Raw genomic sequence first — 122824 nt, 5'->3', positions numbered from 1 at the left:
GAAATTTCATAGAATTTTATCCACATTTAACTCTATTAATTTTAGCATCAATGAAATACCACAGGTAGATTATAAAATCTGTCACTGCATTACAAATCTTTGGATACTATTAAGTAAGCACTGTCTTGAATACTTCTGAAGCATTTCACTTTAACTCCAGAGGTGGAGACAACAAGACCCAAGAGGTCCCAGCTCCATAAACTTCTGATGAGCTGTCCATTGCAACATTCCTAATGGGTAGAAAAGCATCTAGGGTAAAAGCCCAGGAGAGAAGGCCATTATGCCTCTTCTGCCAAACACAGAGAGTTTCTGCTGTATGTCCCCACATTTTCTACTGCCCCTATGAGGTGACATTCTCCACACTCACCAGATGGTAACTCGAGACTGCTGTACTGCACACAGCCCATAAACATTATTTGGTGAAGCTGTAAATATGTCACTGCACATTTTTGGTAACTGTAGTTGAGTTCTGAGCACCTGTCAGTAACAATAAACTGAGATTCTCTGGCCAGGCGTATTGCACTGTGGTCTCATTAAGTTCACCTGCCATTACGGTTGATAAAGAAGTCAGCCAACTCCAAATTTTTAACCTGTGAGGCTTTGCCTTCTGGAACACACAACAGGTAACTGACTTGAGACAGCAGTATCATTTGACAAAACAGGAGGAAGCGCCAATTCTTATCATCACATACACGAGTCACTGCATGTGTTTTAAGACTGTTACTACTAAAGCTCATTTTTTACCAGCACTATGTTTTGTGTTGTCTAATTGAATTAGGAGGTAAAGAATAATCTTGTTTATTCTGCTACTTGGGTACTTACTCATTGCTTGATATACAAACAGCAATCTGTATGATCAAGTATATTGCCAATTATTTCAGGGAATGGGATGCATTCTACGGACTCGGTCAATATCTCCATTTCCTTGCCTTTCCCTCAAACCCAGCAAGACTGTAGTACAGACTACCTAAAGGAGTTGAAAAACAGTATATATGGATGATAGGCGCAGAAGGGAGAATGTAACACAGATTTAAAATTATTTGTTTTGTAGAGAGCTGACTGCATAGGCAAATATAACTTAACACAGTTACCACTGTAAGGGCCCTCGTCAGTAAAAGCACCAAGAGTTGTACTGCCAAGGCTGACAGCTCATGTCCCTAAAGCAATGCAGGCGCTACACTGCCCAACAGCATCACACTAGTGTGCTCACTGAGCAAACTCGACATGAAGGCATAGCCCAAAACTTTTTCCCCACTGAAAATGCGTTGTCTCTGCTGCACATCACACACAGTTCCTCTCACAACACCTGGAATAGCTTGGTCTGGAAATAAAAGTTTCTATGACAAAGTTCGCAGCTGCAACAACTACAGACTCAAATACACCACTTTTTGTTCAGACTGAGGGACTTGCATACAGAAGAATAATGGATTGTTTCAATTTCCTTCTATTCTAGACATTCTACATTCAAAATGAGAAGTTGAGTTCTTCTGAGGTTCTAGGAGGCTCTCAAATCCCATGTTCAGCAGATGTACAGCTACAGCAGAAGGCATCTACAGCACTTCACTGGGGCCAGGCTCCCTCCCCAAGCAGAGTTTGAACTGCTGACTCCCATTAACCACAGCAATCCCAGTGGAGACTCTGCATGCACGATTTACTTTTCCAAAAGATGCCACATTCTAGGCTCTTCTTTGCTGTTACAAAAACAACTTTGCACTTAAGGAAGATACAAATACAGTGTGATTAGTCTGAATAATCGACACCAGTGGTATTTACTACTTCATAAAGTGCTGGTTAAGCTGTAAAAACCACTTCAAGTCAGCACTATAGGTATTAAACAGGCTAAGAAAGTCTCCTCTTTGATTACTGAAGGCCAGCCTCTATTGATTCTCCATGTAAAATTAATTTGAAGTTTTCATATGAGATACACTAACTTTGCTCATAAATACATTTTAAGAGGACAGGCAAGGCAAAACATATTAAGAGCCCTTCTGTTTTATGATAATGTTGTTAGGAATGCAGAATTAAATAAGAATACAAAAAAACATTGAATGCAAAGTTAAATGCAATACAAACTTTATTAAAAATAGGTTGCAAGTGAAATACAGTAGAAATGAGAAACTACAGCAGTTTTGATGTTCTTTTTTTCAAATAATGCACAGACAAATATGAAAAGCACTTTTACACATATTCACACTTGACCCGAATGCCCAATAGCGGCCAAATCCACTCAACTGAAGGTTATAGGTATTTTTTTGCTAAGCCTTTTTCAGAGTCTAGCAGCAACAGTAATTCAGCCACAGCATAAGTTTTTTTCCTCAAGAAAAATTTGTCACTGTAAGGCTGCTAGTGTTCTCAAGATAAATTGGGAGAGGCTTGCTTTTGCTGATGAACAGACATAGCAAGCATGCAGATCCTTCATTAACACTTTGAACTAGTTTAATCTTCTACTTCATATTTAACAGGTGAAACGGTAAAAGCACACTTTCAAATAAGAAACCTGAAATACGTAAAAAATATTTACACTCCAATTTTCATTAACTTGCATTTATTTATCATACAACTCTTATTAAAAGTGATTTCTTTCCTAAGGCAGTGAAAGTCTACCCCTTTGTATTTGGAAGTGTGCACAAATCCCTAAATATATATTTATAAGAGAACAATATAATACAGGAAAAAAATCATCTAAAGCCAGTAAAGGGCTTTGTCAAATAGAAAATTTGTTTGGAATCACAATATATATTGTCTTAACATCACACAATGAGAAAGACTCTGATGAGGTCCTTACTCCCAACATCATCAGCCACATAAGCATAGCTGAGGAAATAGTGGGAGGAAAAAGATTAACAATTAAAAATTAAATAAGGCTATAACAGTGTGAAAAAATAGCTTGAACTGCCAAAAAGGCTTTCAGTACAACTGTAATAGGATGTCAGTAAAGCCAGTTAGATGGAAAAGGAGCTCACTAGCACTGCCTTCTCAGCATGAGCAGGGATGGTTCCTTGCTAGCACACCAGCTCTGTCAGTGACCTTATGAACATTCCCACTTCTAGACTGCAGTACTGTATTTGATGCTTTACACTTCAGTCTTCATCTCTAATATGCCAACTGATATCACCATAGAAAAAAAAACAACTATTGCTGGACTGATAATAATAGACTCATCAATACTGTTCCAGGCCTAACTGCCCAATAACTTCTATTCTGAATTTCTCACAAAACATACCCACATGTTCTGCTCACTTTCTAACAGTAATCCTTGCCTTTAACACACTACTAATGTTTTGGTCCTAGCTGATGAAGGGCCACTAAGTGTAGCCTACTATCTATTGCTTATGTAATTTTTAATGAAACAGTTATCCAAAGGTTGTTATCTTCACATTTTTTAAAAGTCTGAAGCACATATAGTGGGAATACACCAACGTAGACTTTTCCATAACTACAGATAAAATCTTAGGCATCCATTTTAGACCCAACAAATACATAGGAATAGAAACATTTTTATTCCAAGATTCTATCTAGAGAATGTGTGTTATTCCAGTACTAAGTAGTGGTAAGATTTGTATTGATATGGTGATCCTTCAGTGAACACCATACAGTATGTCACACTTGCATATGAAACCTTAAGGTGGCCCAGACATTGGCTTCTTGTCAAACAACCTAAAATACTACTTACGAGTGCACAGTTTAGGCAGTTCAAGCTACTCTCACTCTCTCTGCTCAGCAGCTAAAACAAAAGTGTGTCTGTAAAACACCAGGAAACAGAACTTATCTCTGACAAGTGCTACTTGGTCTGGTGCAAAAGAACTTTACCCCCAAAACAGAAAAAAGTTACCTTCACGTGATTTGTATCTTTAAAAATTTACAGTGCTTTCATTGTATAAGCCACAAGCTCCTGGCAAAGTAATCAGTTTTCCTGCTATTGCAACATCTCTAAGTCTTAATTAACAGTCTTAGATATAGAGGAATCAAAGTCACTCCTTTCAGAAAACATTCATTTTCTGTACATACTTAGTAGTGTGCCCCCAGTCTCAATCCCTCAATTTGGAGATCATCTGTTACATCTGGTAAGGTGCTTTAATCTTATTTTGTGTTCAACTCATTTTCCAGTTCCATTAGTTTCCTAGAAGCTTTTACTTTATTGGATACATCCTGACCCTGTGAAAAAAGTCGCTGGCGTTCCCTGAACGTCAGATTTTCTGGTGCTCCAGGTAAATCTGCATCTTGACTGGAAAGGAAACAAAAAGTATTTTTTATAATTCTCATCTACAAGATCCTTAAACATAATCATTCTTGATGACATGTAATGACAGCTTCTTGGACTACAGCAAAGTAGTCTCTGTTCTGTCTTCTGAAAGGCTTTGTTCCTCACACATACCTTTAACTCTGACATTGTGTTATCACTTAGGAGAAATTCATGACTTGACCATTTATTACATGTCAAAATAAATAGAAATGCTTGCCAATTTTCAACATGAATGGCAGGTCATAAACTAAGGCTCTGCCTGTGCTAGCATAGCATTACTGCTTTGGCTAAACTAGAAATCTTTTCTGTGGTGGCACATTTCTAAGAAAAAGCACTTAAAAAACCCAGGAAGACAAATGTTTTCTTGTCCCATCATCAGCATGCTACATGGAAAAGCCTCAATGAGATATCTTTATAGCTTAAATAATTTATGCTTATTACAAGTTTGGTAAGAATCCCATTGGAAAGGTACTGTTCAGATTTATAAATGCACCTAAACCAGCTGAAGTCGCTCATTTACAGTGATCTTTTTGTTTACTTAGCTGTAGTGCCAAAACTTGTTGCTGTTCAGCAGTGCTTCAAATCATCTAAGGACTTGTAAAGAGAACTTAGTTTTGTTTTATAGTAACCAATAATAGACCCAAATAGAAGAACTCGAGTAGCCCCCAGAGATACAATGACGACAACAAAAAACACTGCAGAAGTTAGCCAAATCAATTGTATAAAAACTAGTGGACTCCTGTATATCACCTTTTAGATCTTTTGTCTCTTGGATCCCGATACACTTCTCCAGCAGCTGCTCCTGTAGATCCAGTGTATGAATTTATTCCTTATGCAAAAGAAAGAAGTAAGTTTAAGGACAATAGCTACAACACAAAAGTTTTATACTGTATTCCTTCAAAAAGGTGCAGTGCTTCTTTCAAGAAACAATCTCAAATGAGATACATAAATAATCAGAGATCATCTGACCTCTAGAATATTTTATCCCAGTACTATTAAATTCCAGCCCTCTTAAAATGGCTTTTTTTAATTTCTAATTTGGAACCCATTTTATTTAGATTATCCAGCACATGCCAAATCATGGTCTTTATCTTATTATGGCTTATTATAAAACAGACACTAGAAGCTGTTCACGGAGATCAACAGAAAGAGCAACACCCTTCATTATCCTGTGACAAACTCCACAGGAATTAAGTTAGCTGCAGCTCTTCTCTTTCTGAGGTTAAAAGTAAGCAAAGATTAGTATTCACCATCTTTGCAATTCAGCAGAATCAGAATTTTAGTCTCTGTTAAGTCTGATATGCAACCTTATCACTTGGAAGATGGCCGTTTCCTTTCGCCCCTGAATTTAAATTTTAAGTACTCTTGAAGCTCTGCACCTTTAAGTTGATATAACACACAGGTTTTACACATTATATTAATTTCTCATAAAGGCCACAAGACAAAACCTTTTATTTCCAATCAGAAGTTTAATAATTTAATTTATATTTAAGACCATATGATCTTAGTAACTGTCAAGAAAAGAGTAAAAAGTGTCAGCACACTACTCAAATTCATCTTCAGACAGGACAGTTCTGGTTTCAATATCATACATGTTATGTCTTGTGAACCTTCTTTGGTACAAAAGGAGATGTTTGCTTCTTCCACTGGTATATCTAACTTCTCAGAAATATTCAGTAATTCTGAATGAGGCTAGAACACATAAACCAATTTAGCTAATGTGTTGTAGGCCAAATTTTTTCCACCAGAAAATTGCAGCAAACCAAATCATACTAGGTATGTCAGGCATATAAAGATTTTTTCCTCTCAGCTGTGAGTCTTACATTCCTGTAAGTACTGCCTTCCTTACTTTGAAAAGCTTGTGGCTGGATCCACAGGCTGTGGTTCATGGTTTCATATGCATTTGGATAGTGGTTTTCATTTGGGTGTTGACTTTTCCCCTAGTGACCTGACCCAATGGTCTTTGAAGACCCAGTGGAAGAAAGCACGAGAACAAAATTTGCAGAAGCATGGTTTACTAGAGTTAACACTCAGAACAGGAAAGAGCTGCAAAGGACAGGAATGTAACAGAGTCAGCAAGATGGGAGATGGTCAAACTGCACAGTGAATTCTGCATTTTGTGCAAACGGCTTTGTACATTACGCAGGCAGTCTTCATAGAAGCTTGAGCAATCAAGTGAAGTTAACCTGTTCTCATAGCTATTTTAAAAATTATGAAATAAGAGTATTCAGAATTAGTTGTATGGTTTATGAATTAGGCTATTAAAGGCGAAGCATCATACTACAATAGTCCTTAATTGTTACCAAATCCCTAACTGAATCTTTGCAAATTGTGCTTTCGATTGTTTTCCAGGAAAAACAAATGTGCACACAATACCACTGAACATTTCACCTTCCTGAGATTAATTTTTCAATTAATATTAACAGAAAGCAGGATTAAAAATGCAATTATATATACTAAATGGCATTCATGGTTGTGGATGATGGGAGGCAGGGAGAGTGGTGGTGACAAATAGTGACTGATGGCTCTAGGGTTGCCTAATTCATTACGTGTACAGCCTTCAAAGTGCCAAATAGGGAAGGGAAGCAAGGGCTTTTGCAAGCCTACATGCTGTTATGGAAGGTACATTTTACTTTTTATTATAGTCAGTTTCAAGTAAGAATTCCTAGAAAAAGAAAGACCTTTGAAAGAAAAAAAAAAAAAATTAAGTACAGACATACAGTACCAATGTTTCATGTCAGAAGCCTGCCGTTTCAGAATATTCTTAATTCTTTGTGGTATCTAGTGTTCAAAAGATGAAGTCCTTCTGGTACAAAAGTGGTTGTGGGTTTATCAGTGATTTCACGTGTGCAGTAGTAGGCATTACGGTAGTACACAGCAGGCAGCATCCAGAATTATACTCCAGTCTAATGAAAACACATTGGAAAGCTAAAACCCTCCCTCACCTTTCTTTAAGATTCAGAACCTATTACAGAGTCAGACAGGAGTGACAGATGGGCTTGCAGAAGAGAGACTAGTACCACAGAGACTGCTATATCCTGAGATCTCACAGACAACACCAGCATAAATTACCAGGCTTCCCCCACCTTTACAGGATAATCACTGTGGATACTTTTTTATGCAACTTGGGTGTTGTGCTGACCACAAACAGTGGAATTACTAATCATGAACTGCACCAGCGGGACAGTAATTATAACTGAGCTAAACTGTCCCTTCAGCAGTATTAAAAACTATGCAATACTGTGCAGAGCTTCTCTTCAGCACTGGAAACAGTTCAACTGTAGCAGAAGCTAATTTGCGCTGCAAAGGAAAGGATGACTTGAGCCTCAACTGAACAGGATGTGGACAAGCAGTTCTGTGGCCTTGTATATATCCTAAATCAGATTCACATACTATTGCAGCTGGATTAGAATTGCTTCTAATAGACAGAACCTATTTGGAGGCTCATATCCTCCCTATGCCCAAGGCACACTGCTGAATAAAGCAAGTGAACAATTTTCATAATTTGTTAGGTGGCCAAAAAAGTGATGAGGGATATAACATATTATAGGATTCCACCTGTGCAACTGAGTCTTGAATCCAGCAAACAAGTTGACCCTTCAGCTAGAAGCCAGCATAAACACTTTCCCTTGGGATCTCAGGTGACCTTTTTCAGTATAGAAGGATGTACTGATCACAGAGTTGGTTGTGAGGCACCTGTTAACCTCCAGTGTAAGTTAAAAGAATAAACTAGGAAAATGTCATGGCAACCACCTTCAAAAGAACATAGAAGAAAACAAAGTAGAAGTACCAGCAGATGCTGCTGTTTAAAGACAAAGTATTATGTCAATAAAGTGCAATCTTATCAGGGTGAGACATACTCAGAGAGTCAAGTAGACAAGATTTCTCCTATACAGCATCAGTTTAATAAAAATCCCCAAATTTTGGACTGAATTAGCTTTGAAGTCAAGAGTATAGTTCAACTAGTATTCGGCAGGTAAAATAGGGTGCTGAAGTTACTGGCAGCTATAACTCTAACTGAAATTAAACTTCATTATGGTTGGCCTAAAGTTAAACAACAAGAAGATGAGGAGTCAAAGAAACACAGAGATGTAGAAGGGAAGGAGTAAAGCAAATGGTACTAAGATGAAATCTAGATTTTTGTCTCTCTGCAAGGAAACTGCACTGTACAAACCAGAAATTCAGGACTGGTGCCTAATACATGAAACTAACTGCAAGACCTGTATTTCTCTTGGTGCTTTTGTATTTAAGATCTACATCTACAAATGTAATTTTTAAAGCCATTTGCACACACTATTAAAAGAGAAAGAACCCTGGTACCAACAAAAAAGCAGAAGATAAGTTCTGTCCATGAACCCATTAGGAGAGGTTTCCTGTGTTCAAGAAAGGTGCACTTCCAGATGCCCTGAGTAAACAGCAGTCAGTCATACAAAACAAATCACTTAGAGATACAGAGTGAAAGCCAAAACCAACAGTACTTCAAACTGATTGAGAAGCAGTTAAATAATTTCTGATTCATACATGAAAGACTGAATTTTGCTTTTGAAAAGTTTGGGTAGAGAACAAGAAAATTTGAGAGATCAAAATAATTAAAAATTGAAGGATTCATATTAATATCAGGATTTAAGTTAGATCACCAGAGTGAAGATAGTGATTAAGGGAGGGGGAAATCACAAAATAAGTGATTCAAATGATTAAGGGAGGGGGAATCACAAAATAAGTGATTCAATCTAGAGCCCTGGAGTTGAAAATACAAGGACAGTTTTGTAGAGATGACTTATTTCATTGTTTCTACCTTTAGAGCTGCCGGCATGGATGAAACTTGGTTTGTTTGATGGGGGCAAGGGCTGGCTTTTTTTGGCAGTAGTACTGTTGGCATTGACAGGAGATGACTGGAATGAGTTGGAAAGAAAGATGCCATCTGAAACTGGGCGAGGCTGGCGGGAGGGCTGCTGTGGCTTAAGGGTGGCAGGAGGAAAGTCACCATAAGATTTTCTTGTGCTGGAGTACTTATCCTGACCTGCTAGATTGGAATCCTCCTCCTCATCATCATCATCATTGTATGCAACAAACTTGGCAGTATAAATCGTGTCAGGGGAGAGGACCTGTGTTTTGAGGTAAGAGGTGTTTCGCTGAGGTGGGGGAGGAGGAGCGTTAGATGAAGGGGTTGGGGATGGGAGTTCATATTCCCGTGGAAGTGGAGGTCTGTACAGACCAGGCTCGTCAGGTTCCAGCAATCTTCGTTCAGCTTCATCGTGCTGCCTGCGCCTTTCAGCCTCTAAGCGACTGTAATACTCCTCTTCCTGGCGCCTCTGAAAGCCCAGAGGAAACAGAAACACAGTGGTCAGACATCTCAATCCATGAGATTTAAGCTTTCCATCACTGAGCTACAATCATCTTGCGTCAATCTTTGTTATCTCCTTTTCTGGCAATAAGCAGGGCATCTATATGCACAAATATTCTTTGGGAATATTTGTTACAATATATTTACTACTAAGAGTGAATGATTTTTGTGGCTGAACTGGCATTTGGCCAGTGGTTAAACTGTCACATTTGCAAAAAAACAGCAGCCATCCAGGAACACAGTGTAGCTGTTATTTACAGATTTACCGCTGCCTGTGGTCACTAAAGCAACTGTCTGTGTAAACTAAGGGCATTCCAACATTTATTACTCAAACTGTAACTACAGTTAATAAGGTTCAGATTTACTAAAGCTGTAGAGAATCTGTTGGAGATGAAAATAACTAAAATTAACTACCATCTTACAAAAGGAACTCTGTAATTTTGTTTCGTGCTTATACAATGTCAACAGAGCCTTGGAATAGATGACTCCTAACAAAGTTCCTAGTATGAACACCAGGAAAACTACTTTCACACAAAAAAATTACTACAAAGAACTTTTCCAGGCAAACAAATGCTGTTAAAAGGCATTTAAAACAGAAACTATGCTAATGATATTTATATGAGGTTACTGACCATTTAAAAGGCCATGAAATATCTTCTACATATTCTTCCTCTTTAAAAGACTGTTCTGTTTTTAAACTAAATAGCATTTAATTCTGCTCACTCTTGTTTCAGACACATTGTAAATTAATACAAGGGTTTATTCAGTAGTTTGATGACAAATGAGGTGTATTTGGGAACTGCATGTGCATTGCAAAACCCTTTGGGTATAAGCATTATATAATTTCTGCTGGGAATGCATGACATTTGGAATAACCATCATTTCTGGTTTTAAAACACGTGTTTTAAAAAAATCCACCTTGAATGCTTATCTTCCCAACACTGAGTGAACTCTCCTGAAAAAATAATAAACAGATCTAATCTTAGCAAAGACGTGAAACTCATCTCCTTGTACTACTGTCTAAAACCATTTTACTGATGGCACTCAATTCTGAGTTGGTAGAAGTATCTCAGTCAACATCTGTCAATGAAAACTCTTTCTAGTGTGATCAAAATGCCATTTAGCTGCATCATTGTCAGAAGTTAAGAAAGCCATAGTTGTTTTCTCTTGGTTTCATTTAAGGTCCCTACAGTATACTTTTAAACACTTTCTTCACTCCAGATACACCTTCCTCACTTCTCTCTTATTACCACCTCTTCCACTCAAACTACACTGTTTATGGAAAAAAATTTAATGAAGCTTGAAAAATAAATAAACATACTTAATATATCTAAATTTTGGGGGCTTTTAAAATGCATTTGCTCAGTCTTCCAAGATGAACAACTTTAAAAGCTAGCCTTCTTTCTGAAGTCAGTGTTACCAACTTGCAAACTGAGCAGAAGTAACTGCTTTCTCTAGGAACAAAAAGGTCTTAAGAAACATGCTGAGTCAAATAAATTCTGTCTTCTAGTTTTATCAGTAAAGCTTCTCATATTCATGTATAATGTTTCAAAGGAAACTACAACCCTCAATTTCTACAATTTGACTGCACACTTATCTGTTAAAATTATTTACTTGCCTTCTAGAAACCACTTCCCTCCCAAAGTCCAAACATAAAAAACAATATGGAATATTCATCACTACTCCACTGTATTTCATACTTCTCTCTGTATCTATATTAAAAAATACTACAGCAATAATTAAGTGCCATCTCTGGGACACAGGAAAACCCAACAACACTAACTGAGCCATGATAATAAAGAATGTATGCGATTCATTACGGGAGCTGAAGAGAAATGGGAAGTAGCTGCTTTCTTCCATAATTTTCAGAAAGTCTCTGAAGGTAAGAGCCTTCCCACTGCCAAAAACCTTCAGGCACTAAGCTCACAGTACTGTTTCTGCAACTCCAGACAACTCCAGCCACCAGGAGAGGGCCATTTGTTTAGTTCCTTTTTGGCCTGGATAGGACAAACTGAAGCCTTGGGCCATGACCCTTATCACCAGGGCTGCTGTGTTTAAACCCTGCTAACCCAACACTGAGCTGGTACTGGCCAGACTGAAGAGGAAAGGCCTGCAAGAACCCCTGTGGCACTCAGAAAACCACAACCTTTTCTTCAGCCTCTCTCCTGGTCCGCTCCTCCTCTTGCTGTCTACGCTCTTCTTCCTGCCTGGCCCTGTCTTCTGCTTCTCGTTTCCGCATTTCTTCCAATTGTTGCTGCCGTCTGCGTTCTTCATCCTGTAACTAACAGAGACACAATTTTAATTGGTCACTCACATGGGCCAAATGGGCAAAAGAAAAGGTAACGAAATACTGGCATCTAAAATTATCTCATTCAGTTGAAAATGCTATGCTACAGATCCATCAATATGATTTCCAGCCATTTCAAGTATGATTTGTTACACTGGCTTGCCTAAAATCCTCAAGGAAAAAAAAAAGCAAAATAGAGGCGCACAGAACTACATACATAAAAGCACAAATTACTCAGGGAGACCTTTTTAGCAGTCATGTATGAATCCCCAGTAGAAGACTGAGGTGATTCATGTCCCAAAGAGCTTCAACAACCATAGTCTCATAGGTACAGTAAAATGAAATTAAATACTTGGAGCCAACAGCCCACAGCTCCAGCAGTCAATTGTTTTTTTCAATCTGGATTAGAATTTAAGCACCGGAAAATCATGACTCATTAGCCAAAGGGTCAATCCATTTAAAGTAACAGGCTCATTCAGCAAGTCTGCAAATAGTCTCAGGAAATAAAATCTCCCACTTTATCTGCAGCAGATGGGTTTTGGAAAAAGCAAAGAGTGAAGGAAAGAAAACTTTTGACTACTGGGATGAAACAGCTCACAAGAACAACTCATGTCCAACAAATAATACTGATTTATAAACGCTTATGATGCTGCACAGATAGGAAAACTGAGCACAATCCAAACTTTGCCTGATTATTTAAAGCTAACAGTATATAAGCCCCTGATGGACAGGAAAATTCACTGGCCCAGTAATACATGAAGAAATTAACTGTACCGCATGCTGTGTTATTTCTTACTGTTGCTATGTTTTAAAGTATTTTTTTTTCCTTCCACACAACTTTTGTTTTTTAAATCCTCATTAGTATAAATCAACAAATGATTTGATCTTGCTATAAACTGCATGTAATAGGGATACTTCTCTACTTATGGATTTTATTTTACAATCCAAATTCACTTACAGAAAAAGATTCTTAAGACACAAAGCAGTACAAGAGAGAAAGAGAAATTAAATCTTTAATAGACTTTGTGAGGTCAACCTTCATGCAAGTATCTTCCTGGCCAGTCAATTAATAAAAAAAGTCTAAACAGTTTGGCTAATTTTCTTACAACTGTTTTTCCCCATTGTTCATTTTTGAGTGGGAAAGCTACAGAACAAAATTAATTTGATGAATGTATTTTAGAGAATACTACCTCCATGTAAATCCCTTTATTTAGGGCTAAAACTTTGTAATTCCTAACTGAAAATGACAAAGATCAAGCTCAGTTTGCACTGCAGAGCAGGGAACAGAGTGGTTAACCCTGCTTGGATTAAGACTTCTTGTCTTATTTATTAGAAGACATTATTTTAGCAAAGGAGATAATATTGCTGTCAAAAGGAAAGACAGCTAGTAACTCACAAGAGTTTATACAAGAGAAGCCATTTCCTCTTAATAATAATAATAAAAAGGCAAGCAAAAACTGCATGGTGAGAAAATACAGGAAAATTCCTGTCCCAACTACATTAGAGAAACACCCTGAACATGGCAGTTACTGCTCCCAGGTTATGACATGGATGCCTCACTGCTTACCAGCAAATATTCTTATTCAAAAACACTTAAATGAGAAACAATTTCCAACTAAAGAGAAAGTAGGACTGGTTTATTTAATTATCTTCTGATCATAACTACAGAAAGAAGGCAAAAGTGACTCAGCTGCCCACCTGGGAGCTGTTGTTAACATCTGAATCGTAAGAATTGTAAAGACAACTGCATCCAGGTCAGAGGCTATTCTAAACAGAATACCTATAGGAAAATGGCTAAAAATTATACGGAAGGCAGAAGTGCGAACACAGCAACTATTAAGAGATGACATTTCTTGATGATCACTAACTAGTTTCTACTTTGGAGCATTCCCAGATGAAGGCAGAGAGCAGTGGTATGATGAGGTATGCCAGAGGACTTGCAGGCATTTGTGTCTGTAATTCTGTACATACAACAGTACCCAGTTCTAACTTCACCCCGAATTTTCAAGATGCAAAGGAAAATCAGCTTTGAATCCCACTTCTAGTGAGAAGGCTATAAGATTCCCCAGTTGAGTATTTTGATTGGATGCTTCTCTATCCCAATCAGTTTTTCTCTTGTTTAAAAGTCATGTTTTCACCTGATTTACTGTACTTCCACGTCTCCTCCAAAGCCATATGTTTCTATTTTAACAGAAAATAGAATAGAATCAGAAGAGCAGCTAATTCGTACAACCAGAGTGACAGAGAAGAACATTCTCCCACAGGTAACTTAGCAAAGCAGCTGAGCACAAAGCACCAATTTTTTTCCCCTGCCTTGACCCAGCTCTACTGCAAAGTGCCAACCATTAGCCACACAACTCTGTCTCCCCATCACCAACATACACTCACAACACTACTCCTACACCTAAAAGGGCAGAGACGTCCACCTCTCCTCCAAACTATTGCTCCTGGTAAAGGGGTCAGTGGGCTGATCCTATCAGGAATGTTAAGATATTCACAGGACTAGCAGGCCATTCTCAAATCCAGGAAGCCTCAAATTTCAGACAACGTCCATTTCTCCAAGCACTGCTTATAACACTCTAAAAGATGTTCCAGGACAACTTTAAATTTATACCTATTTATTTAGTGACAGCTAAAAAGCTGTGTCAGAGCTCATAGAGCCTGGGGAGTTTAAAAAACAAACACTATCTAAGCTGACAATTCTTGTATTAACTGTTCATCACCTTCCTTCAGCCTTGTAATTAGCAGAACAACTATCAACAATGTTCACCCTAGACATATAAAAAAGCATGAAACAGCGAAAGTTTTGTTGTTGTTTTTGGAGATTTTTTAGAAATAAAATTACTTGGGTATATGAAGTGGCATTGTTTAAATGTGTTTATGTTTTGAAAGTCACGTGAATAAAAATCATGAAATTATGAAAAAGTGGTATTTGCTGGGTGTAGTGTTCAACTATTTTAAAATTAGCTTGCTATCTTTTTTTAAAGCTAAATTTATGAACATCATAGATCATCAACTGATTCAGGCCATGCATCCATCTAGCCCAGTATTCTGATGTCTCTGACCATGGCAAGAAGAGCTGCACATGAGCCTGGCCTTTTCTTCTAGTATTCCCCAGGCATTTAGCACACTACTAGAGATGTCAGCTGGTCCAGCCTTGTGTAATCCTCTGAGTAGCTGTTTGCAGGCTTCATGTCTATGCATTTGTCTAATCCATTTTTCAAGCTGGTGATACCGTCTGCCTTCACCAAGCTCCTGTCCCTGAAAGATCTGGATGTTTGCAGTCTGCTTGGAAAAGCATTTTGTCTATCTAACTGCAGCTCCAGGAATCAAGGTTTGAGCAAAAAAATGTAGGTAGTAATAAGAAAATATTGATAAGATACTAAGTCCATGACTCCTGGCTTGTCCATTACTTCAGAAAGGTGAAATGCTACACCTGGTTCCACTGCTGTAAACTGCTTAACACTCACATAATACACAGATACAAAACTGAGCACCTTTTTTATGTGTTTTTATGAGTTTTATGAATTACCAGTAGTATGCATTTTAAAACGTTATTTTCCTTTTCATAAGGCAGTGCTGAATATCCAAATCCATATTTTGAACCAACACATTGACAGTTTTTTTCAAGCAGCACAAATTAAATTTTACTAGCATCACCTTTCTTTTAAAACTGGGACACTAATTATACAGAAATTGACTTTGAAGGGGATGTATTTCTGCTCTGGAAGCCTACAAAACTCATTTTCCATGTTCAGTAAGTGCAATAAAATACAAAATTAGCTGGAGTTATAGCAATCACTGCTCCAGTTTGAAAGCCTGTCATGTTTTAGATGCAAGAGAATAGTACTAACCAATTGAAACGGAAATTATATTGTAACTTAATGACTGCATGCTTATGCAACCAACTTGGAAATACCAGTTTGGAAAAAATTTCTGAGTTTACAATCCATTCTTATATTAATGCCAAAACCAAACACCTGTAACACCTGCAAACAACAAGGTTTGTTGCTGAAGAAGTATGCTGTATTATTAGGCTCTCAGTACAATTTCCCTTCAAACTATAAAGGAAGTGTTCTTAGAGCTCTTCTAAAACATGCATGGGTGCGAAAGGAAAAGGAAGCAATCTTACCTCACAGTCTATTCATGCAGTTATTAATAAGATTTTGTAAACAAAATTGCATAAAACAGCAGATACAGTTTTATGTTAGACTACTGCTGCAACAAACAAATCAAGTCTGCAAGCAGAACACAACATCTAAGAGGAAGGAATCACTGTATCTGAAAACACTCAAATGCATGCTTGCTTACAGTATCATAATGATCTCTGAACACCCAAATATGCTAAATCGTCATCCAGAGAACATAGGGCTGTTATTAATAATATTAATAAGGAACTGAAATAGGAAACAGATATTGAAGAGAAAGAAACAAACATACCAAATCTAGAACAGAGATTGCTGGCACAGCAGTCTGCTGCAGGTAATAAGAAGGGAAAAAAAGAAAGATGCACAGTGTAAATAAAGATAGGTTAGATATGTGCTATTTCAAAAGCATTTTGTTTAGTTGGCTGCTTTAGAATGAGGGACTGAATGGACATAAATGTGAAATACAGAAATGAAAACAAATAATCCAAAATTTTTATCAGTATTGACTCATGCAACACCTCAGTAGTTCCAAAAAGAAGCTACTTAATTGCATCTCTAAAAGTGAAATGTAATCAACAAACATTAATTCAGTTCAAGACAACTGTTATTTTTTCATTTCAAAGTGTTCCAAAAAGCTGGAAGAACTTTATGCACAAACAGTGCTTTAAAGCCAGCACTTGCAGAGAAGACTAATATCATTATGCAATACAACTGGCTTTTTTTTTTTTATTATTAACATGTGGCTTTCTTAGCCTTGCCACAGTAAAATTTTTAAGACACTGTTTGTTAAAATGGCCGTTCTACACGTATTTTTTATGCCCATAGGTAACTGTCTATGTGCCACAAATTGCCTCTTAGCAATGCTGGACTTTAGGGAAACATGTTTGCTGAATACATATTTAGCTTTTTTTTCTTTAGTTTCCAAGTTTGAGATATTTATTGTTTTACACAGTAACAAAGCTAGGTACAAGGGAAAAAAAAAAAGGAAAGCAATGCAGACTGTAGCAAATATGAGAAGAGTAAGTTTAGGAAATGAAGCTGCCAAAACAATCAATCATGAACTCAAATCCTACTCAAGCCACTAGCTATTTCTGAATGTCAAAACAAGCATGTCCAAACATTTCTCTGGAATTAAACATTGCTTATCAGAGAATTAAGTCAACTTTTCAAGACAAACACACAGAAGACACTGAACATATTACAGAGCTAGGTTTTAAGCCTGGAAAAGCATAGCTATTAGTATGTAATTTTGGAATCCATGCTGTTATTCAGAAAAGAACAGATTTTTCCTATAGACACTTTTTCCTCAATAACAGTAGATTTAGCAGAGTCTTGGGAAACAACAGCCACCAGCAGGAGTGGTTAAAAATTTCCCCGTACTATTCAGTTGTATTAACTTAGTGCATATATTATGAGCTGTCACAGAACTGAAGCTAAGGTAAGCAAACCTCAGATGCTGATTAGACTGGAGACCATGAAAAATCTGTGCCTGTAGGAGCTGGAGCTCTAGACAGGGTATATGAGCTATTACACCACCCAAAACCACACGGCTCAAGCAATGCTCCTTCCACTGCTGAAGTCAGCACTGTTGGGCAGTAAAGGTAGAGGTAGCAGCTGTATCAGACCAGCAAGCTGGAACGTCTGTTCAGCTCCCTACTCCCTGGAAACAGTATGCATTCAGTGTCTCTGTTCATGACCCAAGACCATAAATAAAAACTTCTAGAGGTAAATACACTGGGGAGGGGAGGGAAAAATCACACTATTTTTATTCCTGATTCTCCTACAAACTTTTGTAATTTCAAATGTTTTTGCTTACTTTACCTAACAAATTTCTGCCATATTTTACCTTCCAACCATACTCTAGGTGCATGGCAAAAAATCTTTATCCAAGGGGAACTTTTCTCTTCCCAAAACCAGAGAAGTAAATTCAATTGCTAAATTGAATTCTATAAAAGGTAACTGATACTTTCACAATACATTAACTGATGAAACCACTTTAAGTTATTAATTTTAAAATTCAAGCCATTTAAGAAAGTATCATCCTCCTTTACTCTCTAAGAATATCAAAATACTCAAAGTATGAAAACCCACCAAGCTAGAAATTTACAGTATTCTTTTCTAGAAAAGATTTTACCCTTGCTCTTCTTTCTGCCTCCAGTCGCTGCATGATGAGCATAGTATCCACCTCATCATCCTCCTCTTCATCATCATCTTCATCCTTTTGCTTTGATTCTTGCAGTCGCTTTTGGAACTGCCACTCAAGCATGAGTTTGCGGAGGCGGTCATTTTCTTCCGCTGTACGATCAGCCTTGTTCTGAAGTTCCTGAATCTCTTTACTCAGCATGTCCACAATGTGCATCTGTTGCTGCTTCTCCAGTTTCTCCTTCGCATCCCGTTTCCACGGATCTGGAGAGAGGCTATCACCAGAGGACAGTTCTTCCTTGCTGATAGTAATGTACTGCAAATCTCTCCGCTCAATAGTCCGTGGCTGCTGTTGGGGCTGCAGCTCTCGAATAACTGTTTCTTGAGATCTCTGCAAAGTTGAGGGCTTTTCTGATTTCACTTGTTGAAGGGAGACAGGAGGAACTACAGGCTGAGCAGGAATTAGTGGCTGAGAACGCATTTGGCCCAGTTTTCTCTCCTGCTCACGACGTTTCCTTTCTCGTTCTTCTTCCAAACGTGCCTTTTCCTTTTCATACCACCTCTGATGCTCTTCTCTTTTTTTACGCTCAGCAGCAGCTACCTGGGAGGATGCTTGTGCTCCTATCTGATTTGGAGGAGGAGGGGGAGGCAGAGGCAAATCCATTTGTAGTTCATCAAATTCAGCAGCATAATGCACTGGAGGAGGTGGTGGTGGAGGGGGAAGATCTGTTCTGATGGGCTGGGAAATGGCCACTGGAGTCGGCTGGCTAGTGGCTGGAGTTTTCCAACGGCCAGGTCCACTTTTAGTTAAACAAGAACCAGGCGACACTGGTTTGGAGGAATGATTCAGGTGTTCCTGGCTAGATGTACTAGAATCCACAGATGAATTCATCCACTGATCGCTGTCTGACTTCCGATCAATGTACTCCACATCCTTCCGTATAACAACCTCCAAACGATTCCTCTCTGGCTGGAAAACTTTGTCTCTGAGCTCTTCCTGGGAACGAGCTACACGCTGAAAAATATTAAACAAGGCATGTGTATCACAGTCCATCCACATTAAAACATACTTGAAAATGGTTTACAAGACATATTTTTATTACTGAAGGTAATTACTTTTAATGAATTTCAGCATTTCCATACCCAGTAAGTTTCCCAAAACCAACAATAAAATATTCTTCTCGGTCTTAACTCATTCAAGTGATGGAAGAGTTAGCAAGCTTCTGGGAACTGCCTGGTAAGTGGATTGGGAGGAATGATGAATGCAAAATCGAGTTCAAGCTGAAAACCTCCCCAACTTGCACAGTTTCTCAGGACTATCCTTGACACCCCCTCCCCCACGTGTGAGTATGAGAGTCCTGGTAGCTCTGAGCAGTGGCTCAGTCATAGCAGCTCTGCCATTCAGACTTTAACTGGCTTAACTGAACATCTTTCCTATTGGGAAAACAAACACAAAAGCTGCAGAGAGAGAGAAAGAGAAGAGCGCCTCTGCCTATCCTGCTCCATTAACAGGAGAGATGTCCTGCAGGAAGCTCCCATTACTAACACAATTCAGGGTACAGAATCCAGGCAAGCATGAGCATAATGGTCTGAGATTTTTGTCACTTTAGTGCATCACACACCAAGTCTTTTTCTACAGAACTTCTGGGTCCCATTGCACTGAACAACCACCTGAAAAGGAACACTGGACCATAAACCAGGATTATTAAATATGTTAATGATTTTCTTGAAGCAAATATTCATACTTCAAATGTTAGGAACTGCTAAGCACTGAACACATAATGCACCAATTATCAACAATTGAGAGAAGACTAACAAAGCAAACTCCTTTTCCTCCATCAATGACCTGAACCATGACCTCTAAAGAATGCCTTCTTTGAGAGGAACAAGTGTATTTTTTATGCTCTATTAGTCCAACAGAGCTGAACACACAGTTATTTGTGGTAGATTTGCTGTAAAGATGCACCTAGCCAAAGCTTGCTAATGCCTTCAGAACAGAAAAAAAGACATTTAGCAGCTTTTTTTACAAGCCAAGTTCTCTCTGCAAAGATTAAAGTGTTTTTTTTTGTTTTTGTAAGAATTTTACTTCTGTTTTCTTCTAATTTTCAACTTAAAAGAACTATTGTCTGGCAGGGAAAAACTATTAACACTTTCAGTGCTTGTAAGGAGTTAAAGCTTCTATTTTGCTTCAGCAAAATCCTTTTCTTCCCTGTCTTCAGCCTTAAGGCTATAGCTCAAATTCAGTGTCTGTCAACAACTTTAATAGATGGGCTTCATCTTTACCAGTTTTAACCACCTCATCTAAGCTACTCACTTAAGCTTGTTTTAAGCAGGGGAGAGATACATGTCCAAGTAGCAATTATCATAGAATTCAGTTAAGACACATGGGTAGGAACCATTCTCTGGAGACACCTGCCTCCCCTTCTCCCATCCCTGACAGAGAGCATGTAGATATTAACTAAGCAGCTAAGATTAAGTGCAATGAAATAATGAATTGTGGAAGAGTTAGGCATGGGAATTCAGTAAAATATTTCTGTACCTATTTCCCAAAGTTGTTCAACTTGCAGCATTCCCTTTCAAAACTACCGTCCTACTTTGAGCAAAACAACTATTTTTTTTAAACAATCCAAATAACAAGAATTTAATTTCTATAATACTAAAAAACCACTAAAATAAAAGTGACTTTTATGAATTCACTTGTCCATACATGTGTGAATAACCTATAAACAATTCTTTCTTTGCTTACTTAGATGGAATCTCAAGATTCTACTTTGGAGCATTCCCAGATGAATACTTTTCCGATAGTAAGAGAGAAGCCTGGTGTAAGGCTCTGCTCTTATCACTAATTAAGAAATAGCAAAACAAACCAAACAAACAAACAAAAAAAAAAAAACCCCAAAACCAACCAACCAAAAAAACACCAAAAAAAAACCCTATTTCTATATTTTAAAATCTCTCTATATTTTTAAGTCTGGTGGATTAGAGAAAGAAGATCATCCAATAACTAGATCTAGTAGATCTAGGTTTAATTTCCTGTATGGATTTGAATGAAGTTCTCACTAACAGAAGTAGAACAACACTGAATTTCTAGAAGTACAATGGGTGTAAATTCATTCCATGTCAAGATGCACCTATACTTTGATAACAGATATGATTTGAAATTAACACATTTCTTTTTTTAACTAGGAGCAGGAATGTTTCAGTAAACACCTTGGATAGATCTTAAAGAATTTTTTTGATTTCAATGTTAGTGCTTTATCACTAAATAACACACCCTTCAGGCAAATGTTTTTCCACATAAACCTTCTTGGAAGAATGGAGATTTAGTTTGCTCTTCAGAAAGCCACAAAACATTTTACAAGATGAACCCTAATTCAACTTACACCCCATTATCTCTAACAGGGGGATTAAAATACCCCAGGTAACACGTCTGCAGAACATGGTAAGAAATTATGTGAAAAGAAGGGGGGGAAAAATGCACAATGAGAAGGAAAAAAAACCCCAAACCATAGGGTTCCTGAACCCGAGCCCATCTTGACAAAAGTATAGTCATGTTCCCATCTTATGATATAGCTGTAGAGAACTGACTATTCTGAAGAAAGTCTCTAGCAGTACAGGATTGGAAAGCAAGCAGTTTCTTTCCGATTTGTTTCCTCATACTGAAAAAATTTTTTTCTCACCTGCATGGTAGTATTGATAGAATGATTACTTTCTGCCTGAAGCTGTGGTTTTTCCTCATAATTTGGCCACTGACTCTGAGCTGGACCCATTCGATCCTGTGACTTTGAAGCTGGGAATGTGAAATATTCTCTAGTATATGTCTGTGTTGGGATGGGATAAGCTTCAGGTCGTGGTGGCAGAATCTGTTCCTGAAAAAGGGAGAAAAAAAATAAGGCAGGATTCTCTAATCACATAGATCTGTATGGAAGATTGTTCCAAACATGCATTTTCCAAATATTTTCTTTTGTCTCCTCAGAGCATTACTCATCTGGGAGAGGAGATGAAGACGTTGCCTAGTATCAAATATAACTGTGGCTATGACTCATGTTTTTATGGTCTCAAAGCGAGTATGCAATGTTGTACAAACCTAAGAAATCACAAGGACAACTTCATTAAAAGAATTTAATGAAATCATTGAAAACTTTCTAAACCTTTCATTAGCTGTAATAAGCAAAACCCTACCCAGTAACAAACACCAGCACTGTGGTCAAATAGCTCAGTAAGACACTGGTTTGACTCAAGCACACTGACACTACTAATAGATAAAGAAAGATTAATAGCCAGCATTTTGCTTGCCATTTCTGACCTCTGTACAAAGATTTCCAGTAGAGACTGAGGTTATTTTGGTGGTAGTTCCAGATGCATAAGCATTCTTTCCCCCAGGGCTTGGAGGCTGATCTGTTGGAAAGTTAAAGGAAGCATTTACATGACTGTTAATAATAATTTACAGACCTTCATAAAGACTTAATAAAGTAACAGTATTCACAAAATAACTATGATTTTGTCCTTATGTAGTTCTAGCAAGAAGCTTGCTCCAAATGTTACCACTGCAGTGGTATTTTAAACTTCATCCATTTTTAAAAACAGTCACCTTCTTTTGAATACAACAGCGTCTAAAACTACTGGAGGAGGAATCTATCCCCAAAAGAAGGGTAACTTCTCTTACTTGCTACATTGGGACTGGAGCGATGATCGGCCCTGTTCTTCATCAATCTGTCATCCCCTGGCAGCTTCTTTGGTTCGCTGTACTCTGTCCACGGCAGCTGAGGACTCTCAGGTGATCCATTTTGTGTGGAATTGTTATACAGCTCAAAACCTTCACTCTTTGGTCGGGGTTTACCTGAGCCACGGCGGTCAGAAACTGTAACAGTTGGATATGTAGTTTCTCCTTTTCACTTAACTACTGCCTAGCGTATTTTTTTTCCAAACCAGAGCTACTTTAAGCTTATATTTAAGAATTAAGTTCCCAGCAAATCAAATGCTAGGTTTAAAAATCTTTACTTCTTCAAACACCTAATCCCAATCTTGTGTAAAATATACAGAATTCCTTCAATCTGTATTCTTCAAAAGAACTTCTGAAAAGGTACCACAACAATTGGAAAAACTAAATATGTTATATTGAATGGTCTCTGGATGACTGAGACCTATGCCATCTGTGATGGTGTTGTCAACCGTGATAATAAGGATTTGTTCTTTTAACCCGTTCTTTCCTATACTGGTACTACCCTGTATGTAGAAAATGTCTTCACTGACAAAATTATTTCCTTTACAATACTATTTTATATTGGACTTTAATGTATCACTTGTTAGTACCCTGAAGTAGGATGATATAATAAAACATTAGAGAAGCATCCAAGAACTTCTTATGATCAGACACTGAAACTTAAGGAGATATGTTATAAAATTTCTGGTTTAAAAACCCATTAAAATTCAATGGCAAAATACATTCCAGGGCTTCTGTTCACATTTATTTATTTCCTACTAGTTACATTGCATTCTTATGAATGCAGAAGGCAGACTTACAAAGCTGTTATTAGCATCAATATTAGTATCTTTACCTCTTTGCATCATTGGGGATGGCTGATTAAGCAGGGTTGCCAGACCATGGTAAATTGCTCCTTGTTTTGCTACTTCTAGTGTTACTACAGAACCTGTCCTAGTCATAAGTTCTGCTGCCCTGCAAATAAAAAAAAAATTAAATTAGGCACTGTATTATTAGTCACCCTTATTATCAGTAATCTGTTGCTTGACAGCACACTCTTTTTCAGATTAAAATCACTTAAAATCACTTTGAAAAAAATTACAAGATAATGACAAGAAGATAGGCTTATGTGCACAGACTGGCAAGTATTCTTTAGTCCCAGTTTCTGCTTCAAAGGTCAAAGCCAAAGTATTTAAAACTAGACCTACATAAAGACTGTTCCAAACCAAAATCCAAATGTATAATACAGTCTCTTCTATATAAATAACCCATACAGTATGAAAAGATGAGAAAAATCATACACGGAATACACGGATAGTTGAATTATTGCTAAGGTTATCCATAGGCAGTTATCAAATGCCAAGACAAAGCCAAAAGTGTAAAAAAAAATGAGCTTCTGCCCATTTCGGTACATTATTAAGCTAACATTTCCTTTGTATAAAAGCAACCAATGAAAGCATTCCATACCTCTCCTGGGACAGGCCCACCAAACTTCGACCATCCACACTAAGCAACTGATCCCCTGCAGCCAGACGACCATCCTAAAACACATATTCAGGAGAAGCAAATTCATACACCAATGCTAACATGATCTCCATTAAAACAATCATTCATTCACACAAACTAGTAAACAAAGGATTTTCAAGCATTTCCAAAGGCTCTTACTACTTCTGAAATTGACAATTAAGAATATTACTAACCACATCTGCAGCACCTCCTTTCACAACAGACTTGACATATATTCCAAGTTTGTCTTGACCAGCACCCTACAGAGAAAGAGGCATTAATTTAGTTAATTTATATTTTATCTCTTAAGCACTCCAAAAACTTTAATCAAAATTTTACATGGGTAAGTGAACCTCTACTTTCTCATTACTTTTATATATTTTCAAACTGGAGAAAAACCAATTATGCAGAGAAGAGTAACATTCAATTAAATTCATATGAAAAATTTAATAGTAGGCCTATTTAAACTGCAAGCTTTGTTAGAAGCAAAGAATATTTGCTCTTAATGCAAGTTTGAATAAAAAAATACATTAACTAAAACTTATACTTTAGAGGTTTGCTCTAGTCTCCTTCTAATAAGAAATAGTTTTTTGCACTTTTACATACGTTGTTATTTAGATGTCTTTGTATTATGTTTTTAAAGAGAGAACTGTATCCCAGTGAAACAAGGTAAATTGCAGAATATGTGAAAAAAGAATAGAAGTGTTTTTTACATTCATTAGGACTGTAAAGAAACCAGTGTAAAGGAATGGAGAGTATCTTTAGCTTTACATAAACAAGTACAGCAAACATAAGTATTTTAGAATTGACAAAGCCAATATTTAAGTCTAGTGCAAAACCATGCAATTTTGTTCATAAAACATCTTTCTCAGAAGTGTTCTGCTACATTTTGAAAGGACTGTTAACAGTGAACTTATTGCAAGACAGATACCAACAGATTCCAAGATACAAGAATAGAAGCATCTATTCAAGCCATGCTGTTGTGTCATCCACATGCTCCAATGTACAAGACACCACACAAATCAGTCCAATGTTAGTATCACAAACCTTTAAATTGTCTCTTATAATGTAAGACTATTAACGTGTCATTTATCTACTACAGCAAACGGTGCCATTTTACTCTGCAAGTCACTTAGGAGAGCGCTAAGTATGTTTTCAACACAGTACAGACTTAATTGTAACATTATTTTTCTAGTATAACTACCCAAGTTACTTTATATTGAATATATATCTTCCTCCTTTTTCCCCCTCCTTTTCAACTCTTTTGTTTTGGCAGCAAAAGCATGCATTGCTCCCATTGTTACAATAGAGTAAAATAAGAACCAAGGTGAAGGTTATTCAAAAGCTACACAGACATGGTCTTCTACACAAGTGAAAGACCTATTTTCTTTAAGTCTTGGGTTAATCTCAAATGTTTACATAAAAGATGCAGAAAAAGTATTCCTTCAAGTCTTATGATGCCAAATTAACATTTTACATGTCCAAATTTTTCATAATAATTGCTTAAGTCATACTTTTAGCTAAAAAGAAAAAATGCAAAAAATAACTTAAATAAGGATACTTTCTTTGTCTAAAAAGAATACAAAGAAATTAAGAAAATTTAGTTCTTTTCTTAAAAGCTCTAAAGAAACATTGCTGTAACTGCAAATAATTTTAACTTTATACCAGAAAAATTGGCTGAAGTTATGAGAAACACGAGTCAGAAGACAGCTAGATAAATGTAATGGAAAATAAAATAATGCTTCACACATCTCTTTGTTCTTCCCCCAAGCAACCAACATGTATATGAGGAAGGATGATCTAGCTGAACACCTAGACTTCCAAGATGGACATCAGAAGATCTTCTAGCAGGAGTTCTTCAAGACTTCAAGGTGACACGCAATAAGAAAGAGTTTGTCCTTGTGTATTAATAACAGGTTCAATAATGCAGCAAAAGTTTTTTGTGTTCACAAGGAATGGAAGTTTGCAGAGGAGCCCTAAATATATATGCTGTTTGTTTACCATGCTCTTATGTGCCCAAAAAAAAGGCAAATAACAATAATGTAACTAAATGTACCAAATGGAAGATTCATCAAATAAGTCAAAACCAAGAGTTGCTGATGGATCACATGATGCTGAACGCTGGAGCAGTAATGGGGTGAAAATGTACTTCACTGGTTCAAATGTGAAGTAATGTTTCAACCTCCTAAGTTGCTGGTTCCCATCAGGGCACCACCTTTCCTTGTGGGGAACTGAAAGTTAAATGACAGCATTTATATGTTCCTTCCTCTGCCTCCAGCCACTAAGAATACCTGAAGGCAAGCACCTTGAATTCCAAAGGGCAAAAGAATCAGCAGCAACTCACCCACCCACCCTTGCAGTTATAACCTTATGCATCACATCTGTCATTGCAGGAACCAAACAGAAGCTTTTCTTGGTGGCCACACTGACCAAGGATAACCAGGTTCCTTTGAAGCCACCTGGAATTGACAGCACTTTTTTCAGTCCTAACTTCAAAGGATGCTAGCAGGAATCTCTTCCCCTTGGGTCCAGAAATTCAGACAAAGGTCTGTTTCACACAATGATTAGGTAAAAACAAGAGCTTTGGAAGAGCACTGCCACTTAAAACAGTGCACACATTAATCACGCATCTTTGGTACTCATTTATTGCTTCAGACACTATATTCATCCATATACATCACCTTTCTCATGCTTGATTATGACTCTTAGGCACATTAAACGATGTTGAAACTTTCTGTATAAGCCCATGATATGTGGCTTATATTGGTTTGCAGATAATGATGAAATAAACATTTTCAATTGCATAAATACCCATAAGAGTGGTTTCTAAACTGACTTTAACTCCTAAGGTTTAGTCACTGTTTTCAGAGCCATCTTTTATCAGCTCAGAAATCTGGAAGCCAGAAGAACAGAAGAGAAGAAAAAATCACCACGGTCACTAAAAGGGTCATATTTAGAAAACTGCTTAGAATTCTGATTACTCCCTTACAAAAAGACACTAACAGAACCATAAGGTTCAGGTGATAACAAGAATCATCAGAAACATTGAATATCTTTCTTGAGAGAACCACCTAAGCAGACACATGGGCTCCTCAGCAAAGCAACAATCAAGGGAACTAAAGGCCAATTGGATTAGAAGCTGCACTGATAGAATTATTTACCATCACACTATCAGCCAGTAGAAAACGCTTTCTTACTTCTCCTATCATATCTAGCATCCTTTAAATAATAAAACACAAACAAAATGCAACCAACCTCCACCCTGCAAAATATTTTCCATAGGATTCCATAATTAAATTGGGAAACAGCCAGGAACAAGACTGCTGAAAAAATGCCTACGTGTAAACAGAATCCAAGATTCTCAGTAGGGCTCTTTGAGGCTTTAGAGAAAAAAAAAACCAAACAAACAAACAACATAAACCCCCCCCCAAACAGATACAATGCAATCTGAAATTACAGAAAGCTAGAAATCGGGATGAACCATAGAATAGTTTGGGTTGGAAAGAACCTTAAAGGCCATCTAGCTCCAACCACCTCTGCACAAACAGTGACACCTTCCACTAGACTGGGTTGTTCAGAGCCCCATTCAGCTTGGGCTTGAACACTCTAGGGATGGGGCACCCACCACTTAGCTGAGTAAGCAGTTTCAATCCATCACCACCCTCACAGGAAAGAATTTCTTTTGACCATCTAATCTAAACTTACTCTTTTTCCATTTAAAGCCATTCCCCTTTGTTTTGCCCTTCTAACAAGTCCCTTTGCAGCTATCTCGCTGGCCCCATTTATGTATTGGAAGGCCACAACTAGGCTGCTCTGGGGCTTTTACTTCTGGCTGAACAATCCCAATTCTCCCAGCCTTTCCTCAGAGGAGAGAAAGATCTTACACTTTTATGTTCTTTTGCTAAAAGCACCACAGCTGGAAGGTACTGTATCAGTTGGAATTTTGCTCTAACTGCACCTATAATCTAACCCTGACAGTAATTCTTCATTATGATTCAAAGGAGCTGACATTTTACTCCTCATTGCATCTTTTCTGATGTTTTTATGATGTCTGTATAGTTTGTCAATCTCTTTCATGGTTTTTTTAAGGAAATTATGAGCAGATGTATGAGCTTCAAGTCATCTCAGTTAAATACAAAACTAATGCATTTTGAAAGCATAAAAATAATTCTAAAATAAATCTCTGTTCAGATTGCATTAAATAAAAATCTTTATCAGTTACCACATCTACTCATGTCTTTAGGACCAGTGAACTTCTCCTTTAATTCACATGTCATTTAACATGTTTCTAGTGATACACATGTGCTTTCACAAGCTTGGGAAGACTTCTCACTGAATACCCTTAAAATCAACTCATTACCTTCCCTTCAACTTTACCATACGCTTTACAGTAACTTGAATCCAAATTCCTGATTTCTATTGAAATAGACTTGATTTTGCTTTGGTTCTACCTTCTAGAAGGCTGCATTAGAAGGAAATATACAATTTTCAGAAACATGGAAAGGTTCTTCATATGTAGTCACCCATACTAAACTCCAAAATGAATAAAATTCTCATACATTCCACATGGGTTTTCCTGTTTTCGTTTACTGACTTAATAAAACAGATTTCTTTGTGAACTACTTATTAAACTGCTTTTCTTTCAAAGGAATGTGAAGGCCAACACAATTAAAACTATTCCCCCACAAACAGAGCAGTAACATGCATGTATTGGTAACAAAAATATGATAAAGCTTTTCACTTCATTTTATTTTCTCCAACTGTTAATACCAGAAGCATGTGTATCCATATGGCTTTTAGTCCAAACAGAAGAACACAACTCTAAAGGAGTCAGATGACTGTGGAAAGCAAGAATGAAGTAAGCATGAAGAGATGGCTTGTTGCCTTTCCCTGAGATTAATATACTGAAACCTACAGCATGTTTTCTCAAATATATATAACCAAATACAAATCACAAAAAGCTTAAGTGTTTTTCAAAAGTATTTTTCAAAAAATAATATAAGATATTCTATATTTAGAAAAGCCTCATCCACTGTGCCACACTTTCTAGTGCTACCAATCTACCCATTTTCTTTCACACTTGACGCTTTTCCTGCAATCAACTTTTCAACTTTTTCCTGCAATCCTTGCAGAAAGTAAGATACCCTTTGGAGGAAAAAATTGGGAAATCCTCCCCTAGAAGTAATAATTTAAGGAAAAAACCCACTAACTACTCCTGCTGCTTCAGTTTACCTAGGTGACAATATTCCTGAACTGAACTGACTATAACACTACTCTGAAGACTTCTAAATAATATCTACTTTTACAATGCATAGCCAAAACAGAACTCTAGGAGGGAAAAAAGTTCTTTATAAAGATCTTAGCTGAACATAATTCAACAAATAGTGAAATGGGGGCTGAAGAAGGGAATATGGTATTTAAAAATGCTGATACCTGATGTACATCAGACCTAAGCTGCAATGTGAAAAACACCTCTATTCTGTGCTTTTACAATCCAGTTAAATAATCAATACACAAAAACCTTTATACACAAAGTGCATAAGGTAGAGAGAATTAGTTTGGAGGCCAGCAGTGAAGTGCTATCCACACATTTCAGGATTTTTTTAAGTCCTATACTAATAAATTAATCACAGTGACAGTAGTAGTTGCACTTGTACAGTGTCTGGAAGAAACCCACCTGTCTGCTCCCATGCTGTCTCATACTTGGAGCTGTGAAGGCACTATGTTGTGGCAGGTCCCATGACAGACCTGGCTGGAGACTCAGCTGATCCCTGTCTCCAGTTCCCCTCCTCCAAAATACAAGCTTTGCTTTCAACTTAATCAGTTTCCCTAAATTGTTTACAGACAGCATGACTGTTCATAACAGGTTAGGAAAAGAGGTTGCTAGGAGGGACCTGGATCATTAAGGAAGGTTAATTCCTTTATTTGAATGAATAGTGTTATTTTCAACCCAACAACTTAAACCATTTGACATTCCTAAATTCTACTATACCTCATCTCCTGACTTTTCAAGCAGCTCTGTGTAGTGTCTGCAAAACAACTGTGTTCTAGTGGGAGCTGAGCCTTAAAACAATTGCAAACCAAATACCCATATACAAGCAGGTTCCCACACAGAGAAGTAAAATACATAGTGGAAAATGTCTTCATTTTTAAGCTTTTGAACACTTGCATGACAAATGCACTGAAAAGATACTCTCCAATTTTCTCAAGTCCCACCCATTCCCCTTCTAAATGTAAAAACAATCCTAACTTTATCAAGAGATTGAGATGAAAGATACAGGTAGAACTGATGAAAATGCATCTGGCTAAAAAACACAATGCACTTTTACTCCTGTAATTGCACAATGGGATAAAAATGCATCCTGCCCCCTTTTTTTCCAGAGAGCTTTATTAGTTCTCTGAGGCAAAGCATGAAAATATTTTTGAAAATAATGTTCTCCACGCTTGGACTTACTCATCTTTAAGACACCAAAAGCCAACACATGGGGGAAACTGAAGCAAGCTTAAATTACATCCAATGTCCAAGATGAAGATGCACATTTGTATGAGATGCAATATCTGTATCAAGATCTTATAATCATTTCACACTTACCTTAGGAAGTAATTAAATATTTTAAAAGAACCCAACTTGAAAGATGTTAACATGTTGTACTTGGAGTTTAGTCAGAGTATGAAAATAATTAATCCTAAATTTGCTCTGGTTTACAGATTGGAAATCTATGACAATGGACAACTTTTCCATTTAACTTGAATTTTAATAACTGGCATTTCAAAAGATTTCCTAATCCTGCTTGGGAGGTAAAAATAAAAACAGGACGCTTCTGCACACAGATGTCTGCTAGAATGGTAACTTAGGTCATTATTCTAAATCTAAATGAAGAAAATGTATGGAAAAAGTTTAAGCGACGAAAGTACCACATAAAAACTAAATAAACAAGGAGTCCTCCCTTATTGATGGACTAAAGGGGGCTACAAGTCAAGAGGATAAATAAAAAACTGAGGTATGAAACACTATCAATAAATCCAGAGATTAAAACTTACCAGGAGTTCAACTTTCCTTAGACCTACCTTTATCTCATCTGTGTGGGCCCGTACAGGGTGTGGCAATATTTAAAGTTGGACTGAAGGAAGATAGGGAAGCTTTTAGAAAAGAGGACTAGCTTTATTTTTTACAAGGCAGGCTAGTTTGAAATAGTTCTTATCACAGAACAAAAACAAGTTTAGAAAAATCTTACAAGATGGAGTCTAAAATTACAACCTAAGGCTATAAATAAAAACAAAGGAAAACAAAAAGCAAGGAAATGAAACACAGAAAGGGTTTATTAGACATTTGGATGATGATGATTGTTGAGTTTCCTATCAGTACTGTTCACAGGCCATGAGTTTCAGAGTCCATGCAAATCTAACTTCACCTGCAAATAAGACCAAAGAGTGGAGGAGAGAACAGCTGACCAGCTGGAACTGCAGCAAGAACTTCCAGTTCCTTTTAAAAAAACACTACTATTTATCTTGGAGATGAATGAATTCAGTCAGACTGGAGCAAACAAAAAACCCATTAAAATCCAACAATTGAAGCCGACATTAAAATCTCACTTGAGAGATAACTTTCTTTTAAACATGTATAAATAGCATTGGTATATTCTGATAAATGTGCTCTTATAGATGCGCACACATATATTCTTTTCAACTAATTCAGGAAAAGTGCTTGCTAAGTACTCATATTTGGAAAATTAGGATGTAATGAATGAAGACTTTGTAAACTTTCACTTGTAATTGTCTTCTACATAGCAGTAAGATAACTGGAAAACCTGAGCTAGATCCCAGGACACATCACCTATTTTAAAGGAATTAAGTAAAGAATTTATTGACTAAACAAACAAACTAATTAACTGCATTGCTTTCCTGTAAGGCCTGAAAGATTGGAAGAGTTCTGAGAACTCAAGCAACTATGGCAATCCACAGCAGTTGAAGAGGCAATTTTGGCATCTCTGGTCAGCACAACTTCAGCCTCTTAGAATACTGATAACATTATATTTAAGATGGCACTGACACAGGGCAGGGGAGCAAACAACTAGCCACTACAGTATCTCACTAAAACAGACCCTGAAAGGTGATGAAAATAAACAACCTCCCACCAGTATTATGTTTGTTCATAGGATTTTCATTCTTCAAGTCACACAGACTTCAATCTCAAAAAAAAAAAAAACCAAAAAACCAAACCAAAACATAAAAAACCAAACCAAAAAACCCCCACAAAAAAAAAAAAAAACCAAAACCAAAACAAAACAAAAAAACCCACCAAAAAAACAAACAACAAATTCACTGGGAGCAGGAGGATGGAAGGAAAACTAATTTGATACAACAGAGCCAAGTAGATTTAATGTATTAAAAAAAAAAATCTCGGCTGAGACAATGCTATACAAAGATTTCATACCTATTGTCCAAAAGGGTATTTGCCCCTTTTAGGCTTGGCACAATTTTCTGCTTAATTACAAAAATTCTGTCATGTTAAAGAAGTCAAAGGACCAAGCTGGATAATGTAATCTATCCTCTATTTTTGTTATAGCCTAACAAGAAACATCCATTCTATCACATCCATTTATAATATATCAGTGCAGAGTAGCCCATAAGTGTTTGCACAATGAGAATTATTTTGCAAGCCCCTCCTTGCTTTAAAAGGATTGTGCTCAAAATATTGCATTTGCTTAAAAATATCACTATGAAAACTGTAGAAATAAAAGCGGCAGCACTAAAGAATACCCAACTAAAACAAACTTCACAGCTATTTCTATAAAGTATTCAGACCAATGAAGAAAAGAACAAGATTAAACTACAGTGATCTAAAAAACGAATTTGCTACTCCTGCATCAGGAGGATGTACAAAGTACCACAGTAATGAATTAATAAACATGACAGATTTAATCAGAGTAGTTAAGAAGAACATATTTTATTGCTAGTATTACTATGTCACAAGATGAGTTTTGTAAAACTTCCTTGTCAGTAACAGACACAGGAACCTTTGTCTCACATACATTTCATCAGCCATAAAACCAGAACACACCATGTAGTGCAACTGCACAGAAAAGTCACAGTTTGAATAACAGGAATATCCAACAGCCTTCTTCATGGCAGCACCACAGCAATCCCTGAGCTAGCGAGTCACCACATAAGCATTAAAAGCAGGCAGAAGAAATTCTGCTTGCTCCTCCTTCCCATTTGGTATCTGCCAGGACAAGCAGCCATAAAGGCATGGTGAAAACAACAGCCAACTCCTTCTAGTGAGAACCAACATGCAGCTTCATTCCCAGGTGAGCCACCCATGCTGTGACATGCTCATGGGGACCTGCCACCTGCAGAATGATGGCTTGGAGGTGCTGAGACACCACACAGCCTCACCAGTATCTCGGACTAAAGAATGAGAAGGAATGAAGGTCCATCTGTAGACTAGGTGCTAACCTGTTAACAGCTGAACTACTCCCATGCCCCACCCAACGTAGGTGGATCACGAATGAGATCTACTTTCTGTGAGGTTAGGAATATTCTTGCAGTTTTAGGAGACCTGTAAAATGACTGGTTATTTCAGTGCCTATAATGGGAACTATAACTACAAAAACTATTATAAAAACACTTTTACAGCTGTTAAAAATATCAGGAGAATTGTATTAAGTAATTAAGGAAAAACTATGCATCTGCAGAACAGCACCTAACCAAACCGGTGCTGCTCCAGACAATTAACAGGAAGGCTCTGTCATTACTTGTTCAGAAGCCTCTTTTGCCCACACCCATTGAGCTTCATATACTTTGTTTATCACTCTGATAAAACTAAAGCAACGAACAGCTTCCAATGAAGACTGGCAAAATAACACCTGATTAAAAAAATACACTTCAAAAACAAATTTAAAAAATGTTAGATGTTTTAATACAAAAAAAGTTTTAATATAAAAGCCAAGTCTGACATTTTTCCATAAAATGTCACAGTCTTCTTAATGATCTTTCAAGACAGAAATGTACATTCTGTCTTAAGTACATATACCTCTAAATAGTTTCAAATTTCACATAAATAGTAAAATACAAAAGTAGTCCTGAACTGATAGTATCTTCACTCTCCAAATATACTTTGAATACACAGAAGCATCATACAGTCACCAACCTTTTTAAGTAATACTATAATTTAATGTTGTTTCAGATACCAAGACTATATGTCAAAACATTTCAGTAGTTCACATAACAATAGATCTTTTAAAATTAATAATTTTCAAGATTTTCTTAACTTCTTCGTATTTATGCAAACAAAATAAGATTTTATTTCAAAAATCTAAGTATCACATATATGTGTGCACACATACACAAATATACCTTACTAAAGTTATCTGGGATGTCTCAATGCCTAGAGCTTTTCTAATTCACTTAAGCTTCTGAGATATTTTATAAAAATTAAACTGTTTAATACAGAATGAATCAACTGCAAATAAAATGTGTTTAAAGAAAATAGCATACAAATGTAGCTTATCAAGTCTGATACCAGCCATCAGGCCTTTTATCTGCCTACACGCAGAGTAGATTTCACTGATTTTTATCAAGGCTAATTCCTGATTCCAGATTCTTAACCTTCCACAGAAGCTCTCTGTAAGTTTTAATAAACATCCTTAAAAGCAAGTTTATGGAACAGAATCAAGTCTCACTCTGACTGCCCTGGTGAGTAATTAGTCTAGAAGCAATTAAATAACCCAAGCTTGTAAGCATTTTAAAAAATAACACTTTACTAAACTATGCAGCAAATTTACAAATTCACTCTCTAGGAGGTAAATGCAAAGGTTTTTGACCACCCAAACACTCACAACCCACAAAGCTGAAGGCGTTCTTTAGCTTGGATGAGTATATATTTTTTCTTCTTTAGGTACTAAACATATTAAGTCTAAGACTCACTGAACTACTTGCTGTGGGCCCAGAGACAGGAGAAAGGCCAACTTTGTAGCTTCTGGTCGAGAAAGCTAAGGCCTGTGCTGCCTCAAGACCAATGCAGACACTTTGGAAATCTGTCATCATTAGAGAAAATACTTTTCAAATATAAATGAGGTGAACCAGCCTACTGTATCTAAAACTGATCTGTTAGCTGTGGTTACAGCTGCACTGAGTCATGTTGTACCCCGACTTAAAAAGATTTTTAAAACTGACCCATACTCTACATACAACATACTTCTGCTTTTCCCTCTCACATACTCCTCCGCATATACATATGTCAGGGGCTGAAACCCAAACGTTTCTGGAGCTAGAAAAAGTACAGTCACAAGTGGGCAAAATATTTCCCATTAAACAAAACAATCACAAGATTATTACCAAACCTTTGGTGATAATCAACATTATTCAACAGGCAAAGAAACTAACCATTTAACTGCTACAACCAATTCCACAGCAGCTTTAAACTGCACTGGGTGAAAAAAACAGGTAAATGTCTCACTACACAGGAAAAAAAGGTAGATTGGCAGCAGTACATCCAACATCTGAACCATCCAACAACCTAGAAACTTCATATCTGGTGTATCCAGATGCTCTACTTACAAGAAACCTCTAAGGGAGTAAAGAGAAAAGACTGAATAGTAGTTTTGTTATTTTTAATGGAATATTTTTCTTCTTAATAAAAGAATGTTTGCAACCAAGACTGACTTGCACACACAGCAAGCAAGTGAATATACTCTCATCTTCTAAATGTGCTTCTCACAGGACAACCCCGTGTTCTGAAGTGGATGTCCTGAATTGGCATTAATAAATTATACTGTACTGTACTCTTGTGCATATGTAGTTGTATGGGGATTTTAAGTGTTCAGCATGGAAAGCAGGTACACTGACGCAAAGAGCTCTAGCATCTTGTGCTAAACAGATATATATACATTTACAACAGCATGATTTCTCCCACACTCCATGAAGGCAACAGGCCTAACATTTAATTCTAAGATTGGAATCAAGTGTGCAACAGTTCCTAACTTTACTCTCATGAAATGAGAAAGGTGGTAAATAAATGCAAAAGGTTTCATATACAATATTTGTAAAAGACTAAGCAAATTTTGTTCATTAGTCTTTCTTAACCTTTCTGAAGTCTTCTTTATTATTATAAATGATGCAACTTAATATACTACAAATGGATTAAAGGCACTCTTAATTTTCAAAAAAAGCAGTTATATATATGAGCCTGTTTTATTCCACTTCTCTTTTGTTTTGAAGGAAAAACCTTTCACTGAGCACAAGGAAAATATATTGCTTGAGCTCTACTTCACTAGACAAGGGTTAACTTTTTAATGCACATTTGCTATAAATTCTCCCTGAACACTGACACACTAATAATACTTAAGAGTTATGTACAAATCTACAAGTACTGCAGGTTCTACGTTGCTCTTCCTTGGTAACTCAGTTCTGATTTTATGGTTCAGCTTAATTATGTCTGCATTAGGCTTCACAAGCAAGACATAGTGGGCAATTTATTTTGAAAAAAAAACCCCACCCTGTATCTCTACACTTTTTTCAAAGAAATGGAACTTGCTTTTATAGTTAAGGATAAATTACCACCCAAAAAACCCAGAGCATTAACTTCCACATAATACAGGCTCTGGAGTTTCAGATGGATACATTGTAATCCTGGATCAGTGTGTACACTAACACATACTATCAAGCACCTAAATTCCTACTCCAACTGAGTAAAAAGTCAACACAGAAGTTACTAAGTTCCAAAAGTCTTTTCCATTAATAGGGGAAAAAAACTAGGCAAGCTGTATTAATATGCATCTAAACAGAATTTTCAAAGTTATTAGAATGCCAGAATTTAACGAAGCCTGGTACAAGAATTCTAGCTACAGTGTATGTGCACTACAGTTTTAGCAAGCATGTTTCTTATAAGAAGTGCCTGATAACACATGGAAATAGTGCCATGAGAAAATGGCACATGAATGTTAAAACTCACTGTCTTTCAGAAGGCCTAAAATACATGTCTGAGTCCCATATTTGCAGTATCAATCTAAATACAGGCGAATAAGTAAGACAAAATCCACTCCACTTGAGCAGAGCTGAGGTCTCACAGCTATTGAGAATAATAATCACTCTGAGATGGTGTAACCTTCAGATTTTACACAGCACATAAAAGCATTAAAAAAATTTTGTACAACATCTACAGGGCAAAAATTTAAGCAAAAACTCTGCTGGAAGTTAGGAATCAACAAAAACCAGGCAAGCTGCTAACAAAACAGTTACTTATTTGTTCATGATGAAGACTAAACTGGCAACCTACATACTATTTTATTTCTGTGAGACTGAGAAACTGAGAAATCTGTTCTGGAAATGGGAATTATACAGTGTATTTTCTCTAAGATCCTCCTAAGAAAGAAGCTTGTTAAGGCAACACCAGTAGTTAAGTTTAATTGTTTAGTACTGAACACTAAAAAAAAAAAAACCAACTCCACAAAATTTTAAATCTTATTACTGAAACATTTCAATTAATTCATGCTGGCAGGAAAGGCCAGAAAATTTCCTTACAAACTTAGAAAACACAGCCACAGGAAGGCTTTAAATGCTGAGGTATTTGAAATCTTAAGACTTAGAACATATGTGAAAAGCTAAGAAAGTAAAAAAAAAAAAAAAATCCTATCAATTATCTATATTTGCAAACAGAGGTTAGATCTACATTTGTGTATTGTTACCAGTATAATTAACTATAAGCATAATTTACAATTTTGGGAAAAAAAATTAAATTCATGTTTAAACCTGTTTCTTCTACATGGATCTCCTACAAGATATATGTAGGAAAAACCTTCATAAAAATTTTACTTTAAAATTGATATTCCTGTAGTCTCAAATCCTCCTTAAATTTAACACCTTGAACTGACTGCTAAATATAAAATGACAAACAGTGGTTTAGAAATTAAAGCAACTTAGAATAATTTAACTTTTCCTTATGAACAAACAAGATTGACAAATAATACAAATGTTACAAATTTTTTTTAAAACAGTAAATCCATTCCCCAAAGTATTTACTGCTGAACAGTCATACTTATGTTTAAAAAGCTTCTATTCAAAAAAGAAACGCCTTTTCACCCCTCATACTATTTCAGTAAGCACTACTTAATCTGACTACCTCTTAAAAAATCCTAGAAAATACACTCTGATTTATGTGCCAGTGGGGCCATATACATATGTATTTTAAGTTCCTTGTATATATTTTAAGGTAACTTTTTCTGTAGATACTACTAAAAGATGACTGGACAAGAAGCAGAAGTGTGCCATACTTTAAAGAACTAAATCACAAAACACTAACGAGTATAACCAGCGTGCAAAGATTAATCAACAAAATTTCCTCTATCATTCCTGCAGGACATGGGAATCTTTCCTTTCATGCAGCAGGAATTTAAACAGAATTTAAATGCCTCTCCTCTGCAAACGTGTTGAATAAGACACCTTAACTGCAACAAATTTGTATGTTCTGATCTTTTCAGAACGGTCTAGAGAGTATTACTCACACTGCTTGGGACATTGATTTTAATTATTCTACTAAGATTTTGTAAGAGGAAAACAGACTTTTAGAGGAACCTGGATTAAAGCCAACTAACACGACAAGTAAACACATCACAGGTCATGCTATTCATGCTCTGACATAGTAAAACAGTAGTTATCACACCTGAAACTTTAAATATTAATAATCACTTCCACAAATTTCAGGAGTACATATGAAGAACAAACTAAAAAATTAGTTTTTTCTTTCTAGATTTTAGAAAGTTAGCTACTAACATCTGACTATATTTAACTGCATGCTGTATTACATAGTTGCTACATGAACAAATAACTACTGGCAGGTTTAAACAGGCAAGAGAGCAGGAAAAAGTACAGGGATAGTAAAACTTCAGAGAGAAACAGTCCCAACAGAAACCTGAACGGACTTACCATGGATTCTGTTCTTCCAACAACAGAAAACCACATTTTGATCTCCGGGACTACAGATCCTTGAAAGAAAAAAAACAATTCTCCACTTCTCTTCCAGCCCTCAACAGCAACCACCAGCTCTAGTCTGCTGGATTTTCCAAGATACCCATCAAGATAACTCGGAGCTCGATGCTATGACACAGTGTAGCATTTATCAACACCAGCTATAACCAATACAATATTCAGACTCTTACGTAATCAGTTATGCTGTTCTGACTTCCATTTAGTGTAGAGGTTTTATTAAACTCTGAAAACAGCTAGAAAAAACAAAAAGGGAGACCTTTTGTACTAAAGACAAAAAACCTCCAAATTAAACAGGAAGTAATGTGCTGGCCCACAGATGGCTAAGAAGTCACATGCAAAAGCACCCAAAAAAGTGATATATTTTTAAAGTAAACTGCATGCACACGCAGCTTCCAAATCATCTGGATTTCATAAAAACTTAACCACAATGTGGTTGGGAGTCTGGCAGCTTTTAACATCAAAACATCTTTCAGGGTTAGAGCAACCAAAGTCTGCACACAACCTCAAAAAGTAACACTGTTCCCCGTTCCCTACGCCCAACCACTCCTACCAACTACATTTCCATATTCCATTACAAAAGCTACTGCTAATAAAGCTACAGAGTATTACTGTAAGCAAGCTGGCAGTATCTACCAAAGGGCAGAACAAGAAGTTATTCTTCTGGATCACATATGAAACTATATACTTTAAATTAAAAAAAAAAAATGATTTAAAGCATTCAGTTTAAGAATTGCTGTTAGATATTTTTCCAATTTATATTAAAAAAAAACAAAACCCAAACAAGCACAACACTGTTTACAGTGCTCTGGAAGCTAACAGCTGTTTCATAAGTTAACTTGTTTTCTCTGCTATGTTTGCATACAGCATATGCATTTACTACATGTTTGCTCAGAGGGGCTGTCCTGCCTCAGATAACACAAAAGTGAGGTCAATTACGTGATGCACTGAATTTCTGCTCTCTCTGGCACTCCTGGAGGGCCTTTAAAACTTCTAAATAAAATATGAGTAAGTAATAGACTTAAACATTTTACCTGTCTCTAGGTGGGAAGAGGATCCAACACAGGGTTCCCCAGGGACCTGACACTTTCATATACTCCTTGACTCACCTCTTCAGGTTTTGTTTTGGTTTTAATTACATTAATATATACATGTTTGCAATCACCTGGTATCCCAAGGTAATACTACTATCATAAGAATAAGCAGGTACACAGCATTTCAATGCAAGTTGGTGATAATCAACTTTATCTGCTTCTACAACCTTTGCTTCAAGTTCAATCCTTATTTTTTGATTGCAGAAGAGAAGGTGTAACAATAGCTTGATAATTATGAACATTTGGTGTAAAGGTATATATAAGTTATGATTTCTAGTTTGTCATTAGAAACTCTTAATTGGCACAGACTTTAAGCTAACAAAACCCCAAAACTAATAAAAACTCAATCATTAGATAACAAACTTTTTAGATGTTTCCTCAGAGATGAACAGAGATTTACTAGGTAAGCACACATTTTTTTTGCAATGGGTAGAAGGAAGAAAAGCAGTTCATTGGTATTACTTTTCTTTATGATCTCCTGATAATCTGCCCATTTTGTCCACCTCTAGAATGTCATCAAACTGCACATTAACAAACTCAATCCAAAGCCCAAGGCAAGTATGAGAAGCCCCATAACACATAACAAGAAAGGCAAGTCAGCGCTGACATGCAAAGGTATTCTCACAACATGTTACTGCAAAGCAAGTACTTTGTCACATCATAGGAAAAGATCTGTTTTCCTAACAAAAGCTGAACAGATTCAGGGTTGTCCTTCAGTGGTTGGAGCAGGGCCTGTTGACCAGCTGAATTTTCTACTGAGACAGCCCTTTCGCAGCACTGTAGAAACCAATACTTCATTAAAGACAACTGGGCCAGCAATCAGACTCCTGTGCAGGGCAGCAGCAAGTATGATCTTTCATTTCTTCAACTTCATGAGCACCTAATAGCCAACCTTTTACTATTAGAAAGTTTAGAAAAATCTGAATCTATTCTACACTTGCCTCTCCCTCTCATTTCAGGCATTCCACCCAGTTAACGTTTAGAAAATTTTAACAAATAGTCTACTGTATTATTTCTGCATTTTTGAAGTTAAAAATCAGAATTTTAACTTTTATGCTGCTAAAAGATATACTACTTGAGACATTTAGAAAAATATGCCAGTAAATATCAACAATCTAAGGAATAGAAAAAAAAAACCGCACCAACCCTTGCTAGCTTCTCAAGTCACACTCACTCAATTCTCTAAGCAGTTCTGTTCTGACCAGACTGAGAAAATGAATGCTTGTGCATTCTTTGTATTCTTCTTTACTCTTTTGTTAAATGAAGCCTACTACAGGAAAAACATGCTGATAATTACTCTCAGTAAGCAACTTTGAACCTCTTGAAAATAATCCCACTTAACTACTACAGCAACTTGTTTCAAACAATGCATACAATCATTTCTATCCAATGAACATTCTGATGACTTCATATTAAGCAGAAGTTTCTATTGTACATAGACCAAAACTAAAATAATCTGTTTCTTGCTTTTCAGAACAAGATTTAAAACATGACTTTTTATAACAGAATTCCAGTATTAGGGCAGCACACAGCACTAAGATGAAAAATAACAGCCTGAACCAGTGTTTCAGCAACTGTGCAGGTGAAAACTGTTCCTTTCATGACTGATCGGGTATTCCTTTATAGATGTCAGAACTCATGAAATGTATTAAATAACTTGTAAAAAACTTTCAGATCAAGTTTACACACTGACCAGTAGCATTCTTACATACTGCTAATGGAAGCTAAATGTCAGTTGTTAAATCAACATCCAGGAGCCAGTCAGCTCCAATGAAAGAGGAAACTTTTCCCCCTGTAATATGCTGCTTCACTCTAGATGAGAAATTATATTTCACAGAGTAAAGTGAAAAAAATTACTTCCATGGCACATGTTGAAACATTCAACAGAAAGGTAGATGGCAGTCAGAAGTTTGATACATATTTAATCCAGTGGCAAGAACAAGCATTTGCTTCTCTAATTATTAACCCACTCCACTAAAATCAGAGCAGAAAATACATTTTCCAGATCCTGAACTGTTTCCTCAATAACTGCTGATTGTTTAGAACTATGCACCTGACACCATGAATTCTTTTACAGATGTCAGAAATAATTCTTAAAAATTCCATGCAAGATTACCATTTCAAGAACAGACTATGAAATGAGTGAAGGTTGTAAAAAGAAAAACAAACAAACAAAACAAACAGTACTGTTTAGAAGCAATTAATTATGTGAGGTAACTTAAAACAATTGTGTTTTCAGCTCATGCACTGGGCACCAAGGGGTACCACAGTGTTCTGAAGTTTCACATACTCCACAGTGCAGACACATTAAGAAAGACTTCTTCCATCTATTGTAAACCACCTAATCACAACACAGACTTTTCGGTATCACTGTTGCATAATTTATGCAACAGTGTTTTAAACTCTAAAGATTATGTTTGCTATTTGATTCAGTTAATAAAGCAAAACCAACTAACTAGTGGAGTCTTCCATCTGGTGGCTGGAGGTGTATGTGCATTCTATACATTACTAGGTAGTGCTGCTAGCTACAGCATACACCCACAATTTTGGCTATTATGCAGTATGTCTCCACTGTAAAGAAACAAAAGCCATTCCTGCACCTCTACTCTGTACAAAAGAAAAGGTGTTGTCTTCATGGCAGAAAGTATTCCAACTTTAATGCATAACTTTGAATTGTTTTGTTTCTTCATCAATTAACCCACACACACACTGTGTTTACTTCTTTACTTTCAGCAGAAGAGCTAAATACACCTGTTTATTAATTCCGTTTAATAACACTGCTAACTTTTGGCTCTGAAAAATAGAATAAACCTGGAGAAGAGGTTTGAATTGAAGTGTCATAATAACTACATCCATATTATGTTTTCCCTTGTATTGTCCCCATCTGCGTGTTTTATGGAAACATTTCCCAATCAGAATAATAGCATGATCAACAAAATGCGCACAAATAACTTAAGGGAAACAGACTTTTACCATTAACATTTTCCACAGCAGGCTTTTTTCAGTAAGACTTAAGCAAACTGACTTCCATACCTTGGCAGCAACGATGCTCAGTCCCATTCCATTTTGTTTTTTTAGTGTTACAGTGATAATTTCAGGTTCTTTTCTCAAAGGCTGAGCCTATCAAATAGTGAAGGGGAAAGAAGAAAAAATTCAGAAGTTTATATTCAATCCCAAGCTAGGAAAGTAACTAAGCAAAATAGTTCATTACAAATAAAACTACTTTGTTAGAGCAGCAGGTCTCACACCATAAATAATATATCTGGTATCTGTTTTACAGGTAGAATAGCTAACATTTAATTAATACAGGTTCATATTAAGTACAACACCTGTGTTATACTACACTGCTGAAACTTTGAGGTCTACTCATTGTTCCTCCTTCTTTAATTCAGTAAAGAGATTATAAATGAATCAAAAATCGAAATGCAACCAGTCTATAAGACTGTAGTAACTTTTAACAAAAACTGAAATGCAGACTCCATAAGCCTCTATTACAAAGGTAATGGTGATCTACACAGAGAGCTCAATCTTTAGTGCTGCATCCAGAAGATGGCATTATCTTTGCATAATTATTAAGAAACTGATTCATTTTGAAGGCAGAATTAAACCTCTGAAATAAAGTTCAAAAAAATTTCACTTCTGAATACTCATGTCCCCAGACATGTTCAGTAATTTATTTTTTTTTATATCTTTCAACATTGCCGGCTCCTCAATTCAAAAATTTGTCATCACAATCTCCATTAGCTGAGGAATGTCAGTTGTAGCATTTTAGCTTGTATGCAGACTGAAACATAACTGCAAGGTCAACAAGACCCATGACAAGTGAAAATATAAGCCAAGAAGAGGAATTTAAAAAATATTAGTAGTTTTTGACTGAGTTCAAGTATTAAAAATGCAAGTAGTTTTTAAGCTGAAAATACTAATTAAAATATAATGCTATTTCTGTTTAGTTGCTCTAAAAATTATTTCACATAAAGCCACCATCTTTCCAAAACCAAGCTGTTCAGGAACTTTAATATTCAAACAGACAAACAGAAAAACCCATCACAGAACAAACAAACCCTTACAACAGAAACGAAAAAAACCCTTACCTTGCACTGAAGTGGGGTCCTTTTTAGTAAGTATAATGTAAAGGAAAACTAAAGAGTTTTGATTTTTTCCAGGAAAAAGCACTAGACTAGAACTTAATATTAAATATTTGGTTGGTAACTGCTAATTTATAAATAAAAGCAGCCTGCAGTTCCATAAGTTATTTATAGATCCACATCCATATATATTTTTGCCTGTGTTTAGAAGAAATTTCTTCACTGTTTATTCTCAGATTGGGAGAATACGACAAAGTTTACTTATGTGAAAATTATAATCATACTACAGCCTAGAAAAACAGTGACTCAGAAAAAAAAATCTCCAAACAGTTCCTTAAATGTACCAAATTCACTGATGAACTACACGTTTAACAATGAAGCCTATTTTTCCTAATAAGGAATAAAACTGATCACATAAAACTCAATGCCTTACCAAGCCTGCAGTCAGTAATTATTCACTGAATCAATACTTACCAGCTCAGCATTCTCATGGGACAGGTGACTTTCATAATCTGCACCTTCAAAGTATATTGTCCACGTGCCTGGTGACCGTGGATGAGGTATTAGTCTACAAAAACCTGAAAGAAAAAGTAACATCAATATAGCCATGGTACTTTCTCAAGACATTAATTAAAACAAAATAGTATTCATCTTTTTATATTCATTAACATGTCAAATCTTATATATCAGATGCCATTATGTGCTTTGCTGCATTTTTATGTTAGTACATACAAAATCCTATAGTTCCATAGCTGTTGCTTCTCAGAAACATACTTATTTAAAAACACTGCAAGTTCATAGGAAACTCCGGGGCTGCAAAATATTGCTTTTACCAACCAGATTCAGAAGAGACATAAAACACCAAATCCTCTTTTAGAATAGAAACTACCAGAACTCTGATTAAAACACTGCTACAGAAATCTACTTTACAGAGGGTCTAGCAAACCAGTCTCAGCATAGATTTAGCAAAGAAGCTCTGTGTGCACTCAATGTTTTTTTAAATGCAGCACTGCAATTAACAGGTATTTAGTTTGATTTACTTTCTGTTATTTGAAAAATTCCTATAATTTTGAAAAAGAAGCCACAGTAGTTCAGAAATATCCAATATTTTCTCCTAAATCAGGGACATTGAGAATACATATCACAGAGAAATTATTAATCACTCCATCCAATAATTATATTCTCCTCCTCATAAAGACCATTTTTCAGCAATTCAGTTTACACTGTTTCACTCCAAAAAGTCTCTCAGCATAATTTAAGGTATACCCAGAAAGTAAAATTTTGAACATATGCATTAAAAAAGCCTGACTTATAATGACTATACAGCCATTTGCATGGCAACTGAATTATACTTACTAATTAAATAATTTATTCTACTAAGCTCCTTTAGTCTCAGAACTACATCCTCTGTTACTAACTTGGCTTCCAGAACAGTCAGTTTCCTACTTTTCTTTTAAATACAAGAATATAACTTTCTATAAACCAAGTTGGAAGCAACAATTGCAAAGGTTCATTGTAGTATAGAGTCTGCTTTTTCAATAGCCTCCTTTGCTACAGCCTCTTATTTACCTTGATATTCCTGTACAAGTTTTTTTTTAAACTGCTTTTAAGCAGAAAATCAAGAAATCCTAATAAATTTGAGTAGCACCAAATAAAGATTATAACTTGTTCATTTAGTGAAAATGCTCAGACCAGACCCCCTGCTTTACTTTTACAAGTTTAACTCAGTTTCATGCAACCACAAGATCTATAATCTACTTGTCATCTGAAATTCTGTTGGACTACAAATGCCCAAACCATAAGTTCTTACACTGATCAACAGTGAAAGAATTATTTTAACCTCATGAGGTTTTTTAATGTTACATGGAAGCACCTGATGAGTAAAAATAAGTTTGATTTTAACTATTCAAGTCACATTAATTTTAAAAATCAAAAAAATTTTGGAGCAAAGGCAAAACAGTATTTCAGCAGGCTCTAGTAATTCTAGACCTTGAAACTGAAAGAAAGGGACAGCGAGAAAGGGTAAAGATTAAAAAAGCCTTAATAATTTTAATGGCTTGCAAAAGCAAACACTTGAATAACACAGTATAAAAAGACTGAATCATACACTTACCTAAAATATATTCTGCATTCTGTGTTTGCTACACAGATCATTGCAAAACAACAAATGAACTAACCTCTTTGACAGAGTGGATCTAAAAATTCTTGTAAACCACTTGGAACATTTCTGACAACATCACAGGAATAGCCATCTTCTGGTAAGAGAAAAGGCAGCTGTAAGTCAGGATCCTCTTCCAGCTGAACTTCTCGGCCATCGCTGCGAGCAAGTTCATCAGCCGTATTTTCTGCAACAGTTACTACGTTCTCAATCAATTCCTGGACAGAAGGCAGAAAAACATCATTACTACAAAGGGATCATTTTATTAAGATAAAAAAATGTTACATTAAAAAGATGCTAAGATTGCAAGAAAAATCAACTTATTTGAGTCTGCTATGTACAGTCAGTACACTACACTGCTTTAGTTTATGAAATCCAATAGATAATTGTATTATCAAATGAGACAGAAGCTCTTATTTTTACTTCAGTATTTTCCAAATCTGTGGTGCATGTTTTTAATATATTATTATTAATAACAATAAAAAAACAAGCAACTATGGAATTCTACCTATGTGTAAACAGGTAATATAGGTTATGTTCTTCAGGAAAACTTTTTAGTTTGGTAGCCAATACATAAAATCATCTCCAAATTACAAGTCCCTCCTCCCATTCCCCCAACATCTTTCGGGCTGTGGTATTAGTGCTTTTGACTTAATAAACAGATGTATCCAAAGTTAAAAAAAGATGGACTTTGTACACAATGCATGCAGCTATATAAATATTAGACCGCCTCTGCCTTGTTTTTTTGGGTTTTTTTGAGATCAGTGAACTATCAGAGTTTACCTGAAGAGTGTTTTTTACAATTCTGCAATAACGCAGCTTCTGAATTTTACCATGGATAAAAATTCTAATAGTCAGTCATCTTAAATATCAAGAAAAAAACCACAGTCCCAAAACCATCATTATACATATATATACAAGTTCCAGGTATCAATATGTTAATCAAAGGACAACTTGTCTGCTGTCTCTATGAAGGGATTCAGTATCCCTCAATATTTATATCCCACATGTCAAAAAGTGTAGTGTTTCTGATGCTTTCCTTTGATTTCTACAAATTATCAAACTTTGCTCCTTCTGGTTACCCAGAACCAGATATTAGGGGTGCTTCTGTTCTCTCATCTAGAACCTTCCTGTATTTCATTACAAATGGTGTAATGCATGACACCTTTCTGAATATGTGCAACATGGAATGGTACTTTCCAACTCAGTGTAAGAGATTCTTGTTAACACCCTGCTGGAGTCAGTGAAGTACATCCATCAAAGGTAAGATAGCTATTCAATACAGCTGGTGCTTTTTATCTCAGGTATGTTAAAACTGGACAATGAGTGACAGAAGAGTCTTACTGTTGGGATGAGTGGTTCATCTGGAGCACAGTGATAATTCTGCAACAAGGCTTGTAGCTGCAGAGAATTCAGCTTAAAGCAAGTACTGTTAATATTTGGAACATCTGCACGTGAGTATTTGTCCATGGTAAGCAATGTGGTTGCCTAGAGGGGAGAAAAAAATCCCAGATGACAAATTCAAACAGAATAAAACTTTAAGCCTTGTGTCTACATGTTCTTTAGATAAGATGGGAAAAGAGAAAGCAAAAAGACAGATTTGTAACAGAAACAACATCAATAGCCCCCCCCCAAAAAAAAACACTAAATAAAGATGGATTAATACTAAATCTGTCATAAATGAAGCATATAAATTTTTCAGCTACTCTTCCCGTCTCTGTTCAGTATAGTTACAGCTCAGTCTTATAAATGGAAATTTCACTTGTAACTTAAACATCAACAATACTGAAAATACGTTTTGTGTCTTTGCCTCAATGCTACCTCAGCATTCCAGGACTGACTCACACAAGCTATACTTGTCCACATGGCTATTTTCTATGAACACAGCGTACGCAAATATTATCTTTGAATATACGAATATGTGAGAAGTGTCAATCACAAATACACTCACCTGTACTATTCTGCTCAGGTGACAATCAGCAGCCAATTCTAAACCTTGTTTTTCTGCCCAGGCTTCAATGTGGCCAAGCTGTTGGCGCATGATAGCTCCCCAGTAATGTGAACATAACCCTGAATCTGGGGCTGTAACTAATCTGTTAAAAAGCCACATGTTGATAAAATGAAACAGCTGGGAGAAGAGCTGTATGGTCAGAGCAGCATTTACTCTACATCTTCGCAACAGGGACATGGCTCCAGTCAAGGTATGCAGCACATCATCTACAGAGATAAACAAAATGTCACTCGTGCACAAACTGCAGAGTACACCTGGTTTAGGCAGTAACACAATGACACTCAGGCTGGTGAATGCTAGGTGGAACCTATGTCTATTTAATTACATAGTCTTTCAGAAATACATTTACTGGTCCATGATTTTAAACATAAAACAACATTAAAATGCTATGTGGAATGCAACCCCTGAAATGAAAATAAATTCTTGGGAAAAATATTTATCATACTGTCTATACCCATTGTTTAAATCACATTCTCATTTCAGTAAACTGATTTTTCTATTCGTTTTTATAACAAGCTCATATTATATTCTTCTATGCAACCTTTATATTCTACTGTTTCAAATGCATATTCCAATTATTCCATAGCCTCTTCTAATTATCGAATTGTACTCAGAAATTTCAGCTGAAGTTATTTGCATTGTATGATGCACTTAAAACTATAGAATGCACCTTCTGTTTCCACATCAGATTTTTAAAACACTTCAAAATCCCATCTTCCAATTACTCTATTGCAACATTATCTAACAAGGAACAAGACTTCTATTAGCATCACCAAAAACAAACACCCTCATATGCTTCCCACTGGAAGCAACACATTTATCTCCAGGTCTTCTTTAAAGGAATACTTTTCATTGGAGATCTCTTTTGAAAACACCATTAGTTTTTTAGAATTGAAACTCATCATTGTGTCTGAAAAAAAATATCTGTAGGTTTTAAGAAATCTATAATGCAGCTCAAAAATAACTGAAATAAGAACAGCATCTGCTTTTATTCCAGTATCATTTTGCTACATCTTCTGGGTTTGCATCCCCAGAAGTACTGTCACAGTACCAGGCACTACAAACATAGCAGTGCATCTTCAGTCTTCCTTAAAGGCTCAATGCAGGAGAAAAAGCAAGAACAGAAAGCTTAAACCTAAACTACCAGAAAATATCTATGAAATTTTCATAGTTCAACAAAATGCTCTGTTTAATTGTCTGCAGATCACTTTTCCTTCAATTACTGAGGCATTAAGAAGTCTGAGCACAGTCACTGAGCCAGGATTACAGGCAGAATGTGATAGCACACATTGAGCAGAGTGCTCTGATGGCAAGTATCGTGTTTCAAGTATCCCAGTAGGGAACTCTGGCAGGAATCTACACATCCAGTCAGCCTGATCTTAGTAGCTGGGAGGTTCTTGATCAGGCTCTCCCATAACATCTCTACAATGAAACTGTCAAGGTGAGGACTGGATAAACGGATAGCAACCACACTTGGACAACAGGACTTGGTAGATTTGCAGATACAATGTCCAGTTTGCAATTACAGATTAGTGGCTTCCCTCATGTTTTGAAGGGAGACCAATACTGTTTAATGAATTCCTTTAATTAATGATCTGAGCAATGTGATGGAGCACATTCTCAGCAAGTTCACAGATGATATCAAGAGGGGGCAAAATACTGATATGCTAAAGAGCAGCAGTATTTTTAGAAGGGCCTCAGTAGGCTGGAGAAATAGGCTGACAGGGACTTCTTGAAGGCAAAGGCAACTGTCAAGTCCTGCATGTGAGACAGAGTAAGTCTGTGCAACAGCACAAGACAGGTGCCACCTGAACAGAAGACAACCCTGATGAAAATCATGGAGAGATCCTAGTAAACAACAAGTTGAATGTGATTGAACAGTGTGTTGTTGCTTGAAAGGTATCCAACTGCACACTTAGCTGTTGAATCAGCAGCAGTGCAGCTAGCAGGAGGGAGAGAGGGAAGCAATCCTTCCTATGCACTCAGCATTGCAAGACTGCATCTGCAGCACAACATCCAGTTTCAGAATCCCTGGCACAAGGAGGATACAGATTTAAGAGATCATATTCAGCAGAGATCAAGTAGTCTAACCTATTTTAGGCCTCTGAGGATTATTTTCCTCTGGATCATCAAGGAATGCTGGCATGTAGTTATTAAGCTCTGATTGCAGACAATGAACCAGGTACCTGGAAAGGAATGGGGGAAAAAGTGAATTTTAAATCCTCTATGAGTTCATTACAAAGTTTCTAAAGAAAAGAGTTCTATCAAATTACAAGATTCCTGAAATTTCTGTGTTATGAATGTGATTATAGGAAATTAAATAATACTTTTAAAATGCCTGAGAGACCAATTTTCCCATTTATTTCCTAGAAACATTGGACAAACAATTAGGTTACTGGGAACAAGCACAGACATTTACATCATTTACATGCAATATTGCTACCACACTGGTAAGAGAAAGTCATATGATACACGAAGAGATGCTGTCAGGCCAATTTTCAGTTCCATAAGTTTGAAAAAATAATTTCTTCCAAATAGAAATAATTTTTATTTGTTTTAAAATCTAGCAAGAGTAGTACATAAGAAAAAATAAACTTCATGTTGTGACTCAACACACAAAATCCTGAAATTACCCTAGGGTTTTGTGTGAGAAAGTTTTGATTCTTTTATTTCTCCCCTTTAACTACCTCAAAATGAAAATCTGTTTTAATATCCCTTATCTTCAAATAATTAAACATTCTCTTTTACTCTGTTTTTGCTAATTCCTATTTTCTGTTAAAACTGAAACTAAAAAGTAATCAGATTGTAAAGGTATGTATGCAAGAAAACATTTCATGTCTTTCTAAAACTCCCCCTTCGTTTCACTGGAAACATTTTTAACAAAATACAATTGCTAGAAATTAAATCCATGGCAATTTCAACCAGTCCTGGAATATACCAGTTATGATCAAGTGACATTTCCACAGCACTTCTTTCTGTTCATGCTTCAGTTGTGCTTTTTTATTTGCCTTCTAAGTCTATCTTCCAGGAGTCTCCAGAAGTTTAATACATGCATTTGGAATCTGCCATGTTATACTATACTTAGGGAAAATCCACACAGCGAAAATTCAAGACTAAATTTGCATCTAGATTGCTGATAATGTAGAGAGAAATACAGCACCATTCCTTCCTAGCTGCAGCAATATTCTGTCTTTGATGACTACCTGGCCAATTAAAATAGCAGGAAATTATTTTAAGATACCAGTTCAAGACACTGAGCTGCGGCAAAAAGCACAGCTTCATTAACAACTGGTGATTTAGAGATACTACAAAAAATTGAAAGACTTTGTCAAAACAGCTACTTGCTATGCCCTACTTGCCCAAAATTTACCAACAGGAAAAAAAAAAAAAAAAAGGAATCTGTGGGAATCCGTATAAAGGGGTCTGGTGCTCCCCTGAAACCTTTCTGAAGTTCTGTAAGCAATGACAAGGTTTCACAAATTACACATATTGCTCTTCTGAGAAACACAGCCCCTCAAAGCTAAACTGTTCAACCATGGCTAGGTCTCCCATTCTCATCACAGTAAAAAAGAGCACACAATACTGTATTTCATATTACATGTGCTTTTACTTAAAACAGTCATCCTACTAGTGGGAGTAGGCTGGGTCTAAGTCACCCAAGGTACACTGGGACACCTCTAAACATTAGTTTCTGATTGGAAAATTTGCTGTGAAATACTTTTTCAGCAGTGGCTTGAGTAGAACGAAAAAATCTGCATAGGAACAAAAATTAAGCCTTTCTTTTTGATTAACACTGTGCTCAGCCAATACTGTGATCTTTATTTAAGGGCACTCTCCTCTGAGGTTTTCCCTTCCCATTTGGTTATTTAATTCAATTTTTCCTTTAATCAGTATTGTAATTGCCTAAGCTGACAAGTATAACTTGATTTTTACTCCAAACCAAAACCTGTCCTTCTTTTTTTGAGAAAAATCTGTGCAAAAAAACACTTTGAAAATTGCTATTTATGAGAATTATGAAAGTAGATTATATTTAGAAGCCCTTTAAGCGCACAAGATTCATTGCTTTAAAGACCCAGGAATATTTAAGCCTATATATTTACATACTAACAGCAAAACTAACCCTTCTTCACAATTTCACATTAAATTAAAAGAAAGCAATCAAGAAAAACTGAATTTCCCTAAAATTATAATTGGCAGCCTCAACTATCACAAGACCATCTAACAGGGGAAACTCATGCACAACTCAGTGATCCACATTCACAAAACAGAGCATCTGTCTAAAGTAGTAAGTCTAGGCTGTTCTTTTAAGTTTTCCTCTCAGGTATTTAACAATACTCGAAGGATATTAATGCAACATCTAAAATTTGAAATGTAAAGTTGTTCTGTAAATCACAGAAATAAAGAAAATGGTAATTGAAATAGAAGTTTTATAGCCTTACTTGAATGCCATTTGAACCAAGTGTGCCAAAACATCTTGTGCATCCACAGTAATTCGGCTAAGATCTCTGTCTTGCTTTATGAAATTGAGTAGTTCAGATGCATTTGCCATCCAAAAGGCAAGAGCCCCAGCAATATTCTTCTGTTTCTGTAAGTGGAAAGAAGCAAGAAATAATACAGGGAAATAATTTTCTGATAAAGCATGGCAGCTTAAAAAGGCTCCAAAAGATAGACCAGTACCTCTTCCCATTTCACCAAACATCTCAGATACCAGATATTTGCAAAATGTTTGTACATAATACCGCAATTGCTGTAACTACTACATTCAATTTGAACATTTTCACCGAACACATGAAATACTAATAAATTGCCAATAGCCATATCAATGACAGCCACAGTGTAAGCATCTAATTACACAGTGCAAAGAGCTTAGCAGATGCAGTATCTGGTAATCTGTGCACTTTTAAGCGCATATTCACTACTGCCCACTGCCACGCTGATACTGCGCTCACTGGCTTTGATACCACGTGATTCAGTATCAAGTACTGATCTATCTCACCATCTCCCGACCACAAATGCCAGGCCAGGCAACCTCAGATGAAATCCAAAGAATAGGAACCACAAACAACGAAAAAAGAAAATAAAGGGAAGAAAAAGAACTTTGGTCATTTCATATCCACATTGAAGTGCATTAAGCAGAAATTATGGAATGCCGTAAAAGTTGCAAAGTCAAAAAAGGATTTTAGTACTGCATGTTTCAGTTGCTGAATGAGTGTTATGAACTGTTCAAGTCCAGCTGTTTGAGTATTGTATTTTGATATGGAAGCAGTATGAGAAACTGAGCTAAGCCAACATAGCTAGGATCAGTTCCCAGCAAATATATCCTACCTGATCAACCTGGTCTACCTCCTGGAGAAAAACGGACGAAGGAAATCAAACAGAATAGAAGAAAGAAACTTGTGAACAATCATGAAATCTTTAGAAATCAAACACTAAATATGAAAGTAAAACACATGTTCACAGTTATACACAGATGCATTAATCAGCAGCTACAATGCAACTGAGCTCTTTCTAAAAAATTAATTCTTTTAATAGGACCAGTAGCACAACAGCTATGAACTGAAGTGCCTATATGTCACAATTAATTCAAGGAATTAATGCCTTAAACTAGTTGCCATCCCAGACTGGTAATTCCATGCTCAGTGTGCCAGAGAAACTGTGCAGAAATTTTTGCAGGCAATGGGGCAACTAGCCATCCAAACAACAGATCCTGGGAGCCATTTGCCCACACAGCTGCAATAGGGACAATATACAAACACACACAAACAGGGAACAGAAACCCTCCATACAAAATCAAAAAAAACCAACCAAACAACAACATTCAAAAGCAAACAAAATACACAGAACGCCTAGGACAGATTTAATACATGACTTTTCAACTGAAGAACAAAAAGATTGTCTGAAACAACAGAAAAGTCAAATGAAATACCACGCTAAGTTTCTTAAATGTTGGTAAATATAAAGCTACACTGAGTTAAAAGAAAAAAAAAGAACACACCAGATGTTCGATTATTTAGAACTGAGCTCTTAATTATTTTTTTCTTTCTGTTCAGATCACTCTCCCCTACCTGCAATACAGTGAGCTTAGATGCAAATATTTGAGGTGCTACTATTTTAATTTTAGTTAGAGCTCAAAACACCAAATTGCTGCTGCTTTTTTGTTTTCTCTCCCTTTGCAACCAAAGCACTCTTAACTGACTAAAGATGTGTTTGCACAGAACAAAAGAAAATGCTCCTTCAAACAAATGTTAAAATTTAAACAGTGTGAAAAATGCCACAGAATGATTTGGGGGGAAAAAAAAGGATACAAAAAAAAAGGCTTTTTCATATGAACTAAATTTCTAATTCTGCTTTTTTTATTGAAAGCACTGAGCCTTCTAATAGATCTCTCCTATTTTATATTTACCTCAAAGTTATATATAATATTTGGATACAAATACTATATATGAAGTTACAAACTTAATTTGTTAGCAAATACTTCTTGAGTAACTTCACAATGAGACTTCATAGCTTTCTGATCCAGGCAGGGAAATTTAAGATCTCAGCCATTTATTTACTCCCACAATACAGCACATGAGTTTGTGCACCTTCTCACTCCTGTTTTGGGTGCCTCTCTCTCCACTTGCCACTCACTTGTTTTCTCTGTCTCTCACACCATCAGATCCCCTCCAGCGCACGAATGCTTTACACTTGACACACAAAAAAGTTATTGTGATACAACCTCTTACATGGTAATTTGACTGTGACAGCCATAAATATAACCACTTACGTTGCACCTTAGAAGAAGTAATCTGACTTAACTAAGCTTGTTCTGTTTCTACTCCACTAAGACAGGTCCAAACTAAAGGCATTTTACTGGTTCCTAGAATCAATGTATTTCTTTGCCTTCAGCCTATTAACCTTGAAATTCACTGAAGTTTTTCTCTTTTGTCCCAGGTGTATTTTCCTCCCTTTCCTCTGGCTCCTTTCACCATGACATTTGAATGAACCTCCTCCCAACTTTTCTGCAACCTCTGACTCCTTTCAGTTAATTTCTTCCAATTAGGCAACATCTTTTGCAAACCACAAATACTGCTTCCCTGCTGATGTGTTCCATAATATTTGGGCTGGAGATTAGAATGCAGCTGAATTACATGACTGTAGAAATGGCCTTTCACAAAGGACAGTCCAGACAAACAGCTGGGTTTAACAGTTTTGTAGTAGTATTAGCAGGATTATAGAAAATACATTGACTTAGAACCACAAGGTTGCATGTAACTTGGGAAGCCCTTATCAGTGCAGTAAATGAATATTTTTCACAGGATAATCTCCTTTCTAGCTTTGATTTCTTTCAAATCAAACTGATGTCTGAGTCCACCCCTCTAATATTTTCTAGCAGCCACCTCATTAGCCATTCAATACTAAGAATAGAAAATTTTATCTCTGCTTTCCCACTATATCCGCCTCTGTCTCTACATGTCTTTTTAGGTTCAATATAACCAGTATACATTAACTCTATAAACTGACTTTCTTTGATTCAGACCTGTAACTTCCAGTTTATATTTGAAGACTACTTCTCTCTATTTACTTTCCATTCTAGCCGCTGAATTGCTTATGTGCAGGCTCTTGCCATTTCATGTTCTCCCTTTAGCCCCAGTCTCCTCTCTTCCATAAACAGATTTAATTTCTTTTTTTTAATAGAAGAGCCTGATATTAATTTTTGATACCATTTCAATTTATCAAATATTTATTGACTGTGACATCAAGATTCAAAACAACATACCAGTTCTTCACTTCAGAAGCAAACTGCTGTTCAGTCTCTGATCAACTTTCAAATGTACACAGACTGCAAATCTTTCTTATTGTAAAGTGACCTCAACAACACCACTTCCTCTCAGTCTTTCTTGTGAAAGGTAGGAGCTTGTTTTTTAAGATTACACAGGTGTCTAGAGGCAATATTCCCCTGCAGAAAACTTCACTAAATCTTACCAAAACCCAACCAATTTCAGTTTGCTTGTGAGTTTCACGCCACACCTTTTGTTTACTTTCCTACTCTCCCTTAATCAAGCTGCTGTGTAACACTTGCATTGTAAATTCTCTAAGGCAGGACAGACACATTTGTTATGCCTGTACAGCACTTAGTGCAGCACGGTCCTTGCTGCTACTCTGGCAGCACAATTTGCAACGAATACACCTGTTTTAATAAATATAGAAATAGATTTCAATTTTTCTTCTGAGAAAAACCTGCAGACAAAGAAGTTTAATTAATGACTGAGGATACATGAACTAGCACTCCTGTCTGAGAAAATGACCAATCTGTTTTATCAATGCAAGGTACACAATGCAAGGTATTGACTAATATCACAGACAGCCCAGTGGATCTTATCCTGTATTTTCACACAAAACGGAATTCCCCCTGTGATTCTGTAGAAGTCTTGCACGTATAGTAGCAAGTGTTAGACTACATATAAAACATTGGAACATTTGAGAACTTGTATTTCTCTTTACAAAGCAGTTGTGTCAGGTTGGTCCAAGATGTCCAAGTTTTATGTCCAGTTTTATGTTCAAGACATCCAACCATTTTCGTGGTTACCAAAGTTGTAAAAGTGATAGGGTCAGAATTTAAAAGTCATAATTCTTTTAATATGTTCATTTCAAGCATCAATCAGTGCAAACAAATGCTACCTATACAGTATGCTTTAATAAGCTGATCCAACTTGTTTTACAAGGGTTCATGGCCAGAAACGTTTGCAAAGATCTTACCTTCTAGAAAAGAGTCATTTCTTGTCAGGGAACATAATCTTCAGAGCAACAGCCACTAACTAACTTCCCACTTTGCTCAGGCAAAGTTTCTTTACCACTGACATTATTCACTGACATAAAAGCAATGACTGCCCCTCAAAAGGGCAGTCAATGCAGGTATAACTGTTTAATCAACTACTGTTAAGGGTCAGACTACGAAAAAGTTTGCTCGATTATCAACAAAATGTAGGTAATTCCCTTGACATTATTTTGGCAGAGTAACTCACCTGTATCACTCCTTCCATCATGTTCACCATCTTGTTGACTATTGCAATGACTTTGTGAGTACGCTCAGCAGGAGTGATGTCAGGTCTGTATTGGCTGGACAATACATACCGACATGTCATATACAGAACGTATGTTGGTGACAGCTTGAAATGAACTGTTGAGCTATTTGTGTAATTTATAATGGCAGATAAGAAGGCATCTTCAGCTGCAGACAAAAAGGAAAAAAAAACAGTATGTCATAAACCCAAAGACAGAAAAAGAATGAAAGAAAATTTCCTAACTTGAGGCATAAAGGGTTTTCTTTGGGGAAAGAAGAGGAAGGGGGAGCAACTTACAGGAATTTAAACTCTAACTTGTCTACTACATACTACAGTACATAGTGTTAGACACACTAACAAAACACATCCATACAAAGCCAGAAAATCTGATCATTGGGAAACATTTCTGTACTATTTTTTATGTACTGAAAATTTGCATCTTCAACGGAACAGAAAAATGGAAAATTCCTCTTGCACATATTACTCCAACGAAGTTCCCATACTAATAAACATCAGTTTTTGCTTGCTCACAAATCTATTTTGTTTCAAATATTTGAAGTGTGGGCAATCTCTCATATGTTATTATGCTACCAGATCTGAGCCTTAAAAACCTGCACACTAAGATAATAAAAAATTAAACTCTAAATGACAATGTAAAACTAATCAGATTTTATAGAAAATGGATTTTGACCAAGATGCAATCTACTACACAAGGCACAGAGAACTACATAGAAGACAATGAATCCAAGGTACTATTGAGGAGATGGGATTATAATTTTTTCACATTTAATCTGAAAATCTGAAGGAGTTGAAATGTAATCAGAATTAAGATATGCATGAACATGCCTCAATATCTAAAATATCTGCTCATCCTCCCAACAAAAACTATACTACTAGACTGTCTAGCATCTGTATAGTCATAGTTTCTTCCAATGTTTACTTAAATCACCCTTAAGTTTTCAAACTAACTGAAATATTACAGTATAGAAGAATGCATTAACAGGTTAGTATTGTAACTTCACTATTTACTCACAGCTTTCCCTGAATTCTATACTGGCAGGCAGTATCAGTTCTGGTCCAAGGGTATCCTGAGATCTAAAGAAAGATGAAAAAATTAAACAAATAATCCACGTGGGTGATATTAATTACTGTAAAATTACATATTTCTCCAAATACACTGGTTCCAAATATTGACACAACAACCTTACACAGAACGACACTTTTTTTTACCTTTCCTCCAGAATCATTCAAGTTGTATTTGCCAGCAACACAACAGATAAAATACAGACTTGAACTGTGGAGTCTGTGATACTAATGAGCACCCTCTTGTGTGCTGCACAGCAGGCTGATACAATCAGTTTGCCATCTGCCATTTACAGGATTCAAATAACAAATTATTCATGGACACATGAAAGAAATGGAATGAAGCTTTGCCTGAAACATCAACTTGGTTACAACTGCTGCCTTTCATGCCTTCAAAATTATGAAGTCAATCTCTTTGACCTTTTTTTCTGGTAAAGAGGAAAAGAAGGTCAAATCCAGTCCTTACTTAGCTGTTGCTACATTACATCAGGAAACAGCAATCAGCCCCAGAACTGTCCTCACTGAAACCAACTGCAGAGCTATTTCTTACCAGAACCCATCAGAGAAATCACCGAGTAGAAAACTGAACAGAGATTTGATTTTTCTGGTGCCTGCAAAAGATTAAGTGTGTATTTCACAGAATATCCTGAGTAAAAAAGGACCCATTAGAATAACTGAGTCCAACTCCTGACCCTGCACACAACACCCCAGGAGTCACAACATGTGCATGAGAGCGTCGTCCAAATGCTTCTTGAACTCTGTCAGGCTGGTGCTGTGACCACTGCCCTGGGGAGCTGTTCCAGTCCCTAACCATCCTCTGAGTGAAAAACCTTCTCCTAATTTAATAGATCATTACTGCCTTAGGCAAAGATTACCTGAGCTGTTCTAAGAAGCTGGACACCTATTTTTAGGAAATGAATAAAAGCTTAACATTTTCTGCCTGCAATAATAATTTTAAATACATTAACACAACAGGCAGCTTTCTACTTTCCCCAACAACTTTGATAAAGAAAGGAATGTAACATATTAATGTCACTCTCCTGAAGATTATTAGTTATGCCACAAGGGAAAGATAATTGAATACAGGATTTCAGTGATGTATCTCCTGTAGTAAAAATCCACAATATAATTTTGATGGCTGATGTCAAAAGATCTAAACCAAATTTTAGCATATTGAATCCAAAAATCCAGGGTACCTTTGGGTTTTGGTTTGGTTGCTTGCTTTTTTACAGACTTGCAAAACCTTAAACCAGCTGAGAACTCAGGTTATGCCACCTAGATAATGCCTTATTATAAGAAGTGTTCACCAAATCAAATTTCTGGGGGAGTTGAAAGTTAAGGAATAGCAGGCACAGTATGTACACAAATTTCTGCCATTTCAGTCACATTTCAAACATGACAGGATGCTGTCTTTATGAAAAGCACGCAGCTGGTGTATAAATTTATGTATTTTCCATCTTTTTACTGATAAATTTAAAATTAACTAAATGTTCACTATTGCTGAAACACTGTCAAAATGCTTCTTCAATGAGAACTTAATGACTTAACTCCATAGAAAAATTACTAATATACAGTATTATAAAATGGAACTACAGTGACAACTCCAGAAAATCTTTTCATCTTTCATTATTGGAATGGTAGTAAGAGATAGAAATATTTTAACAAACTGGCTAGTAAAACAGTGACAGATTTCAGCTGATGATTTATTTTATTTTCCTTAGAACAAAATGCTATTGATCAGTTTGAGCACAAACAGAGGAAATGGATTCCCAGCCAATGAGAGAAAATGTGTCATAAATTATAAGACCTGATATTAACACAAGATTGCTCATAGACTTCTGGAAATTGGCCATATGAGCCAAATTAATACAAAGTATTCTTTAAATATTTTTAATTTAATTCTATCTGTAAAATAGTTGTCTAGGAACTGATGCAGTAATCAATTATTTAACTACCCTAATAGGAATTCCCTTCAACAAATTATGATGCCATAGGATAGTCTGGGTAGGTTATAGGATGGAAATGGCCCTTGAAGATCATCTATTTCCAAACCCTATATCAACTTCCTCCTTCCCCTAAAAACACACAAAATAAATACTCTCTAATTAAGCTTTGCACATTAGAAATCTAAGTTGAAGTAATTCTCTGTGTTTTTGATAACACATTTTAATGGATATATTTTAAGTGTATACTTCTTTATGTTATTGCTCCTGCAGATAAAGCCCCTCTGTGGTGATGAAAATCTTTGAGGTAAACCAGTCTGACAGTCTAGTTAGATTTAGAAGGGTCATAAATACTGATTAAGTGTTGCCTCCTTTCTTAGTATAGCCTCAGGTAATATTACACTTTAAAATCACATTAAAAGCAATAATGCATTCTCCTGACATTTCTGTATTCTCTTAGGCATTATCTTAGGCATAACCTGAGTCTATGATAAACTGCATAAAATGTGTGATTGTTTTTGTCAGCATACTAACTATGTATTTTAAGGCATGTTAAATCAAGGAAGTGGGTATGCATCCGCATTCAGTTAACACCACTTAGATATCATCACAATCTTTTCCAACCAAACACATCTTCAAGAACCCTTGAAAGGTATCCAAGACAATTTTTTTTCTCATTTTTTATTATATGTTTGCCCATGTTAATTGTAGTCAGTTATCTAATAAGCATATATTAATACAATCCTTAACTGAATAGTTATTATGTTTGATTTACAAAAATCACATTACAATCAGTATAATCATACCCAGTAAGCAAACTGCAGTTATACTCTCAGATGTCAATTTTTTTTCTTTCTAGACATGAAAACAACATGGCAGCCAAGTTCTAATCTTTGGTCTTCAACCCATCCAATAAGTTACTGGAAGAGAGTCTTATTTGTCTTACTAGTCACCTTTATAGAGCAGTGATGAATACACAGAGTACCCAGAAGAACATTTAGAACATTTAGTGTGGGTTGGAAGCTGTACAATACGAAGAACCTGAAACTTGCCAGTGAAGTATCTTTGGCTTCTTAAACTAATAAAGCAGTTCACAATTACTGTCCTTAGAGTTCACAAAATGAGATCAGAGTATCCCAGAGGAAGCCTAACTAAAGGTCCACAAAATATATCCACAAAGGGGAATTCCACATATTCAGTCAACTCATTGTCCAATTTGTCAAGTCCTAATCTAATATCCTGACTTCACAGATTTGTTATTCTTACAAACACAGTGAATGTATCTGAGAAAAAGCACATGATAGAAGTGCTGTATTTAGATGAATGAGACTCATTACACAACACATTCTACACACATTTACGGTATATACATACAAATAAAATACCAATGTCAGGGCTGGTGACGAAGATCTCTGAAGTTGTAGTTATCACAAATTTAAGTGTGATCTAGATGCCTCTAAAAATACTTTCTGCACACAGGAACCATGGTGAAAAAACCTTTGTAAAAACTAGCAATAACTACTCTCTTCAGAAGGAATTTAAGAAGTTAATAAACCCCCAACTAAATGAAGCCAAGATAAAACTCACAGATGGCTCTGTGTTTCTGAAATACAGATTTATAGCACAAGATAATTCTCTTCATAGAAATTTAATAAACTTCAAACACATACAGAAGCATAGATCAAGAAGTATTAACAACAGAAGCTTCAAGAACTTCTGACAGGCTATAAGAGGTTCAGAAAGAAGTTCTGTTCATCTTATGAGGAAAATGACAATTAAAATACTAGTAACCCAAAAGGAGTTAAATCGTCACAATCTTAATAAAATTCTAAAAAATAATCTGAAGATGGTCAGGCACTCTAACAAGGGAGTGTAGAGCAGAACTGAGTTATATTCTAGTCTAACTTCACTGAAAGTATTTAAAAGATGCCCCTGCTATAGAACATTTGAACATCCAAGTTCAAGTGGAAGCACAGTTTTCTGCCCATTTTTGGTAGTATTCTTTTCCTGCCAGTCCCATTTCTGAATTCTCATTCCTGTCTAGTGAATAATATATCAATTTAAAGATACAAAGAGTTTTATACTGCAAGCTTTACAACTTCGATCACTTCATGTTTTAACCCTGCAGCATATTTACCTTACCTTTCATCCATTTATCACAGCTGTTCATCTAAATTTAAAAGCTGATTTACGCAGACAGCAATACAATCTTCTATTTTTTGAAAAGTTTGGAAAAAGTTCTATTCACATTCTCACCGATTTGTTGAGTTGTGATAGGAACTCTAGAGATCATCTGATCCAACGTCCCTGCTCAAAACAGGGTCAACAAGAACAAGTTGCTCACTACCCTGTCCAGCATCTTCAAGGACAGAGACTCCACACTGGCTGACAACAGCATAGCAGACACAGCAATGACCTGGTTTATTTCCCTCTACAGAGTAAATCACATCATCTTGCCACTGACAAATTAAAATTTTATGTAACTGTACTTTTCATTTCATGTGACATGCCTAACCACAAATCAATAACAATGATGTGACACGACTATCAGCCTAACTTTACAGAAAGAGAACCAAACCACAAAGAATACTGAAGCCAAGGACTAGTTCTTTTTAGGTTTTTTTAAATATTGTGAAGCTTTTGCTTTGGTTGTTAATCCTGGGGCTTATCTGGAGAGAGATCTCAAAGGAAATCTCATTCTTCATATGGAAAACCAGATCATTTAAAATACTTTAATGCAGCACTTCTTCTACTGGAAAAAAAAAAAAATCCATTTTTTCAATCCTGAGAAGCAATGGATCCCACATTTCCTACCTGCTGTCCTGTCTGCGGTAATCCTGCTGGTCTATTCTTATCATCGGCTTCACCATTCCTCGCTCGGCTGTGCTGGATGCAGATGATGTCCTGTCACCGTCCAGCCTGCTGGTGCTCTAATTCAAAACAGCAGGACAGGTGCTTAGCATGCAAGCACTGCATGAGCTGCTATTTGTGCCTAGCAGCACTAAAATGAAGCTGAGGTCTGAGGCTTGAAAAGAGATGGGGAAACAGAAGAAGGGAGTATGGCACAGAGAACAACAGCTCAGCAGGTCTTTTCACCACAGTGAAGCACTGAAGAGCCTGCTCCCAATTCAACAGACAACAATGGCCAGCTAGGAGCAGTTCTTTGTTAATGCACTGCTAGAATTTATAATGTAGCTTGTAAACACCTTTAATCAAAAGTTGCATAGCTACAATACAAAGCAAGAATGGGTTGGGAATCAAAAGTTTAGGTAAGAGACAAAGTTAAGTGCATTAACAAATTTAGAACTAGTCATACTCCCCCATTCTGCTTCTGCAATAGTTCCAAGCGTTTGCATTAGTGATATGACACATAATTTATCCTGATCTTAAGGAAAATCTGTTCTGGCAGGCAATACAACATTTCCAAGACAAAAAGGGGAAATTCAAACTGTTATTTTTTTATGTAACATTTGATTGTTTTCTTTTGGTGTCTTAGGCTCCTTAATAAGGAAGCTTTTAATTTATGATTTCTAATTCAATCAAATCCTATCAAGAATGGGACAAATACGCTGCTTTAAGCAGCAAAATAAATAGCAATTTTTTTCAGCATAAAGAGCAGAAAACAAGACATCAGTAAAATAGAAAGTGTTTCAACATTTCATAAGATTTCTAGGACTAAATAATTTACTTCAACACAGGAAAACCTTCCAACAAGTGCATCAAGTTTGAACTAAATCACTTTTCACCACCACATCTCAGAGAACTTTCATTAAACTTACTGTTACCCCTTTTCCAAACAGAAAAGCAAACTTAGAAGAAAGCAAATGTCAGAAAATGAGTGATTCATCAGTGCTTTAACAAGATGTACAGTCTCAAACAGCACAACTGAAGAAGAAACTAGATTTTCCCATTATTCCCTCAGTCCACTAGAAGTATTTTTTTCTAATGACTGTGACTGGAATATGAAATAAGCTATATAATAAAGCCAGAAACACTTATTCTGAGAAATTTTTAAGGTATTTTATTGGTTTGCAAAATTTCTGTTCTTCCTTGTAAAATATCACTAATATTCCTATTAGAAGTAGGTGAAGAACACATTCAAGATAAAAAGCACTACCCAATAGTACCAAGAAAGTAGAGAAACTGAATCAAAAGACCGGTAAGAAAACACGTAAGACTAAAAATACATTCAAAAGTTATCAGAGTTATTAATACCTACACTGCTTCATTAATATCACTAAATAGTTACAAGTATTTCAGTTGTGTAATAGCAGAAATAAAACAAAAAAGGGAATGCAGTTCTGGGAAGATTACTCCATTTCATACTGCAGAAATAATTCCTTCTCTCATTTCATCTGAGACACATGATCATAGCAAGTAAGGCATTACCCATTGTGTAATTTACTCTTTATTTGCTCTTGGAAAATGCAATTCTGAGACAAAATCTATTAACAGAAAGTGCAGAAAGAAAGCATGAAAAGATTATCACCTCATAAAATGTTTATAATTATGAGTGCAGAGACAGTTTGTTTATTCAATGTGTGTACAGGAGCTCTATTGAAGTATAAAGTCACATCCATTAAATTTTAAAAGCCTAGTTAAATTAAAATTGAACACCCTTTCACATTTTATATAAAACATTTATTTACCCCATCACAGATGACAACAGCCATATGCTACACACACAAGGTAACAATGTACCAGTTCTAACAAGAATCTCTACCTGCATATGATCTGCTTTCTGTAAGTCAATTTGGGGAGAAACAACTTCAGTTTTGGAGAGTTTCCCTTTCTAAAAAATGTTACTATCCTTGACATGAGATGCATCCCCAATGCCAATACAAATATAAACAGAAGGGTTTTGGGGAAAAAAAGAAACCAAATCTGAGCTCATCCACAAGGAAAAATAGCAGGGGAGACTGATAAATTGGCCACACTTTCCCAAATACTACTGCTGCTGTAATTTTGATTTAACTTACACATGCTGTTATTTATTGCTAGGTTAGTAACAATGCAATACCTTGCTTGCTGGTAATGCTGTTCCACTGTGAATATCTCCCTCCAGATCAAATGTGGTTTCCTGGACAGCTCTATAAGCAAGATAACATTTCCAGTATGTTTTAGAAATTAGACTGTTCAACATTTAATAAACAAGGAAGAGAGTAAATAAAATTAGTAAATAAAAATTCAAGGGTTATAACATGAGCCCAGTTAATGTTAACTTTTTTAATACTCTATTAGTTCTTCATATCAATAAAAACCTAAAAATATTTATACAGACAATTTCATTTGCAACACCAGAGTCATAGCTAATTTCTTCCCAGTCAAGTGAGAAAATATGAATACACACATAATACACATAAAACATGTTCATGGCATTGTGTTCATTACAATAAACTAGCTACAATTTTTTACTCAGCTCATTAGTATTAAATGTACAACATAATGTAAATAACTCATACATCATAGCAATGCACATTACTATCTCCTTATTCTAAAGATTAAAAAAGTATTTGATTGTTCAAGCTGCAACAGCCCTTTGCCATAGATTTTACTGTCCAGATAAAGCTCTGCAGTAATACAGTGCTTTCCAGTTGACTGTAAATTTGCAAGAGCACCTATTTATTGATCTGCAGGCTAAATGCAGCATGAACTCAAAATTTAAGCAAGAATGTTACATGACAGCCACATGGCTGGAGATCCTCCCACAGACAGGGCCTACAAAAAGCACAGTGTCCTCCATAAGAAAATGCAGTGGAGAAAAAACTAAAAATGGTTATAGCATACATCTATATTAATTCAGCAGATAAGCTGCTTTTCCCGAGCTATCTTTCTCTCACTCATCTCCAAGCCAATTTGTTACTTTTCTGAATAACATTATATAATAATGTGTATATTAACAATAGTAGCCTCATTTGGACCCAGAGAAGATGGAAAAGAGGATGTTCTTTTCCCCTGCTATACAAACTAATTTTAAGATAGTTTCTTCTGAGTATTTCTGTAGCCATTGAACAAAACACCTGAACCCCTAAGAGTCACAGTATTGATGATCAGTATTTTTACTATGCACTTATCAAAAATATGAATGAGAAAGAACAGGGTAGACTTCTGTACTGTCAGTCCTTGCAACACAGAAACCAGTGGGTAAGTAATCACACTATTAAAAGTGTTTGCTATATTGAGACATATAGTTCCCTATCTTAACAGTCTCATTTTATGATTTCATTACCAAATCCTTTTAGTGGAATTTTGAAAGTTATTATCTGAAAAAAAACAAAAAACAGAATCTCTGAAAACATTCCGCAACTTCTTGACTTTTCCTGGAGCTTGGATGAACTATGAAATACATTAAAATAAGGCATCATAGTGTTTTGCACACAGAAGTGAGCATGAGGAAATCTTGTTTAATACTTCATAATGAAAAAGACACTTGCTAATCCTACATAAAATCACAAGGTGGAGCTCAAGTATTAAAATGGTATACTTAGCACTTTAAATGAGTTCACACACTAGTCCCAGGCCATTAATTATGCTTTCATTATGTATTTTTCCCCAAGGCTCTCCTTCTAACCTCAGTAGGATGAAAATAAATTTTACGCACCCAGTTTTGTGTCTTGGGCCTTTGACCATAAGACTTGCATCAGTAGATCTTTTGGAAATAATATGGTCCTGAGTAGGATCCACAAACTTAAATACATGAGAAGACCCAAACTGAACCTTCATCCCGCTTTGCAGCATGGTGGTTTCTGAAATACGCTGACCTTCCACATAGGTTTCAGCATCAATGCTTCTAGGGGTTACAGTAACAACTCCATCCATATTAGTGAGGTCACAGTGATGAGGCTGAATTCCTGGACCAAATAACTGGGAAAAAATTAATTAACAGAATAAATTATACTGTAGCAGAAATAAAAAAACAGACTAAGATGTAGCTTCCTCTATACAAACTCGTTATTTAACTTTGATTATAAATTTAAAGAGATGAGTAAGTAGTACTAAAATCTGTGAGTTTCACTTCTTTTTTCAATGCAACAAGAATAATAAAACACACATTTAACTAACATGTGCAGCAGACATCCCATAATGAAAATTTTTTTACTTTTTTTTTTTACTGGTCATATATTATTTTCTTCCACTTGCTGTTTTATATGAAATCTCAGAGGGTAAATAATTATAAATCAACTAAATGCACTGCAATGGACCCAGGCTACTGTAAGAGACTCTCTGGCATGAACTTCATACAAATATGCTTGTTTTATACTCTTAAAAAATCCTGCCTAAACAGAATTAAGAGTAAGACTTGAAAACCATTAAAACAGTGATATGTAACACTAATTGATCAAGTTATGAAAAAGAAAACCCCATTTCAAATAATACATCCCTTATATAATAAAAACTTGACTTAAAATAATAAAACCCTCCTTTTAAATCAAGAGTGTAAGTAAATTAAAACAGATAATTATGGCCATTAATACAAAACTTCAGCAATATTTTACTCTTAAAACTTTGAAGGGTATTTACAGCATATTTTATTAAGATTCTTATAATGACACAGAACACACCAGAGATCAGATCAGTACTGTAATATGAGTCTACTTTTTTCCATACCTGAATGGAATTGTCATCAAATTTTTCAGTTCCAACTTCAGTGACACTTAATTGTAGACGATAGAGCTTTGGCTTATCTCTGGAGTCAGAACCATCTGTACAGCAAGTGATAAATATTAATTTGTAAGTTAATGAAGTTCAAATACTCACACAGTATTTCTATATTTACTGCAACTTAGTTCAGAATTGCAATGTTCACAAAAAAGAAAACCCGAGTGACATTCTTTCAAGATTGTAGGGAACTTGGTTGTTGCTCATAATGTAAGAACCCTGAAAGCAGAGAAAGCCTACTTGAAAGCATATTTCCTGTACAAGTTCCTAACTACTACAGGTTTAAACACTAATAAGCTTAGGAGATGGCTGGGCAGATCTGAAACACCATGTCGAATTCAGGAGATAATTCTACTATTCAATTTCAGACAAGATACACACTTCCAGCAGAAAGAGCCAATAGTAAACTTTTTTTTTTACTGTAACAGCCAACAAACTTATGCAAAAGTGTTACACATACTGCAGTTCTGTTCTCAGAAAGAAAGCTGTCCAGGAAAATACCCTGGCCAAGGCTTTCCACTTCTCCAACCTTCTGCAATTCTTCTGTCCAAGTTGTTATACCTGTATGTCCACCATCGCCCACTGCTATCTATTCTACAGTTCAAGGTTGCTCCTTTTTGTGATGAAGTAAGCAAAAAAGCCTTATGGGGTTGCCTTTTTAATTATGCTTTGTAATTTTAATTTCAGGCTTGTAGGATCTGAGGCTCACATCTGTAAATATGGGGGACTGCCGTTTTTCTCAGCCTTTAAATATTATGATTGTACAATTGAAGTTATTAATATTCCTGAACTCATCAAAAGGCATATTCACAGATAATACAGATAATCAGCTATTCAAAGTGCTGCTGAACATCACTTCAGTATACCCAGTCTACTTCTTTATTATCAGATTGATCTCAGTTTACTGGCTCATTCACATGACTTGGATACAGAGGCAATTGCTGGCTGCCACATGAACAGCCACATGTTACTGAAGTGCATCCTCTACATACAGAATCTAATCTTCAGTCAATTAAACATTTGTAGAAATATCAACATCACCAGCTGTAGAGAAGTGGAAAAACTAGACATACTTCACTAGCAAACTTCATGAATTTGTGCAATTGCACAGGACATAAAAGCCAGTCTGCTAGGTTCTTCTGCAAAAATATAAACAGCCTCTGTTTTGACAGGAGGACATTTCTACTGGAATTATTTCTATAATAAATACAAGTATCCTAAAGTGCTTTATTTCCAAAGACACAGTCAGGTTCTAGAGTATGAAGATCTCTTTTTCACACACTAAGATTTAAAAAGCTGTATTTTTTTATCCAGTGACATGCAACCAAATTTCCATCTTCCTAGTTAATGGTCAAGTGCTCTGGCAGAGCCCATCCATGATTTTTAGTCCAGCACACTCTACGAAACCTTTCTGCTCTCTGGAATAACAATGTCAGCAAAACAGAAGTCTGAATTCAATTCACATAATTGAGCACTGGACTCAAGTTTGAATACAGTTCTTTAAACCCCAGTATTGCACTCTGCAACTATAAAGGAAAGGGTAAGCAGCACTGACAACCACATGTAGTTTTCCTACAGCAGTCTAGAAAATAAAGTGAGGAAACAGGGAAAAAATGTAATAAAACAAAAAAGATTTTGGCAAACATTTCACAATTAAAAGAGAATGGCTTAGTATTCTTGTGTGTTTGGTCAAACCAGAACACATCTGCACATTACTCTAAACTCTAAGGAGAATTAAAAGTACATAATGATTTGTACATTAGGCTATCAATTTTGAACACTATAAAAAATGAACGTGCCTCTACTCTCTAACGTGCTACATCTTTGACATATACTACTAATGTTAGACAAACCTGGCAGCAGAAACACCAAAGGATGCTATGAAACGCCACAGAGTAGAAAGTAAGGTAATTTTCCCAGAGGTCCAAATACTATTCCCAGTAAAAATCATCACAGACTTCATCCACTGTATCAACACAGTCTAATACTGAAAAGGACAGCTAAGTTACTTGCCATTTACCCAATAACCCTTTTAACTATGAATTCTGCAAGCAGATGGATCAAAGAACTTTTAGTTCTACTACATTGCTCTGAAATTTAGCTGTTAATTATAGCTGGAAGGTTGAACTCTTTGGATAACAGCATAGTCATTATCTATTTGATGTTTGTTCACCAATCAAATAATTAAATGGCAGCTGATAAAACAGATAACTACTTCACAGAAGCAATCCCTTGGAAAAAAACCCTTAAGCTAAATAAGATAGTCCTTCATTTGTCATCAAGAAACACAAGATTTACAGTCGGAGAAGTTTTTAGTGACTAATGAGAGAACAGTATCAAATACAGCGTTACCTTCATAAGTGTGATAGTTGTAGTAGGCAAAGTGATTCCTTCTCCCTGGGGTTAGAAACACATGCAGAGGACCCAGGTGAAGGCAGCACCAGCAGAACAGATACCATGCAGAACATGCGGAGGAGGGCAAGAAAAGAAAAGACAGGAAAGGATGAAACTGTAGCCAGACAACACCTATTCAATTTATAAGGATGAAGTTCATTAAACTTTCAACTTTAGAAACTGTGTAGAATATAAAGACATCAGTACTATAAAGCTACTGAATGAAACAATCCTTATTGTTTAGAGAAGTGATAACAAGCTGTTAGAAGAAAAACACGAACAGGCCAGTCCCACAGGCAATGTGTGAAGCTCAGCACTGACACCCGTGGCACTTCAGACTGGGTTTACTATATGGGAGTCTCATGCCTCTGCCCAAGAACAACATCTTAATGATAAAGCACCAAATCCCACAAAGAGTAAGAGAACAAGAAAAGAAATCAACAGTACTATTAAAAGAACCCAAAACATTAATATGCAAACCAAACCTCAACCTGTAGAACATGGCAGTACATTTCACATATTCTGTGTACTGATAATCTCATCTGGATTTAAAACCAACAAAACAAACAAAAAAAACCCACAAACCATTTGACCATAAATTTGGCCCTTTTTTTGCAGTTCTGATCTAGCAAAGCTTTCAGCATCAATTTCCAACCTTGCTTCCCAAAAGGTATACAACCAGACTTCGAACTGTAACATTTACTTGAATATCTGAGTGTACTCAAGTTACACTTAATAGGAAAAAGAGCTGTATATAAATCAATCACCAAAAACAAAAGTCCATATCCAAATCTATAAACATGAGGATGACAGAAATTAAGAGCATAAGTCATGTATGTTCTATCAGTAGTTGTGCTATACACAATCAATCCCCCCAGCGCTTCCTAGATCATAAAATTAGTTGCAAATTACCACTAAGCCCAGCACGTTCCAATTATGCCAAAATAAAACTCAGCTTGCTAAATGATTAGAAAGTACCAAACAGGCTGAAAAATGTTTCACATCTATGTTAGATTTAAAAATTCATGTTCTTGTCCTGTTGGCACTATCAAATACCATGTATGCTACAGTGTACTCGTGAATATAAACAAAATCAGATTTAAGTTTAGTAAATAATTTCTCCCCCATTTTTCACTCCAAACATTTTCTGCTAAGATTTTAATATTACAGCAATATGTATCTCTACCTTTAGAACTGTTACTTCCAATTCAGAATCTGACATCAGAAGAACAACTCATGTGGCACAGAGTTCCTCGTGCTTACAAAGAATGTCTTATTTTTGAAAAATCCAAATGACTATGCAATAATGTAATTTAGCTTATTAGATAACCAGAATTCTTACCTGGGCTTAATTCTACCAGATATGGTAGCTTCTCAGGAGGAAGGCAAGAGCCATAGCCAGACCCGTCAACTCTTTCCTTCCCCTTTAATGGCTTTCCATCCGTTATCTTCCTGGTTTTCTTTGGGACATAATCAGGAGGCCGCCTTTTCAACTGAAACACCAGTATTCCTAAAACATAGTATTATACATCTTTTAAGTCACACTACCACTGCATAAGCACACAACCAACATCTATTAATCTGCAAGTGTCCAATAGGATTACTTTCAGCTTCCTATGTTCCTGTCACTTCTTTAGAATAGTTTTAACTTAATAATAACTATACACAGATTAAAAGCATACTTCAGTATAGCAAATAACTTAGAAAATTTGGGATAAAATGCAAAGCTCTTCTACTACCTAATGGTGTAATACTACAAATAGTGCATAATGAAACAGTAAATAACTCTAATACTCCCTATTATTCTAAGTGCCCAAAACCAAAACACACTAAAATATATGTTATAATTTCTTTCTTTACAGGGGCTCCACAACATGTCTTACAACCCAAGGCATAAAAACATCTTAAAGGTTTTTGGACATACCTTTATCACTAGGCCACTCTCTGAATATCTGCAGTGGACACTCATCATCATCAAGAATAGTCTCTTTAGCACCTTTATCATCAGAGTGCTGAGAACCAGGAGGCAGCATGACCTAAAAAAGAATTATCAGTTTTCAGAGCCATGGAACAGAATTAGAACATTCAGGGGTATATTCTCTGATAACATTTTTTGCATGTGTTGTTTATAACAAGAGATAAGGCCAAAGAATTCAGTAACTTGGAATGTATTTTGCTTCCAAGATTTTCTAATGCTCCTCTCTTGCCTCTTGCCACAGTTAAACTGCAATTCCCAGAACCCCAAGTAAGTCTAAAAAGTAAAGAACAGCAAGTTACAATTAAAGTAGGTGAGATTATCTTTCAGTAAAAAAAAAATTGTTGCAATTTCTCATCAGCTAAGACAAAGAGCAACATAAATCTTTGGAGATGATAGGGAAAAAAACCTCCTGAACTTTCCATTATTATATCACACATTGGAATTCATATTTCATTTTGTTAATGCCATTCTGCTAACATAACATATATATATCTTTAGAAAAGACACAACAAGCTGGCAAAGACTATGTAATTTATACATGCTGCATCCTTGTCTTACCCAAAATGTACCTGGTCTACACAAGGGACTAAGGGCACAACTGGAGCATTTCACACAATTGATTCATATGCTGCCTAGCTCTAAGGAAGAAATAAAATCAAGAATACTTTTGGAACAGAACTACAGACTGTTCCTACCTTTTAGAGCTATATCCTTACAAGGCAGAGGAAGGGGGAAACATTGATTCATGAAATCTGATCTTAGAGGAGACACAGCCTGTAATTTCATGCATTACTGCTCCTCACAGCAATCAAGAACAAGTAACAAGGACAGGCAGTTATTAAAGACAGATCTTTCAAAGCTGAATCAAAAAATAAAATGTGTCGTACTCCCACACTTGTAATCCTAACAATGTTATTTAAATTCATAGACAGTTCTATTTTAAACAAACTACTCCAAATTATTCCCATCTCTGAACTATGACCAAGGTAAGACCTTCTGAAGTGATGTAGCCATTGGCTACACCCTACTATGCTGCAGCCCTCTAGAGACTCTGCACTCTCATTTGTTCCCTCCTTTCCATGCCTATTTCTGTGTTAACCAAGTTCTCACAGATCTACCTCAAATATCCTTTCATCTTCTTCCAAGCAGGAAACGACTACATTTAAGATTAAAAGCATACAATCCCTAAACCATTTTCTATGCAAAACATGGCTAAACATAGGACTAATTAAATTATCTTTAATTAGATTTTCAAATAGAGACGATATTATAAAAGAAAGAAAACATCAAAATGTATAAACCAGAGGGAAACAAACACATCTCTATTCAAACCTTATCTTGCCAAACTGATCTATTTCACATCTCAGATTTTAAAAACAATTACACATATAGGACAATTAGGGTAACACTATGATTCGAGCTATGTTCAACAAGCAACAATATTAAAATTCCAAAGCCATTGAGACAGAAGGTAGATGGTTCAAAGCACGAAATACAAGCAGTACCAAGAGCTAGCCAATACTGGGCTGGGAAGGAAACCAAAGAAAAACCAAATGCAATAAAACATGCAGAAAATACAAGCTAAGAAATTTAAATGAAGACCACAGCAACTTCAGACTTAACTTTCAAAACATTTGTTGGAATAAACAAGTAAGAGAAGGTTAAGTATTTGAGTATTAAACCCCCTGTGGTAAGTAATAAATAGAGATTAAATTATCAGACCTGTCTTTAATGAAAGTCTCACATGAGAACACCCTATGCTGCAACAGGTCTTCAACAAGATCTTCTGTAATTTTAATTTTTAAGTGAAAACTGTCATGTCTATGGTATATTCAAGTATATCTGCTTATTGTGATAATTAATCTACAATTTTCCTTACAAGCTAGGAACACAGGCTCTGCACATGCCCTTACTAAAACAAAACAAAACAAAACAAAAAAAACCAAAAAAACCCCAAAAAACTAAGAAAACAACAACAAAAAAAACCCCTAAGAAAACAGTAACATCACAAAAAAACCCACAACCCCCCTCAATGGATCTTGCTAAAATATTTATAATGTCCTATGTCTGTAACGACTACTTCTTAAAAAAAACCCAATAAAACTACTCACCATTAAATGCATATTTTTGTTTGACATTGCAAGAAGTTATTTATGCCTTACCCTCAAGTAAAAAATAAGTGCATGCTAAAACCAAAAGTCTAATCAAGATTCTGCTTTCAAGAGTTAATTGGTTTGCTGCATGCCTGAAGTCTAATGCCCTGAGTGAATATGCACAGGTAGCTTGGAAGACTGTCTAATTAATTTGACATCTTCATAAAAGTGCAGTGAACCCCACACTACTCAGAGAAACTCAAACCAAGCAAACCAAATACACACATTGGAAGTAACTGGTGTCTACTTGCTTACACAGAAAAGCACTTCAGAATCGGGAATAAAGGTACAGCCTGATACACTGCAAACCAAATTATGAAAGCAAACAGACAATCGGAAAATGCCATTTATAATAAAAGCTGTCAAAAATGCTATGAAGAAGTCTTACAAGTTTTATCTTTCAACTGAAACTTCAGGAGTTCAGATCTTTATTACAGGTGCTTATATAGCCTTACAATGGTCTTGTCCTGTAACTTAAAATTCATCTTAATAGTTAAGTAAATGTCAACTGCTTTAATCTTCAAAGAAGACACTGAACCAGGCACTCAAAGAGAACACAATGTTTCAAAATCCCAATCAGTAAGAAACTGAACTTGTGTGCGCCACTGGTAGCAGCTGAACTTAACAAAATGTAAAGAATAAGAACATGTACAGAACCTGTCTTACACAGAGTAAAGTGCCAGAAGAACAGGGGCAAAAGCCAACCCAGGGACAGAGAACAGCTGTGAGACTTCAGTGGTATACATTATACCACATTTAGTGGTATAAAACCACAGAGCTCAATGAAGAAATATGCCATTTCAGTATTAATATTTTCCCATACAGGAAGCAGTAATTTAGTCCAACTGGAAGATTAAAAGTTTTAAAAACAAAAAACCTCATATATCACTTCACAATTCCTCATGCTGATAGATTTGGGGGAGGGGGGGGGTGTAAACGTTAGTCACAGAACTGAGTCAATCTATTTAGCTTGGAAGCTACCGCAAGCAAAAAAACCCAACCAAATATGAAATGTGAGAAGATTGTGTTTTAGTAACTTACACGAGCAATACAATAATCCTTGGGATTTTCTTTTTCCAGGCCATATTTTTCCAGTGCTTCAATAACTGCAAAGTCTGCAGTATCTGTAGTGGACAGCAGGATTGTCTTGTATGGTATATTTGGTTTTAAACTGTCTGCATAAATTCTCAGCGTCCCACCTTGGAAATCAAATGGAATTAACAATACAATCACAGAATAAAAAGACAGACATGAAGTAGTTTATTGTATTTCTAACAGAATGTAAGAACAAATCTCTTCAAAAATCATTTCATTATTCTACTAATACAAGAGAAATTACATAACATCCCCACAAATAGATTTATCTCTGCATTGGTAAAAATTTCCAGTGATATTTCTGTAATTTATCTAATGAAGTGTTTTCCCAGTGTTTCACCATGCTTAGCATTACATGAAGTTAAAATGAAATATTGTCAATGATGTGTTGAAGAACAGATCTTTACCATCTTGTCAGGAAGTCTGTGCTGACCTTCCCTTTCTTTAACAAGCCCATTTAAGATTTCCCTCAGGACAATGTTTTCTACACTTCTCTTTCTTCACTACTCTTCCATGAACAGAACACGTAATTTCAGATTTTAGCAGTTCTAACATAGCTTAACTTGTTTTCTTCTAATGGTGTCTATACAATCACTGTTGTTATATCCCCATCCCACGAATGAGAAATACTTAATCACTATTATTCAAAAGATCTACCAGAATCCTTTTGAAAACAATCAGTCATTTTACACCCTTTATTAATGCTACTGATTGAATTTTCTATCAGGTCATTCAGCTCATTCTTAGTACAAGGAATGCCAGTTATCTCAGCCAACCTCCTCAGTTTGCCAGTCTAAGTCCATCCTTCCTTTTTTCCCAGTTTAGCGCTGCTAGTGAGCTCAATGAGCACACTATCTCATCAATCTGCCCATCACTGAAAGCTTTGACTTGCACTCACCATGGAACAACCCCCTGTGGAATCCTACTTTCACAAACACTTTGTTCAGTTACACACTAGATAAACTAGCTATGAGCAAAAAATGTTGGAGAAAGCAAAAGTTAAGTCAAATTTACAGGAATTGCTGTCCTTAAGGATATTCTTTTAGTAAAACGTTTACTGTTTATAACTTCACCAGAAGTTCAAGTACCTGAGTCTGGTCTGCCATCAGAACTGCGAAACTCCTGCATTCTCTTCTCTAGTTTTTGCTGCCGTCGCCGTTTCATAACCACCTCAGGATTGGATATTGTGCGAGTGAAGCTGGTCTCAGGCATATCTTTGTAAACCTCAGCTGCAAGGCGAAAATTCTCACTGCAAGTTAGTTTAAATAAAAAGAATGTCATTAAGAGCTTAAAATACATATATCCTTATTACTTCACATACAACATAAATGCAGTAGGATTCACAGACACAGGACCTCATTTAAATCATTGTAAGATGGTTTCTACGTGAATTTCATTTTTGTGAAGGTTAATGCTGTTCATTTACCAGTGCTCACCTGATATAAAAAAAAAAAAAAACAATTTAAGGACTACTAGCTGCTAGTTTTCAGAGAAAAGAAGTCTTCTACCTCTTAAACATGGGGACAGGGGGAAAGGCATTAAAGAAACTTTACATTATACCCCTAACTTTATTATGATTTCCAATACCGAAAGCATGGAAAAGCTGAGTCAGTGTGTGCTTGCAAGTCACACTTTTTCTTTTGCAAATGAACTTAAAAACAACTATAATTTAAGTTTTAAAAAGTAAGTTTAAACCACTTACATATCATCCCCATGAAGAAGTCTGTCATCTTTATCTGATGCTTGTCGCAGTGCCTCTTTTTCACGTCTCTTTTTTTCTTTTTTTTCTTTTTTTGAGAGAGTTCGCTTGAAATTCTGAATTACTCCCTCTTTTTCTTGTTTTTCAGGCCCATTACTCTGAGCTTTCTGAAATAAATGAGTTTAAAACAGCTTCCATCAATTTCAATCCAAAGTTAGTAGTGGTTTTAACTTTGCAGATGAACCTGTTTAAGACACAGTATCACTGACCCCAAAACCAACACTCCAGGCAACAACATTCCATTACACAGCAAAGGGACTAATGCTCTCAAGGAAAACACAGAGAAGGCAAATATAATGTCATGTTCCAAAGAAGGCATGAACTAATTGTACTCAACAAAGACAAGAAACTGCAGTTTTTTACTTGAATAATGCCTGATATCTGCTCGGCTTCAAAAGATGAAATGAAGCTGCAAAACAAATTTTTGCTTCCGAGTAAAAAGACTCTATAACAATGCTGTGCTTAATCTGCTTTCAAGGCAACTGTGCTAGAGCACCAGATAAGAATAAACTGCAGAAGGAAAAACATTACAGAGGACTTTTCCCCAATGGTATATTTTTCCAAGTTATCATTCCAGTGTTGTCTTCTTCAATTCCTGCTCCTTGCATACACAAGATAGCTGTAATCCTAGGCTTATTTGCCTTCTGTAGAGAGATTACAGAGCATGAGAGAAAGAAGATGCAGATTTTCTCACTTCTATCAGGAAGCAAAAAAACATAAGAGAAGGAAGATTGCAAATCACTTAATTCAATTAACAGAAATAGCAGGGTTGGTACATGTAGTGCAAGGCATCATTAACTTTCACTTCCACCCTGTAACATGGATGTATCCTGTAGTCAAATGCCCAGTACAAGCTCTGTCCTGGGTTGTAAGATAAGCTTGTATTCCATTTGCCATCTGTTGAAGGCAAACCGGTTGGACAGGTTTTTGTTATCTCTCTCAGAGACAATGGTTTGCCCCGTAGAGGCAATGGTTTGTTTATACACCATTGACTGATTCAATGCAGGGCTGGTAAATGTAACACCGTGAGGGGTCCCACCCAGAGGGGGAAGCCAAGCACTCTATTGTTGTTTAAAGGGGTAGCTTTTTGGGGAGAGGAGGCAGCTCTCTGGGCGGGACTCCAGAGAAGCAGCTCGCTCTCTCTCTTCGCGGGATTCCCAGAGAAGCAGCTTTCTTCGGCGGCACTCCCAGCAAAGCAGCCGGAGCGCGCTGAGGCGACGGCAGTGGAGCTCAGAGGCAACCCCGGCGCAGAGGAAGACCGGCCCCACTGCCGCCAGATCTTCAGAGGAAAACTGTACCCTTCTAAAGATCACCACTTCAGCTGCAACTCATCAACCATTGCAAGGGGAGCAATTGTCCCAGCAGAACTGCTACGGGCACCCCGACTCCTCAGGTTCTGGACTTTCTCACTGGTTTTGTTTGTACCGATTGCATTTGCCTTTTTAAATTGTTGTCTAGTTTTCTCCTAGTAAAGAATTGTTACTCCCATTCCCACATCTTTGCCTGAGAGCCTTTTAATTTAAAGATCCTGGTAATTCAGAGGGAGGGGGGTTTGCCGTTCTCCATTGCACAGGAGGCTTTGCCCTCTTCCACAGACTCCTGTCTTGTCGAACCAAGACAGATATTGGCGCCCAACGTGCGGCCCGAGGGCATTGAGAGGGAAAAAGGATTAACAGTTCTTAAGTAATTTGGGTTTTTGTTGTGTGTAAAAACATCTTCAGCATCACAATGTGGTCTAGTTTACCTTGGTTTGGGTGACACGTGATCATAGCTATACTTTTCCCATTTGCAGACCCTTATCTAAAAATGGGTCCTATAACTAAGGCTACGGTGTCTGTTATCAAGTTTGGCTTCTGGGTTAATTGGGTGAGGAATTCATGGATCTTTAATTTCCTCTGGAAGGCAGGTACATGGATTCATAGCTATCACACGTTAACTGTATGTTTTTGGGGTTACTTTAATAACGGTACCTACTGCGAGGAAATAGCACCTGGGCAAACTTTCTCCCAACCTTTTAACCATCTTTTTGGGTCTGCTCCACCAGTTCTCAAAGGGTTAAGATCCTTTATAAGTGCTAATGATACCATACAATGGGTGGTGTTGCTGATAGTCCTGTTATATTTAGCATTCAGAGATAAGGGAAGATTAACCTGGATAACTACCCTCACACCTACACCACAGACTCGAGATGCTGCTGCTCCAGAGCCTGACCCTGCCCCACAGCCCACCTCAGAAATGAACTGCCCAGATTGGGTGAGGGTTCTGGTTAAGGAGATACGAGAGATGCTGAAGGAGTGCATTTCCCCAGCTGGTGAGAAACCGGCCCTTTGCCTTGAGGAAGGACAGTCTAATAGTACAGCTGTGGAACCCACAAATGTTACAACTGTCCAGGTTCCAGCTGAACCACAAAGGCAGTCACGGTAAGCAGCAGTGGCCCCGGTAGAAACAAGGAAGTCTAAGGTGAAAGCAGAGCACCCTGCAGATAGGGACAGGAATGGAGGAACCTCACAACCCACAGGGGACCCAGAGATTGCTATCATCACTGAGTCCCTGACGTACGAAAGTCTTCGTAATCTGCATAAAGACATTGTGCGACGAGGGCGTGAGGCTTATGCTACCTGGCTACTCCGGGTTTGGGATCTTATGGGTACAGGCGTGCAGCTGGACGGTGGTGAGGCAAGGAACTTGGGACCCTTGACCCAGGACTCGGGTATAAATCAGGTTTTTGTAAGGGAACCAGGGTCCCTTTCTCTCTGGGAGCGGCTCTTAATGAGTGTCAGGGAGAGGTTTGTCCACAGAGAGAGAATGCAAGAGCACCATCATAGAATGCACTGGAAGACCCTCGAGGAAGGGATCCAACAGCTGAGGGAAGTGGCAGTATTGGAGGTACTCTTTGGGAGGGATGGACGACACAATAATGACCCTGACAAGGTCAGGTGTACGGGACAAATGCTGTGGAGTCTGGCTAATCTTGGGCCATCTCAATACACCACCTTCATTGCAACAATCAATGCTGACACCCACCGGGAGACAATAGGTTCTGTTGCCAACAAACTTAGGAATTATGAGAGTATGATTAATGGCCCAATGCAGGCTCATATCTCAGCTGTGATTAAGGAGTTTAAAGAGGAGATGAGGGAGGAGATAAGGAAGGTTAATACAGCACCCGTGAGAGTCACAGGCCCCAGAATCAGCGCCCAACATTCCCCAGCTAGAGAGAGAGGGTACACCCCAAGGGCTAATCTGTGGTTCTTCCTGCGTGACCATGGGGAAGACATGGGGAGATGGGATGGGAAACCCACTTCTGTCCTGGCAGCACGGGTCCGTCAACTTAAGGAGGGAAACTCTAACCGGGGGAGTTCCACCAAAGTGAAGGTAGCCTCAACCTCCCGTGACCAAGCTTGTGGGTACGATCTGTCAGACCCCCTTGAAGGGAACTCTAGTATGTATGCCCAGGAAAGGAATGATTAACCAGTGTTAGAGGGGCCCTGTCTCTAGCCAGGGAGAGGCACGGGAAAACCGGATCTTCTGGACAGTGTGGATCCGATGGCCTGGCACATCAGAGCCACAAAAATATGATGCTTTAGTTGATACTGGTGCACAGTGTACTCTGATACCATCGGGACATGTGGGGGCAGAGCCTGTTTCCATTGCTGGTGTGACAGGGGGATCACAACAATTGACTCTGGTGGAAGCCGAGGTGAGCCTGACTGGGAAGGAGTGGAAGAAACATCCTATAGTGACTGGCCCAGATGCTCCGTGTATCCTAGGCATAGACTTCCTCCGGAGCGGCTATTACAAAGACCCAAAGGGACTCAGGTGGGCTTTTGGAATAGCCGCTGTAGAGGCAGAAGACATTAAGCAATTGAACGCCTTGCCTGGACTGTCAGAAAACACCTCTGCAGTAGGACTCCTAAGGGTGGAAGAACAACGCGTGCCAATTGCGACCTCGACAGTGCACTGCCGGCAGTATCGGACGGATCGAGATGCCGTGATCCCCATCCACAAAATGATTCGGGAGCTGGAGAGCCAAGGGGTGGTCAGCAAAACCCACTCACCCTTCAACAGCCCCATCTGGCCTGTGCGCAAATCTGACAAAGAATGGAGATTGACTGTGGACTATCGTGGCTTAAATGAAGTGACTCCACCGCTGAGCGCTGCTGTGCCGGACATGCTGGAACTCCAGTACGAGCTGGAGTCCAAGGCAGCAAAGTGGTATGCCACCATTGATATTGCTAATGCGTTTTTCTCCATTCCTCTGGCAGCAGAATGCAGGCCTCAGTTTGCTTTCACCTGGAGGGGCGTGCAGTACACCTGGAACCGACTGCCCCAGGGGTGGAAACACAGCCCCACCATCTGCCATGGACTGATCCAGGCTGCACTAGAAAAGGGTGAGGCTCCAGAACACCTGCAATACATTGATGACATCATTGTGTGGGGGAGCACAGCGGCAGAAGTGTTTGAGAAAGGTGAGAGGATCATCCAGATACTACTAGAAGCTGGCTTTGCCATCAAGAAGAGCAAAGTCAAGGGACCTGCCCGAGAGATCCAGTTCCTGGGAGTGAAATGGCAAGATGGATGGCGCCAGATTCCCACTGAGGTCATCAACAAGATCACAGCTATGTCCCCACCAACCAGCAAAAAGGAAACACAAGCTTTCCTGGGTGCCATAGGTTTCTGGAGAATGCACATTCCTGAGTATAGCCAGATTGTGAGCCCTCTTTATCTGGTTACCCGAAAGAAGAATGATTTCCACTGGGGCCCTGAGCAGCAACAAGCCTTCACCCAGATCAAGCAGGAGATCGCTCATGCTGTAGCCCTTGGCCCAGTCAGAACGGGACCAGAGGTCAAGAATGTGCTCTACTCTGCAGCCGGGAACCATGGGTTGTCCTGGAGCCTTTGGCAGAAAGTGCCTGGGGAGACTCGAGGCCGACCACTGGGATTCTGGAGCCGAAGTTACAGAGGGTCTGAAGCCAACTACACTCCCACAGAGAAGGAAATCTTGGCTGCCTTTGAAGGAGTTCAAGCCGCCTCGGAGGTAATTGGCACAGAAACACAACTCCTCCTGGCACCCCGACTACCGGTGCTGGGGTGGATGTTTAAAGGAAAGGTTCCCTCTACCCACCATGCCACTGACGCCACATGGAGCAAATGGATTGCCCTCATCACTCAACGCGCCCGTATTGGAAACCTGAATCGCCCTGGGATTTTGGAGATAATTACGAACTGGCCAGAAGGTGAAAACTTTGGTCTCACTGATGATGAGGAGCAGGTACAAGTGGCAAGGGCTGAAGAAGCTCCACCATACAACCAACTACCAGCAGAGGAGACCTGCTACGCTCTTTTCACTGACGGTTCCTGTCGCATCGTAGGGATGAACCGGAAGTGGAAAGCAGCCGTATGGAGCCCCACACGCCAAGTTGCACAAGCTACCGAAGGAGAAGGTGGATCGAGCCAACTCGCCGAACTCAAGGCTGTTCAGCTGGCTCTGGACATTGCTGAAAGGGAGAAGTGGCCAAAGCTCTACCTTTATACTGATTCGTGGATGGTAGCCAATGCTCTGTGGGGCTGGCTGGGAAGGTGGAGGAAGGCCAACTGGCAACGTAGAGGAAAGCCAATCTGGGCTGCTGATATATGGAAAGACATTGCCTCTCGGGTGGAAAAGCTGACGGTGAAAGTCCGTCATGTAGATGCCCATGTCCCCAAAAATCGGGCTAATAAGGAGCACCGAAACAACGAGCAGGTAGATCAGGCAGCAAAAATAGAGGTGTCAAAGATAGACTTAGATTGGCACCATAAGGGGGAGTTGTTCTTGGCTCGATGGGCTCATGATGCCTCAGGTCATTAGGGCAGAGATGCCACCTACAAGTGGGTACGAGACCAAGGGGTGGATCTAACCATGGACAGTGTTTCCCAGGTTATCCATGACTGTGAGACGTGTGCTGCCATCAAACAGGCCAAGAGAGTGAAGCCCCTATGGTATGGTGGGCGGTGGTCCAAGTACAAGTATGGGGAGGCCTGGCAGATTGACTATATCACACTGCCCCAGACACGCCAAGGCAAGCGCTACGTGCTGACCATGGTGGAAGCCACCATTGGATGGCTGGAGACTTTCCCTGTACCTCATGCCACTGCCCGGAACACCATCTTAGGCTTGGAAAAGCAAGTCCTGTGGAGACACGGCACCCCTGAGAGAATTGAGTCTGACAAAGGCACCCATTTCAAGAACAGCCTTATCAACACCTGGGCCAGAGAACATGGTATCGAATGGATATATCATATTCCCTATCATGCTCCAGCTGCCGGCAAAGTTGAACGGTGCAACGGACTCCTTAAGACTACCCTAAAGGCACTTGGTGGGGGAACATTTAGAAACTGGGAAATTAACCTGGCAAAAGCAACCTGGATGGTCAACACCCGGGGGTCTGTCAATCGAGCTGGCCCTGCTCAGTCAGAACCCTTACACGCAGTAGATGGAGATAAGGTCCCTGTAGTACATATGAAAGGTATTTTAGGGAAAACTGTTTGGATTAATCCCACCTCAGGCAAAGACCAACCCATTCGTGGGATTGTCTTTGCTCAAGGACCTGGTTACACTTGGTGGGTAATGCAGAAAGATGGGGAGACCCGCTGTGTACCACAGGGAAACTTGGTCTTAAGAGAGAACTGGGTGTAAGATTTCATGGTGTGCAGATGGAAATAGAATAAGGGGTGGATAATGTCCTGGGTTGTAAGATAAGCTTGTATTCCATTTGCCATCTGTTGAAGGCAAACCGGTTGGACAGGTTTTTGTTATCTCTCTCAGAGACAATGGTTTGCCCCGTAGAGGCAATGGTTTGTTTATACACCATTGACTGATTCAATGCAGGGCTGGTAAATGTAACACCGTGAGGGGTCCCACCCAGAGGGGGAAGCCAAGCACTCTATTGTTGTTTAAAGGGGTAGCTTTTTGGGGAGAGGAGGCAGCTCTCTGGGCGGGACTCCGAGAGAAGCAGCTCGCTCTCTCTCTTCGCGGGATTACCAGGGAAGCAGCTCTCTTCGGCGGCACTCGCAGCGAAGCAGCCAGAGCGCGCTGAGGCGACGGCAGTGGAGCTCAGAGGCAACCCCGGCGCAGAGGAAGACCGGCCCCACTGCCACCAGATCTTCAGAGGAAAACTGTACCCTTCTAAAGATCACCACTTCAGCTGCAACTCATCAACCATTGCAAGGGGAGCAATTGTCCCAGCAGAACTGCTACGGGCACCCCGACTCCTCAGGTTCTGGACTTTCTCACTGGTTTTGTTTGTACCGATTGCATTTGCCTTTTTAAATTGTTGTCTAGTTTTCTCCTAGTAAAGAATTGTTACTCCCATTCCCACATCTTTGCCTGAGAGCCTTTTAATTTAAAGATCCTGGTAATTCAGAGGGAGGGGGGTTTGCCGTTCTCCATTGCACAGGAGGCTTTGCCCTCTTCCACAGACTCCTGTCTTGTCGAACCAAGACAAGCTCACATCCCTATACCCAAAGCACTTCTAAAATTAACAAGCGCTAGTTCCAAAAGCAAAGGAAATTTAGTGCACAGCACAAGATCAAAAACTTGCCTTAAGATAGCCCACACTGAACAGCATGTTTTCCACAGCTATAGGCAACCAAGCTACGTATAATATATATAACTATATTACTCCCGGAGCCAAAGTCTAATCTAATTTAATGTTTAAATTGCTATATTAAAGCAAATTTTTGTACAGCTGATGTTGGCAGCTCATTAATTTTGAATTTGTTAGAGAAAAAATATAATCAAAAACCAAGAAAGCAAAACCAAACCAAATCAAAAAAACCTGCACAAAAGAAAAAAGTCTTCCATCATTTTTTTCAAGAAACACATTGTTACCCAAGGAGATAACATTTTTTCGCTCTTTAACTCCCGCTGGCATTCACTTTTAAGAACTTTGCAAGAGGCAGGATTACCTCCTGGTATGTGGCACCACATACTATTTGAGGTATTTTTCAAGTCATCATAATAGAACAAAGCAAGCTTTAAGTTCTCTAGGCATGCTCCAGTACTAGACAGCTACCTGGATCACAGCATCACCAGGCATCAAAAGATAGAAATGCTGTGTTGCAAAAATTAAGTATTTAAAAACACTTGCTCCAGATATCGAAGGTCATGAGCAGCAGTTGTTTTCAGGAATTAGAAAAATGGGAGTTATGTTTCCCTATATAAGCAAACCCCAGAGATTTCAAAACTGCTGTTAGCACTAGCATGATCTATAAAGACTCACCTTTGGAGCAAGCGTATCATTTTCATTCTTGAGGACAAACCTTCCCTCACGATCATCTTTGTTCCAGTTTAACTGTACAACGAGAGGCTTCTCATCCACATCTAATCTTCTTTCTTCTTCAAAAAAAGGAAAAGCAGTAACAATTACTTGGTATCTCAAGAGCAAAGATACTTAAAAATAAATTAAGCTTTCAAAAAAACCACAAGGTTTGCTTAACAGAACACACCAGAGCTGATGTTTCCTGTTAAGTATAGCGACAGAAAGAAAGCTTGGGGAATGTAGAATTAATTACATGTCCCCTTTCCAGCAATAAGCCTAAGTGTTTTCCATCTATCTACATAAGCTAAAGATCTCCATAAGGTAGCACTGCACAACTCCTTTGTCAGAACTAAGTCCCGGAACACAACATTACCACTCTGGAGGAGAAGTTAGATCTAGAGTTAAAATGTTTAGAACTTTGTAACATCCTAGGCTTTCTAAATACTCATTTTTCGTATTTTAAATTTACTTTAAAGTAGACCACAGTCTGGTTGCAGCCCAAGAAATACTATTCTAAAAAGACTGCACAAAAATAAACAAGATTGCAAAATTTTAACAATAAAACAAATCAAAAGCCCCCATAACATTATGCAGATCTGAGACAATATTTAATTTACAGTATTATATCTATTTTAAGTATATGGAAAAACAACTGACAGAGTGGTAATAAAACTTAAGCAAGTCTTGCTATTTGATTCTCCCTTTGAAAAAAAGGAGACAGTACATATGCCCAGGAAAACAATGATGTCTCTCTGATTATTTTTGTTTAGTAAGAAACACTCCTATTGACCTTGCACGCCTCAATCATCTTTTAAAAATCAGGAATTTTCTCTGCAAAGAAAACAATTTCATTTTGACTATAGGTACAGCATTAACAGATTTTTAAAGAAATCTAAGGCAGAAGAAAATAAATTATTTTCAGTCTTTCAAATGCAGAATTTAAGGTCATTCAAGCATTTGTGTATACTTCTGAAGTACAAAAATAAAAAACACAACCAAAAGATAGTTTATCTGTCTCCATCACCACCACCACACACACTATCACGTTCTGATCTGAAACAGACAAATTTTAGCAGTACAAAACGCTATTTAGATATCCAAGTTCTTTACAGGTAATATTAGAGGATCTGTTTAAAAAACACAGTGGCTTCAAGCAATATTAAGCTTAACTTTCCCCAGTTCAGCAGTGGAAGAACACGAGTTACAAGGCTACCATCATAGGCCCACAATTTCAAAGAACAGAAGATGTACTCTCAACTGCTCTACTTTAACAATCCTAGTCTCCTATTATAAATTTAGTCTTTACCTACTAATTCCAGAAATAACAACTCTCTCACAAATGTCAACAAACTAAAAGGATGCCAATTAGAGCATTTTAGAGATCATAATAAAATCTTACATTAACTGCAGGCCTGAAAACCACTCCCCAGAAAACAATTAGTAGCAACATATTTAAGAATAAAAATCCCAAGTCTCACGTGGTTCAGAAACTGGGGGCAAGCCTAAAGATATTTTGACTAGGAGTAGGTAAGATGGTGGTGTAGATGCAGGAAGGACTTAATGAATAAATACAAACCTCCGCTGACATGCACTTCATAAAGTGAGTATTTAGGGGATGATAACATTCGCATGTCTGGTCGAAACTTCTCTGCAAGAGTTTCTATCACATCTTGTGTTGTGGCGGTACTAGAGACACGGATACATTTTGTTGCAAAATTTCCAGCTGCTTTGTCTTGAAAGTAGAATCTCATTACTCCATGAAATTCGAGATCCTGTAAAGAAATAAAAATACAAATCTGAGTGCTGGCTAACAGTTATAAGGTTCAGAGTTCTCTTATTATTCATTACAAAGTTATGTAAAATTATGAAAATACCTCCAAATATTACACTGGTTTTCAAAATTTTCAAAGTAGTAGAATTAAAAACCAGGACACTATAAACTTGGGAAACAAAAGGCTATCGTGCAAAAAGAAATTAAGGACTATCTCTTAGTGAAAATATTGAACTTTAATCTTTAAGTATTCAAAATTACAACTATATTCAGGAGAATTAATAAAACCTCTTTTCTAAAATGTAGAGACACATCTTGAGGACTAACTCAGAACAGGGTCCTGCAGCCCAAATCTGTAAAAGTGCATGCTCAAGGAAAAGCAGAGTGTCTTAATGAAAACAGCTTGCTGTCACAGAACACACAGGATCAACTTTCTCTCCTCTTTTCACCCCTTCATGCACTCCTCTCTCCTGCTGGCATCTGTTTGTACCAGAAGCAGCCTTTTAAGGACTTTGTATTTTTTATTTTAAGAAAGGTTAATCTTTGGTACAGCTCCCTAAACACTCTGTGAGGGGGAAAAAAGCTTCAGCACCAACATGAGGTGAAGAAAAGGATTGCAGCTGTCAGCCAGGTGGCTATACTACAATTGCAAAGGCAATTTGTTCAAACTATTGTAAATTCACATCCTCAAATGTTTTCCCTAGCTACTGGAGCCTGTGCTTTACTGCAGCACACCAAACTTCACGCAGATACTGTCTGCTAATGCTACTCCACTACTGGTCTGAACTACAACTCCAAATTCAAATTTTAGTCCCTCAGTGGTCTCTACCTGGCCAATTTTTGTTCCTTGCATAAATCCCAGCAATCATGGGGTCCTGCACTCAATAGGAATCAAATATATTCATGTCTCCAGCCAACTTTGCCACATTTGCAGTTTAATAATCATTGTTCCTGTCCTCACTCTCCAGAGGCTTTGAAATAGGCAAATCCTTAGTTGTTGATCACAGTGATAGAATTTATGCTAGGCACAGCCTTTTCCAGTACTACATCTGTTCACAGGACACACTTCACAATGCTTTGAACAGCATAGAATCGAGGTATTTACTGAAGCTACTCTATCATTCAGAAGACCACTGCAAAAAGAAAGGGAAAAATATTTTTAAAGTAATTAAAAAGTCAAATAACCTACACTTCGACAAGCATCTATGTCACCTAGATACATGCAGAAATAAGCACTGCTTTTCTCAGGATATTCCCAAGCCTACACCAATACAGCAGTCCAATGAAATGCACCATGGATCTCAACAATGGCCAATTGTGTTTTATTCTCTGTTATCTGAACAATTTACAGAATTAATCTTTCAGAGCCTGCACTGCTGTTCCCACAGATCTATTGTACTTACAAACCAGTGTTCATTCCTGCAAGAAGTTACAGTTTCCACATTCCTCACTCCAGCTAACTCCCACCTCTGCGTACACTCTGAACTTAACTGCAATTTATACAATCATGGGCATAATTCTTCAGCTGGGAACATTTTTGAGGGAGCTACTACTCACCTCTCAAAAGTATCCTGACTACTTTATTTCTTGTCTTTAATAACATATACTGAATTATTAACTAATTATCCATACAAGGACTTACCCCTCTCGTGCAGAAGGCTATCAAATGACTTCTGGAAATCCTACCTACTATAGCAAAGTGGAGCTTCCTTACATGTGTTCTTGCTAACTCCTTCAATAAGTTCCAAAAGGTCTGAAGCACAACTTCTTTTCTAAGTCCTGTTTACCTTTCTAAAGTCTATTACAACAGACACTACGCGTCCATGAATTCTGTAGTTTAATGCAGTTTCTTCTCACACAGAACATCACCAGTGGATGTCCTTTGTAGTACTGGTTTCACAGTGCATTTGCATCCAACAGCCTGAAGGTGTCTACCTAACAGAGCCATTACAGACCACTTAGTAAAATTACCTCATCTCTCCCTTCAGTTTTCAGATAAAGATTCTGTAGTTCTAGTAACTTGCTTTCTTGCCTTTTTCTCTCTTAACAAATGCTGATTTGAAAGAATTCCTCATTTTTTTTTATCTCATGCTTTTATATTCTACTTGTCAGGTTTTATATCCTCACAATTTTCCTCATTTGGATACTACTTCAGCTTTCTAGTAACTATCTTTGCCTGATGTTCAGTCATGCCAGCTTCCTTTCACGCTTCCCTTGATAGCTGGCATGCTTTTGGTCTGTACCTCCAGCGCAGCATCTTTAACTCACAGCAGGTGTAGGTACTTGGCTACTTACTTGGCCCTTTTAGCTTTACCAATCTTTCATAGGGCCGGTATGCTGTATTTCCAACTGGGTAGGAAAATTCCGTACTTTCTGCAAGAAGAATGAATCTAAGTGTGTCATGTTCTCTAGAAAGGAGAGCATTCTCACATGCAATAATCTGGGTCACATTCCACACACACTTTTGTGCAGATTTGATTGAAATGGTTGCCTCTTCTGATATAACTCCTTAACCGTGATGCTTCACAGAAGAGCCACAATATTTTTATAAGTTTCAGATAACTTCAGTCAACTTTAAGTTTCAAACCATTTGTTTGATCATTGCAAAAGACAACACATAAGCCTTCTGCAGAGGTATCATGAAGCACAATCATGTCCCATTTAGAACATTTATTTCCCGTTATACAAGGTGCCATGGTTTGACGCTGGCACAATGCCAGCACCCCCATGAAAATGCACCTTCCCAAATGAATGCTGCGAGATGCAATCCGGAACAGAGCAGAGCAGGCCCAAGCTTAGTAACAAAGGAAAAAAAAAAAAAAAACAACTTTAGTAAACTACTACTATGATAAAATGAAATAAAAAAAAAAAAAAAGAAAAAAAACACACACTAAATCCAAATGAAAACCTTCCAAAATATTCCTCCTCCCCCCACACACTAAATCCAAAATTAAAACCTTCCAAAATATTCCTCCTCCCCCCACACACTAAATCCAAAATTAAAACCTTCCAAAGCATTCCTCCTCCCCCCACCCCAACAAACCACAGTGAAACACAACTTGGACCCTTGATAAAGTTATCACCCCCCAGTATAATCAATACTCAGTTCCACAAGGGAGAGAGGAGTCTCCCTTGCACCACAGACCCTCAGGAAACACTATTAACACTTCTTTAGACATGGCACCGCCCAGAGAAAATCTGCCAGGTTTTCCCACCACCAGTAACTTTTCCCAATATTTTTTTTTTTTGAGAGGAGATTGTTTTACTGAGGACACATTCCACTGCCAACTAGCCAAGCTTTTAATCTGCAGATTTTTAAATAACACAGTAGACACTGAAGAGTAAGGGAATGAAATACCGGTCCATTCAGACAAGATGAAAAAAAAAAATCCAAGAAGGTTTCTAAACTACCATGTTTGTTATTGTTGTCAATATTAGTAATACCAATAATAATAACAAGCTAAGTTACAACTTATTTTTACTTCCAGGTACTAACAACACCAACAAGACCAAAGTACATTTTGAATTCTCAAGATATAATGTCTGCATAAGCAAGTTTTGTTTTCATGTTCCAAAATAAGTAATGTGATTTTCTAATACTGCCATTTGACAATCTGTATATAAAAACAACTGAATGCAGTGACAACTCACTATTTCCCCCAACCTCTTCTACAGCAGCTTCTCAAGCTGTGTCCCCACAAACCATGTCCTTGTCCCCTCCCTTCTACTTTTTCCAAGGTTTTCTGTTAAAAAAAAAGACCGTGCAACAGCATCACAATCTTCTATCACTTCCCCATATAAGAGCCCTTTTAATGTTTCATTTCCATTATGTTCCAAACTGTGCCTTGGGGCATTGCTTAGACTATTACAGAGTTAAATAGAAGTATTTGATGACATGGAAATAATTGGTTTCACATTTCAGAAAACCAAGAAATAGGAGACTAAAAACCAAAAAAACACCCCTTCTACTCTTCATTATTTTTTTGATATCACGTGTGTGTGTGTGTGTGTCTGTGTGTGTATTGCTGCAGTTCAAGCCATATTTAACTTTCTGGCCATGTGCTTAGCAGATGAATCCCAACTACACAGGAACAGATGCCACCACTCACACTCAGACAACAAGGCAGGCACTGCACTTAAATTTCCACTCTCTAACTCTGCATTACAGTGTTTATTTTTCAGAGTTTTGTGCTTCATCCTCAAACTCATTCACTACTGAATTACTTTGTCAAAACTGCTAGGTATGTTCACTGCAGTTTATAATATGAACTTGTGTCAAGAAAAGAGGAGGCTAAAGAACAAAAATTGCTCCTCCTAAACTAGATAGATATAGACGTATCTATTATTCCCAGATACACTACTGTAAGTGTAGGAATCTCCCCAGAACACATATCTCTTGAAACCATTTTTCTATAAAGATAGTAACTGTCATTTATAATTTAACAAAAAAAAAAAATGTTTTCTGCATTTCAAGAATGACTAATTACTTAAATGTATGAACACTCCTAAATTCCTCTAAGGATTTTATATGCATGATAAGCAATTTTAGCTCTATTATCTGATCACATTCTTAGAAAACATCTGCCTTCTCAGTGCTATCAATCTCCTCTGACATTCTCCTCGAGAACTTCAGACATCATTAAATGAAAAAGAGCACTACAAAAGCAGGAAGCAAACAAACATAACAAAGTCAATCCCATAGAACACCCCAGTCACACTTAAAACTGAAGATGTGAGGTACAAGTTATTACATCAATTCTCACCAATGCTTTCAGTGAGGCTTTACAAAAGTGACTCCTGATTCTCAAAACAGTTTGATCTGTAAATCTAGTTCCCATTACTTACTGTGAAGGGTGGACCTCTGCTTTAAAGCAGTAAGCAGTAATAATCAAGATCACTCATTTGAAGTTATGCTACAGAGAAATCCAAGTAAAAGATGGAGGGAAGAGCATCTCAGGTTCTCCTCTCCAATTAAGAGTGGTTATATACACATTTGAAAAGCATTAATAATTATGGAAGGCAAAGGTGTTTAATACTTTGGCAACCCTAAACAAAGAAAATCCCCACAAAAAAACATTGTCTCCAAACTCATCTTTCTCCCAGTCATCCCACTCCTTTTACACAATATAACAGTCAAGAAGGAATATGAAAAAAAAGTAGAAAGAGATAAAAAGACTGCACTGTATATGAAGCTCAGAAAAAGCCTGCAATGTGACACAATGGGATTTGCAGCAGGGAAACCTGGACTTCCTGAAGAATCTGAGAAGCTTCAGCAAACAAAACATTAATATCCAGGAGCCACAGTCTACCGCCATGCTCACATGAGAAAGGAAACCCCTCCTTTAAAGTGTCAGAGATAATGGGAGTTATTTACCATAATATGTAGGGCACAGCAAAGTGAGATCAAACTATTACTCCCACAAGCCAGCGAAGAGTATCCATAGGCTATTAAAACTCCTATCCCACCTGCATGCATCGCAAAGCACTACATATGCAATATTTAGGAGTATTACACACTACCCATTCTGTAAACTATTCAATCTCTGGAGCAGCAGAGAATATACAAGTTTCCCTTCAGAAATCCTCATCTGCACCCCCTCCAAGAGGCTTTGATCTCTTCCAGCTGCATTGATAACACTGTTTGCCTTGCAAGCACATTCTGCATGACTGCATCTAGAAAATGCCAAAATCCAGCACTAAGAACATCACATCTTTCTTCGTGCCCCATTCAAATTCTGCAAGCAGAAATCTACAGAGAACTAAGCTGCAATTACTATTCAGGTACATGTGCTTGTTGCTCAGGAGTTTTGCTAATAGAATATAAATAAAACCAATCAACCAATAAAACAAATCCACAGTGCAAAAATTAGAATTAAAGTACACACAAGTTGCTTTCAAATGAATTCAGGTCACAGTATTGATATAACAGGTCAGCACAGCAACAATACTATCACTGCAGGATATTCTGAAGTATTCATATAATGCCTTTGTATCTGACCTGTTGTCAGTCTACACAGTAAAATGCAATTGCTTCCTTTGCCTCTCTGAAAGCCATATGTATGCATCAAATCTGTGGAATTCTAATGAGTACAAGAGTATTTTAAAAAATATTTCCTACAATATATTAAAACCTATTTAAATCAGTAAGGGAATAAGCACTGTGAAAGTACATGAGGGTGGGGTTTCTAGCATTCATTTCCAGTTCTAGCACTCAATTCCCATAATGACTGTTCAACTTGAAACTTGAGGACAGACAATACTATTAAAAAGGAATTTCAAATATTTTTTAAAAAATACTGGTAACTCTAATAAACTGTTTTCCATGTAGCAAAGAAACAGTGCTCTCATTAACCTACAGTTTTTGAGTTAACTTCAAAAAGTGCAGCTTCATGATAAAAGTCTACCTTTAATCTAACAGAAGAAAGGAAGAACAATACAGATGAAAAAACAGCTCCTGTAAAAAAAAAATTTATCAGCTTTACTTCCTCTTCCAAACCTTTGACACCTGGATCAACAAAGAGCTTCCAGTACAGAATGACTCATTCTGCCACAACATTTTAAACACTGTAATGTTCACAGAAGCAGGACCAACAGTTGACCTTTCTGTCAGAGAGAATTACCCATAACCCACAACATGAAGATCCTAACTAACTGAAACCTCCTCTTTATTTTCCTGAGGAAAACTGGATCTTAGGAACCAGCCCCAGTACAGTATGAAACAAAACCTAAAGACCAAAAGACAAGAGGTACTACAAAGATCTTCACAATATAAATGTAATGCAATGAAGTTAATGCAAAACCCACTGCAGCATGTGACAAATGGTACAAAAAATTTTAAACTACGGCCAAAATTCAAGTCTATAACTATCACATCCACTAAAAAAGGATTAACTTTCATAAATGCAGCTTGAATGCACATGTGAACCCTGAATTATCATAGATATAAATATTTTACTGTATACTTCATATGCATTGTCCGTGCTTCTTGTTCCCTGTCTCCCCAACAGCAAGATTAACACAAAAACTCCTGGGCTGAAACATATATTACAGTAATCTTCAATATTTCCCTGCTAACTTCTACCTCGCAGATCAAAAAATTATGTTTTGAAAGAAACCCATCTACACCATGTAGATGAAGCAGGTCCTACCGACTTCAAAATAAAACAAGTTGTTTTCAGAGTAGTCTTTTACCAGAGCCACATTCTGTGGTGCCGTCAACCACACTTCATCCTAAATACACCAAAGTTTTCATAAGCTTTTACAAAAGATATTATTACACAAGCAACATGAACCATCCTCACAGAAGACTTGTGAGTCAAAAAGCAGCTACCACTAAAAATGAAATAAAAAATTGGCCGAGGGCACTCCTCAAAAGCATGACACACATTACCTTCCAATTCTTAATTTTCAAATCTATAGTATGTGATCAGCAAAATCAGCACAGCACTTGCAACACAGCTGCTGCCTGCCCCCTGCAGGGTGTGCTTTGTTAAGCTGTGCTGGACAGCATTTACACAATCAACCAGAGAACACGCAGATTTGTTCTTTGTACAAAATGAAACCTGCAGTAAACTGAAGAAGTCAAAAAATGTTTTCAACAATAAGCACCACCAACAGTTTGGTAACTATTTAGTCACTCATTACCCTGATTAAATTCCAAATAAAAATAAAGCTACAGAAGATCAAATCATACCCCCAAGTTAAAACACACCACCCTTTACAAACTATATTAATGCTGGTATCATATAGAGACTCTCTCAATACCCTTATACTGAAAGCCTTGCAGCAACTGTCAACACATACTCAAAAAAATACACCCAACAAAAGCTTGTTAATAAAGTTGTTGTTGTTGTTATGATTGTGATTTGGAAAATTGCTTAAAGGCGGTGATATGACAGTAAGGAAACAGAAAAGTGATTGATGTACATCTGGTGTATCAAAATTGCCTGAAGGTCTCCAACAACAGCAGAGAGGTACAGACAAAGTTCAATCATACCTGAAACCAGGAAAAAAGCAAGTCAAAACCAAACAAAGCCTCCTTTTAATTAATGATGACATCTTTAAAAGAAGAAAAATAATAAACAGCAATGGGCCTTAATAAAATATTGCTTACCATTCTACTATTTATTTACAACCTGTCACTGCCATGCAGCTAAGACAATTGCTAAGGCACAACACCAGAAAACTTAGAGGAGAACTAAAACTACAGACAATCCTGTATAACATTTTTCAGATGCATCTTAAAAACACACTGAAATAAATCAGAGTTCTCCATACTATTTACTATGTTAAAGATTGTTTCTTTTGAACAATCCTGTTTAGAGGAAAAGAAACAGGTTATTACATCCACCTCAAAGCAAACTACAACAGGAAAATCAAAGGGTGAGAATGAAAGATCAGGCACTGGAAGTCTGATTTTTCACTGTCATTGCTACTTACAGAGCTGCAAACCCTGTATTTAAAGCATCTTCAAGCATCAGTCAGGCCACAAAAAAGACTGCCCTTACTCACTTTAACATTAAAAGTACAGACACAGAGTCAGCAACAGAAACTCTAGCACTGCAGAAAGCACTTCCTGATACTGACACACTAATTCCCACCTCCTCTCTTATGCCAGGCACCAGCATCCTGCAGCTGTACAGCAACATGAATCAGGCTAACCTGGAAGATATTTCCCTTCCCTTCATACAGTGTGGAGGAAATTGTCAGTGCCAGCAGCTGGGGGAAACTGTCCTGCTAGCAACTTGTATTAATTTGAAGGAACCATGAAACAGCTGCCTTTGCCAAGCTGGACACTTCATTCCCACTTCTGCACCAGCATCAGCATGTACCTGACTCCAGCACGGTAAGCCAGCAGGCACTCACTGCTTTTTGTCTCAGGCTATGCTGGCTCCACTGTGAAGTCTTGACACAGGTCAGATAAGCACCAGACCAAAGAAGGCAGCAGAAATGCAGCAGCCTAGTAGAGACTAGCAGCCCTCATGAGCTAAGTGGAAACTGTAGTTTGTTACACGAATGGCAATCTCTCAGATATTTTAAAGACTTAGTCCACAATCACATGGCATTTAGATAAATTGATTTTCTACAGTCACAAAGTAAAATTTAGAATACTGTAATCTGAAGGCTATTTCTATAACTGGCATATAGATTGTTAGATTCCAGAGTTACATGATAATTTCTCTATAACCTAAAAATATTACAGTTTTTCCTCTGTAATAAAACCGATGCAGGAATGTCTTAGAAACAGTCTTAAAACCATAAAAAATGGCAATACAAGTAGTTTGCAAATTCATCTGTGAAACTATGAAAAGCTGAAAAGAGACTTCTTTTTGAGTGAAAACTCAATATCTCTAACAAAAATGTCAATCTACTTACAGCAGAAAACTGCATTACAGAAAAAAACATTTCCACCAGCAATCAAACTCATGAAGACTGGCTTCTTGTGGCTGCCTTCCGAAAGCTGATTACACTTTTATTATAGATGGCACAAATAAAATTATTCTTACCATTTCCCTCACATATGGATTCTCTAGTGTTCAGAAGTACATACACTACTTAGTAAAATATATCAAATTTCTTGTCTGTTTCTGACCTCTTACAGTGGCAACTTCACACTCCTGACATAGGCTGAAGATTCAATCAAAGAACCAACAGACCAAATAAAACCCAAATTTGACAAGCTGGTGCCCATTCATAAGCTGTCACCAGCAAATACTTAGAGCAGCTCAGAAACCATGCCCACTTCAATGACTTCACATTCACTTGACAAAACATTCGTATTTGTTTGTTTTCAGTATAACCTCTATATTGGAAATAAAAGAAATAAACTCTCACTACAGTGACAAAAAAAAAAAAAAAACAACAACACCAACAATCCTTTAAATGAACAACTGTCTGAATTAATTTCTCATAATTAGCACTGCATTTTTACTATTTTAGTATCAGGCTTCAGTATGATGAGGGTATCAAAGGAAACTATAAGAACAGAATCATTTTTACATAATGTAACAAGGGCTATGCCATGTATTTATGCTGACACAGCCAGTAAAGTTTGAGCCAATTTCTACTCTGTAATGATAAACTTGATTGTGTTACCCTGGTTTCTCAGTCCTGTGGGATGAACTGGAATCAGCACCATACAGGGTTAAGACATCCAGCTACACTGACTGAACTAGAAAAACGCTGGTGCTATCTGATACACTGCATGGAGGAGCTCTGGCAACCAGGCTAATTAGTCAGAAGTTTGAGGTAGGAATGCTAACAAGCCTAATAGAAAAACAAGCACCTGATTCTCCTGAAGTAGACAAACTGCAGCCCAGAATCTGCATGAAAAAAAATACCCCAAACCTCAACATTCTGATTTAAGTACAAGCTTGGACTAGATTTCAAAATGTTATTTCCCAAGTAAGTTAGGTGAGTTTGAAGGAGGTTTGATGTAATAAGGTCAAAATGTACTACTAAATGAAATTTTATTGTAACAAATTCTATAGAAATGGGGCAAAGGATTTCTTTTTAAACTACTACTGTTTTTGTTCCCTACCTGAAATACTTAAGTTTCCCCTTTCCTTTTTTAAGGGCATATCAGCCACACTTCAGGCTATGAAATAATCAACATCTACAAAAATAGTTCTGAAAAAAAACAAACTGAAAATCTGCACTGATGAATGAAATTATTGAGATGATCTGTGTCATAGCCAAAGACACACAACCATGCTGCTTTTATATGCAGCTTTGTCTAAAGTAAGCATACACATGCACAAGCTAAGGCACCCTCCTAGTTATTTCTATCACACATTCAGGGAAAAAAAAAAGATATTCATTCACTACAGATACAACTAAACAAGTAGTCAAATTAACACAAGAAATTGCCACACAGTTTTTAACATTAGAAAGCATTAACTTGAATACTTTAAAAAAAAAAAAAATACAGGGTTGACATTACAACATGCAAATGGGAGCATGTCCCAAAAACAGTTGTGTTTTTGTTTGGGTTTTTTTTTTAATTCAGTCACTCAAAAACTCCTCTTGGAAGACTAATTTTTAAGAACTCATTTTTATATTTAAAGGAATCGGGTAATTTCTTAAAACTTACAAAGCAGTTTATTAACATCATTAGTTATCTTAAAGTTGGTTATCTTAATGTTGGACTACCAAGGCCACAAATAGCTTGTGAAAAATCTATAGAGTAATTCTAATAGTTTGGTAAAATTCATCTGTTGATAGCCTTCTCTCCGCAAATCCTACTTAATCCTGTTGTATAATCTTTGGCAACAATTTCATCAAGCACCGTGCTTCATGAATGACATTCAGCCTCAGTTAGTTGCACTTACAAACAACTTGTGACAGCTATAAAAGGGCTTTCTCTGCAGTAACACCATATACAGTATCTTCATACTGACAGTGGTTTTGTACTCCCTGTCTTGTGATGTTTTGACTGTTCTCATACTACAAAATCCTCCATTCTAACACAAAAGCTAGCTCAAAGCACTCCCAAGCATATAAAAAGGTTTCTTTCCTAAGGCACCTGCACGACCAAAAACCATTACCTTGCTTTTGATTTTACTCCCTCAATGCTCTGTTTACTTGTAGATTTGAAGGAGAAGATACCATGTAGCTATCAACACAACAATACACTTTAATGCTTTGTACTTGAGCTGGCGCCCTTCTCACTGAATTAGTATTTTACATTCCAATGACCTACCAACTTCCTCTTCCCAGTGGGGTTCCACACTTGCTCCCAATCTACAATAGTGTCTGTTTTGCAAGACTGGAAGCAAGTTCATTGGCTGAAAGGTCCTGCTCTCTAAACAAGCTTATCTAACAAGAAAATCTCTATACCTGAATACTTTCTTCTTTTATGTATCTTCCATATTATTATTATTATAGAACACTGAATATACTAGTCACATAGACCTCAAAATAAATTCCCCAAAAAGTCCCTGATTGTTGATTACCGGATGCGTATCTCAAGAGAGAAATTACTCCGTAAATCCTGCTTGTGGCAGGAAGGGAAAATATGACATTAAGCTAATCCAATGGTAACTAACAGTTACATTGGAAAGGGCTTTCCCTATCCCTATCTACCCCACTCCAGCTGTGAGTCATTATAATTGTTTCAACACAAGCATTTAGGTGAACTCTAATGAGCCAATTCAGAGAGAAAAACCCAACAAGAACTAATCGTAGTCTCCCAGCTTCCCTAAGAACTTCACCATCGAGCCACATAAAACCCAATGCCATCATAAAGGAGGGATTAAAAAAACCCAAACAAACCTGTTCGATTGAAGAAGGGGTGAAGGGAGCATTCTCTTGCAGCTAGAAAGCCATTTTACCAGCTTTCACCTATGAAACCTTATCCACATACTTTTTCCTTGGGTAGCTATTGACACCCAAAATAAAACCAATAGCAGCAGTTTACAGAGGTAAGGAATGCTTCTGCAGATCCAGAAATCCAACCCATTGGCTGTATGATAGAGGCTGGCTTTCTGTGGTGGAAATAAACTGGTTATCTGTGGGTGCGTGGGAATTTCGTCATCCATGTCTAAACATCTATTTCACTTGCCTAAGGACAAACAAACAAATCATTATCAAACTTATTGAAACTCACTATAATAGGCCTCGAAAAGGCTATAATTCAATTATTAAATCATTTAATTGAGGAAACTTAAATCATGCTCTTGTTTTAGTACTAGAGGACATAGCAACCTATGCTTATGAGTAGCACTACACGCAAATATACACGGTTTTCTACTGCTTCAACTAAAAGTAACTGAATATCTTAAATACCAAGCTGATGTTATTTCTACTGTAAATAGTGGTTCCTCCAAAACATCAGGAGCCACCGAGTTTAGAATACATGAGAGCTCCAATCACCAGCTTCTAACTCTATCCTCCAAATTTTTTTATATGTCCTGAACATAAAAAGGGTTCAGGTCAAGCAGGAATGACACAAATGGTACAGGAATTGCTCAGCAGTGCCAAGACATCTTCGGCAAAACACTGCTGCAGCAGATGCTGTCCACACACAAACACTGACAGAGTTTTTACAGCCCAGAATCTCCAAAGTCCTGCAGAGATCACAGTAGCACAGCATTCCAACAAAACAAGCCAGAGGAGGAGAGTAAACAAAAATTATTAAAACACAGTGAGATTTTAAAAAGCAGTCAATTAACAAAGTCAGTTCAGAGACAGGGTGGGCTACACATGTTTAAAACGCTCAATTAGATCTGCTAAAGGTAAAGTTTCAATGTGCCACCAGTCATTAGGAGGAGCACTCAAAAGCTTCAGTATGGGCATAAAAAGCTACTTTCTTTCTGTAACTGCATGGCCACTGTATTTCCTTTTTTTCTACTGCTTCACAGTCTCTTATTCCATGCTCAGGACAACAATGCAAACCCAGGGACTGTGAGTAATCGCCAACACTATTCCCGATAGAGGAAACAGCAGCTGACCAGTTGATTACATGGGAAGCTCCTCATTTCCTTTGCAGTTCTCTTCATAATAGCAGAAATAATCTACAGAAAGGTATCTTGTGGAGGTAGCATAAAGACCAACTCCTGCGATTTTTTGTCAGAAGGAATTCAGTCAGAAACTACCATTAGTCAAGTTCAAAAAAATAGTTTGACTTATTATAATTGTTGATCATGACCTCTCAAATATTTTGGAGTTGTGTCTCTCATTAGAGTAAATGTTCTGTGCATGACTACTCATGTTTTATGAAAAATTATGATTCTCAAAAAGTAGCAAGGCAGCTCTTTTCCCAGTCATAAACACTAATATACCATTACTTCTTTAAAATTATGTAGGACAAATTATAATTTTGTTGCAATATAAGGTAACGCAGAAATCTGGCTACATTTTTAGACATAAGGTTTGGAAGGCAAGTATGGGACTGATTCAGTTGATTAAGTGCTCAAAACTTGAAGTAATCAAGAATCACTTGCTTCTCATTTTAGCATCAGAACAGATCTAGTCCGGTAGGTCAGCAACCAAACTAATACTGCCCCCTCATTTCATAGTGCCTTGCTCTTTCTGCTTACAGAGCAGTGAGGAATTTTCAGAGGGCAGGTCAGTTAGATCATCAGTTACAAGACTGGGTGGAGTTGGGAGGAGATCAGAACAACAAAAAGACAACTAAAAAGATGAATACTTAATCATCATGCAGGCATCCTTCACATTACTACTTTCTTCCTCACCCTTCCTATCCACCCTAGTCTGGGATAAGGAACTTGAAAATAAACAGTGCATTTCTGTATTTGTGCATTGCTTAGTCTAGGTAGCAGCTTCATTCCTAGAAATGAGAGAAAAGATGATTACAGGTATTTGAGAACACAAGTCAATAGCTCCCTTCCAGAGTTTGTTCACCCAGCATCAAGACTTCATGTTGTCATAATCTACGAAGTCTCCCCACACTCACTGCAATGACAGTCTTCAGCTAAGCAGATTCCACTTATGAAAGGAGACCTTCGGAAGGATATTTTTCTTGAGGAACTCACAATTCTGATCTCCGAACTTCTGGGGCAAACCAGTTCTGACCTAATGACTTCCCAGGATGCACAATAAACCTTTTAAACCATGTTTTTTCAGAAGGAAATCCTAGAACAAGCATCTGAATATAGGGATTAACAGCTAAAGTAGTAGTTAATCTAGTTAAGAATGGCTAGCAAGATGGCATCAAAATAGATTCAAACATAACATGCAGAAAAGGTCACTTAAAGCTTCTTTAAACTTAGTATCAACATATAAAATTTAATTCTGAGTATCTGAGATGTTTCTTATTTGGTTTATTTAATCTTAAAATTCCTATTGTATTAATACTGGCCTAAGAACATTTGCAGAATTAATAGACTAATACTACCAAAGTTTCAAAACAGCAACTTACATTTTAACAGTAAAAATGCTCCACTGAAGTAACAAAGTTTTTACAAATATCTTTGGCCAGACAAGATTATAGCCTACTTTCAAACTAGTACTTCAGCATTTCTTCCATCAAAAATGGTACACTACCAGCATGGCCTATTTTTCAGCATTACACAGAGACCCATATAGCAGAATGGGTCACAATAGCAGAATTCAAAACAGAGTACATGAGGTTGAGCATGAGTAATTGAACTAGTCAACACACCATACTGTAGAAATACAGTTTTATGCACTAACAATGATCAGGAGTGAAAGCAAATTTTTATTCCCAATAAACACATATCAACAAAAATAATCCAGCACGGCTCATTCACTGCAACTACCCATTCCAGTAACGAATACAGGCGTGCCATCTGGAGAAGGAAGAAGTACAGGAAGAGAAAATGGGAGCAAAACTGTGCAATTTACACAACTTACAAATGCTTCCTGTCCTGCAACACTGGGACCTCACCCTATCTCCCATGGGCAATCTAACACACAAGACACATTGACGGAACATAGTTTGCTTAAGTCAAAGGATACATAAAGTGATCCTGAAACATTTCGGTATTTTCAGTCATGAAGGTTGTATAGGATGGGTAGAAGAATGCTGTACTCAACTTCAAAAAGAATCTAAGCATTTCAATATTCAAAGCTTTCAAGTACATCCCTAAATGTTTTGCCAAAGGAAATTCCTCGAGATGGGCATTTAGGTGGGGTATTTTTACTTTGTTTTTGCTCAAGGTTTTGTATGGCTTTTCAATTCAACAGAATTCAACAGGGGCAAAAGGAAAGTCCCAACAGTGAAAGGCAAAATTTCTTGCAACAACACAGGCTCAAGGAACAGCTGGCTGGGAAGAAGCTCTGCTAAATAAAACCTGAGGATCTTGGTGGACTGCAAGCAGAAGATGATTCAGATGCATGCCCTGGCAACAAAGTCAACATCATGCTTAGTTGCATTAAAAGGATGAATGCAAGCTTTAGGTCAAGTAAAGCAATTATACTGCTCTACCCATCACTCTGGTTTTGCGCTGTCAGTACAGGAAGGACAGAAATAAGCTGAAATTCAGCAGAGAGCTACAGGAAGTTTAGGAGGCTGAAGAACCTAAATCTAAGGAAGCAAGACAGAAGACAGAAGGAACTGGGTTTCTTGCTCCTGGAGAAGAGCTGGCTTTGGGGAGACCTACAAAGCAACTCACAGGATCTGCAAAAAGGCCAAGAAGACAATGCAGCAGTGATCAACAGGGCATGGTGGGAGGACAAGAAACACTGGACATGAAGTTGAAACAAAAGCAGCATTTAAACTGACTATACAGAAAACTTTTTTCACCATTCAGACCATCAAGCCAATGAAGAAGGGTGCCCAGAGTTACTGCAGTTACTGGTCCTTAGGGGGTTTTCAACACCTTAGGAGAAAGGCACTCAAGGACATCAGGACTGACCTTGCTTCAAGCAGGAGGTTGGACTAGAAATCTCCTGAGGTCTATTCCAAATCAAAGGACTAGCCTGTCCTCCCTTATCTGTGGAGGACAGGCTAATTTTCCATGATTGTTCAGCAACAGAAAACACTAATTGTTGCAGCAACCAGGCAGGCAGATAGCCTTAATTTAGACATGACCTCCAACCAACAGGAGAGCTCCCAATACTGAGATGTACCAACACATGTGTCTCAACAAGGGCCATGACAAATGAAGGGAGGAAAAAAAGCTAAATAAAGTACTCTAAGTGGTAGTATAATATTTGTAAATTTCTCTTCAGGTACAAACCCAAATGGTAGACATTAGAGACAGTAAAGCCTATATAAAGTGGTTCTACTACACATTAAGAAGAGTCATTAATAATGCAATGCAATCCATCACAATTAGAAATAAACAGGAATGGGTATATACACCATGGAACCATCTAAGATTACAGGATAATTGAGGGAGAAAGGAACTTCAGGAGTTTCCAATCCAACCTCCCAGTGAAAGACATCTCTGAGGTCTTACCAGGCCCTTTTGCAGCTTTCTCCAGCCTGTTCTTTGAAATCTCCATGGACAGAAACAGCACAACCACCCTGTGCAACCCGTTCCACTACTTGACTATTCACTGGCATCTGAGAAGTTTTCTTTTGCAGAACACTTTTTAGCTAGTGAACTGCATAACAATTTCACTTTTAATGCAGAAAAAATCAACCGTATGCCTGAAATAATAATTCTTTTAACATAAAAGTTCATTCTTCAAGAAAGATTACATAACCAAAACCAATAAAAAATAAAAAAACTCAAGAGAAACACAGAAATTTAAGGCAAAAACTCAGAAGTGGCAGCTTTGGAAAAAAAAAAATCAATATTCCTCACCCTCCCTACATCCTCAAACCAGCGAGATTTCCATGGGTTCTACTTTTGAAAGCAGTTCAGTCCTGAAGCTCTACACAAGCATCTGAGTGGAACAAGGGAAGTGATTCCCTACTATCAATATGCATTTGTTGATAACCTATAGCTGCTATAGGGTATGTGGGGCACAGGAAGGCAGGAGTGGGTGGAAATCTTATTAATAATAATAATAATCACAACCTGACCACAGCAAACAGCTTGATTTTGAGAACACCACAAAGCAACAGAACATCAGAAGAAAACTAACTCAGAAAGCGGGAACAAAAGGAAAGTGGGGCAGACCAAGACAAAAGAGAGTTCAAGAGAGGAATTATCAGAGGGCTGGAGCACCTTTCCTGTGACAGCTGAGACATTAGGGTTGTTCAGCTTGGAGAATTGAAAACTTTAGAGATGTGTTTTTATAGCAGCCTTACTGTACCTAAAGGAGGCTACAAGAAACATGAACAGGGAATTTTTACAACGGCATGTATTGGACAGGACTAAGGGGAATGGTTTTAAACTGAAAAAGCGTAGATTTATATTAGTTATTAGGAAGAAATTCTTTACTCTGAGGTTGCCCAGCAAGGTGGTGGATTCCCTATCCTTGGAATAGTTTAATGCAAGCAAATACATCTTTTCCCCAAAGCCAAATTTTTCAGACATTCTTCTAAATGTCTGAACGAAGAAGAAAAGAAAGAGAAAGCATACTTTTCTCTCTAAGGATATAGGTGTCCATTTTGTAAGCTCTTCTCTTTGGACCAATCCATACTAATAAACTTAGATGGATTCATTTGCAACATCAAAGTCAGAAATGGTAGTTCCAGTACCTCTTAATTTTTAAGCCATGATCAAGAACTAGCGAACTTAGACATGCCATTACTCCCTGTCCCACATGCTACCCCCTCTTCATCATCAGTAAGGTTTACAAAAATAAGCAATGAAAATTTTCATGCTTGTTTCAAGAAGAAAGTCATCTCGAGGAGCAGATTTTGGCAATAACCAAGTCCACATCTGATGCATTTTATTAAAGCAATGCAATTTTTTTTTTTCCTTAAGTAAGACTAGCTCACTATTTAAATTCCAATCCTCTGGAATATATTTCAGCTTTATGAAAAAAATGCTTGAAATGCTTTTAATTTTGAAAATACAACCTAATTTTTCAATATATTGAAGTAAATTTTATATTGCCATCTTATACTTGCAACTGAAGTTTTTTGTAATATTCCTGCAACATACAAAAATATATCTTTTTTACTTGCATATAATATTATTATTATATACTTTTTTTAAAATATACAATAAGAATAAGAAAGTGAGAAGTATTACCCAAGCCAGGAAAGTAACTTTGCTCAGGGGAGGCTACTCATAAAAATCCTCATTTCACCATCAAATAGCACATTTGGTTACCAAAGAGATATGTTTTTACAAGTGCTACCAGCTCTATTCTACAGATTTCCTCTAGAAGTGAACAAATTACTGGTTTTATCATATAGCACTGGTTAACAAAACTGGTCTCTACAGCTCTGTTAATCAGGAGTTGCCAGAAGAATGTGTTTGCCAGTGCATCTTGCGTGAACTCTCACTTTTAACCAAGTTCTCCACCTCTGCCCAGTAGTTAGTTTTGCAGCCAGTGACATGATTCGCATGTTTAGTTAACTTCACTTAAATTCCTACCTTTCATTTGTCATCTCTACATTGCAAGAAACTATCAGAAAATTAAATGGTTGCTTACTTTCAGAAATTTTCTTGCTCTAAAACACAATTCTATCAAATACCTTCATTTTATCCTTATCAAGGGACTGTCAGTCGAATGGCACACAGAGCAAGGACAAGTTACAATGCAAACATTAACGCAGATGATTAACCGTGAACAGGACTATTTCGAGTTTAAACAGGCTCAGATTACAAAAGCATCCAGGAACTTGGTTTGGCTTACTCAGATATTAAAACATCGTGAATGAAGGCATGAATGATACTACTGTACATGATTTCAAGTATACTCTGACTCACAGTGAAACAATTTAGGCTTTAACTAACTGCTGATATTAGCCCAACAGTCTCTGCAGCAAATAATCAGAATTAACACAGCTGAAAAGTTATACCAATGAGGTCTATCCTCTCATTAGTGAGGGAGTATGACACAAGAATATGAGAATATGACCCAAAACAAAAATTGTCAGGAAGCAAAGATAGCAACATGCAGAAGTGGAAAAGAATTTTCAAATCTAAGGAGTCTCTAGCTTCTTCTCCTTTTAATTAACAACCAATAATGTCTCCTAGTGTAGTATGTATGCTGACTACTGCATGTATGTTTCTTTACTGCTGAGGACAGTAAACTCTTCCAGACTTATTCCTACAAATGAAACAAAAACCAAAACCCCAAACACATGCACATTTTATACAGTCTTGGTTAACACCGTATCATTTGTTCTGGGCATTTTTTTATTACTCTCCACAGTGAGACACAAACTTTCCTTGTAATTAGGTACTTAGATTTTGTTTTTTAAATTATTACTGCAAAGCATTTGAGGATTTTGAATTTCTTTGTATTCAGTATTCACTTCAAAAAATCTTAATAAAACATACATGCTTGCCTTAATTAACAGCTTACAAGATGTTAGAACACCAGAAAGTTACACATGTGGAAAAAGGAAATTATTGGGGGAAAAGCTACAGCTGTTTAGCCCAAATTCTTCAGCCTGTAAGAGAAGGTTGTGTGGAAATCTCAAGCAGCCTCCAATATCTGAAGGGGGCCTACAGGGAAGCTAGAAAAGGAGTCTGACAGGAACTCCAATGATAGGACAAGGAGTAATGGGTACAAAAATGGAAAGAGGGGAAAGATTAGACATTAGGATGAAGTTCTTTACTGTGGGGGTGGTGAGACACTGGAACAGGCTTCCAAGGGAGATTGTGGATGCCCCGACCCTGGCAGCCAATGTTCAAGGACAGACACTGGATAAGCCCTTGAGCAACCTGATCTAGTTGGAGGGCTCTAACCAGGTGATCCTTAAGGTCCATTCCACCTCCTTGGCAGTTTAATTCCTCACATTTGGAACTAAAGTCACCTATTTACTAAAGTGAGGCAGTCTCTTGTACATTTGACACAGAAGTATTTCTGAAACAAACAAAATCCCAAACATGAAAATTATTCAAGTTCTGTACGAAGATACATAATATTCTTCAGACTGCAGGCAGCTCCCCAGGAGAGAAAAGAGGCCATCTTTGCTATTACCATAGAACTCGCGGAAGATTTAAACCAGAGATGGTGTGATGGTGCTGGCAGATGACACTCTAAGTATGATTAACTCCCTTCCCCTTATGTTTTATAAGGTGAAATCTCAAATTACGATAACCTAGAGAATTGCATACATCTATAAAAATCTGGCTTCTCTTTCTGGCTCTGTAGTGACTAAATTTACAACAGTTTTCAACATATTACTTCATGTATCTGCATCACTTTTCCCATCCTACTGTCCTGGAAACATTATAAGTACGTGAGAAGGTTAGGTGTCTTTTATACACACACCAAGACAGTTTATGAAGATGATACAGCTACTCAAGAGTACAGTACAATAGAAGCATGATCTAAATAAATATCATTTTAGAATCACAGAATGGCTTGAGTTGCAAGGGACCTTAGAGATCAGCTAGTCTCAATGCTCAATTTTGCTAATAGCAACAACTTGGAGAAGCAGTCTAAGGGGGAAAAAAAATCAAGTAATATAGTTCAGTTCCAAACATACTTGAATGACCATTGCTCACTTTCAAGAATTAGACTTTAAATTGCTCACTGCATGAACAAAGTGTATCATAAATGTTCTACTTATAAAACTGGTTTATACAGATAGCCAATGTAACGTAAAGTCAGACTACCACATTATTTTGTAATGGCATATACAAACAAAAGCTCAGTAATTAAAGGGAAAAGTCCCCTTGCATACAGCAAGCAGTAACCTTTAGCAAAATCTAAACCTGTTGAAATTTTATTTTTCTTTTTACCTAGATTTCATGAATGTAAATATAGAAAAGAAATTTTGAAATAAACTAAGCACGGATTTTAAAATGTTGTCAACATTTAATGATGTTTAGGTCAGATGGACATTGGGGGTGGAGAATAAGGCAGAGAAAGGGCTGGCCAAAGCTCCTGAAAGTCACAGTAAAAAGCAGCATACAAATTTAACTGCTACCATGTACTTGTGGTTGCTGCAAAAGTCATTATCATCAACACCACAGAGCTGGAAGAGAATCAAATATGGACAGTTCTGCGTGGCAGAAGACAGAACCCCATGACAACAACCACATGATGTCAGGAAGAGGATCAAGACTGCCCACTTCCTTTCTGTGTCTCAGAAGTGCTGAGAGGTGAGTGAAGAAGTGGCTGCAGAACACTGTGTGTGTACCTGTGAAAATGTTCATCCTCTTTTACACTTGCTGAGGTGGAATTAGATTACTCACACATCCATCAGCCATGACAAAGAACACTGCTATTCAACATTTCACTTCCTAAATTAAGGATATAAAGGTATCAGAAATATGTTGGTATCTCACTCTACTTGCAGGTTTCTCCTACTACTGATAACATTGTGATATTGCTATAGAAGGAGAAAGCTGACACTAGGAAAAAGGCATGTATATCAAGGATCATAGAAATTGTCCTAACCCTTTAGCAACATAAAGAAACCCTATTCAGGATCTGGATAAATTAAGCTCTATATGCCCTGAGTACCATCCATATTACCTCTGAGGTGGTTAGGAAGGAATTTTTCACCTTGGTGCAAGGTTTCCTTCTTAGCAGCTAAGGAATTCAGTATAAGGTTAATCCAGGAAATTCAGTCTGTCTCTACCTAGCAGACACTTAGAAGAGATGATACAAGTCAAAAGCCTATTAAAAGGAATCCTCTCCAAAATAAGGGAAAAGTATCTATAGTTATAACAGTATAGCAAGCCAAAAAGCACTCCCTTAGAAGAAAACCCAGGTGTCACAGCCACCAGCAGCACAAAAACTAGCTGGTTATAACCAGGTCCAACTGCAAGGCCACTCCAAACTACAAAGTCCACATGGCAGGTGTCCAGGCTGATCTGTAACCTCACTTTTCTGACAGAGGCAGATAATCATAAGGCTGCTCTCTGAAGCCAGTGCAGCGGGATGAACACACTTGAAGACTGCTGTATTGGCATTCTTCCCTAAAAGTAGAAGATTGGAGTGTCTGGTTTAATGTTATGGATTTGAGAGTTTTGGTGCAGAGTGCGTGTGGGAGGAAATGAGGGAGAAAAGGTCTCAACACAGGTAGGTTTACTGAGAGAGCTGTATCACTACATTTATAATTATATACATGGATATTTATGAGCATCCATAAGCACAAGAAAGTTCAGAGACCTGGAGACAAATGAATACTGAAGATAAGACAGATACTTAAGCAAGTGTTGAGTTTCAAAAGTTTTTACAAACCATCAGTATCAGAACATTGTACAACACTTGAGCTTCAGTACATGACTGTCTCACATTGGTACAATGCTATCAATTTTTTTTCTGCCACTTGACACTTTATCACTCAAAATGAATGAGAACTACTTTGAGAAGGCAAAGTTTTCAAATTTGTCTTGTCAAAAATTTGATGTACCAACCTTAAACTTAATGCAGGTGAGAAAGCAAATTGTGAAACAGAAGTATTCCGGAGCTTGTAGCAGACCACAAACAATTTATTTACAACAGTAAGAATTAGTCACACCTTCAAAACATCTAACACTCAAGATACAGAGCCAGTATCAGAATGTTAGAGGAGAATGCTGATTATTGCTTCAGAAAATTCTACCTGAATTTTAAACACTGTATTCAATCACTCCATTTTCATCACAGATGCGACTTTACAGGACACCTTTAGTCAAAAGCTATGCTTTTCTGTAAATCCTGACAAAGGCTCCAGGAGAGAGACAAATCCTCTCTTATTGCACTTTTTTTTTCTATTAAATGGATAGAACACCTGAGACAGACTGCAAACTCAGCTCATATATTGAAAACTTCCCAGAACTACAGTAATGTCACCACTTTGGGCTGGTTAGGTCTTTGGATGCTGGTAGATGACTTTGGTGAATATACCAGTAGTCAGTGCATAAAATTACTTCATTGTTCTCCTTTTTTTCTTTTTCCCCGGTCCACATATCAGTCCTTATCTGTCGCAAAACAGTTTGCTATAGGCATAACAAGTGAATTTATTGAAATAATCTTTGCTGCGCTATGGCAACAAGAACAACTCTCATGAAATACTAGATACAGTTTCAGTATTGCTGGAGACTTTTATCAAAAGTATTACAATACATCTCACACAAAACAAAGAAGGGCCTTGCTAGAGCGTTTCACTGATTTTTAAAGAAGGAAACAGTGGTTTGGCCTTTTATTTTTTTAAAGGCTGAAGAAAGAGAAAGAATTAGATCACAAAATGCAGTGATCTTAAATAATTCCAGTTTTGACCTTCTTCACTATAGAGCAAACTCTAGACCTAATAGGCAAATCCCTCAAAATCAATTAGTAGGATTAAGCAATGTTTTCATTAGTAAACACTGTCTTTCCATCACCACTTTCAGATTATTTTCCTTTTCCAGATATGAAAAGAAACTATTCTAATCTTTCAACAGCCAGAACACAGTACAGTGAGTATTGAAAAAGTCTTAAAACTTTCATTCTGTCTACCCTGAAAGTAAGTAGCAGCCATGTTCAGTAAGGCTATCACTTTAAGTGGAAACAACTTACATGTTTCCCAATAAAATACACAGCATTCTACAATAAGTATGCAATGCTTGGATATAATCCGAATGCAGAAAATATTATCAAACTGTACACAGAAGGTGAATGCAAACCAGATTTCTCAACATAAAAGAAGTGATATTATGAAAACCATGTTAGCAATGCAAAGCTTTCTAAAACACAGCATGGTTCAATTTTGTTTGTTTCCACATAGACATTTTCCCATCCACGAGGATACTGTCTTTATCACAGACAGCACTGTCCCAATATTTTTTACATTAAGAACATGGCATAACTGTTTTTACTAAAATTGAGAACAATAACAAAGTGTTTAAAGGGACCTTTTAAATTTCAAGCTGATGTACTGCTCAAAGTAGAGCACCTTCTGGAGGGCAAAGGGAATGAGACCTTTTCTTGTTTTAGGCTTTGGGGCAGGGTATCTTTGTCCTTTGAACTCCTGCCCAACCACAGGCTAATCTTCATTAGGGACCAACAGTCCCTAATTTTCATTAAGAAGTGAGATCCTGATCTTCCACTGGGTTTTGTAAGCAATACAACATATGCGAAAGCAAAATGTAAATGTATGTTAAAGCATGACCCTGACATCAAATTTTGTATCTTGCCTCTAAGAAAATAGAGTGTGGACTGACAAATCAAGACACCTAACAATGAGAAAGCTCTACTAAACACATCATGGAATGCTTGAAAAGTCTATGCACTGAAATCTTAGTTCACAGATACTGCTCTGAGCAACATACTTTGTCGGCCAAATAAATATTGTTGCCAGACAACTCATTGTTTTTCACTTTTTCACACTATAAAGGGTGCTCTTACTACACAGCAGAGCCAGATATTGAGCCATGCCCTGGGACACGATTCACCAAGGGGAAGCCTTAAAGCACATCATCAGGAAGTTATCACCTATCACTAAGTAGTGAGTTTTTGTGAGCTTCTAGTTCTAGAACTTCTGAGTTCTAGATACGAGAGCGCAAATTATAAAAGTAGTAAGAAAAACACTGATCAAATAAAAAACCCCACCCTGCAGCTATTGTTTCAGTCTGCCATCACTCTATAGCAACTAGTACTGTAGTGCATAAAACCATTCCAAAATATTTACCCAAGAGTTGACCTGGCATTAGGAGTTGTAGCCAAACACACTCAATTTCCAGTCCCGTAACAAACCAGCTGGCTTTCTAATGTCCTTGAATAGAATAATTATAGTAACTCTTATTTTTTAAAGTTAAACCTATTTTATACTCTTGTAATACATAAGTAAAATTAGAAATCAATTTATTATTATTCTTAAGATATACCAAGCATCACTTAATAAAAACTTAAAACTTTCAAAGCTAATGATGTGTAATTTCTGCTCTCCAGTGGAAGAGGTGACATGAACAAACTTACAGGAGTGTACACAATTTCATCAGTACAATCAAACTTTTACAGCCTCTTCTATTAATATGATGAAATTCAAACACAAATTACAAATTCATGTAACCAAGTAAAGTTTATATTTAAGTGCAAATTTGCACTTAAAACTAACTCCCTATAGTGATCTTCTAGATTATAACCCTTGTCCTAAGACATTTTCCAGTTCTTACAGGATTGAAACTCTAAAGAAATGTCCCAGAGTAATGAGTAATCTACAACAAAATTCTGCAAGACAGACCAGGGCAATAAAGAGCCCTGTTCCACACAAAGCATCAAGCACTATCTAGACAAAGGGCATCTTCATAGGAGACAAGAATGAGCAAGAATCAGAAGAATGGCTCCCTACTAAGAGTATCTGCACTAGAAGATGACCTGAAGAGGAGCTAACTTAACAGGGGAGCACACAATGGAAGAAGGCAGATCTAGAAAATGTAATTAAATATATAATAACAATTAGTTGACAACCTTGAGGGCAATGCCTGTAACAGAAGGAGATGACCATTATCCTGAAGCATTACACAAAATGGTTTTAGCAAGTTACATGTACCTAACACAAGAAAACTTTGAAGTCATGCATAATAAAAAGGTATGAAAAAACAGGTGATGGCTGAAAAAATAATTAACACTGGACTTCATGTCAAAGCAGATTTTTTTTAGTCTTACTAGAGAACCAAACTAGACAGCAGAAAAAGGCAGAATTGCAATTCAATGACTGAAGGCAACCAACCATATGGAAAACTCATCCCTATGCTGAAAAAAGTTATGTTACAATGCTATACATCTTCATTATGCAAAAGCTCATAAGGCACAATACAGTCCAGGAAGATAACTTGACTGCTACTGAACTACTACAGTTTTCTATCTATTGACTCAAGTTTTCATCTTAGATTTTCAAGCTTCCAGACAGGGACAGTTACAGAAAAGAAGTAATTTTTACTTGCAATTAAAGACCTGAGGGGAAAGGGGAATCTCTGCAAGAAGTTTAACAATTATGGGCCAAGTCATTCATGCATCCAGAACAACTACCAATTATCTCTTTGTTTTACCTACCTAACAATCTTAACAGCAGAAATTAACAGGCTTTAGTCTTTTCACAAGATGAAATGAGCATCATTCAATATCTATTTTCCATGTAAATATTCTTTCTAGCCAAAAGTCTTGAAAAATCAACAATTACCTAAATAGTGCTTTACTCAAATACACCTCAGAAGAGGCTTCCATTAGCATAAAGTTCACTTTGAAACATAATACAGACACATAATGGAGTGTCTGCTCCATCTGCTAAATTAGACTTCTCTTAAATTCATCACAACATTTAGTTTACTAATTCACACTGGGATTCTCAATTCTACCTTCATCAGAACCATTGGTCAAAACAGGGAGTCATTTTCTTTATGCATGTTCTGAATTTTGCATTTATTTCCCTTCATTTATAACAAAGCAACTACTCCAACAGATACTGACACTAAGACTAACTCAGAGTGGTTTCTTATCACCTACAGCCTTCCCACAAATACCAGTTCATTTCAACTTTTATCACTTTCCAGCTAAGTTTTAGCTTTTGCTACTCCCTTTAAACGACAAGAGCATCTAGACACAGAGCAGAATTTCATTAATTATAAAGCTAGGTTTTCCTCAAAAATCATGAAAGTATGTTCCATTCATCTTAGTTTAACCTCTCTGAAAGAGAAATGGTTTTGACAGAAAAAACACACTTGCACAAACAAAGCAAATCCCTTACACATCTAGAGGACTGTAGGTTTTTCAGCTGAAAAGTAATTCTTGTCAATGGCATTTTAGGCAGGGAACAGATTCACACATCAGGAGGGAATTCTTAAAGCCAGTACGTCTGAATTGTATGGAACTAATTAGCCACTAGCTCAAGAAATAACTTACATAAGGAATATTAAAAGCACAGCCTAAAACATCTTCCTAGAATTATTTTCATTACTTATGATGTCTGTAGACTGTGGTCAGTATCTTAATTCAAACTTATAATTGGGACTCTCTAGAGAGCACTAAGACTTCAGTTATAATGACTATTCACTTTGACTCAGTTAAAGGAAAACTGGTCTCCAAATACTCCTTGTGATGCACATGAGAAGGCCTGCATCCCTGACTTCTTTTCTCCAACCATTCTAATGCAGAACTAGAGCTCAAAAGACTCAGTGAAGTGCAATTAGTAATCCCGAACCTCTAACTAATGCGTCAGTGTTTTTATCTCCTCTTGAACTGTGTCTGCTTAGTGGTAGCAATTATTTGAAAAACATTCTGTTCACTAAAAAGCATAGGCATCAATCCCCAGGATTCTGATCACCCTTCCAGACTGACTAAATATTAAACATTTGTTGCAAAGAGAGTTTGCTTTCCACACCACAGGTTTGGCAAACTTCAAAGGACAGTATTTCCAGATATATTACCAGCTTTTTGAGGTCTATATAGTATGAAGAGTTGCACTTGCTTAAACTACTGAAAGTGATAGAATCCAACTAGTGGAGATAGTACAAGTATTTCTACCATTTAGATGGTGTTATCCTTCACTCCAGACTTGCATTTCCACTACTAGTAACCCATAACACAATAGATTACCCATTTTAAAAAACAGGTCTTTAAAAAGCCTCAGAGTCAGATTTTTAAAAGGGCGAGATCTTTTTGTGGGTGAGCAACCATGCAGATGAACAGCAGGGAGGTTAAAACCTAAAAATTCCCATTTCTTATTGCTTTAACTACATTTGAATAACAAGTTTGCATAACTACCATTTAAAATCTGTAAGCTTATGTCATATACCATTCTTCCCTGTGACACCTAATGAACCAGAAACAGATCTGAACCGAAAAAGTTCAGAAGAAGATGAAAATTCTATCAGTCCTAAAATATCCTGCCATACAGTGTACTGTGCAATATTTTCTGTTAATAGACTGGTTACTTGTACTTAAAGCCAAAGAAAACAATATAAAACATACTGAATAGACCAAACGTACATAACTCAGCACATGGAAAGTCAATATTAAAAAAAAAACAAAAAAAAGCAACCCAGAAAAAAAGCCCCACACACATTCTGAAAGGTTATTTCTAATACCTTTTTGCTAAGACTAAGTAAGTTTTTTCATACAAAAAATAATCAAATAGCCATGAAGACTTTTGAAATGCCTTTTTTTTAAATGATGGCCATTTAAAAGTCAAACTCTCAAGATTTATTCTTTAATGAAAAGCATGTTATTTGTCTACGCTTTTTGATTAGACCTTTCTACTTTTGATGACACAGAGGTATATTAGTCTAGAAAAACATTCTCCATCAGAAAACAAAAACTACAACAGATCAATCTTTTTGACAATAATCCCCCAGCCCTTGGGCAATTGTTATAAAAAAATGCCACTTGTTCTAAGAAGTGCTCATCTCAAAACAATTAAATGCAATTCACATTCCTAGACCACAAACCATGCATGGAAAAAACACAACACTTCTTTTCCGCTCATATAACAGCTATGAAAGCATACATTAAAGATGAAACTTTATTTTGTCATCAACAATAATTGTAACACCTAGTTCAGATATGGCATCTTACTAGATGGATTCCAACAGTAATAAATGCATAGTCTACAGTACTCCTCCATTCCTTCCTCTCACCCAAAACATCCATGTGCAGTAATTGAATATATAACAATCAACTCTACAACAACCAGTTAGCACTTTTACTAAAGGAGAAGGTTAAAAAAGCTAAACTGTATAAACGCAAATAATTTCCTATCTACAAGTTCCCAAAAAAACTCTATGCACTTATTACAAAATCATTCATTTGAACTTACTCCTTTTTAAAAACTTTGGGTGCTGTAAGCACCCAAGACTTAAACCAAGATCAAACCACCATTTTAACTCCTGCTGCAAATGGTCTAAGTCTTTTCAAAATCTCTTTACTGTGTTTCTATGCCCAACCAAAAATATTAAAAAAAAAAAAAAAAAAAAAGGAAAAAGCATCCACAGTACTTGGTAATACTTGGAACATGGGCAAGGGGAAAAAAATGAAGAAAAGGGTTAACATTCTGCTTCATTTTGAATCTGTTAATTTATCTACAAAAAAAAAAATTATTCACCCCACCTTCTCCCAAAGAGTACAGTATTTTCTTCATACTTGCCAAAGTGAGTAGCTGCCTCACAAAGTAGAGACAGTAAAGCTTAATCAAGTTTAAATGATGACCAGTATTACAGACATCTTTAGCAAAGGCCTGTACCTAGCAGCATTCCTGAAACATTATCATTTAAACCTCCACTAGTAAATGCAGAGTTTTGGTTTTCTTCAATTGTAGGTTTCTCAAGTCACAAAGCTTCTCTGAGCTACTTACTGAATAAAAAGAACTTGAAAATTTCAGAGTAAACTAATGCAAATTAACAGATTTCTCAGAACAGCAACAATGGTTCAAATATGTAAATATCTAATAAATTTAAAACTACCACTTTGCTCTCAAACATGAGTCCACAAATTACTTCAGTGAAAGAAGTGAAGATATGAAATCCTCACTCCCAAGAAGTCTTTCAGCTTTCCACGTGATACAGAGAGAGGAATACTCAACTCTGATCATGCAACAGAAGTTTTCTTTTTTGTTTTGCTAGGGTAAAGCAGCTCTGAATGACTTAGTTAAGTATTAGAGTCAAAGAGAAGTTAAGAAAAAGTTAGTAACAGAACTCAAAATGTCCTATCCAAGGCTTTTGCTCTTAATGTCCTACATAGCTTAACAATTTGTCCCTGAAGTCTCACAAGAGGCAAGTAAACAAGAACTCTAATCCTTTAGGACTAATCTACTCAATAAAATATTAACAGGAATTCAAACAGATTAATTTCATAAATCACTTCTCTGAAAAAAGCCCCACACATTTGAACTACTTTCAAAATACCACCCAACCTTCAAAACAAAGTCACATTTTACACACTTCAGAAAAGCGAAGAGTATCTAATGGAGTTGGAACAACTGTATCTCACCACAGAATTAGACGTTTCAAACTAGTACCAAGGTACATCAGTCAGTCACACGCGAATTCCTTTCACTCTCACTGCATAATCTATACTCTCAGAACCCTATTCCTTTGCTTTACCAAAAACATAAATCTGTCTGAACTCCACTATTACGGCTGTGATTATACCCTCAGCAAAATCCTACTCTCTTACATAGGAAAGTTACAAGACAAGTCACTTAAGCCAGGTTAATTTCACTGATGAAATGCCTGAAGAATCACTACAAGGCACCAACTCTACTGATACATCCAACCAGCAGCTCCTGGATGAGAGTCTGCTGTTCGGGCTACGAAGTTAACCCAGAAGGCCAACAACTATGCCTGGACATTTTAAAATTATTCAGTTTGACTCAGCTCAAGCACACACAGCCAAAAAACATATCCAGGTTACTGCATCTTCACAGATGCCACATTTGCTGCAGTCTCTACAAAAAGCAAGCTGTGCCTTATGATCAAGCTGAGCCTGGAAAGACAGGGCAACAATAGAGGATTACCAGTTCTCAAGGAGTCCAGTAAAAGGGTTTTCATTTAAGCTGATAAACAGTTCAAATGTGAATCATACCATTATCTACATTGAAAATATCACGAAATTTGTGTCAGCTCAGGGTAAGAGTGAAAATAAATGTGAACATTCGTAAGTGTAATTAGCTGGAAGGAAAATATACTTTATCTATAAAATTGTTACCTGCTGCCAGTTTGATGTAAATGCACCTGCGGTCTTATCAAATATTTTTAGAACTAGTAGGCTAAAGAGCTCATACATTCAAGGATATTATGCATGCACTTCATTTTTTACATGCAGTAGTTCAACTGAAATATCATCACTGACAGTGGCAAGTATGCTCCTATACAGGTTCAGAGGCTTAACTGCAGAAGTGCAGAGTGAATGCAAGTAAAATTATTTTTTCTTTCAATAATAACTTATAATGAAGCTGGTGACTTTCATGCAAACTCTAGTTAACTATGATAATAAATATGCATGGCTGACCTAAAGAAAATATGATTTGTTAAACTACTTACTAACAAAACCACAGAAGCACAGTCTACCATAAACATAAAGGCGAGAGACTGGAGTTAGAATGTACTGGGAATGGACAAACATATCAATAAAACAAAAAGTTCAGCCACAGGCAGTTAGCAGTCAACCTGCAATTCCAAAAAGACTGTGCTGTGTTCTCAAACATGATCCTTAAAGCTTCTTGATACTGGCTTCAGCCCACTTTTCTGAAACAGTAACTGACATTGTTAAAACCTAAGCAATGCAATCAAGGAACTCTAATTACAATAAATCTTGGAAGATATAGGGAATAATCAGAAAAAACCGTCAGCTTTGTGTTCAAGAAACTGTCTGCAATGAGCAGAACTGAAAATACCCGAAGGTGTCGTAGTTCCTAATCTTAGAAATGCTTTCAACACTTTTTCGTGGCTCTGCTAGCAGTCAGTACCTGGGTGCAGAACAGGAGCCAGCTCCAAGAGCAAGCCAACGTGATTTCTCAGAGGCTTCTGTTAATAAACAACCAGGGCCAGGCCAAGAGCAAGTGTGAATTTCCTCCTTTTCCCCGGGAACACGCACATGATCAGCCTCCACCCTCTAAGCAGGGAGCCCGCTGTCACACACAAACAGGGCTGTAACCTGCGTCCCCAGCCCTCCCCCTTGCCCCCCCTCGCCGCTTTCAAACCAGACGCGCAGCATGAACCAGCCAAAAGGAACATGACAAGGGGCGGGAGGGTGTGGTTTGACTATTACATTTTTTTTTTTTTAAAAAAAGGACAAAACCCAGCCTCTCCAAGCCATCAGAAACACCCACTTCATTAGGGAGATATTACCCGCTGTGTTTTTCCAGTACAACATGTGAACTCGGGTCTACGAACCTGCTCCTGGTATTTACTTTCGGCGGCGGGCTGGCAGCCTGCAGGCTCGGAGAGCCAAGGCGCTCCGTCCGTCACGCCCTGGGAAAGCCACTCCGGAGATTGCACCAGCAACCCGGAGAGCCGCCGGACTACAAGCGGCAGGTTGCTTTGTAAGAGGCGCCTTCGGCACAAAGACGAATATTTAAAGAAACAAACAAGCTAGCAACAAAAAAAGCGCTCAGCACCGAGATTCTCAATCCTCCTCCACCAGCCGCCTGTGTATGTACTGTGAAAGTCGCAGACAGACAAAAACAAAAAAAAAAGCCCACGGAGGTACCCGGTGTCGGGCTCGGGACGGGGGCAGCTCCTGTATTCTCGCCCTTGCCCGCCCCCTTTCGCCACCTCCATCTCCCAGCGGGTTTCCCCCCTGCCTCGGAGCCGCCTGTCCCGCGGGGTCAGGCCGGCATGTGCCTGCGGGAGGGAACAGAGGGGACGGCTCCGGCCCTGCGCTCCCTTCCTCTCCCCGGCCGCTGCAACCTGCCTTCACCCGGGCACGGCGAGGGGCCCGGCTGCCCACCGAGGAGCGGAGCCCCGACCGCGGCCGGCGCAGGACAGCCGGTGTCCGAGCCTCCGGCCGGGCGGGGCGCGGCCTGGCCCGGGCGCGGCGTCGCACCGGGCCGGCCGGGCGGGAGGCCCTCGCCGGGGTCGCTCACCTCGGTGGGGTCGCTGATCTCGAACAGGTCCAGCCGGTTCGCGTTCCAGTGGTTGATGATGTCGGCGAGTTTGCGCCGCTCCTCCTCCCGGCTGCCGCCGCCGCCCGACATCCTCGCCGAGCCCGCCGCCGCCGGGGAGCCGAGCCGGGGCCGGGGCCAGGCCCTCTCGGCCGAGCCCCGGGCGGAGCGGGGGTCCCTCAGTCCCGGCCGGGCAGGGGAGGGACCGGCTCTCCCCGCGGCCGCTGCCGGTTCGGGCGCCGCGGAAACGCCCCGGGATCGTGCCGCCGACAGCGATCGGCCTCGGCGGACAGCGGGGAAGCAGAGAAAGAGAAGGGGGAAGGGCGGGCAGGGGGCGGGGAGGAAGAGGAAGGATGCCCCGAGTCGGCAGCGCCCGCCGTATCTCCCGGCTCGGCAGCGCCTGTGTCCGCTCGCTTGCCCTGAGCCGAGCGAAGCCGCCGCTGCCGCCGCCTTTCTCCGCCCCGGGATCGCCCTCCCCTCGCTCTCTCCTTCACACACCGGCCGTGCGCGCCCCCGCCCGGCCGCCCGCCCGCCCTCCTCCTCCCCTTCCCGGGCGTGTGCGCGCCTGCGCGCGCTCCCGGCGGCCGTCGCCTCCCGGCGGCGCGCGCCTCCGGAGAGTGCCCTCCGCGTCCCGCCTTCCCCTCCCGCTCCGCCGCTCCCGCCGGCGTCGGGAGGCGGTCGGGATCCGGCGGTGGCCGGGGCGGGGCGAGGCGCGGCCAGGTGCAGTGGGAGGCCCCGCCCGGCGCGGGGTCAGCGATGCCGGCCAGGAGGCCCCGCGGGAGGAGCGGCAGGAGCCCCGGGCGCCGCCTTAGCGCGGGGCCCGCGGCCGCGCTGTGGCACCAACAAAGAGCCGCCGCGGCCGCGGGAACAAAGAGCCTGCGGGCGGGTCCCGGCGCGGCCCCGCCGTGGCTTCCCCGCGCTAAGGCGGGCGGAATGTCGCCGCTGCCCAGCCCTCCCTGCCCGCGGGCGGAGGTCACGGCGCACGGCCCGGGGGTGGCTCCAGGTTAAGGCCGCCCCTTCGCCCTGGGGCCCTCGGGTCGCCGCGGTGCCTCGGCGTCTCCCGGCGCGGCCAGGGCAGCGACGCTCCGCCGCTGCCCCGGTCGCTGCTGCGTTTGATAATGGTTATGGAGTGCCTTGGGAGCTCCGCGTGAAAGGAATTGTCTAAAAAGGCTGTATTGGCAGAAATTTCCACAGCTTGAGATAGACCTGATAAGAAGTTAAAGCATCAGATACGTTTTAATGGATTTTAGACACGTCGTTTTTCTGTGGTTTCTCACAAAACGTGTCAGTTGGCCGAAGAGGCATCGCCCATTGTGTAGACGTTGGAATTCAGTCCAGCTCTGGGGGTTTGGCTTTGTTTCTTAACCCGCAGAAGTAATGCATCCTGATAGTTCAGCAGTAGTATTTGTTGTGCTTGTGGGCATCCTCTGAAACTTAGTACTTGAACAATCCTGTTTGAACTCGGTTGTCCAAATACGTATCTTTATTGGTTTCTTCGAGTGGTTAAAAAGGGGAAAATACTGTTTCCTCTTAGCATACCTGGCAAAGTATTTCAAGTTCCTCTTTGCTGAGGGACTTCAGAGGACTGAGTTTTGCTGATGAAGTTTTGATTTGGCTGGGTTATTTAAAGAAGGAGATTCCTCAGAGGCCTTGTCTAGATTAAGCAATTAAATTACTGTTTTTATCCAGTAGTACAGCACCTGTATAACTACCAGAAATTCTAGTTTTACAGGTGAAGGTCAGTTATACTTTTACCCTACATAGGTAACTGTGCCATATCCAAGGGCGGAAGGGATTCTATTTCTTGGGTCCCAGGCTTTGGAAGGTGTTGAAAGCCGGTCTGAGCCTTTGGAGAACTTAGTGGGAGTTGAGGGAGGCACATAAAACCTCAGGTTCTTGTACTGCCATCATACTAAAGCTGTACTGT

The 122824-nt window shown here is 37.8% G+C and overlaps 1 protein-coding gene across 22 annotated transcripts; it reads right to left on the bottom strand.

Annotated features, from left to right (window-relative positions):
- Positions 1–2049: 2049 nt before the first annotated feature.
- Positions 2050–121205, bottom strand: AFDN (afadin, adherens junction formation factor). Of its 22 annotated transcripts, none has more exons than XM_031504320.2 (35): positions 120880–121205; positions 87687–87882; positions 86072–86187; positions 77754–77917; positions 77140–77300; positions 75998–76155; positions 72750–72861; positions 72168–72335; positions 70784–70828; positions 68381–68475; positions 67374–67636; positions 65793–65862; positions 63587–63702; positions 58780–58841; positions 57708–57913; positions 54028–54048; positions 53142–53287; positions 50794–50888; positions 48643–48908; positions 48036–48179; positions 46711–46909; positions 45008–45111; positions 43482–43568; positions 24567–24632; positions 24334–24407; positions 23723–23841; positions 22831–23025; positions 22471–22562; positions 21845–22033; positions 18157–19179; positions 16315–16350; positions 11734–11868; positions 9039–9555; positions 4994–5072; positions 2050–4225 (listed from the first exon to the last, which is right to left on the bottom strand). In XM_031504320.2, the coding sequence occupies exons 1-35, from the start codon at positions 120988–120990 to the stop codon at positions 4081–4083; spliced, it is 5775 nt and encodes a 1924-aa protein (XP_031360180.1). In that variant the 5' UTR covers positions 120991–121205; the 3' UTR covers positions 2050–4080. The 22 variants fall into 22 exon arrangements, with proteins under 22 accessions (XP_031360180.1, XP_077638208.1, XP_021399853.1 ...); XM_077782082.1 differs by having other exon boundaries at positions 22831–23004; XM_021544178.3 differs by having other exon boundaries at positions 9264–9555; positions 120880–121204.
- Positions 121206–122824: the final 1619 nt, after the last annotated feature.

The sequence above is a fragment of the Lonchura striata genome, chromosome 3 (assembly GCF_046129695.1).
Source record: "Lonchura striata isolate bLonStr1 chromosome 3, bLonStr1.mat, whole genome shotgun sequence".
In the NCBI taxonomy this organism is placed as follows: domain Eukaryota; kingdom Metazoa; phylum Chordata; class Aves; order Passeriformes; family Estrildidae; genus Lonchura; species Lonchura striata.
The sequence above is the reverse complement of the archived record's forward strand: the minus strand, read 5'-3'. Positions and strand labels throughout refer to the sequence as shown.

Bases quoted from the DNA above. Each gene is read 5' to 3' on its own strand.
- AFDN (XM_031504320.2), bottom strand. From the start codon at position 120,990: ATGTCGGGCGGCGGCGGCAGCCGGGAGGAGGAGCGGCGCAAACTCGCC. The intron at 77,301-77,753 runs GTAAGTGGTTTA...ACTAACTTGCAG, and splicing joins CTTCTTCATGGGGATGATAT to TGAGAATTTTCGCCTTGCAG. The intron at 22,563-22,830 runs GTAAGAGAAGTT...ACTTTCCAACAG, and splicing joins CTCCAGTCCCAATGTAGCAA to ATCAGCCTCCAAGCCCTGGG.